The sequence below is a fragment of the Aethalodelphis obliquidens genome, unplaced genomic scaffold (genome assembly GCF_003676395.1).
Source record: "Aethalodelphis obliquidens isolate GAN/ISIS:26980383/991018 unplaced genomic scaffold, ASM367639v1 scaffold9, whole genome shotgun sequence".
Classification (NCBI taxonomy): domain Eukaryota; kingdom Metazoa; phylum Chordata; class Mammalia; order Artiodactyla; family Delphinidae; genus Aethalodelphis; species Aethalodelphis obliquidens.
The window spans coordinates 43,708,681-43,846,377 of record NW_020837953.1 but is presented as its reverse complement, the minus strand read 5'-3'; the positions used below and the strand labels follow the sequence as shown (position 1 = coordinate 43,846,377).

Genomic DNA, 137,697 nt, shown 5'->3' with positions numbered 1-137,697 from the left:
ACCCTAGCAGGGGTGGCTGCAGGCGGGGAACCCAGAATTGCTTTTGTCTGGAGGGCAGCGGTTAGGCTAGCCCTGGGCCATCAACGATGGAAAACACCGATCAGGACAAAGCTGAAAGGCCCCACAGAACTACCACTGACTACCAAGGGAGCTCCATAGCTAGAAAGTCAAGGCCTATCTCTTTGCCCTAGCTACTTGCATTTTGCATCTGCAAAGGCAGGGTGGGTGGAATCCTCATAATTCCAGAGTCAGGGATCCCAGAGCCCCCTGTGTGTTTAACAAACCTCTCTACCAGGAAGTTCTTCCTTGGTCTATCTTAAATTTCTCTTGCTGGGACATAAGCCAATTTCCTCTAATCCAGGGTTCAACAAACTGTTACTGTAAAGGGCCAGATAAATATTTTAGGCTGTGTTCCGAGGAAATGGTTTATGGACACAGAATTTCATGTAATTGTTACTTGTCACAGACCCATTATTCTTCTTTTGATTTTCTAAAATGTGAAAACCTCTCTTAACTTGCAGACTACACAAAAACAGGCCGTGGGTTGGATTTGGCCCCCGGGCCACAGTTAGCAGATCGCTGCTCTAATCTGCTGGTCTCAACCTTGGGTGCACATTAGAACAGTCTGGGAAACTTGCAAATGTACCGATGCCCGAGCCCACCTGCGAAGATGCTGGTTTAATCGGTCTGGGTTGTCTCTGGGCTTCGTGCGTTTGCAAAGCGTCCAGGTGACTCTGATGTACACTGGGCCCGAGACCCTTCCCTCGCCCTGCTGACTGCGCAGGTACAGCTGCCGACAAACGGCCTACTATACCGCTCGCCACCTCGGTGACCTTAGGAAACTTAGTTAAGATCTCTGTGCCTTGATTTCTTTATCTGTAAAATAGGGATAATAAATCTTCCTTCATAGGGGTGCTGTGAGACGTAAACACAAAATCCTGGTCACATGCTTAGAACAGTGTCCGGCACATAATAAGCCCTCAGTGTTAGCTAATTTATTTTTAGGATGATTTTAGTAGGTGTTCTGTTTTTTGAGATAATCCGTCACATACCCAGAGATCACCATTCAGGCTCCTTTCCCAAGGCGTGTCCCCTGGAACACGGGGGCCGTGAGATGCTCCATTAGGAGAGAGGGGATGGGGTTCTGGGTCAAAGAGGTTCGGGAAACTGCTCTGGACTCAGCCCAAGGCAGCATGTACAGATTCTGGCCACTGAGGCAGAGCTGCAGGTGTCAGTGGCTTTGCAATAACAACAAGATCGGAGCTTTCTAAAAATACCCACCCCACCCCACCCCCCCGGGGCCGGGAAGAGCCGAGCGGGAGGCCAAGTGGAAACCAGTAGCTGCAGGGACGGTCACCTGTGACCCCTGCATTCCTCCTGCGGGAGTCTTCCAGCCACTCCCCAGAGATACCCACCGTTCCCATGAGGCTGCCTTTCTGGGATTTGTCTGGCGATGCCAAGAGGGGCTCCTGAGCCTGCTGGGAATGAGTGAAGGGTCAGAGGACGTGAGAGCCATGCCACGTGGGAAAGTGACAGCTTTACCTGCCCCTTGTGGAGTCACGGAGCCACGAGTCACCTCCCAGAGCCACGATCCCTTCCATCACTGAGAAGCTGCAAGTGGATGCTTCCTTCAAGCCATATTCAACACATCCAATAAAATCTGATGTCAGGATGGTGGGCATCAGCTCCCTGGAAGGGGATCTGCTTTGCAGCTGGAGAGACAGCGAACATATATGCAACCTGCAAGGAACATGTTTATAAAACAACAGAACAGCAGGGAAAAAATACATGCTGGAAGAGACGGCGGGAAGGGGCAGGAAGATCAAACCATTTAGGCTACTCATGGGGGGTTTCATGGGCTTGAAAGGTGCACCATGACCTTTGAGATGACCTTCACTCCTATGGGAGACAACAGGGTGTGTGCTGGGGAGGGGTGACAGGATTTGCCAATCTGAAGAGCCAGGGGCTTCCATTGCAGGGAGTGTATTTTCTGAATCCTAAGTCAGGATGGGTGGTCTGATGGAGGATAAGCCGCCTCTTCTGGAAGCAAGAGGCTTTCTGGTCCCTCCATCCTTTTTTGTTATTATTGCTGTTGCTGGGGCAAGGACTAGTGACTTTAATTGAGAAGCCAGCAAACGAGAAGATGGTGCGTGCGTGCCCCAAAGAACCATCTTGCCAGAGTTAGAATTCAGGCTCCTTTTATACGAAAAGGGGAGCGAGTAAAGTCAAACACTTCCTGGTTCCCATCAGCCTCCAGAAGGGATGTGTTAATTTCTTCCTCCCTGCAGTCATTCACAGATGGGCCTGGTCAGAATGTTTCTTGTGAGCTAAACAAAGGTATTTTAGCTTAATCCTCATTATCTGGGAAGCAGGGTTCCCAGAGATGGGCCATTGTGTACAATTTGAGCTTATAGGCAACATCCCTTTAGTGATGAACTTGTAATAGGATACAAAAGGCTCTTCCCTATTACAATTCCCCACGGTCAATGTCCATTCTACATTCTTGTGGGAAAAGGAACGAAGACCTGGGAGCTTGGCAGAAATGTGGGATCCCGGTCCCGCCGGGACCTGCTGAACCACGAGTTCTCCAGGCCGTGCTTGTGCACAATAAAGATTCAGAGACGTTGGCCGAGGATGCAGAGGGGGAGACAGGACTGTCAGACGGTCAGGGACATTTGGATGATTTGGGGGCGTTTGCATTCAGGTGTGAGTTGGCAAATCTGAGATCCAGTTTGCCTAGTTAGTAACCAGCAATGACCACCTCGCAGGCTCTGAGGCCCTGTCTCCCGGGCTGGAACTGGCCTTTACTTTTAGAGGAAATGAATTGAAGCACCTGGGCCTGGGGCCTCAGTCGTTGGGTTTTCTGACTCTTGGGAACTTCCCTGGGGGGGGGGGGGCTGTCGTTCCTCTTTAAGGTGTTGGGGCAGCAGGGGAGGGGGGAGGTGCTACGCCCTTGTAGTCCTGTGATGGCGTGTTGCATGCGCTCTCTTGAGCTGTAAATAAAGAGATGATGATTAATAAGCTGCCGTGTCGTCTCTCTCTGCCCCTCCAGAGATGTGCAGGCAGGGAGCACTGTCAGGGTGTTTGGAGGGGACTCTGAGCCTGGTATTTCTCCGGCTACTTACTCATTCACGCCACACCTTGGATTGAGCATTTGCTCAGGGCTGAGCAGTAAACAGGCAGACAGGGTCTCTGCCCTCACCTGGACTGCATCATGGTCCTTTAACCAGACCTCCTGGGTGGGAGTTTCATATTTTTCTCTCCCATTTTAGAGTTGGGGCAGCTAAGGTCCCACAGAGATTCCAAGGCTGGCCACATACAAGGCTGGCAGGCTCATCCCAGGCAGACTGCAGAGACAAGCAGATGCCAGCTAGGGCAGAACGCGGAAGAACAAAGCACCACCGCCTGAGGCCAGGCCTGGGCAGGCTCAGATGCCGTCTTGGGAAAGGGTGTGAACTGGCGACAGGCAGCCTGGCTTAGCACCAGGGAAGACGTCCCTTATCTCCAGCCAGCAGCTCCAGGCAGCACCACCCGGCTCTGCAGACCAGACCCCCCTAAGCCTATCTGATCAGAGCAAGGCTATGTCGTGGCTCTCAGCAGCTCTGCATCCTAAAGCCAAGGTAGGGTCCAGACTCTCCTGGGGGCCAGGGTAACCACAGGTGTGGGAAGCCCTTAAAGGCCTAGTGTACCTGTGGGGCTCTCCATGCCCAGGCACCACTGAGGGACTGGCTCCTACAGCCTGGACAGGGAAACCCCTCTAATGCAGGGTTTCCTATAACACGGGCCTGGGGTACCAGCATCAGGCTCCTCTGGGGAGCAGACCCAGGTTTCTGAGCCTACCCAGGCCTCTGACTCAGAATCTCCAGAGGTGGGCTTGGGAACCTGCATGTTTGATAACCACCCCTCTCATCCCCCAGGTCTGAGAACTACGGCACCAAACCTTCCTGAGAACTCACTTTCCTCCCTGCTTAGGCCCCAGGCAGCTGGCAAACCTCCCACTGGGGATGGGTCTCAGGAATCAAGCCCAGAAGGTCCCCCTTCATATAGGCATCGCAAGTCGCACCCTCTCTGTCCCAATTGCTCAACCTGGCCGTTGTAGTGCAAAAGCCCCCATAGACAACACGGAAATAGATGAGCACAAATGAATGAGCACGGCTGTATTCCAACAAACTTTATTTACACCAAAGGGCAGCGGCCTGGATCTGCCATTGGTCTGTAGTTTGCCAGCCCCTAGTCTATACTGCTGATCCCGGGGTCAGTGGTTGCAGAAAGCATGCTGGGCTTCTAAAAACCCCTTCTGTCGTGGGATGTCAACTCAAACCCATTTCTGCTAACGAGAGTCAGAGCAGTCTGAAGTGAAAAGTCAAGACCTGTTGAACCCGAGGCGACAGTCACTTTGATGCTTTTCCTGGCAGCATGGGTGCTGCCCCTCAGGGGATCAGGTGGCTGGATTGGGGGTGTCTCAGAGTTCTCCAGAGAAACAGAATAGAATATTTATATTTATGTATCTTGTTTTAAAAATTTATTTAATTTTGGCTGCACTGGGTCTTCGTTGCCGCTCGCAGGCTTTCTCTAGTTGCGGCGAGGGGGAGCTACTCTTCGTTGCAGTGTGCGGGCTTCTCATTGCTGTGGTTTCTCTTGCTGCCGAGCACGGGCTCTAGGCGCACAGGCTTCAGTAGTTGTGGCACGCGGGCTCCGTAGTTGTGGCTCGTGGGCTCTAGAGCACAGGCTCAGTAGTTGTGGCGCACGGACTTAGTTGCTCCGTGGCATGTGGGATCTTCCTGGAACCAGGGCTCGAACCCGTGTCCCCTGCATTGGCAGGTGGATCCTTAACCACTGCGCCACCAGGGAAGTCCCAATATATTTATGTATCTTTACGTGTCTATGTATTTATCTCTTCTTTATATATGTATTTGTATAAAGAGATATATTTTAAGGAATTGGCTCATGCTATTGTAGGGCCAGCAAGTCTGAAATCTGCAGGGCCAGCCAGCAGGCCAGAAGCTCAGGCAGAGGTTGATGTTGCACACTTGAGGTGTGCATTTCTTTTTTTTTTTTTTTTTGGTACGCGGGCCTCTCACTGTTGTGGCCTCTCCCGCTGCGGAGCACAGGCTCCGGACGCGCAGGCTCAGCGGCCATGGCTCACGGGCCCAGCCGCTCCGCGGCATGTGGGATCCTCCCGGACTGGGGCACGAACCCATGTCCCCTGCATCGGCAGGCGGACTCTCAACCACTGCGCCACCAGGGAAGCCCCAAGGTCACGTTTCTTGTTCCCTAAGACCGCAGTTTTTGCTCTGATGGCGTTCACCTGATTGGGTGAGGCCCACCCACATTCTGGCACGTCCACCTCCTTTACTTGAAGTCAACTGCTTGTCGATGTTGACCACATCTGCAAAATGCCTTCACAGCAGCACCTAGATCAGTGTGTGATTAAATCCTTGGGTACGACTGCCTGGCCAAGTTGACAGAGAAAACTCGCCATCACAGGAAGGCTCCTGGAGCTGGGCTCCCCAGCTCCAGATCTGGATCACAACACCTGGGGGTGTGGTAGCATTGTCTGTGGGGTGTCGCGAAGCACTGGGCTTCCACAGTCTGTTTGCTAGCCTTAGCGTCAGGTGGCAGCAGCGGCCACCATCTGTCACGTATGTGGGCATGGGGGCTTTGCTGTGCCCGGAGGAGTGTCTGGACGTGAAGTTCTGGTCGGGATGCATAGGGCGGGGTAGGGTGGTGTGAGTGGACCCATGTAAGCAAGTGGCTAACAGAGGTGCCCCTTCCCTTCATCACACCCCTCACAATGGTTTATCCCGAAACCCACCTGTTTGTGCCACTGGACCAGCCTCAGGACACCCGGGCTCCTTCCACACTGGTGACTGGTCAGAGCAGCAGGTTAGTCAGTTCTGCACATTGTGGTCCCGAACTGTCCCGCTGTGTTCCCAGCCTTGACCTTGTGTCAGCGCCCAGCACAGAGTGAAATCCAGGGTTAGAGAGGAAATGCATTCATCCAAGAAAACCCCGACCTCCGTTTATTGAGCTGAGTCCCCTGCATGGGGCACCCATCCTCTGGTGTAGCGGAAATTGTTAGAGCCCATTCTGCAGAGGAGGAAAACTAAGGCACTAAGAAACAAAGGCCACTTGTCCAAAGTGACACAGTTATTTAGTGGCAGTGCCAGGGACCCTACCCGAGCCTCTCTGAGTCTGAAACCTGATTATGTCCACCAACCCCACGTTCCTCTCAAAGGCCAGCAGTTCACTAAGCACCTACTGGGAGTGGGTCACCAATCCTCACCCCTGCCCCCAACCACACCACTCCGCCCATCACAGGACTGTGCAGCTCACCCAGGACCATCAAGGCTGCTGTCAGGGCCATCTGGCGGGGTGGGCAGGAGCTCTGCCGGCAGGTCCCAGCCCTGGGCTGCCTGAGCCGAAGGTCACGCACTCACCTTCAGGCCACCTCCTGGGGGACTCCTCAGAGAGGAAAGAGTTCGGGATTCCTCCCAGGGGCTTTCCAACTGGTGGAACCATGGAGGCACCCTGCCCAGCCCCACCACGGCGTCCTCATTCTTCTCTTATCTCTCCTGCCTGCCGCAGAGACTGAAGGCCATCGGCGGTGAGCCAGCGGCGGGCAGCGGGTGAAAGCAAACACCAAGATAAACCCCACTGCAGACAGGTATCTTGGGGGCCGCAGGCCTCAGCAGCCATAACTGGCCTTGTCTGGGTTTCTGAGCGATCATTAAGGCGCGGCCGGAGCCCTCAGATGCCTCCTTTGGAATTCCAACCTACCCGTGTGGAGAGATGGGAGGCCCGACAGAGGAGAGGAGGCAGCAGCCTGAACTCCGGACAGAACCGGGACAGAGGGACAGAACCGGCACAGGCAGGGGGAGGCGAGAGGCAGTCAGCACACATTTAGTGACGGCCTGGGAGCTCACTCGTGCGTGTGCGTGCGCGCACACACACACATGCACACACACGGTGACATGAGAGGATTGCTGGATTGGGAGTTTGGGATTCGCAGATGCAAATCCCTATATACAGGATGGATGAACAAGAAGCTCCTACTGCAGAGCACAGGGAACTATACTCAATATGCTATGATAAACCATAATAGAAAAGAACGTGAAAAAGAATGTGTATATATATATAACTGAACATATAATTGAATCACTTTGCTGTACAGCAGAAATTAACACAACATTGTACATCAACTATACTTCAATAAAAATAGAGAGGATTGCTGGAGTACGGATGAAGAAAATGCCACAGGACAGAGAATTAGAGTGCAGGGGGGGGCTGGCTTTGTCCTCGGCAACCTCCACTTCTGTCGCTTTCTTTCTGGCTGGTGTCTAACACTACCACTGTTTCCTGGGACACGGCAGGGCACAGGCAATTTCCTTTCTGCCTTTTCCACGCTCACCAAGGGGTCCACGGGGCATTCCGATGGGTTCTCTGATGCCTGACTTGAGCACACCGGCCTCTGGAGGGACAGGGTAATATCACTAAGTGTTCGGTGAGGCCGTCCCAGGATGGGGCTCACCCAGCAGTGATTTTCATAGGACCCTGATGAGGCGGCAAAGCAACAGGAACATTAGGAATTATTGGCTGCGTTTTAAGGCTCAAGGAGGAGTATTTGAGAAGCCTGACTGTGGCCTATAAAAGTCAGCGGTGGACGCTGCCGTCAGTTCCAATTCTGTGTCAGCGGGACAAGTATTTCAGAATCAGCGCCCCCCCCCCCCGCTTTTGACCAGTCACACACACAAATGCCTCTCTGGAGAGGGGGCTCTCACACCTCCCAGCAATGTCCACGCTCCTCCAGAAAACCCAGGAAGAGGAAAGGAGCAGAATCGCCCACCCGAATGCCCCCCGGGCATGTGCTTCCGCGGGATCACATCCCTTGCCCAGCTCCGAGTGAATGATGTGTGGACACGGCCGATCTCACTGACAAGTCATAATGATCTCCGATACTTTCAGAATTTTGGCATCAACCAGAGAACGGGCCGCAGGATCTGAGAGCCTAAGAGAGATGCCCCGACTCTAACCCTACAGGGTTCCACTCGGTTCCTTCACTTCTGCTCCTCCTTTCCTGCTGCCTTTGCTCAGAAAGAGAAAAGATCACATCCTCAGATACAAGGAACAACCCTGACCAACAACACCCAGGCTTTCCCCCATCCTGCCAGACCTTAGACCAAGAAACACAGAGCCAGTGTGTCTGGGTCAAGCCAAGAAGCACTGGAGGAAAGGTCTCCAGATCGAATCCCGATCCAGCACGAATCCTGGTGGCACCCAGGGTCCACGGCTCTGCCTTCTAGGCCCCTCTCTGATGAGCTTCCTATGGAGAGCCTGCTCTCTCACAGGTGCCTGTGACTTTCAGACGGTGTTTGGGTTATTTTCTCTGCTCTGTTTCTTCCAGTTTGATGTACCCACTCAGGGAAGGAAGTGGCCGGATCACATCAGAATTGTTGGGTGTCTAGTACACTGTGGACCAAAGGACAGTTGGAAATCATTTCAAAGCCTTTTCATATTCAGTGCCTCCTTTGTGCCTCACACTGCCTGGGGACTGACTATCACTGTCCCCATTTTCTAGATGCAGAAAAAAATTCAGAGAGATTAAGCAACTAACCCAAGGTCACATAGATACAGAGTGGCAGTGCTGAGGGGGTCAAGGTTGGGAAGGCGGCAGCATGCTGAAACACTGAGGTCCATCTCCCAGGCTTTGCTCATAGGAAAGGGCTATGGGCGTCTTCTCCCCATCCAAGGGGCCTTTCTCTGCTGCTCCAATTCAGCAGGCGTTTATCAGGGGCCAGGAGATCCCGAGAGACCCTGGAAGATGCTGTGGTTTTTTCATAGTAGCATGGCAGCTATTTGCTCACTGAGCATTTACAAAGTGCCAGGAGCTGTGCCAGGCATGCTGTGTAAACTATCTCACAGGATCCCCACCATCACCCTGAGCTTTAAGATCACTCTGCTAGGAGGAGGCGAGGCAGAGCAGGGATCCAAATAATATCTTTATCTGAAGGACACAAGCAACTATGGGGAAGAAACGGCAGTGGTTGCTTCATCGGCCATTTGCATAACCAACAACATTGACTGAGTGGCTTCCAGGGCAGAACCTGGACTATATTAGTGGCACCCTGAGGACAAGCGGAGAGTTGGGTGGCAGGTCTTCCCTGGTGCCCGTGATGGGAGGAAGTGGTGCACACGTACTGGTTCAGCTGGTGTATTCCCTGAGCTCCTGCTATGCACCAGGCGAGTGTCAAGGTTGCAAGCCCCTCCTAGGGCTTGCAGTCTGGATGGGGGGACAGACAATAAACAAGGTGACAAGTAAACTGATAGGGCAACACCGTCACGTATTGATAAGTGCTACGAAGAAAAAATAGGACGGCACCACGGCCTTGGAAACGGTTTGACGATTTCTTAAAAATTTAAGTATACACGTGCCGTGTGGTCCAGCCATTCCATTCCTAGATATTCACCCAAGTAGGTGTTCAATAACTATTCCCTTAATGACTGAATGAATAAATGAATGAATCTATTCTGCATGTCAGTTTTTTGTTTTGTTTTCAATTATGGTAAAAAAAAGTACATAACATAAAATTTACCATCCCAACCATTTTAAAGTGTACACTTCAGTAATGTCAAGTACATTCACATTGTTGTGTGATGTCATTTTCTTTGTTGAAGGTATGAAGATAAAACTCGGCTGAGACAGACAGGATTGGTGAGGGACATGAAAAATTTAAACTTGACTTCCAGAAGTATACTCCCTAAAAATATGACCCCAAAGCCTTGTGGGATGTGCCTTGTGGGGGTCCCCTTGTCTTTCCACAGTCAGGATAGATCATGGCAGGAACTCTGGCTTTAAGAACAGTTTCACTTTCCTTTTTCCCTGTGGGCTCCCTCCCCACCCCTGCTGGGTCTGCTCGCACTCTGCCCCACCCCCATCCCAGAGTGCCTCTGGCCCCAGCTGGTCGGGGTGAATGCAGTGTCACTGTGTGAGCTGCAGGGACATTCCACAGGCCCAGCCTTGTGCTTCATCTGGCTCCAATCTGTCTTCCCCTCCTTGTCTTGCTTCATCCTTTGCATCTCAGCCTGGGCTGTATTTTCCTGTGACGTGGGCTGTGGAGCTGAGTGGCTGAACGTCACAGCCGTGGAACCAGACCTCCTTGGTCCCCAGCCCAGTTTCATACCAACTAGTGATGTGCCTTTGGGCAAGTGTCTTAACTTCTCTTAGCCTCGGTCATCTTACTGTAAATCAGGAGGAGAATGGCACCTACACCACAGCAGTTGTTGTGAACATTTACTATGAGCACTTTTCACACTGTCTGCCACAAAATAGTACTTAATAAATGTCAGCGCTAATCCCAGGAGTTGTTTTGCATTTTCTCCTTAGGAGGTGATCATGGTTTTATTACACACCTGCAGGTCTGGATTAAACATCTCTAGGATCTGGGGTGGATGGGGAACATCTCTTAGAAGGAAATAATATGATAATAATGTGATAATACCCATCAGTTATTGAGGAATTCCTCTTTTCTAGGTACTATGCCGGTAGCAATAATTAATGATAATTAACTAATAAGGAACAACAAAATAGAAGCAAATCCTGATTGAGTGCATACTGTCTGCCAGGCAATGCTCTAAACATTTTTTGTGTATTAGCAAATCCTAACAACCCGTTGAGGAAGATACTATTATTATCCTCATTTTACAGATCAGAAAACGGAAGCATAGAGAGGCAAAGTGACTTACTCAAGTTGAACCAGTAAGTGGACAAGGATAGGACTCAAACTCTTTCTACTCTGGTCCAGCTCGTCCCCTGGGCTCTGAATCCCGAACAATCCTCCCCAGTGTCTGGCCTCTAAAGCTTACCAGCCCTCGGTTACTCTGGCCGATGTTGTGCTGTTCTGCCCCCCGGCTGGATGACTGTGTCTCCAAAAGGGGCATTAAATTAGGCCAGCGGACCCTGCAGCCCTGCAAAAGTTCCCACACTCACCAGAAAAGTCCTTCTTTGTATCTGGAGAGAGTATGTGTCTTGATATGATCTCAGGACCCACCCAGGCAGTTTTTCAAGTTTCCACGTGGTCTCTCCCCTCCTGGAAATAAGAATAAACACTCAGACAGACTCAGGCGGACCCTCTAAATGAAAGCTGGAGTTATCCAAATGAAAGCGTTCTCTGGTTATGGGTGGAGGATGGGCTGGGGAGGAGGATGGAGGGACTCTTTGGAGGGCAACGATCTTTAAGAGAGATGCCAGGTGGGAGAGCCCTTTCTTCCCTCCATCCCTTCCATTCATAGCGGGGGGGGGGGGGGGGGGCAGACAGTGTCTTGATAGAATCTTCTCGAGTCCTCTTCCTTCTGGAGACAAGTGTGACTATAGGTTTTCTGCTGGTCTTCCAGGTGGATTTTTCTGAAGCTTTAAGTATGTTAACTCAAGAAGGCTCCAACCATAGGCCCCTTGTGTACTGATAATAACAATATTTTACGTATATTGCCCACTTACTAAGTGCCAGGCATTTGTTCTGGGCACGTTATGTTCACAAAGACTCTATCTTTTTTTTTTTTTTAATATTTATTGAGTTAGTTATTATTTTGTTTGCACCGGGTCTTAGTTGTGGCACGTGGGATCTTTTTTTAGTTGCGGCATGAGTACTTCTTAGTTGCGGCATGCCTGCGGGATCTGGTTCCCTGACATGGGATCAAACCCCAGCCCCCTGCACTGGGAGCACGGGGTCTTACCCACTGGACCACCAGGGAAGTCCGGACAAAGACTGTATCTTTAACCAAACTGTAGTTAGGCTCCTCTGAGCCCTCTTCTTGACTAGGCCTCAACCCAGCCTTCTGCATCCTGCACAGCCCAGTTTTAGCAAGAATCCTGCTAAGTCAGTTTAGCAAGAATCCCTCCGACCCTTGATATCTGATCACCCTCCATATCTGATCAAGTTCCCCATTCCCCACTTTGAGGTCTGTCTTTGGCCTACCTTTAGCAAGAATCCTGTTAGGTCAGGTTAGCAAGAATCACCCTATCCTTGATGTTTCTTCGTAGTAATACTTTTGCCATCCACTGACCCTTCACTCTGCTGCTTGCCTATAAACCCCCACTTATCCTTGGCGTTCTCCGAGTTGGGCTTGATCTCTCCCTTCCCTATTGTGGAACCCCTGCCCCAGTAGTCTTGAATAAGTTTTCCTTACCATTTTAGCAAGTGTCAGAATCATTTTTTCTTCAACATGAATTAGTTCATTTATCCTCACAAGGATCCTCTGAGGTCCGCAACTGTCTCCACTTTCACCGGAGAAGGAGGGAGGAGAGAGGGTGCCCTCTGGGATGAGACACAGCTGTTGCCGCATCTGCGGTTTGTACCTGGACGTTCTCCCAAGTTCTCCCATCAGCCCACTTGCAGGAACTTCAACTCGGCGAGATATTGTGCCCTTTGCGACGCAAATCTGGATGTTCTCCATTGGTGCCGGCAACTACCTGGGCAGTTGCGGGACTAAGGCGCTAGCAGCCGGACGCCGTCGCCTAGCAACCGGGCAACAGTCACGTGACCCAACCCACGTGCCCATCCCCCCCGGGGGGTTGGAGCCGGGGCCGCGGGCGGGGCGGAGCCGGGCAAGTTTGTTTCCCGAGTTCGTAGACCAGGAGCCCCCGCGGTTGTCGCGCAGGTTCCCTCCAGCTTGGTCGAGATGGAGCTGCCCGCCGTGAACCTGAAGGTGGCAATAGGCGGGGCGGGGCGGGGGTGGCCCAGCCGCTGGGGTTGGCGGGCTGGCGGGCTGGCGGGCGGGCGCGGGGCGGGTCTCCCCGAGCGTGCTGGGCGTTTGCGCTTTTAAAGTAGGAATTTAGAGGTGAGAGGACCGAGCGTTTGGGGAAAGAGGGGTGGTAGGGAGAAAGAGAACGTACAGAGTCCAGCTGAGAAGGAGGTGGGTGGATAGACCGTAGCAAGGAGAGGGATACAGAAGGCCAGCAGGAAAGACCGAGAGGAAACTGGAGGAGGGAAGGGAGGGAAGAGGCCCCCTCTTCCCGGAGTCAGACCGGCCCAGCTGGGAGCGCCGGGCCCCTGAGGCTCGCTTTGGCCTGCGCGCCCAGAATTCCCCTGGGGAAAGAGGAAGGCGCGGGGGGGGGGCCCACCGAGAGCCCGAGGGGGACTTAGAGGCGGCCCACCTCCCCTTCACCGAGAGAGGGGCTAAACCTTTCACCTGCACCCCCGACACCAACCTGGTAGCCTCCTTTGTTGGCAGACGAAGCTGTGATCCCGGACGAGTGGTTTTTCAAAGTTTATAAATTCAACGTCTTTATTTCGTAAGCAGCACAGACACCAATAGAAGTTACTTAAAAGCAGAGAACGCCAACTTTGCGCATTTAGGGAAACACTGGAGCTTCCTGGGGTGTCTTCATTTCCTGAGCCGTGTTCTCAGCTGTCAGGATGCCAGCGGCTGTTCTTTTTTTTCCTCCCCGCCCCACCAGCCCAGTGCTTCTTGGCTCTGTTTGCCACTGAGAGGCTGAAGCCTTTAACTTTGGTCAGGAACGTATGAACCTTGGACCAAACCTGCCATTTTGGGTCTCAGTGCAGTTTCCTTCGAGGCTGTAGTATCCAGGAATGCCCTTTTACTCACGCATGTCAAAGAATTTAGCACCCGTGGTGTCTGGTACTGAAGGAATCTAAGAGATAGATGACTACAGAACAATACATTATCCATATGTGGATTATTAGACAGCGTCTGTGCTGTGACTTCATATGGGAAGACGTCCCTTGATACTTTCCTTAATACTTGCTTCAGTAAACCTCCCCGAAGCTTTCAGTCAACGGCTAGGCGGAGAGATGGCTGGAACAAGGGAATGGACTTGGATTGAAGGTTTAGCTGGGAAGAAATTTACATGAGGGCAACTAAGGTTTGTTGGTGTCGATACTCTGTTCCAGCCTGTGTGGGGTTAATGTTGACCGCCTTTTCTCTAATTAGAGATTTGCCTAAAATAATTGCTAAGAGGGAATGAAATGAGGGACAGAGCCACAGGAATTGAGAGGGGAGAGAGCCCGCATTTGGGGGGCATCTGTGGGGTGCCAGGTTATTTATTTAATCACATCAACCTTCTGAGATTTTGACAGATGAGCAAACTTCAGCTCAGACCAGGTAAGTAACTTGCCAAGGTCCCACAGAGATTTAGTGGCAGAGTCAGGGTTTGAATCCATCAGGGTCAGACTTCAAAGCTGTGTCCTTTCCTGGCCACCAATTAGTTAGGACTGACTTCTGCCTTGACATTTTCTGTCCACGGGGAGGGCTTAGTCTGTTTGGGGCTTTTTTTGGAGCAACTTCATGGGTGGGACAGGCCACACACGACCCCAGGTGTGAGCTGTGCTGGCTTTGGGTGCCCGGAATGAAATGTCTGGTCCTTCCCTTGACTTGGGAAATAAAACATCATATCTCAGAGGGTCTTAACTGATACCAATCAGAGACAACTAAGTGCTGGGAGGGCCTGAGCAGCTAGGGTTGCTAGGTAACATACAGGACATCCAGTTGAATTTGAATTTCATATCAACAATAAATAATTTTTTAGTATAAGTATATCCCAGGCAATGTTTGGGACATTCTAGCAAATTATTCATTATCTGAAATTGAAAACTAACCGGGTGCTCTGTGTTTTTGCTGTTAAACCTGGCCACCCTGTGGAGAGAGCTGTTGGTGCTTGTTCACCGCCGTCTGAGTGGGGTGTTCTGAGACCAGAGCCCCTTGGGAGCTGGGGCAATGCACCCCTGTGGCCCTGCACTACCCCCTCCCTTATTTCACACATTCCTTGGGCATTGGCTCAATGCCTGCTTGTGCCCAGCCCAGCTGGAGTGGGCAGTGGTGCCAGGTGAGCAGAAGCAAGTGCCCCAGGCCCTCTGGGCAGTCGCTAACCCAGCCCCACCCGTGAGGCAAGTCCTGAGCTGGAGGAATGTCACTGTGACAAGTTTCGAAGGCACTAGGCTTGGGTTCGTGAGGTCTTGGGAGAAAGGCCCTTTGGAGGAGGGTGCAGGGGGCAGTGTAGCATGAGGGTTAAGAACTCTGGAAGCTGACCGTATAGTAGTAACGAGGATGGCCACGTCTGGGGGGCTGACTACCTGGCAGGCATTGCACTGGATGTTTCGCACCTCCCTCCACCTCTCTGTAGCCACACAACACCCCTGTGAAACATTATAGTCCCCCTTTATAGAAGAGCAAGCAGCAGTTCTGAGAGCTCAGGTGACCGGCCCAAGGTCACACAGCTCTAAGTCACAGAGCTGGGGTCCAGTCCACATACTTGGCTGCAATACCCACACCATTAACCACGGCCCACCTCTGCCTCTGCTCTCCAGCAGCCCTGAGTGCTGTCCCCTAGCCTCAGCCCTTGGGGGTCCTCGGGGATCTTGCTGCCTCATGCAACAGGCCACCGAGTGTTTGCACAGGACCAGGAAAATATATTCTGGGTGTTTTTGTTTTTGTTTGTTTATGGTTTTTTTTGGTCGTGCCGTGCGGTTTGTGGGATCTTAGTTCCCTTACCAGGGATTGAACCCGCGCCCTCGGCAGTGAAAGTGCAGAGTCCTAACCACTGGACCGCCAGGGAATTCCCTCCATACAGATTAATATAGAGAATATATTTTTCCTGGGAATTCCCTGGCAGTCCAGTGGTTAGGACCCAGTGCTTTCACTGCCCAGGGCACAGGTTCAATCCTGCAAGCTGAAAAAATACAAAACTGTACGGTGACCTCAGGTCTGTCTACCACCCGTCTGGGAAGTCCCACCCCCACCCCCGTGGGCCCTCTAGTGGCAAACGAAGGGTCTAAGTCCTGGTCCGCAGGACCCTGCGGTTTCCCCCTTAGCCTTCTCTTCTCAAGGTCAAACCTCCTCATTTCCATCCACCCTTCCCTTGCTCTTCCAGCACAGTGGATAGAGCACAGGCTTTGGGGCCAGAGAGATTTCTGTCCAAAGCCAGACTCTGCTGCTTACTAGCTGTGTGACCTGGAGCAGATTTCTAAACCTCTCTGAGTATCAGTTTCCTCACCATAAAAAGAGCATAAAATTAGACCCTACCTTCTAGGGTGATAAGGGGAGGATCTAGTGGTCCTGGAGGTGGTGTAGCATCACTTTTTTTTTTTTTTTTTTGCGTTACGCGGGCCTCTCACTGTTGCGGCCTCTCCCGTTGCGGAGCACAGGCTCCGGACGCGCAGGCTCAGCGGCCATGGCTCACGGGCCCAGCCGCTCCACGGCATGTGGGATCTTCCCGGACCAGGGCACGAACCCGTGTCCCCTGCATCGGCAGGTGGACTCTCAACCACTGCGCCACCAGGGAAGCCCCTTCATCACATTTTTATTAGCAGGAAAACTCAGACCAGATAGACCTGAGATTAGCATCTGGGCTCTCTTGTTTATAAGCATTACCGTTTGGGCCAATTTACTTAATCTCTCACAGCTTCAGTTTCTTCATAAGTAAAACAGGATTAAAACTCTACGCCAGACGGTTATAAGGATGACATGGGCCGAGTGTTCAGGGTAGTGTAGACACGTGACAGGCAGATCTTCCTCAGTAGCAGGGATTGATGTGGTTGACACTGTTTCTGGATGTCTGTTCCATAACAGTACTTACGGTTAGTAAGTAGGTACATCCAGTGACCGTCAGATGCCTGTCTCTGCGGTGGAAAGGTCGGGACAGCCCCCCTGGGCCGAGTCTATAGGAAGAGTCCAGGAGCTCAAGTCTGTTTCCTCTTGCCCAGTCAGAACGGTCAGGCTGCCCAGGCACATTCTCAGGCCCCTCCCTCCCTCATTCTCTATGGCAGTACCTGGGTATCCCCAGTATCCCCTTGGTTACCAGAAACCTCCCCCAGAGTCAGCAGACAGTTCTTTTGTGCTGAGATGAGGGCTGTCAGGAAGGGCAGAGCCAGCTTGGCTGGGTTTCTTTTTCTTTTCTTTATTTTTATTGGCATATAGTTGATTTACAGTGTTGCGTTAGTTTCAGGTGTACAGCAAAGTGGATCAGTTATACATACACATATAGCCACCCTTTTTTAGAATCTTGGCTGGGTTTCTTGTTGGAGTTTTCCTGCACATTAGACCCCTCTGGGCCTGGGTGGGTGCGCCCGCCCATTACAAAGGTGGGAAAACTGAGGCAGAGGAGGCTTCGTCTTTGTGGGTTTCTTTTCCCAGGGCTGAAGAGAAGTGATCCACTAATGCTATGTTTCCTAAATATTTAGAAGACAAAAGTGATGTCGCACCGAGGGGATGTGTGTCTGCTAAAGGTCTGCAGGATTTCCAGATTATACTCTGTTCTGCCCAAAAGAGAGGGCCTAGTTTTGGACCTTAGCAGGTGCTCACTCCATAGTACAAGCTTTTCTGGCTCCAGGAAAAACTTTATCCCACAGGTTAAACAGAATGGTTTCCCCACAGGCTTCCCTGGGTCTCAGCCTTTCCTCTTACCACGGTAAAGCTGGGCTCTGCAGGCCAAGAGCACCCCTTTATTAAAGACCTGCAGTGTGCACAGTCTAGAGGTGGGAACCAGAGCCCTTGGAAATGAAGGCCGTTTCTGAAATAGAAGTCAAGGGAGGGCTGGATTTGGTGTTGATTTTCCGGAGTGGCGACGTGAGCTGCCTCCCCTGTGGCTCCTTCCTTGGTGTCTTGTCTTAGTTAAAAACCCGACACCAGGACCACCGTGGCTGGCCGCGTGTCATGGCCTCTGACAGGTCCCTTCCCCTCTGCGGGCAGGGTTTCCTATTAGACAGAGGGGGACAGTGTTTTGCTCTTAAGATAAAGATCAGGATTTCGCCCCACACCCTCCAGGCCCAGCCCTGCCCCACCCCCAGCTTCCTGTCCCTCCTCTCCACTCTCCTCTTCCACTCCAGCCACACTGGCTTCTTTTCCGTTTCCAGAATGTTCCATGCTCCCTTCTGCCACAGAGCCTTTGCAGGTGCTGTCCCTTCTGCTTGAAATGCTCTTCTTTCCCCTCTGCCCCTGGTTAACCCCTGCTCACCCCCTTCGTCCCTCAGAGAAGCCTCCTAAGCGCCTCTCCCTTGACGCAGGGTGAGGTTCCTTCTCCTTTGCTGTAACTTCCTTCACAGCAGGCTGTCTCATTGGAAATCCACACTCCTAAGGTGATGGCCTAGTTCACAGTTTCCCGCCCACCCTAGGTGTCAGGTCTGGGAGGGCAGCCCAGTGTTGTATCTGCCTCGCTCGCCTTTGAATCCCCAGGGTGGAGGCCAAGCAGGTGCCAGCGATGCCGGCTTAAACTGTACGTGTTTCAGAAACTTAGCGCTGTGTGATCCCTCCCCTTCAGCCCCTGGGAAGAGAAACCCTCAGAAGATTAGGCCTCCTCTGCCTCAGTTTCCCCGTCTTTGTAACGGGAGGGCACATCTGCCCAGGCCCTGGGTCGGACAACACCTGGCTAAGTCAGGTTTGAAACGTGGCTCTGCTGTGTGACCTGGGGCAAGTTACTTACCTCTGAGCCTCAGTTTTCTCAACTGTAAAATGGGGAAAATTGTACCTCAGAGGATTGTAAGGATGAAATGCGTTCCTATGCACAAAAATCTCAGAATGCTGCCTGACGCGTGGGAGGCACTCGGTCATAAAAGAGGGAAGGTGATGGCAAAGATTCCTTCCAGAGCTAGCCTGCTGTCATGTAGACTCAACTTTTTCGGAGTCTCAAGACCTGTGTAAGGCCAGGTGCATTGGTCCTTACAGAATTGATCTAGTCCTCTGTAGCCGGAAGAGGGATTCTTCGGGCGCTGTGGACCGTACTCTGGGCTTTGTTCACTTCACTGAGCACTGGGGGTGAAGGTGGGGTATCCCGGGCGTCTGCCCCGGATGTCACCTGCCCCCCATGTGGAAAACGTCTGCGTCTGTCTCAAGCAAGCCCAAATAGCTCTTCTCCGCTGAAGGCCGTGCCTCCGGCGTGAAGGCGAGGAGCCCTGGTTCTGGAGTCATACTTACAGTTTCATTTGAGTCTTGCCATCAGTGGAATCACGATCAACTTAATTTACCTCTGAGCCTAGTTTCCTTGACTGTAAAATGGGAATGATTCTAGTATCTGCTCCAGAGGCTGTTGTGAGGCCCAGAGAAGGTCACGTGGGGCGCTGGGCCCAGGACCTGGAATGTGCCATAAATAGTAACCCTTCTAGAAACGCAGCCAGAGCCCCTTGCACCAGACCAGAAACCACTGCACCAGACCAGAAACCACTGCAATCTTGGCCGTGCGCCCTTGCTCTCTGGGCCCAGCATGCCGTCCCCGCCCCCGGCTCTTGGCTTCCCCTTCCCAACTTGACTGCTCAGTGCCGGGAGCAAACCCCCTCAAGGGCCCCCACCGACCACCAGGCCCCACTGAAGCTCCCGACTTGGGGCTCTTGGCCTCCCGCAGCCTCAGCGCCCCCCACTCCTCGGGGATCTGGGTCCCGCGTCCCTGCCTGTGCTGCCGGGTGTCCACTTTGGGACGCCCCGCTCTCCCTCTCCTTTGCCTGGCTGGTCCCTGCGTCCCCTTTAGCACCAGCTCCGAGTTCCCTGCTTCTTTGGAAGCTCTAGCTGGTAGCTGCCCTGTCCTCCCTGTAGCATCTGTTCCTTCCTTCTTTACTTGCTTTGCAATCAGGGCCCTTTGGATTACCAGGAATAGAGACCAGCTCCAGTAAAGAGGGCTGTCTTTGAAGGACATATGGGGCAACAAAAAGGGTGGGACAGCGCAGAACTCTAGAAAAAGGCCAGGGGGATTTCTTTTCTTAACAAATCATAGCGTGTTACCTTCCTGCAGAAAAGCCCTCAGTGCACTTGGGCTGAAATCCATGCTCCTTGCGGAGGCCCTCAAGGCCCACCTCTCCCCTCTGGTCTTCTGCCACTGGGCTGCTCTCCCATTCCCTGGACGCACCCGGCATCCCCCCGTCCCCACACGGCACCCCAGCTCCAGTGTCCTAAGAAATCAGCCTCATTTGAGTTCCCCCCCACCCCAGTTTCCCATTGAGGCTCCTCTGATTCCAGAGCAGATTCCCAGGTTCCCCAAAGGAGCCTCCCGCCTTTGGAAGCAGGAAGGCCTGTAGGTGTCAGCTGCCCCGAGGGAGTGGGGAGGGCGACGTGGCAGCGTCGCCTGGCCTGTGCTCTTCCTCCTTCTCTACCTTCTCTTCTGTCACTGTTGGTGGTGTTTCATTTCAACAGACACTGCTGAAGCCCTCTTAGGGGCTAGGCGGGGGCTTCCGGTGTTTTCTGGCTCCATAAGCTTTCTTTCCCACCCCCCTGCCGCCATGGTGGTCACATTCACAGACCTCCTCTCCACCCACTCCCTCTTCTTTGTGTGTCACAGGCGATCCTCCTGGTTCACTGGCTGCTGGCGATCTGGTGAGTGACTCTCTTGAGTGTCCTGTTCTGTGTCCACCTGTCTCCCAGGATCTGGGTCCACGTGTCTCCTTGGGGTCTTGTCCATGTGTGTCCTGGGTCTGCATCCATGTGTCTCACGGGCCTTGTCCACGTCTCCCAGCCCGTTCCAAGACTGAATAGCACCTTGTCAGGAACATCACCAGCAAGCTCCCCATGTTCCAAGGATGTCAGAGGGGCAGGCAGTACCCAGAGGCCTTTGCCATCACTGCCCTAGGAGCTTTGAGCCCTCATCCTCAGGGAGGCAACAGCCCAGGGCAGTACCAACCGCTCAACCTTCCTCCAGACACTGCCCGAGCCCTTTGGGCTTGTCACCCCTCTAGTTCTTCCCCGAGGCCTTCACATCTGGGGGGTCTGAGGTGCTGAAGCCTGGGGGCCGGTCTCTTATACAGTGCTGGGGTGGATGTCAGGTAGAGCTCTGTGTGTCTGTGACCTTGGGTGAGTCACTTAAACCCCCTAAGTCATTTTCTCACCTATAAAGTGAGAGCATTACTGACCCTCCCACTTGTCCTGTAAGGTCATCGGAAGGTGAAAGCGTAACTTCTGAAACTGTAAAACTGCTAACCTCCATTGAGGGTGTCCAGAGGCCAGCTGCCAGGCTGGGCGCCTTCTGGGGGTTAGCTCAGCGGCTCAGCAAGTAGACGCCTGACACAGGGGTGAGGTCACTTGCTCAGGGGTGGACCCTCACTCTCACTTCACACCCCCTGCCCAGAGACGGCAGGCTCAGGATTCAGACTGACCCTGTTCAGGTCCTGGCTCTGCTATATTCCAGCCAGGTCACCTTGACCAAGTGACTCCACTTCTTGGGACCTTGGTTTCCATCTGTAAAATGGGTACAAGGAAGCACGCCACTCAGGAGCTGTGAGAGAGAAGCATGGCAATGCTCTGCTCACCGGACACTGCCCAGGCCTGCCCAAGGGAGGCCTGAGGACTCAGGATTGATTTTCATCATGACCGTCTGCTTTAGCTGCTGAGTTTCTGGGGAGATTTGTCTGCCAAACCGAGACTGGAGACCATTGAGCTCACGTGTGCGTTTTGCAGCTGTGGAAGTGCAGTGCACACGTTAACGGGTGTGAATAATGGGAACAGTGATAATCATGGTTAATGACCTCGAGGAGCAGAGTCAAAATCCAGATTTCTCAGTCACGCTCCCCAAGATTGAGCTGGTGAGGCCTGCTTTCCAGAACCAAAAAATGAGATTACTTATTCTGAGTAAGCCTCGTTGTGCCCTACGCTTAAGTGCTTTGCACATGTTTTCTGTATGGTACACTTCAGGGAACGCCACTTAAATTTGTGAGGCACCCCACTGCGTGCTGGGGCCATCCAAGCTGAGCGAATACGGTGGATAAGAGTGCAGCCTCTTGAGCCAGACTGCCTGGGTTTAAATCCCAGCTCTGCCACTTAGCAGCTGTGTGACCTTCAGCAAGTTACTTGACCTCTCTGTGCCTCTCTCTCCTCATCTGTAAAATGAGGATAGCAATAGTGCCTCCTTACTGGGGTTGTTAAGACAAATGCACATAAATGAGCGAATTTAAAGCACTTATAACTGTGCCAGGTACTAGTAAGGGCTCTGGGTTAACTATTATTTTCTTTGAGTTGACAAACAAACAGTTGAGTTAGTAGCAATACCTTACAAAATAAAAGAGGGTGGGCATTGTGTTAGAAAGCGGTGAGGTGGTACTTGAAATGGGGCAGTCAGAGAAGGAGTCTCGGAGTTAACAGTTGAGGTGAGGCTAAAATGACAAAAAGGGACCGAGTGTTCAGGGTAGAGGTGACAGCAAGGCAATGAATGGGAGATATAGGCTGGGCTGTGTCACCAGATCCCACAGGGCCCCATAGGCCATGGTCAAGAATCTGAATTTTATTCCAAGAGAACTGTTGGAGAACTTTTAGCAGAGTGACGTCCCCTGATTTACCTAACTGGTTGCTGTTTATGAATGGCCAGGAGGGGGCAGGAGTGGAAGTACGGAGACCAGTGGGGAGAGGCTAGTAGGAGAGGATGGTGGTTTGGACCTGGAGGGACGTGGCCAGATTCCGGATCCGTTTGGGAGGCAGAGCGGTGGCATTTGCCTCCGCGGAGGCAGAGCGGAGGCAGAGTGCTGACATTTCTGGAGCACGGGGGCGTGGGGGGAAGGAACAAGGCCATGGACTGTGGCCTCTGCTCGTAGGGGCCCTGAGACCTGAGAGCCTTAGGAGGTGACCTGTGGGAGGGGTGGGCACCTGTGCGGTGGCCACCTCCTGACTTGACTCAGATGCCTCCTTCTCCCGCAGGGGCTGCATCGTGTTCCCGGGCGCCTACGCGTGGTCCAACTTCACCATCCTGGCTTTGGGCGTGTGGGCCGTCGCGCAGCGGGACTCCATCGACGCCATAAGTATGGTGAGCTGGGGGAGAACTGGCTTGAGGGTGATCGTGAGCCCGGCTCCGTCTTCCCCTTCACTCGTCCAATCTCCTCTCCCTTCTTTTTTCCCCATTTTCCACTTTCTGCTAAGTAAGCCCACCCAGGCTACCAGCCCACGTGCACCTTCACTAGTCTGGCCTGCTTCCTGCCTGCCTGGCTCAGCGAGCCCGGAGTCTGCTCATTTTTTCCCCAAGAGGAGCATGGCGTGGGCTCCCACCGGTGTCCCAGACTGGCCCTTCCCCGAGGGCAGTGGAGCACACGCCAGTAACCCACCTCTAGGGCCCTCCTAATAGGGAGGGATGTGGCCGGGAGGCCTGTGAAGAGGGAACTCCACCACTTGTGAGGTCAGAGTGGACACCGTCTGGCTGAACTGTCCCACGGGGGAGCTTCCTGACACCCGTTCAGACCCAGATGGCTGGGAGCACCCGCACCGGCCTCTTGGGATGGCTGAGAAGGGATTTCTCTGGTGGTGAAGATGGGGCAAGTGAATTCTGAGGGACCTTCCATCTCAGAGGCTCTGGACCCAAGTCTTGTACCTCGTCGTGGCCTCAGGATGAGAGGAGGTGGGGGAAGGTGCTCTGGCCCCACACCACTGCTCGCGGCCTCACAGCCCTCATCGGGCATCTCATCCACAGAGTCCTGCCTGCTGGCTTGATCTGTTGTCCAGCAAACCCCAAGGACACAGTAGGGCACAAGTGGAGCTTCCGGCCTGGTGTATATGGTGGGAGAGTGAGGGGGTGGGATGGGGGGCAGCGGGCTCGTAAACCCGGATGACACGTGGTCGCCCCTGGGCCCTGCGCCCGGCCTGTTTTGCAGTTTCTGGGTGGCTTGGTGGTCACCATCTTCCTGGACATCATCCACATCAGCATCTTCTACCCAAGGGCCAGCCTCTCGGACACAGAGCGCTTCAGCGCTGGCATGGCCATCGTCAGCGCGCTCCTCAAGCCGGTCTCCTGCTGCTTCGTCTACCAAATGCACCGGGAGCGCGGGGGTGAGCACCTCCTCCACACTGGTGAGGCCAGCGCCTCCCGCCAGCTCCCCGACTCCCCTCTCGCTGGCCCAGGTGCTGGCACGCTGCCATCTCCCCACCTCTCCCTGGTCTCCACCTTGCCCGCCCCCCAGCCCCGGCCCCAGGGAGCCAACCTTGCCCCCTGAGAGAAGGGCTCGAGGTGCAGGGTGGGGCTTGGCGTGGGCTCTGGGAGCCAGGCTGGACCGTGTGCAAGTTTCTGGTCTCTGCTGCAGGAGCCCAGGGATCCCCCTGGCCGCCCCCACCTGTTATGACCTTTCCCTGGCACCAGGCTACAGTGCCAGGTTCCCCTGTCAGCTCAGACATGGGTGCAGCTTTGGGCGTGATCCAGTGCCCCAGGCAGTTCTGGGCAGTCTGTGGCCCGAGGCTTGTAGGCACCTGCAGGGCCAGCTTCCCCTCTCAGCTCCCTCCAGCCCCATTGCTGGAACCCCCGTCTCCTGCCACATACGGGGTCTGGGTGGCCAAGGGAGGGGTGGTGCTGTGGCCTAGGCCGTGGGGGCCCTGGCCAAAGCCAGCCCTGAACTGCAGGTGCTTTCCCTTAGCCCAGACCCGCTGCCCGCTCCCACGGCCTCTCTGAGCTGTACCCCTTCTCGTGGTGGCCCTTCCCCTGCCCTCTCTGATGCACATTCTCACCTCCTTTCTCTCTCTCTGAGAGAAGTGGAGAGAGGTGTGGTCTTCCACCTTTCACTTCTGAGAAGAGAGGCCCGGAGTGGCCCGTGACCCGCTGGGAGAGCTGCTGGGCTAAGGGCAGGAATGGCCTGGGACCGCCCACCCTGGGCAACCTCAGCACTGCCCAGGCCTGCCCGGGGGCGGGGAGGAGCCAGTGACGTTCCTCCATTAGACAGATGAGGAAACTGAGGCCCAGGGCCCTTGGGGCCCATTCAGGAGCGCAGGACAGTTGTGCAGAGTGCAGATGGGAGTGAGGGGTGTGGCACTGAGAGCCCTACCGCCTGCCTTGCACCCTCTGGGCTCTGCAACTGTGCCAGCTCTGGGGCCTTCTGGAAACAGTCACGCTGTATCCGCTCTGTCTGGGAGAGGAGCCGGAGAGGAGCCCGTGGGCCCAGGGCTGGGCGTCCCTTGGCCAGATTCCTGAGCACGTGCTGCTCAGAGAACCACTGAGGCATAATGGCTACGAGCCCTGTCCTTGGGGTCGTGCTGCTTAGGTCTGAACCCTGGTGTCCTCTGCTTCAAGCTTTATCATCTCAGGCGAGTCAGTTCATCTCTGTGACCCTCAGTTTCCTCATCTGTAAAGTGGGGACAATAAAAAACCTCTGTAGGGTTACAGGAGGATTGAATAAATAATATATGCTAAAGGCTTGATGCCTGGGGCTGCTGCCACTGTCACTCCTGGGTGCTGGGATGCCCAGCTCTGGCCTTTCTGGTCGAGGGGTAGGGGGATGTTGGTTTGGCCTTGTGGAATGTCCTAAGTCCTCACCCTTCATTTTTTCTTTCCCCCCATCTCCCCCGCCCCCTAGCTTTCCTTGGACCCTCACAGGATCACAGTGCCTACCAGACGATTGACTCTCCAGAAGCCCCTGCCGACCTGGAGAGCAGGGCTCACGTCCCCCAAGGATACTGAAGCCAGCCCTGCTGCACCTGGCCCCAGCCTAGGGGCCAGTTTGACAAACTGTGGGGAGGGGTGGGAGGAGGCTGCATCACCTTCTTGGTGCCTTGGATGTCATCCTCGGGGCGCTCCTGTCCCCCCACCTTTCTCAGAACTAATGTGGGATGTGCCTTCCGGTTCCCCATCTCAGGGGTTGCCTGAATCAAGTGCCCTGAGAGGCCAGGAGCCCCTGTGCACACCTGTCCCAAACTCCTCGAGGCCTCTCCTCCCTCCCAGGCATCCCACTGGTGCCAGGCTGGGAACTGTGGTCGCTTTTGTCACCTCCACCCTTAGCTGCTCCGTGCAGGCCCTGGGTCGAGCCGTGCCTGAGCCTGGCGGGGTCAGGCCTCTAAGAGCCAGTGATGCCCCTACCCCACGCCTCTCCCGAAGTTGGCCAAGCCCTCCCGCAGGAGCTCTGAGAGCTTCTGATCACACTAAGCCCCAGGAGTGCAGGGGTGAGGACCCACGGCTTCTCACTGCCTAGTCACTTGGGGCCCAGGACCCCATCACTGGAGGCTGGTGGTGTCTGCAGCCTCAGAGGTCCGCCACAGCCTCCAGCTGCCCTTCTCAGAGCCATGGCATTAAAGTTCAGGGAATCCTCTAGCTGAGTGTGTTTTGAGCCACGTTTAATCTCCCGTCAGGGCTGGAGCCTGGACTTGCCATTCCTGGGAAGATTCCGGCGAATCCCCAGGGCACCAGGCCTTAGGTGCCCATTCTCTTGTGGCAGGAGGAAGCAGGGGCTCACGACCAGCTGGGTCTGCTCTGTGCTCAGCTCCAGCACAGCCGAGGTCCCAGCAGAGGAGGGCACTGTTCATTGCGGCAAATGGGTGTCCGTTTCTCGGAATTCAGATGGCTCAGGTATTGGTTTGAATCCTGCCCTGCCCCTGACTGTGTGCCCCTCAGACCCCTGTGTCTGCTGGAGGAGGGCTAATGCCTGCCCAGAGAGTGATGGTGCAGCTGAAATGCACGGTGCCTGGCCCTCGGGAGGGCTCCCTGCGTGACGGCAAGGTTGTCGGCGGGGCTGTTCCTTGAGCCCATGATGATGTTGGGTGAGTGGGCCAGGGGCGGTCTGCTCCTGGCAGACCCTGTGTCTTGGCCTCAGAGCAGACGGGGACACCTGTCCAGAAGCTTCAAGGATCCTATGGCCAGGGCCCTACCCCACTCCCACTGGGATGGCACTGACCACCGGACCCCAGGTACCTGGGCTCTTTCAGGCCATCCTGGCTCGTCCCCGGCACAAAGAGGTCAAGGCCTGGTGCACAGTCCCCTCCCCCCATTCTTCTATATCCGTCCATCCAAAGAAGCTGAGTGCCTGCCACATGCTGGAGCTACAGGGGTGAACTCAGGTCCTGCTCTCGGGGGGGAACAGGCATTAGGAGTCCTCTGTCAGGTGGCGAGAGCCCTGGAAGAAGGAACATGGGCCTCCGGGGAAGGGGCTTGTGCTCTGGGGCCAAGGGATGCTGGGTGGCTGAAGCTGTGGAAAACCGGGAACAGCCTCATAGTCAGACGGGGGCGGACAGATAAGCCGTGGTCCATTCATTCTAAGGAATGCTGTTAGCAGTTCAAATGAATAAACCAGGCCTATTTCTATCAATGTTGGTTCCCCCCGAACGTTGGTTGCAGAATGGCACACGTGATGTGAGAGCGTTAGTGTGAATTTTAAAACCTCTCAGCAATACCCTGTATTGTTTGTGGTGTACATGTGGTAAGACGTAAAAGCATCAGGTAGAAGGACCCGTGTCAAGTGCATGGTTGTGGCCTTGGGTGGGGGAGAGGAGGTTAACACTCAAGTTCCAGTTCTCTTGCTTGTACTGGTTCCTGGCACGTGGGAGGCTTGCAGCATATATACTCCTGCATCTGGATCCTGAGCGTGTCAGATTTCTCAAGGAAGGAAGAGGTGGGGTGGGGGGGTACAGATAGGAGAGGCTGTGTCAAACAGAGGGGGAGTATATTCAGAGACCCCAGTTCCTTATAGCCCCAGACCCCCAAGTTGAGCGGATCTTTGCAGAGAGGGCAGAGGAAGGCCCCTGTCTGAGGTGGAGCTCCCCAGGAGCAGACCCTGAAAGGAAGCGTGTGATGTGTTGCAAAACGGCAGCTGGGCTTTCTTGGTCATCTGCCAAAGCTACTTCAGGGTTGGGGGACAGTGACTTAAACTTTCAGGCTGCTCTGGCTCCCTGCCCATGCGGGCAAGGTGGCCCCAGGAAGCCAAGGGCCATCCTGCAAGGAGAGGCCATCAGAGGCACATGGGAACAGTGAGGGCCACCAGGGTGGCTACCCCTTTCCCCAAGCAGGTCTCATAAGGGAGAGTGTCTAACATTCATTCAAAAAGCAGTCAAGAGCTGACGGGAGCTGGGCCGTGTTCTAGATGCTGGGGATACCCCAGTGAGGGGAAAAGCCCCTAGGACCTGGGAGATTCCATTTTGCTTGGGAGGTTTCAGGCAGGGCACAGCTCGGAGGAAGGCCTGAGCGGGCGTGTGCCTGCCCAGTCTGGGGGCACGGTCAGGAGGCCAGAGTGGCTGCAGCCGAGGATGGGAAGAAGCAATGAGGTCAGGGAGGCAGCAGGGGCAGATGGGTCAGAAGGTCATTTCAAGGACTTTGGTTGAGTGTGAGATGGGAGCCGCTGGAGGGCTTTGGGCAGAGTCGGACGTGGTCTGACTTAACATTCTAAAAGGACAGTGTTGGATGGAGAGGTGGAGGTGGTGATGCGTGGGCAGGTCAGGCAGAGCACCGGGCACCGGTGATCAATCCAGGGGAGTCCTCCAAGCACTTCTGCCCACGGCAGCGTGGTATTGGAGGCGTCAAGGAAAACATCAGACGCTCACGCACTGATGGACGGCGCTGGACTCACGCTGAGAAGAGACAGCAAGATCGGCTTCAGTAGTGGCGTCGGTCTTCCAAGGACCAGCGGGTCCCTCCCGGCAGCTGACAGGCAGTTTGCTTGTGCTCGGCCCTCTCATGGCGCAGTGGAAGGACCCCATCCCCTCCCCGAAGAGGACAGATAGAGCAGTGGGGCTGGCCGGGTGCCATATGACACACAGGCTTAAGCAGAACAAAAGAGCACACACTGGGCCTGAAACAGGGAAAGATGCTCCCACGCCAGGCGCCGAGCTCGGCAGGGCTGTGGGGCTCTGTGGGCTCATTGTCTCTCGGTGAGGAAGTGTCCCAGGCCAAGCAGGGTGGAAAGGCCATGTGACGGAGATGACCTCTCCCAACGTGGCAGCTCTCGGATCTGTTTTGAAGGCAGAGCAGCAGGCTTCACTCATGGACTGGATGTAGGAGAAAAAGAGGAGATCAAGATTGCAAGGTTTGGGGCTCAAGCAACTGGAGGCTGGAGCTGCCACTCACCAAGAGGAGACAGGGAGGTCAGGTTTGGGGCAGTGATGCGTGTGGCCCCGTTTGCCTGGCAGAGCAATAAAGCTATTCTTTTCTACTTCGCCCAAAACTGTCTCCGAGATATGACTTGGCCCCGGTGCACAGAGGCTGAGTTTTCAGCATGGGCAAGGCCAGGAACTCAAGTCTCCAGTGGGCCACACTTGAGGTAACAGGGCTTTCCAGCCAGACATTCTCATTACCGTGTTCTTTTTATTTATTTATTTATTTTTTTGGCCACACCGTGCGGCTTGCGGGATCTTAGTTCCCCAACCAGGCATCCAACCAGGGCCCACAGCAGTGAAAGCGCCAAGCCGTAACCACGGGACCTCCAGGGAACTCCCCCACGTTCTCTTTAAAAGGCCAGTTTCTAAAGGGATTTGGAAAGAGTCCATATTTTAGTCTATAGGGTTTTCTCACATTCTAGAAACTGTCAACCACAGGAAGCAAATTCCTCTTGTCTCTGGTCTCCTGCTGGCCAGGGCTAAAGTCACTTATCTTGTCTGCAAATCTTGTATCTCTTGTCTTCACAAAACTGAGCCTTCCAGATGAAGGAGCCAGAGGAGTCAGTGTCTTTTCCCCTTGGCCAAAACTGGACCAGAGCGGTGGCCCGCCAGGCACGTCCTCAGAGTCTTCAAATCAGTCTGGAAATTCCAACTCTCCAAACCAGCTCTGGGGCCAGCGAGCCTTGGATTTAATCCTAAATGCAGCCTCTGACTGGCGGTGTGAGTGACCGGATGGCCTCTTAGCTTCACTGAGCCTCAGTTAGGTAAAATAAACGGTACATCTCATTGCCTGTGTTAATTATTCAGAGGGAGGGATGGCCAATGTAGGGAGGAAAAAGTTTTTCTCAACCCTCCTAGGGTCCCCGCTGGGTCTGAAAATTAAACGGACAGTTTTTTATTTTTTGGTTTTTTTTTGGCTACGCTTTCAGGATCTTAGTTCCCTGACCCACGCTCTTGGCAGTGAAAGTGCAGAGTCCTAACCACTGAACCGCCAGGGAAGTCCCTAAACTGACAGAGATTAACAGGAGAAAAGCATACAAAGGTTTTGAATTTTTATGTATACAAGAGAATGGAGACCCAAAGAAGTGACCAGAGCAGGAAGCTTTTAGACAAAGAAAAACAAGAAATTTGTGAAGAGTTGATAAGACAAAGGTGTTTGGGCTTGGGGCTGTAAGTGGTAAAGAAGTAACTAGGAAGATAAGGGTTTAACAAGGTCTGTTTTTACAGAATTTTTTGGCCAGAAATTCCCTGTCTCTGGTGATAAGAATGTCTTCTTTTCTCCTGATACAGGGGGTGTTCCTTGCACATGGGAATTTTATGACCTGTTTCAGGGAAGAAGGGCAGGGCGGTGGGGGAAGGTCAGAGGGGCCTTCCTGCTTCTGCTGCTTTCTCAAAAACTCCTTCAGGGACTTCCCTGGTGGCGCAATGGTTTAGAATCCGCCTGCCAATGCAGGGGACACAGGCTTCGAGCCCTGGTCCGAGAAGATCCCACATGACGCGGAGCAACTAAGCCCGTGTGCCACAAGTACTGAGCCTGCGCTCTAGAGCCCGTGCTCCGCAACAAGAGAAGCCACTGCAGTGAGAAGGCCACACACCGCAATGAAGAGTAGCCCCCGCTCGCCGCAACTAGAGAAAGCACATGTGCAGCAGTGAAGACCCACGTCAGCCAAAAATAAATTAATTAATTAATAGTTTTAAAAAAACTTCAGCTTAAAGTATTCAGTATGCCAAGGTGCCATATTTGGGGGTAGCATGTCTGACCATTTATCTATTTGTTTATTATTAATTCTATAACATTTATTGAATGCATTCTACGAGTTTTCAAAAGATTGAAAAATTTGTCAGGAGACAGAGGTCAACAGATTGTTATAAAACATTGTATCAGAGATCTAAAGTCAGAATAACAGATTTGAACTTGAAGGGAGCTTAGAGCTCCCCAGCCCAGCGACTTGCAAAGTCTGTTTTATTTCAAACACTTTGTTCAAAAGACATCTTAGGAGCTTCCCTGGTGGCGCAGTGGTTGAGAGTCCGCCTGCTGATGCAGGGGACGCGGGTTCGTGCCCCGGTCCGGGAGGATCCCACGTGCCGCGGAGCGGCTGGGCCCGTGAGCCATGGCCGCTGAGCCTGCGCGTCCGGAGCCTGTGCTCCGCAACGGGAGAGGCCACAACAGTGAGAGGCCCGCGTACCGCAAAAAACAAAAACCGAAAAACTTCCAGCCACATTGTGTTTTAAGAGACACACCTAAAATATACAGACACAGGAAGGCTGAAAGGAAATCAATGAAAAAGTTAAGCCAGGCAAATAAGGACTGAAATAGAGTTGGTATAGCTAAATTAATATCAGATCGGCTTGACTCTAAGGCAAAAAGTATTACTAGACATAAAAGAGGACTTAAGAGGAAGTAATAATCATCCCCTCCTTCAAGAACTGCCTTAGAGTTTAAAGGCTCTTTGGCATTTATTTATTAAACGTCTGATTCTCCCATCAAACCCATGAGATAGTACAGTAGGTGTCACCACTCCCCTTTTACGGAGGAGGAGCCTGTGGCTCAGAGAATTTAGGGGCTTGCCTGAGGTCACAGGGCAAGGGAACTGATCTTGATCACAGGTCTTCTGACTCCAGGCCCAGTGCTCTCCCTGTTTAGAAAAGAGAAAACGTAAAGTAAAGAGCACGGCAGGTCTGGGTGGGGAACAGCATGGGCAAAGAGGCTTGGCAGGTAGAAAATGCCCGGAGAAAATTATGATTGCGCCAAGGACGCAGCGCGGAGGGGAGTGGTTAGGGCGGAGTCCAGCCCGTTTCGGAGGGAGCCGAAGGCAGGCAGAGTTCTGTCTTGCACGTGGAGAAGTTTGCACGAGGCCCACCTGCCTTGCCTCCGGGCACACCTCGTGCGGCCAGAACCCGAGGACCGCGAGCCTCACCCACCCCACGGCCACCCGCATCCCCGAGCGCGCACGCGCACAGATTCCCGCCTCCAAGTTCTCAGCTCGCGTGGAGGCACAGGGGCACCCTCCACGCGGCAGCCCCGCACTGGGCAGGCGCGATCTTTAATGTCTCCGCCCCCGCTCCCCTGCCTCCACCTGCCTGGATCGTTAGCCGTCCCTCCTGAGATCCCCTCCAGGTTCAAATTCGACTGGGTGAAGGTGGACCAGAGGAAGGTAGAGGCGCGGGAGGGCAGGTCCAGGAGGGCAGAAAACTGAGTCCTAGTGGGAAGAGAAGAGAGACTCTTATCACCTTAACTGGACGAGGATGAGGGTGGAGTGGCGGGGGGCAGACGGGGTGGGGGTTGAAGAGCAGATAGATGGGCCGATGAGCCCAGGCGTGGGATGAAGGGAATTAGGGGTAGGAAGGGATACTGCGGATTGAGCTGTCTCAAGTCTCCTTTGGAAAGAGGTGGGGTTCGGGGCGGTCCTGGTTAGGAGCATGCGCTGCGGAGTTAGCTCCCGGGGTAGCCCTCTGCCACTGCTAACCGGCTCTAAGGCCTTCGACTGGGCAGGTAGTCTCTTTAAGCTCATCTCTAAAACGAGCAGCCTACTTCTCAGGGCTGCGGTGCAGGTTAAATGACAGGACACGTCCTAAAGGCTGCGTGATGCTTAACGCGACCCAGCCACTCCTTTAGCACAACGTATAAGCCCCTACTGTGTGCCACATACTATTTATTCTATGTGCTGTGAATACAGCAGGGAAAAAGAGACAGTGGCTCACAGTTCACTGCAGAGAGAACAGCAAACACTAATTTCTGCAGCCTATCAGGTGGTGATAAGTCATGGAGAAAAATCATGCAGGGTAAAAAGAGGCAGGAGTGCTGAGGGTGGGCGTGGGCTGAGTGGTCAGGGAAGGGCTCCCTGTGAAGTCTGAGCAGGATTGGAAGGAATGAGGGAGAGAGGGAGAGAGGGTTCTGGGCGGAGGGGACAGCAAGTGCAAAGGCCCTGAGGTGGGAACATGCACAGCATTTTGGAAGAACGGTGAGGAGGCTAGTGTGTTCAGAGCAGAGAGAGCAAAAGGGGAGGGAGTAGAGGGGGACGGTGGGTTAGGTAAGGGTGGGGAGCAGATAGCATGGAGCAGGGGTCAGCCAACTTTCTTAAAGGCCAGAAGGTAAATGTGTGTAGCCATAGACAAGCATAACCGAAGAGATGAGGCTGTGTTCCGACGTCACTTTGTACATAATAATAAGGTCCCTGAGAGAGGGCTTCGAAGCCTTGGTTGAGGATTGAGTGGGTTGGGGAGTCTTTGGGGGTGTTTGAGGTGAGTCAGGACACACCCTGATCTCAGTGTTCGCAGGGCCACTCTGCCCTCTGTTGGGAGGAGGCTGTCGGATGTGGAGACAGGGCAGAAGAGGGGAGACCAGTTAGGAGGCAAGAGGAGGGGGTGGCTTGACCCAGGGAGGTAAGGATGAGGTGGTGAGCCGGGGCAGATTCTGGGTGTCTGGAAAGTGGAACAGATGGGATTAGCTGACGGACTGCACGTGATGGGAGGGAGGGAGGAGTCAGGATGTCCAGAAGAGCGGGATGGGAGTCTGCGTGAGAACCATCTGAAGATGGGGTCACCTGGGGTGCGAGCATCAGGGAAGTGGGGGTCCCAGGGATGAGCGCGGAGAACAGGAACAAGCAGAAGACACTGGAAAGAGCGGGCAGGCAGGAGGGAGGGAGGGGTACTGAGAGGTGGCAGCCTGGAGGCAGGGAGGCAGGGGGTCCGAGGAGGCTGAGCAATCACTGTCCTGCCGCCTTTGCTGCCCCAAGAAAACTGAGGGCTGGGACTTCCCCAGCGGTCCAGTGGTCAGGACCCTGCGCTTTCACTGCCAAGGGCCCGGGTTCAATCCCTGGTCAGGGAACTAAGATCCTGCAACAAGCGGAAGGCTGAGAACTAGCCAGAGGCTTGGCACAGCGGAGATCACCTGGAGGAAAGGCGCTTTGGGGTGAGGGGAGCCCACCTGCACTGAGGTCAGCAGAGATGGAGGTGGGGGAGGAATTGGGATTTGGGGGTGATGAGAAGGGGAGAAATGGCCTGAGTCCTTCCTGGAGGCTCAAGAGAGGAGTGGGGGTTTTTTTGGTGTTTTGCTTTTTTTTTTTTTTTAATTTATTTATTATTTATTTTTGGTTGCGTTGGGTCTTCGTTGCTGTGCTTTTTCTAGTTGCGGCGAGCGGGGGCCACTCTTGGCCGCGGTGCGCGGTCTTATTGCGGTGGCCTCTCTTGTTGCGGAGCACGGGCTCTAGGTGCATGGGCTTCAGTAGCTGTGGCGCGTAGGCTCAGTAGCCGTGGCTCATGGGCACCAGAGCGCAGGCTCAGTAGTTGTGGCTCACGGGCTTAGTTGCTCCGCGGCACGTGGGATCTTCCCGGACCAGGGCTCGAACCTGTGTCCCCTGCATTGGCAGGTGGGTTCCCAACCACTGCACCACCAGGGAAGCCCTTGCTTTTTGTTTTTAAAGATGGAAAAAAATAACCGCTTGTTGAAGTGCTGATGGGAATGAATCAGTCAGGCAAGGAGAAGTGTTGACGATGGGGGAAGTGACTTTGGGAGCAGGGACAGGGCCCGGACACATCATAGCCTGTGTCCCGCCGCCCCCTCCCCCCCGCTCTGTGCCCCGGTGAGCGTGGGGGGCTGAGTCAGCTGTGGCAATCGATGGTTCTTTTCCTGATTCACAGAATGGGACCTCGGAGGCCGGTGGTGGCCCTGGGTGCTGGCCTTGGGCAGGGGAGATGGGAAGGCCCCCAGGGCACAGAGGAGGGTCAGGCTGGGGTGGGACCGCACAGGATGGGGGAGGGGGCGGGAGAGGCTGTGGACACGAAGCTGGTGGGCGGGGACACTTGTGGCTGTTGATTTCTGACGGCCCTCTTTGGTGGGTGAAATAGGAACAAGGTCTGCTGCAGCGGGTGAGAGGAGAAGAGGCGACAGAGGCTTGAGGATAGCAGAGAAAGCGTGAAATAGCTTCTAAGAGGGTGGGGAGGAGGGGACTAGAGTCTGATTCTCCAGCAACCTTGGAGGCCGCTTGAGATTGAAGGTGGTAATTTCGGAGCAAGGCCACCAGTGCAGTTGTAGGGTTTCCTTTAGTCATTTTAACCTATGTTGTGATTTTGCTGCCTGAGTGGCAGAGAGAGGGAGCCAGGGGGTGTGCAAAGGGGATAGTTATAACGCCGGATGGTTAAACTGCAGGAGGCGGGAGAGAGACATCACGGTGGATCCGGTGGGTCGGAGGACGAAGGGTGGTAGGGGCAGAGTGTCGGGTCTCATGGAAGGAAGGATGGGGCACCAGAGGGAGGGAGCTGGATAGATGGGTGTGGGCTCTGAAACTGAAATTATGGGGGAGGTGCAGTTTCTGAGGATGACAAAGTCTGGGGGGACCCTGGGAGCAGGTGACTGAGGTTGGGTGAAGGACAGGATGGTGGGAGGTTAGAAGGTCAAGGACTCGCAGACCAGGAGTTGGAGGGATTGCCCACGTGCAGGGTGAAACCACCCAGAAGTTAGGCGAGTGCTGCAGAAAGTGACAGTGAGCTGGGAGCTGAAATCGTCAAGGAATAAATGACGAGGACTTCCTTCCTGGCCTGCCTGGAACTTCGAACCAGAGCATTTTAGAGAGGAGAGAGGGAGAATGGTCGGGAAGGGGCGACTGGAAGCAAAGAGGGCCCCCCACTCCTACCTAGAGTTCTGAGAGAAAGAGCCCTCACCTGACAGGGCTGCTCAGGAAGCAGGGTCCACAGGGATCTGTCATCAGTGTTAGGAGTGGGTGCCGGAAGACACGAGAAAATTACAAGGGAAAGGGGTGGTACAGGGGTTGGGGAGAGGAGACCCCAAGGGGCCCTGAACAGGACAGCCGGGGCTGGACCTCGGGGCAACCAGGGATGCTGGGGAAGCGTGGGAGTGGGGACCAGGGCTGGGCGTGGCTGGGTAGGAGGCGGGCACCCTATCCTCACCCCTCAGAGTCCCTCTAATCAAACAGGACCGGCTGCGCTGTGGACCAAGGTCACTGCCACCCTGGCTTTGCCCTGGAGCCCATGGAGCTGAGACCTGACACCAGCCACAAGGAGAATGTGCCCCCCAGGCCGGCCACCCCCGTGGGGCCCCTCACAGGTCGGTCTTCTGGCAGCGCTGGTGGGCTGGGAACCTCCCTGCTCAGGTTCCTGGGGCTTCCGGAAGGCCACCGAGCTGGTGCAGCCAGGAGTGGGAGTAGCCCAAGACCAAATTCAGATTCCTGTTTACTTGCCGGTTTCTCTGTGTTCTAGCTGTGTGGCCGTGGGGCAAGGCGCTTAACTTCTCCGACCTTTAGTTCCTATCTACAAACTTTCATGGCCCACACTACCTGCCAGGCCTTCCCAGGCATCTCACCCGCCCCCAAGAGGCCTTGTCTCCCAGCTGCAGAACGGCCTGGGGGCTGGGGAGACCGGCAGGGAGGGAGCGCCACCGCCTAGGGGCCAGAGCAGCCCACGTTTAGCTGTTTGATATGCTGAGTCTTGCTCTCACCCCAGCTGCGGACGCCCCAGCACCTCGTGCTCAAGCTGGACACCAGGGAGCCGTCAGCGACACTTCTCTTCCCTTCACCCTCTTCTAGGCCTTCTCAGCAGACCTGATCTGTCTCCTTCTTTCCACCCTCCTGCCGCCCCCATGCCAGCCCCATCGTCTCTCGCCTGGGACCCCTCAGCAGCCTCCCAACTATCTCCCTGCTTCCCTCTGCCCTCCTCCCTGCCCCTGCCCTGTCCCTGCTCTGAGTCCCTGCACTGTCACCAGGTCGCTGCTCTGGCTCGAGAGCCCCCGGGTGCATCCGTTGGTCCACCTGGGATGACAGAGCTGACGCAGACCTCTGGAGCCTGGGCTCCCTCCCGTGTGGCGCCCTGTCCCTCCCCAGCACTGACCACCAAGTTCTCCCCCAGGACATAACTGTCTGTCCTCTTTTTAGAGCAATGGAGACTCCGGAAGAGCCTGGCCAGTACACATGGCCGGTGGGTGCCCGTGGGCCAGGCCGAGAGCAGGGGGGCTGCCACCACACCATCCCCGGGGGCAGCGCTGTGCCAGGACCCCTGCCGAGTCCAGAGCAACCTGACCAGCCCCAGCCTGGGCCTCGCCCTGAGGGACACGCCCGGCAGCTGACCAACTCAAGCTTCCGACAGCAGAGCAACTTGCAGCCCCTGGCCGGGAGGCCCCAAGGAAGAGCCCAGGCGTTTGCCATCCAGCAGAGTGACCTGAGCGTCAGGGAGACGAGCGTGGCTGAGTGGGGACGTCGCCTCTGGTCAGGGCTCAGGAAAGCTTCTGGCCGCACGGGATGCCCGGGGGAAGCCCTCTACCCCGAGGGCCATTGGCTTCCCCAGCCTCCCACCCGAGGTGGTCCCGGCTGCTGTCCACCAATACCCCCTGCCCAGACATTGGGCCCGCTGCAGGCCTGGGCCCGCTCGAAGGGCACACACGGCCAGACCCCAGATCCTAGTGTGGCCTGGGGGGCTGGACCTCCAGGCTCGTGGGGGAACCCCTCACCCTGGAGGACCTGGCTGCCCCTGCCCAGAGCCGGACTCGGGCTCCGTCCCAAGTTGCCGTTCACCAGCTGCTGGCCTCTGTGCAACGCCTGGAGCGTGAGGCAGTCCGTCTCAGGTGCCAGGCATCCTGGGAACCCCCAGGCCCTGTGCAGCAGGAGTCCTGGACCAGAGCTGGCCAGATACTCCCTGCTCACCCCCAGCCCAGCCAGCCTGTTCTTGCTTCCTGGGATGAGAGGAGGAAACATTCCCAAGGTTTCAGGGAAACTGCAGGTTTCCTGGAAGCACCGGGGGTCCAGGATGGTCTCGCAGACTCTCAGGCAAGCAGCAAGTCTGCATCACTGGAGACTGCTTTGGAGATGCTTCCCGGGGTTGCCCTTGACCCTGAGCAAGGGGTCCTTCCTGCCCACCCTGTAAGACGAGGAGAGAAGTGCTCCCCAGGGACTACATATGGCAGGGGACAGAGGGAGGACCCCTGCTCCCTCAAGGGCGGGCAGCAGGGAGGCCAGACTCTGCTCTTCAGCCTCGTCCAGTTCAGCCCGGGGCATCCTCCCTGGGCGGGAAGGAGGGGACAGGACCCCGTGGGAGCAGGTCGGCAGCGAAGAAGAGAGGCCGGCTTCCGGTCTGCCAGACACGGCCCCCGCGAGGAGTGCCCTGCAGGGAGAGGCCAGAGGGGTCTGGGATGGGAACTGGGGGACTCAGGGTTGGGGGAGGAGGGCTGCCTCACAGGAATTCTCGCTCCAAGCTGGGTGTCACTCCTCTGTCACCCTCCCTCAGAAAGGGAGGCTGTGGGCAGGCAGGCTTAGCAGGGGGTGTCCAGTCCTGCTTGCTTCTTGGCCTGAGTGCTGTGTCGTGTCCCTTTGTTTTCCAAGAACGCAGCCAGAAACACTGTGAGCCTGGAGTCTGAGATAGGCCGGTGAGGTCATGGGCTGGGGGTGGGAGCCGGGGCCATGCTCCTGGGACGCCTCCTCTCCCATTTGCCTGCAGACTCGGGCCTGATGGAGATAAGGCCCGGATGGCAGATCCTTGCAGAATTTCAGGGGCAGGGAAGGCCCCAAGGACAGGAACGCGGGGACTGCCGCTCCCGGGAATCCTAAACCTGTGAGGCTGTCCTGCATTCATTCCCCTGCCCCCAGGAGCTCTCCTGTCTGGGATTTCCAAGGCTAGCCCTCCATAGAGGGAAGTTCTCCCGGGGTGCAGCCAGCTCTCCTGCCGCAGCGTGGAGCATCACCCTCCATGCTGGAAAGGCGACGCGGGTGCTGCTGAGCCCCCAGCTCTCCCTGGGACTGGGGACCGGGCCCATCCCCTGGTCAGCCTGGTCTGTCCCCAGCCGGCAGTGGCTGTCCAGATGTTTCAGAGCGTGGCGGCACTGGGTGCAGAGGCGGTGGGCAGTGGCAGCAGCCATGGCGCTGGGCTGCTGGCAGCTGTTGCGCAGGGGCCTACGGGCGCCGCGGTGGACACTGTGGCTCCGGGAGGCCCAGCTGGCGGCGGCGTGGGGACAACACACGCAGGCCCTGCTGGCGCGGACCTTCCAAAAGGTTAGGGGCCTCCAGGTTGGACCGTGGAGGGGTGATGAAGTGCCAGTGTGTCTGGGGAGGAGGCTCTCCTGGGGCGCAGGTTGTTCCTCCTGAGTGATTGGCAGTAGGGGGGAGGCAGTGTCAGCCCAGACATGACTGAGCTCTGCCTGAATTCAAATCCTGTCTCCGTCACTTTCTTTTTCCCCACATTTTCTCACTGTGTGAGCTTGGGCAAGTTACTTAACCTCTCTGTGCCTTCGTCTCTTTAGCTTTAAAATGGGATCATAGGGACTCCCCTGGTGGCGCAGTGGTTGGGAGTCCGCCTGCCGATGCAGGGGACACGGGTTCAAGCCCTGGTCCGGGAGGATCCCACATGCCGTGGAGCAGCTGGGCCCGTGCGCCACAGCTACTGAACCTGCGCTCTAGAACCTGCGAGCCACAAGTACTGAATGAGCGTGCTACAACCACTAAAGCCCGTGCACCTAGAGCCTGGCTCCACAACAAGAGAAACCAAGGCAATGAGAAACCCGCGCACCGCGATGAAGAGTGGCCCCCACTGGCGGCAACTAGAGAGAAAGCCTGCATGCAGTAACGAAGACCCAACGCAGCCAAAAATAAATAAATAAATAAATTGATTTTTTTAAAAAAATGGGATCATAATAGTACATACCTCTCAGGGTTGTTGTGAGGTTAAATTAATGAATATAAGGAACTCAGAACCCTGCCTAGCACATAGCAAGCACTCTACCGTTTCAGTGGTTGCTACTTTTTGTTTGTTTTGCTTTTTGTTTCTGTTTGGTTTCACTGTGTGTCATGCGGGATCCTAGTTGCCCAACCAGGGATCGAATCCATGCCCCCTGCAGTGGAAGCGCAGAGTCTTAACCACTGGACCGCCAGGGAAGTCCTGGTTGTTATTTTTTACTAGCGGTTTGCCAGCCAGGACTAGGAGAGAACTTCTATATTCTTCCCTCCTTGGGAAAAGTGCTTTAGGAGGACCCAGCTCTAGGTTTTGTCTCCCAAGGAAAACCCTGCCTCTTGGGCTCTATCTTTCCATTCATTCATTCATTCCCAAAGAGGCAGGGGAGTCTAATGGTATGGTTAAAACCACAACGTCTGACTCGTGTCCCCGCCCTTCCTGGTGCCCGCCCCCCCCCACCGCCGCTGCTCAGGTACACTTGAGGCTACAGCCAACGTCCCTCTTCCCCTTCTCTCTTGTCCCAGTGGAGAAACTTGATTCAGCAGCAGAAACAAGGGCGGCTTCACATCCAGGCTGGGCCAGGACCCCCATCCTCTGGGGGAGGCCAGGACCAAGGCCCCTCAGGAAGGAAGCCGGTGGTGGACACCGCCTGGAGAAGCAGCTGGTCTGGGACACCCCAGGTCAGTCAGTGTGACCTGGGAAGTGCTGGTGGCCCTCCCTCCCTCCTTGTCCCCCGTTTCCCCTCCCCCACAAGAGAATGAGGATAAAGCCAGCCCATGTGGACCAAGATTTGTGCAAAAGGATGTCCATCATGGTGTTATTTATACTTCGTGAAAACTTCGAAACAGCCTAATACCCAACAGCGAGAGAGAAAATTGTAGTTTAACCATGTGATAAACATTTGGCAACAGTTCAATATGATGCTTATTGAGATTTTTAAAATTCCTCCCCACTCTTTTTTTCTTTATTTTTTGTTTCGGTAGCTTTACTGGTGTTCTTTCTAATCATAACAGTAATGCATGTTTGATTTGAAAAAACATTCGAGATAGATGGAAGTATTTCAATCAATTTGAAAGTTTCACCTCCCTCCTTACGTATATTATTCCCCTTCCTGGAAGTAGGTTTATGGGCATTTGCATAGAATTTTTAATGAGAAGGAAAAGGGTTATGGCAATGTTCAATGAAAAACAAAAAGAGAATACAAAAATAGTACCTAAAATATTTTTTCCTATGAACGTAAAACAGTGCATAGAAAAAAAAACCAGAAGCAAAAATACTGAAATGTTGCATAACAATGTGAATTACTTAATACCACTGAACTGCTCACTTAAAAATGGTTAAGATGGGGACTTGCCTGGTGGCGCAGTGGCTGGGAGTCTGCCTGCCAATGCAGGGGACACGAGTTCAAGCCCTGGTCCGGGAGGATCCCACATGCTGCGGAGCAACTAAGCCCGTGCGCTACAACTACTGAGCCCGAGTGCCACAACTGCTGAAGCCCAAGTGCCTAGAGCAGGTGCCCCGCAGCAAGAGAAGCCACCGCAACGAGAAGCCCGCGCACCTCAGCAAAGAGTAGCCCCTGCTCGCTGCAGCTAGAGAAAACCCGTGCGTAGCAACCAAGACCCAACGCAGCCAAAAATAAATAAATTAACTAATTTAAAAATGGGTTAGAAGGGGCATCCTCAGAAAATCTACAAACAACAAATGCTGGAGAGGGTGTGGAGAAAAGGGAACACCCTTGCACTGTTGGTGGGAATGTAAATTGATCCAGCCACTATGGAGAACAGTCCAAGGAGTCGGAGGGAGGAGGCGGGAGCCCAGCCGATTCCATTGTGTTCTGGGCCCAGGCCAGATGGAGGAGACAGGGGAGTCCAGATCCTGCAGGCTCTGCAACAGCTGGCTGGTAAGATGTGGGGCGCTGGGAAACGGGGGAGATGGAGCCAGGTCAGGCAGGGGGTCCTCAGTGAGTGAATGAGTGTTTATCGAGTATCTACTCTGGCAGCTTCCCAGACAAGATCTCATTTGATTCTCTCGTGGTGACCTCAGCAAGGCATTGTGCCCATTTTACTGATGGGGAACTGAGGCACAGAGGCATGAAGTGAGCAGCTCAAAGACACAGAGTATGAGAGGCGCACATCCTGCGTTTGTGTGCCATGGACGCTGGTACAGGCCGGACAGAAGCTTGAGTGTTAGAATTGGCAAGTCCTTAGACATGACTCATTCGTGGGGAAACTGAGGCCCAGAGATGGAGAGGGACTGGCCGGAGGCCACACGGCCTGGGGTCCCAGGAGTCAGTGGTCCCTCCTGGCCCTGACTTCCCCTCCCTTCACTCTCTCTTCCCCCTCTCTTCATTCCCTGTAGTCTTCCTCCTGTGGTGCCGTCAGAAGGAACGGGCAGGAGAAGGGGGTCCAGGGAGAGGCCTCTGGGGCTGTGCTGAGGGCTCAGAGGATGGAGAGGCCCCCCCCCAGGCCTGGTGCTCTCCTGCTGCAGATGCAGCCTGGGTGTCCCCACTGGACACCCGGCGCCAGAGGGCCTGGCTCTGCAGGTACGGGGAAGTGGGAATGGGGACCGCCTCCCCTGAGGCAGAGGGTGAGATGCAGCTGGGAGATGCACTTTAAGTCAATTCTTGACTCCTAGTGTTGAAATGATGAAAATAAGAAATGAATACATGTGCCATTTACTGAGATGCTAAGACCTGGCAGACACCACCCAGGGGCTGCGATTTAGTTATAAGCAAAGCTTCATGCCCGTTGTCACTGGCCCTCATGGAACCCATGGCCCAGTGTGGAGACAGGCAGGAAATTAACAATCACAAAGTGCGTGTGTGTGTGAATACCACCAAAGTTAAGTGCTGTGAAGGGAAGAAACACAGATCTACATGAAGTTGTTTTTTTCCTTGTTAACTATTTTATTATGGGACTTTTAATCTTACATAAAAGTAGGGAAAATAGGATAATCACCCTCAGTGTACCCATCATCCAGTTTCACGAAAATCACCTCCTGAGAAAATGTGTTTAATCTGTACCCTGGCTACTTCCCCCAGTACATAATTTTGAGGCAAATCCCATGCATCCTACCATTTCATCTGTAAATATTTCTGTAGCATCTCTAAAACATAAAGTGTCTTTTAAACAACAGAACCACCAGGCCAGGATCACACCTAAAAAATGAATAATTCCTTAACACCAACAAATATCTGGTCAGCATTCAAATTTCCAATTGTTTTATAAGCAAATATGTTGTTATAGTTTTTTGGGTTTTTTGGGGTTTGGTATTTATTTATTTATTTTGTCTGCGCTGGGTCTTAGTTGCGGCACGCAGGATCTTTGTTGTGGCATGCAGACTCTTAGTTGCGGCATGCACGCGGGATCTAGTTCCCCAGCCAGGGATCGAACCCAGGCCCCCTGCATTGGGAGCACGGAGTATTACCCACTGGACCACCAGGGAAGTCCTTGTTGTTATAGTTAGTTTGTATTGGGATCTAAATAAGGCCCACTTGCTGTCATTGGTTGAGGGGTCCTGAAGCTTTTTTTAATCTAGGGACTCCCCTCTGTTGTTTTTGTTTGTTTCTTTGTTTCCTTGCAAGTTATCTGTTGAAGAAACCAGGCTGCTTTATTTATTTATTTATTGTCTGCGTTGGGTCTTCGTTGCTGTGCGCAGGCTTTCCCTAGCTGCAGCAAGCGGGGGCTACTCTTTGTTGCGGTGCATGGGCTTCTCATTGCAGTGGCTTCTCTTTGTTGCGGAGTGCAGGTTCTAGGCGCGTGGGCTTCAGCCGTTGTGGCACAACGGCTCAGTAGTTGCAGCTCGCAGGCTTAGTTGCTCCGCGGCATGTGGGATCTTCCCGGACCAGGGATCGAACCCGGGTTCCCTGCATTGGTAGGCGGATTCTTAACTACTGCACCACCAGGGAAGTCCCCGATAGAGTTTTCTATGAGAACTTTTGACAAAGGGAGCTGACCTCGACCAGGGTTCAGCAGAGATGGGAAGGGTGCATGGCTGACTGGTGGAGGGACAGCAGACAGGAGTGCCAGGCAGAGGGAACGGAACAGCATGTGCAAAGACCTCTGACAGGGAGAGGAACATGGAAAATGCAAAGAACGGCAGTCCAGTCGCAGCCCTGTTAGTATGGGGTTGGGGGCTGGGGTGCTTTGAGATGAAGTTGGAAAGGTGTGTAATGGTGGGTGGGGGACAGACCATGCAGAGAGTGCCTTGTTGTCAGTGGGGAGGAGTCGAAATTTGATCATCAGAGCAAGGGGACTGCTCCTGGCGTATTTTAGCAAGAGAGTAAGATAATTTGATTTGAGATTTGAAAAATATCACTCTGGTTACTGTGTAGGCACTGACTGGAGAGGCGGGGGCAACAGTGGATGCAGGAGGGCAGGTAGGAGGCTGCTGGGGCCATCCGGGCACCCAGAAGTGACGGTGTGGCCTGAGCAGATGGCATGCTGCACCATCCCACAGCAGCCCCATTTTACAGACAAGAAAGCTGAGGCTCAGAGCGGTGAGTGGCTTGCCCAAGGCCTCAGTGGTGTGTCTGGCACATGGCGGGAGGCTGTAGCTGCAGTCATTACAATGAGCACCTGCACTTTCTCTTGGCTCTCCAGGTGCTTTGGGGCCTGGCAGCGGTTCGCGCAAGGAGGGACCCGGTACCGGGACCACGTGGCCAACCGCGGGCAGGGACCCTGAGGATGTGCCTGCAGCAGTGGGTGCAGACGAAGCAGCTCTAGGCCTCAGATGGGGCGAAGGTGACCCAGCTGTCCCTTTGTTGGCGGGAGGCAGGTGAGCGAGTGGTGGGCCGAGGGGCTCCCTCTCTCTCCCACCCCAGCAAATAGCGTCACTTAAGCTCCTTCTGCAGTCGCCCAGTTGATTTATGGATGCTTGTGGTGGGAGGTGATGGGATCGGGAGTTTTCTCGGGGATGCAGCCTGGCAGGCCTGGGAGGGTCCGGAGGGGTCCCTGGAACAGCAGGCTTTGGTGGGCCCCATCCTAACCTCCATCATGAGCTCCTCTAGGCGAGAGACCTGTTCAGTCTTCCACCTGGAAGAGATGGAGCCCCTGCTTCTGGGAAGCTTCTGGTCTTAGGGGGATGCACAACCCCTGCCCCCGACCGACCAAAACGTGACAGAGGAAGATGGGATCTTCCAGGTGTCCCGGTGGGGAGGGTTTGGGGGTGGTGGGAGGGGGCAGTAGCCACAAGGGGAGAGGTCCTAAGGGGCCCGAGGCAGCGTCCACCAATGGCTTTGAGCAGAGGGTGCTCACTGATTCATCTCTTGTCTGCTTCTCAGGGAACATGGCCCTCCTCAGCTCAGCCCCTGGGGGGGCCACAGCCCACGGCCTGGGGGTGGTGACCCAGGCCCAGGCGCTGCCCCGGGAGCAAGGCCAGGGATCCCTGCAGGAAGCTGGCCGGAGGCTGGCCCTCCACCGGGCGCTGCTGCTCTGGAGGACGCAGCTCTCCCAGCGCCAGCGGGCGGAGCAGGTGTCCGTGAGTTTGTGACCTGGGGTTAGGCCTGGAGGACATGGAGTGGGAAGGTGAGCAGTCCTCAGCACTGGATGGAGTGTCCCATAGGGAATGGGCCACATCCTACTCCTCTCTGTGGCCCCAGCATGGGGCCTGGCACCCCGTGATGCCCAGCAGGCATGGGGCCAGGGGAGGTAGCCTAGGGACGCTGAGTCAGTGATTGAGCAGAGAGCTGTGGGGGACAGGGAGTGGTCAGGGGCACAGACACGGAGCCCTGCCAAGGTGGCTGGAACCTGACGGGGAGGTTGGCTTAATGCTCTTCTCCCTCCCCAGAATCTGGACCCACCTCTCACCCATCTCCTGGCTAAGGGGGAGCCCCCTGGTGGCGGAAACCCTGTATGTCTCCTCACCACTGTCTCCTAGCATCTTGCAGATGCCCAGGCTGCCGAAGGCCCAGAACAAATACGTAAATGAATCAGTGAAGGAGCCACTTTTTCCCCCGCTCCCATTTGCCTTATTACACAGCTGGAGAAGCTGAGGCTCAGAGGGGTCAAGCAGCTTGCTCTAAATCACGCTGAATCAGGAGCAAGAAGTGAGACCTATAGTGAGATCTTGCGATGCTTTTATACAAGATGGGATGCTGGGACTCAGAGCCCAGGCTGATGGTTATGGGTGAGAGAGCCAGTGGAGGTCAGGAGGGGCCAGCTTCACTGATGGAATGTCAGCAGGAATGTAAGCCAGCAGCTGCAGGGTTAAGAATTCTGTCCTTAAAAGCTATGCACCTAGCAGAGGAGCTCCCACGCTGCGATCTATTGAAAGTCAGCCCTCGACACAAGGGGTTGTGAAGAAACAAACAAACAAACAAAAAACCCAAAATAACAAACAAAAAAGAACAAAACAAGAAAAAAATAAACCAAAAAAAGCTATACACCTGGCATCCATCAGCCCCACACCCACTTGGACCCTCAGTCTCTTTTTTTTTTTTTTTTAGTGCCAGGTGTTTATTTCCCGCACACGTGGGACTGCTCACAGACACAACACACACAGGCATCGGCACCGTGGGAGGGGGCAGCAGCCCGGCCTCAGCAGAGGACAGGACTTTCTCTCAGCCCCTGACCTCATGGTGTGAGATGGGACAGGATGGGTTCTTGCTCCTGCCTTCACTGGGGACTGAGGGGACCCATAAGCAAACACCCCTCCCACCTCTCAGCCAAGCTAAAGCCACCTTGGTGACAGGTTGAGTTCCAACTGATACTGTAAGTGGAAGCGGGAGTGGCCTGGTCCCAACCATTACAGGGTAGGGTGTAAACGGCAAAGGAAGAGGTACATTTTGGATTAGGCCACAAGAGGCAGCAGGTGACACCATCAGAAGCATGTGTGAAGGTTGGGGGGGGGGGTGGGCAGTACAGTTACTGGGCTTCTGAGCTACCTAGTCCCTGTCTCAGCAGGAAGGATAGCAGAGACGGGCAGGGCTTATTATTTGGCATTGATGATATCCACGAATTCAGGCTTGAGGGAAGCGCCCCCCACAAGGAAGCCATCCACGTCAGGCTGGCTTGCCAGCTCCTTGCAGGTTGCCCCAGTCACAGAACCCCCATAAATTATGCGGGTGCTCTGAGCCACTGCATCAGAGATGTTGGACTTAAGCCATCCCCGGAGCTTTTCGTGTACTTCCTGGGCCTGTTGAGGTGTCGCAGTCTTGCCAGTACCAATGGCCCACACAGGCTCATAGGCCAGGACAACCTTGCCCCAGTCCTTCACATTATCTGCGATGACCTTGGTTTGCTCGAAAACGACCTTCTCAGTGATGCCAGCTTCCCTCTCATCTAGCTTCTCCCCAATGCAGGCGATTACTCCAAGTCCCTCTGCCAGGGCGTGAGCCACCTTCTGCCCAATCAGCTCATCTGACTCCCCAAAGACGTGCCTTCTCTCTGAGTGCCCCAGGACCACCCACGTGGCTCCACAGTCTTTGATCATGCCAGGGCTGATCTCCCCCGTAAAGGCCCCGTTAGCCACTTTGTAGCAGTTCTGCGCAGCCACTGCAATCTTGTGATCTAGCTTCTGCCGGGCGAAGTCAATGTAGGCGGTGGGGGGTGCGCAAACCACCTCGGTGTCGGCCGGCACCTTGGCCGCGTTCAGAGTGTTGATGAGCTCCCCCAGATTGTTCTTCCGCCCGTTCATCTTCCAGTTCCCCCCCACGAAGAACTTCCTGGAGGGCGCCATTGCGCTGAATCCGGCACACTGAAGGTCACGAGCAGCCCCTCAGTCTCTTTTAATGCGTCCCTGGACCTCTAAGGAAACTCAGTTCACCATGATCCTTCAGAATGTAGCCCTCCCTCCCCCAGTCTATCCTCTGGCCTTTGGGTACCGGGTCACCGTCCATAGCTCCCTGCAACATATCTGAGGCTGCCCTGTAGCCTGAGATGAGTGCTTGGATCCCAGGTCTGCTGCTGTTTGGAGTTTGGGGAAATGACCTTCCCCCAGGCCTCAGTTTCCCTACCTTTATAACCGAGTGGAGGCAGAAATACTGGTGTGGGCTCTTGAGTCCTGGGTCGCTGGGCCTGGGCTCGGCTCCACTCCCCATCAACTGCGTGGCCCCCACGCACCCAGGGAGTGTGGCGAGGATCAACCAGGTGATCAGGGCAGGTAGAGCTATGGTCTCGACCTCAGCTGCTCACGGGGGGTCACTGTGGGGGCTTTGGAAAAGTTGGGGAGCCCAAGCCGCACCCAGACCATTACATCAGAATCTCCGGGGCTGGGGCCCCAGTGAGCATCGGTATTTCTTAGAGCCCCCGGTGGTCCTAGTGGGCAGCCCATGTGGGAGGTGGGGTTGCCCAGCTCTGGCCCAGCGTTTGGCTCACGGTGGCACCCTTCCAGCACCCCCAGCCAGGGGTGACGGGGGGCCCCGGCACTCACCTGCCCCCTCCAGTAGCTCCTTCTTCGAGGGCGTGCAGCAGCGGGCGCTGCGTCACAGCCTGAGGGGTTGGTGCCTGAGGGCGCGGGATCCGGGCAGTGCCAGGACCACCTTGGCCCCAGCGGTTCTGGGCGGTGTCCTGGGAGGAAAGGCCCTGCCGGGCCACAGGACACCCTGCAGCTCCCTGGAGCAGGTGAAGGGGAGAGGGTGGGGAGGGCTGGGAAGGGGAGGGGAGGGGGGAGAGGGGTGGCAGCACCCAGGGCACCCAGGACTCCACAGCTCCTTCCCCAGGCTTCCCGGGCCCCCGCCCTCCTGGAGGTGTTCCGGGTGAGCTTTCTGTGGGCAGCTGGGCAGCAGCAGCAGGGGCGGCACCTTCTGCTCTGGCAGGCACAGGCCCAGCAGTCCCGGGGCGTGGCAAGGTGGCATTAGCGCACCCTTCAGAGGCGGTAGGGACCCCTCCCCAGGACGGGTGAGCCATGCTTCCCACCACCCTTGGATTTACTGTTTCCCATCAATCCTTGCTCTTCCCACCGCACCCCCTTAGGGTCTGCATCCCAGAGGGCTCTCCTCACACCCCAGACTCAGATCCTCTCAGAGCCTCCTGCCCTCCTACCCTGCCCTGCTGAGAGGTGTGAGGTATTCATTTCTCCCAGAAATTTCACGGCTGTGGTAATCCCAGCTTTGTCCCTCACTGGCTGTGTGATCTTGGGCAAGTTGCTTAACCTCCCTCTGCCTCTATCTCTCCGTTTGTATGGGGGTAATAATAGGACTCACTCCAGTGGGAATCAGCGAGGGAGGGGCACGCACATCCCCTAGCACAGTACCTGGCGTTAGTAAACACTCAGCCCGTGGCAATGTTCCTCACTAGGAGCTGAGCATAGCACTTGGCATCGGGGGTCTGGGGTCCCACTGTATCCCGACCACCTGTCATTGTGACCCTTGGAGCAGCATTTAAGCCCTCCATCCCCCAGCAACCCACCCTCCCCCATGATGGATGGAGGGAGAAGAGTCACCCCAAGCCCTCCCTGCTTCTGAGGGGAGGGGAGGGGAGGGGAGGGGAGGGGAGGGGAGGGCCGGGCTGGCCCAGGGTGGCAGTGACCACCTGAGGGTGGACACTCCCCTTCCCAGCATCCTCCTTGGCTGGAGCCACTGGGCAACAGCCCAGGGGGCCAGGAGAGAGCTGGCTGCCCGCCGGGCCTGGAATCAGAGCTGCAGGGCCGTGCTGGGCCTGTGGCGGCAGCAGCTGGTGCAGCAGCAGGAGACGGAACAGTGGGCCCGGGAGTGGGATGGGGACAGCAGCGACGTGCACTGGGCCACTGGCACTGCTGCTGGCAGAGTGAGTCGGGCACTGGGACGGGGCACCGGGGCTGAGGGGGGGCCCAGGTCCGTCGGGGACACCCAAGATTCTGGTCCTCTAGCACAGAGTCCAGTGATGGGACACTCCCACAACCCCCCACCCCCCCACCCCAGGTCTGGGTGGCAGAGCAGGACCGGGGGGCGTGGACGCTGTAGGCTCGGGTTAACGTTCCCCGCTCTTCCATTCCCTGGCTGTGTGGACTTTAAGTGTGCTACTTAACCTCAGCTTACTCATCCGTAAAATGGGGATAACAGTGGTACCCCCCCCCGCCCCCGCTAGAGTGATTGTGCGAATTCTCTGAGACAATCCACACTAAGTGCTTGGCTCAGAGCCCCGCTCCTCGTGGGCGCTACCATCATCATCACCATCTTCATCTTCATCCTTGTCCTCCTCACCTGGCCTTCAGGAGCCCAGCACAGAAGGCGGGGATCACTGGGGGCAATTTTAGAGGCTTCTCACTCCGCTGCTATCATATCAGTGGGCTGGCAGGTGGGGATTTGGTTGTTCTGGAAAGTTCGTGTCCTGTCCACTGGGGACAGCTGCTTCCCCAGCCTAATCGTTGCCCAGGAACATTGACCCAGTGTTGCCAGACCTCTGTTTTTACAGAAAAGCTGGAAATCTGTATTTTTATGTGAATTCTCCTGACTCCTAAACATCGTCAAGAAATTAAAAAAAACAAAACAAAACAAAACTCTGAGTTGGTAGTCCTGGTCACCAGTAGGACGCCTGTAATGGGAGCATCTTAACCCAGACAGTTAGGTGGCCTCCTTGGTTCCCACTTGGGTAGATGGCAGAAGCTGGCAGAGCAGGGGCCCACGGTTCCTTGGGGCCCAGGCTGAGGCTGGAATGAGCGCCTAGGGGCACCTCAGCATCTCTCTGGCCACAGGACAGCAGCTCCCGCGTGAAAAGTACCAGCGGTGTGTGCGGGCCCGCCTCCAGGGCCTGCGCAGGAGGCAGCAGCTTGTCAGAGACCCACAGCGGCTGGTCCAGAGCAGCTCCTACTGCAGAGGTGGCCGGGCCTGGGGGTGGGAGAGCGAGGGTCACCCCCACCCCGGGAAAAGCAGGGAGAGAGCCCAGGGATGGGAAGCTGGGTGGCCTCTGCAGCTCTAGGGGCAGGTCAGGCTGGAGGCCTGGGACCCGGGCATCATGGGCATGAAGGGAGACCGCAGCCTGGAGTCAAAACCACCAAGCTTCCATTATATGAATTGTTTGGGAGGTGCGGGATGGCAAGCCCCTAACCCCACCCAATGCCCTGACAAGCCCCAGGTCTCCACCTCCTGGCCAGGTCAGCCCTTTGGTTTCAGAGCTCACAGTTAAGATGAGGAAATCAGGGACTTCCCTGGCGGTCCAGTGGTTAAGACTCTGCGCTTCCACTGCAGGGGGGATGGGTTCAATCCCTGGTCAGGGAACTAAGATCCCATGTGCCTTGAGGCCAAAAAAAAAAAAAAAAGAAAAAGATGGGGAAATCAACTCCTCAAACAGCCACCACAAAGAGAGAGAAGTCTGAAATAGAGATGTTCTAGTGACACACATATACCGTTCATGGGTGCATGTTTAAAAGCAGAGGGGACAGATGACAACTTCTCCCACGGTTGGTTCTGTACAAACTCACACGCATTCACAGCGTCCCCACGGGGCCATTGAACCATTCACCGCAGAGTGGCTGATGTTTTCTTGGTCCATCTGGGAGCGGGGGACCACATTCTCCTCACTGACCTCCTGGCCCACAGTGGCCTTGTGAGGGCAAGCAGGGCGTGGATGCTCTCTTGGTGGAGGGGGACCTGAACCCACAACTGCCAGGTTCCTACACCGTCCCGGGCAACACCTGCCCCCGGAGCGGGGGTGAGTGCGTGCCAAGGCCCCTAAGCGAAAGCCAGAGCTCTCACCTGTTATACATCGATCCATACGTTCTTAAGGCACGGGGCTGTGTAGCCAAAACTGTGAAGAACCCGTGATGGTTTGTGGGGAATTTTCAGGTGTAATTTTGAATTGATGTGACTTTTGACTGGGAAGTCGGCTGGGCCCCTTCTCTGCACCTGTTCTGCAGCCACTTCCAGGCCTGGTGTGGAGTAGTGAGAGGCACAGGGATGCCCCGGGCCAAGGGTCCAGCCTTCCAGGATGGCCTGAGGAGATGGGCACCAGGGGCCACATTTGCCAGTGAAGCCCCAGAAGCTGCAGCCCGGCCTCAGGAGCAGCGCGTGGCCCAGGCCTCCTTCTCCTGCTGGAGAAGCCAAGAACAGGGACACCAGGTGGACAGCAAGCTGAGGAGGGCCGGGCCCAGCCGGCCTCCGTTGCAAGGCAAGTGGCCCCGGGCCAGTGCTGTGAGGCCCGCCAGCAGGCAGGAGAGAGAACCCAGGCCCAGGCCCTGTGCTGGCTGCTGCCCCGAAGCTGAGCGCCAGGTGGGTGCCCATGGCCTGAGGGCGGCCCCGCACTGTGCTTCCAGCTTAGGCCTTGAGCTCGTATGGGGCCAGGGTAGAGGGTATTTGACGGCTGGTGGCAGGTCTCAGGGGGCTAGGGGTGATGGGGAGAGGAGGTCCTGGTCCCTGGGGTCAAATTCCAGCCCTGCACTTTCCAGCTATGCCACCCCTCTTTGGGCAAGTCTAACTTCGAAGGTCCAAGGAAGATTACAGGCCTGCCTTGCAGGGTGGCCCCGGGGATTAGGATAAGAAATAACGTGTGCAATTTCTCCGCTCAGCTCGGGCTAGACACACACCAGGTCCTGGATGATATAAATCAGTGCTCGTGGGGAGGATGGGAGGGAAGGAGGAGTTGGCAGGACTGCTTTCTCTGTGTCCCCTAAACAGGATGCCTGTCCCCGTCGTGTGACAGATAATTCTGCTGCTCTCTGTGCCCATTTGAACGTGATTTCCCCAGAAGAGGGATGGGGGACGAGGAACACAGGCACGGGGCTTTGCCTGGAGGTCCCCCTCCTGCGGTGCACTGGCGGGGGCAGAGGAGGGCTTCCTACAGCCTGAGGGCCTCGGTGTGGGCTCCTCCCTCGCCGCCAGGGTCCTAGAGGCCTGCGCCCAGTCAGCGACCGGGGGCCGTGTCCAGCGAACTGCCATCGCCCAGTTCCAGCGGGCTGGGCCCAGGCGCCTCCTGCGAACCCACTGGGCCCAGTGGCGGACAGCGCTGCTCAGATTGTGGCTGGAACCACAGGCCGAGGCCCAGGAGGCCAGCACAGCCCACCCCAGGCCCAGAGCCAGCCTCAGGCACTGGCCTAGGCTGGCCGCCAGAGGGCACCTCTGCTGAGGAGCGCTCCAGCCCTGCGGAGGCAGGTGAGGCCCGGCCCAGGTCAGGTGGGAGGTCCAAAATGACCTCGGGGCTACTGGCCTCAGAGTCAGCTTGATTCAGCCCCGATGGTGAGGGTGGTTGCATGCTTTTCCAGGACCCCAGCGGCCTTGTGGACACCACCCCTATGGGTTCTCAACAGTCTCCTGGCTGGGCAGCCAGCCAATTACAGGTCCATCAGCACTTACTGAGCACCCACTGAGCGCCAGCCCAGTGCTGGTCTGCTACAAAGAAGCACCCTGGGTCGCATCTGTTAGGGAGACAGACACCTCAACTCATTATAAGTCCTGGTACAGTCTAGGATCAAAAGAGGTAATTGGGGTCAGTAGCAATTTTTTGTCGTTCTTTTTTTTTTTTTTAATTAGAAAATGAAACATGCTCATTATAGAAAACCCAGAAAATATAAATGAAAAAATATTCTTTCATGACTCTCTCTACCCAAAGATGACTGCCAGTCCGTCTCCAGACCAGAAGCATTAGTTCTGATACCTGCAAAGGGTGACAAAGAGCTGGGTGGCCTAGCACGAGGGAAGAGGCCACAAGGAAACCCGGGCACAAAGAGTGACGCCGCATGGCAGTCCATTGCGGGACACGTCATTGCGGGACACATAGCCCCAGAGTTACCGGCAGGCCACAGAGTGGTCCTCAAGATGAACTGGTATCATCAAGAATCCTGTTTCAGGATTCAAACAAAATATGTCATAGACTCTAGAAAAGTTTCTAGGAAAAAAGATTAAAGTGGTTTGTTTTCAATGGAATCGAAACGGACTGGCTTTGGTTATTTGCAGAATCCACATATTTACCTATGTGGGGCTATGGCGACAGCAGATTCTGGGGTCTCAGGGTATTTTATTTCTAGATCTGTGTTTCAAGAGAATTTTATTTTCAGAGTATGCTTATAAACACTTCCATTCCATTTCTGTCAGCAAAGGCAGGCAGGGAGCCCGTTTACTGATGGAGAAACTGAGACTTGTAGAAACAAAGTGAATGTCAGGAATGGTCAATGGTAACTAGGGGGCTGAATTCCAGGCCCCCCTCTTTCTACCACACGCACACGCGCGCCCAGGCAGCCCTCACCTGACGACGGGGGCGGGTTTTATGCCACCTCACGGTGGCACAGACTCCCTTAGAGAGCCCCTGGTGTCCGTCGAGTGCAGTCGCTGGGGGCTTGGGCCCTGGAGTCAGACCACTCCGGAGAGGTGAGGCCTCAGACAAGTAATTTGACTTTATGAGGCTGAGTGGGGAGAGTAATGTCCACCTCACAGGGTGTACCTGGCACAGGTAAGCTCTGATTGGTAGCCATTTTTGGTCCACTCACCTTCCTGAGTCTCGAGCCATGTGGGAGCGTGGGGAAAGAGGCAGTGGCGTGTACTGATGGCCACACTACTCTCGGGCCTTTCCTGTCTCCTCTGGGAGCCTCAGGGCTCGCGGGAGAATCCGTCCCACTCGTGTGCACGTAAATACGAGGCCCTGTTACTGGTCGGGAAAGGAGTCCTGCTAGGTCACTTGGGCCCCTAGATGTCCAAGCCCATTGGTTCAGGGTTTCCTCTTTGTTCCCTCAGGCCTGCAGCTGCAGGCCACAGGCCACAGGGCCTGGCCTGCCCAGCCCAACCAAGCACCACAGCCCCAGTGGACAGAGGAAGCAGAGAGAAACGTCCCGGACTCTCTCAGGGAGTAAACAATGTCTGAAGTGCAGGGACGAGACCGTCACCAGCCCTCACGGGCCTGGAAATCAGCTTTGAACTCTTGGCGAATCTGTCTTATGTATTTACTGTTTTTCCCCACCCATCTCCTCTTCTGGAATATTTCACAATTTTGAGAAAACAATTACAATTTCTCCTGGCCCACCCTTTGGGGCCACAGCCCAAGCCTTTGCAGGAGGCTTGGGCACAGGTGGTGGCAGCAGGGACACAGGCTCCACACCATTTCTCGTTAACTCTCTTCCTAGGGCTCAGCTTCCAGAAGTACCAGGGGGAGAGCTTACTCCCCTGAATGATGTGTTAACCTCTTCTGACGCCCCTTTGCCAGGTGACAGAGAGCCTCCCCTCGGCCCTGCCTCCCAGCTCCAGCTGCTGGGGCGAGGGTCAGCGCCCTACGGGGCCAGAAGGGGACCCGGCTCTGAGACCAAAGACCTCGAGGGCAAAGGCGAGGCCGAGCAAAGGTGTCTGGGGTGGGAGCAGAGTGTGTGCGTGGAGAGGGAGGGCTGAGGGCAGGGGTGGAGAGGGAGGGCTGAGGGCAGGGGTGGAGAGGGAGGGCTGAGGGCAGGGGTGGAGAGGGAGGGCTGAGGGTGTGGGCTGGGCTGAGGGCCTTGCCTGACCTGGGCCCTCTCTGGCCGGTGCTCGTCCCGCAGCATTCTGCGGACCAGGCCTAGGCCCGTGGCTCTGCCCTCTTTCCTGGCCATGAAGGGGTCGTGATGACCTTTGCTGTCAGGACACACACCAGGGCCTCTCCCCTCAGGAGGAAGTACCTGCAGTGCTGGCGCCTTGACGCACTGCTTCGCCGGCTCCGGGGTTCCCTGCAGGCCAGGCCCGGGCAGCTGCATGGCAGCACTGGGTAGATGCTCAGGGGACGGAGCAGCTGGCGCCCACACTGGCGAGTGGGGCGGCCCCTCCCCACCCTCACGCTGACCTCCCATCACGTCCCATTCCCAGCCCTAACCCATGGAAACGCAGTCTCTGAAAGTAAGTTCAGGACTCTGGACCTACCAAGCCTGAAACCTCGGGAACAGGTGCAGGAATCTGCATTGTTAACACACCTCAGGTGACACCTCCTCGTCACATCCCCTTCCTCCTGGTGCCGCAGTTGCAGGCAGGGAGAGGCAGCAGAGGGGCTGGGGGCTGCCAGGCCGGGGACAGTGGTGGGCCCAGCTCGGGGTCTCCTCATGACTGTCCCCATAGCTCAGGCAGTGGCACCTGAGGCGGGCCTGGTGACGGTGGGCCTTGTGGCTGCAGGTGTCTCAGCGATTACAGCAACAACAAGACGCTGGGTCCATTCCCAGGTACTGGGGGAGAGGGGGCAGCCCCGCCCCCCAGCAGGCCCTTCCTAGCCGTGCCACGCCTGCACATTCCTGAACTGCGGCCCTCCCTGCTTGGTGCCCCCAGAACCCCTTCTTTTCCAGGGGAGGGATCAGTTCAGTTAGAGAAAGCAGCCTGGATTCCAGAGCCCTTAATCCAGCTGGTGACCACGTGCTGAGCACAGTTGTGGCCGTCACTGGTCCGGGGGACGGGCTTGGCCTGTGGCACAGCTGCCGCTCACACCGCCTGCGTTGGGTGTGGGTCGCTGAGCGCCGCCCCCTGATGTGCGCTCAGAACCCAGCTTCCCTGATCGCAGGCCTGTGCATCTGGCCCAGGGCAGAGGGAAGGGCCTCCTCTTCCCTCGGGGGCAGAAGGAGCTGGGCCCCCGGAGTTCCTCCAGCACTGACAGCACACACCCAGGAGGGAGCCAAAGAGCTTCCTGCTCTCTGATTCCAGGCCTTTGAAACACGGCACCAGCGTCTGGCAGCCAGGGGCCTGAGGGGCAGAGCCAGCAGCAGTGGGAGGCCTCGGAGCAGGCAGGAAGCCACCAGAGCCCCTGTGCTTGGTGGACTTGGGGTGAAGCAGGAGGCCCAGCAGCAGCTGTGACCCGTTCCCCTGGAAAGGAAAGCAGATCGGAGCCCCACCCACCTGAGGAGTACAGGCTCAGGCACAAGGCGCTCAGGCCAAGAGCTCTGAAGGACAATAAAACACCCTCCTTGGCCCCGGCTGCTTCTCTCTGTCTCTCCTAAAGGCTGCCCCCTGCCCCACCCAACCAGCCCCTCTGACCTGCTTCCTCTGCCGTCAGGCCGCCCTGTGGACAACCGGCCCCCTCTCCCCCCCACCCCCACCCCGGAGCCGGTGACGCCCCGCAAGCAGGGGCTGGGACAGGGAACAGCCTGCGTGCTCGTGTCAGTCACAGCCCCTGGGCGGTGGGGCCTGAGGGCTGATGCCTGGGGAGCAGTGCCAGACAGACAGCTTCCGGGACAGGGTGCATGGAGGGGAGGGAGCGGCAGGCAGAAGGAGGTCCTGCCCGAAAAACAAGCCAGGAAGAAGTCAGTCCTGCTCGGGCCAACCTCACTTTCGCCCTCGATGGTAACAGGCAGGGCATCCCTTCACCCCTCAGAGCCAGGGGAGAAAAGGGAAGGCCAAGGGCTCCACCACGCACAAAGGTTCAGACACCTTTAACCCTTAAAAGGCACTTTCTCTCTCGAGCATGTGAGGAGACAACTGAGGGTGAGCTGTGACAAAGTGAGAGAGTGGCATGGACATATATACACTACCAAATGTAAAACAGATAGCTAGTGGGAAGCAGCCGCAGAGCACAGGGAGATCAGCTCGGGGCTTTGTGACCACCTAGAGGGGTGGGATAGGGAGGGTGGGAGGGAGGGAGACGCAAGAGGGAAGAGATATGGGAACATATGTATATGTACAACTGATTCACTTTGTTATAAAGCAGCAACTAACACACCATTGTAAAGCAATTATACTCCAATAAAGATGTAAAAAAAAAAACAAAAACAAAAACCAGCGCTGTATAAAAGGGAGAAACTCAGCTGAGCTCTCGGCTAGGAGGCGACAACTATTAGGTTTCAGGCCAAGGCCCATCCAGGGGCCAGGGCCTGGCAGGGCAGTGGGCCACCCCTTCATTCCCGAGTGGGTCGTGCCTGGCTGCCAACGCCTTGGAGGTGGAAGGCTGCAGCGCCTTGACCTCGCCATGTCTCCTCTGCAATCCCACAGAGCCCACTGCCATGTTCGCTTTGCTTGTCCTCCATAGGCCCCAAGAGCAAGGTCACTGGCAGTCCCAGGCTGGCTCCTAGGGGCTCCATCAATGACAACCCTTCTCAGGGACGATGCGTTCTGCCCACGTGCTCCTCTGGGGGATGGGGCTGCTTCCCACTGGAGCACAGACTCTCAGCTAAGCAGGGAACACCTGGCTCCCGTGTGGGGCGGACTCCGGTCCAGCCAGAGCCTGGAATCCTCACACCAGTCTAGCTGCCATCATCGTGTCAGGGGGTGGGGGGAAGCAAAGAAGAACGGGGGTCTCCCAGAGAACCAGGACGGAGAGGAGGAAGGCGGGACACAGTGGCCTCAAGCTAAGGCTGTCAGGGCTCAGGGTCACGGCGCCTCCGTCTCCCTCTTGCTCTGGGGGGGCCCGTTGAGAAGCTCAAACGTGTCTTCCACCACCTGCCACAGACAGCTGTCCAGCGGGAACTCGTTGTCCACCAGGTTGACCAGGAAGTAGTTGTCGTGGATGTGCTGGATGACCATGCGGGACGGGGACCCCTCCTCATACAGCTTGCCCCACTGCTCGACCCACAGGGCGAAGGCCTCGTCCTGCACGCACGCACAGGCACGCGCGCGCACACACACACACACACGGAGACACCAGCACACACACAGACAGAAAGACACAGGTACGTGTGCGGTCCCACATACAGACACGCCGGCCAGGTTAACAGGGCTGCCCTAGGGCCAGGGCTCCACACTCAGCACCCCAAGGGCCTCTGCTGCTGCCCGACAAGACGTTTCCAAGAATAGAACTTGGCCCACTGCCAGTGCCACCCCTGCTCCCCAGCCCAGAAGTAAACACCATGAGTCAGAGTCAGGGCGCTGCCAGCCCTGGGGGTGTGGCCCCGAGCCACCCCACCCGCCCGCCCAAGGCTCTGGAGGTGGGCAGGGCAGGCCTGCTCCCGGCCCCCCCTTACCTTCCAGAACATGAAGCTGACTGGGTCCACCACTGTGGGCTGGATGACCTCTCGCCCAGGGAAGATGCCCCAAGTGACGGCGTTGGGCTGCAGCTCGGGGGCGTTGGTGATGTTGCCACCCTGCGGGGCGGGGGGGTGGCACAGTGAGTAGGGGCAGACTTGGGGTGCAGACAGCTCCAGCCCTCTCTCCCCGGGGGTGTGCTCCGCCCCCCCTCCCGCCGTCACCGCCCCACCCCTGCCCCGCCTCTGCAGCTCTGTGACAGCCACGAGCCTGAAACCCAGACGTCACCCTGGGCTTTTCCTTCCTCCTCCTACGCTCCAATCAGCTCCACACCCACTGGTACTGCTCACTTCCTCTCGTGTCCAGCCTGGCCAGGCCTCTCTTTGCTACTCAGACCACCAGGGCTGCTGACTCTAGTGTCCCCTGGCCCTGTTAGCCACACAGCTGTCCCCTGGGACCTGCCCAAAATAAAACATGGAGCCAAGGCTCCCTCTTGCCTATACGGTAAAACCCAAGTTCCAGGCAAGACAACTGAGACCCCTGAGGACCCGGCCCGGCTCAACGCGTCAGCCTCACTCTGACCCCATTTGGCAGCAAAGCCTCTGCACGCCCTCGGCCCTGTCCCTGGGATGCCCTTTCACTCCCCATCCTTAAAGATTCAGGCCACACAGGAACCCTCCAAACACCTCCCCCGATCTCTCGAGCTAGACATCCCTCCCTCGGATCCCCAGCTTCTTCCTACGCTGAACTTCACTGTTATACAGTGCAACTGCTTTTCACCCATGCATAATTATTCACTGACGGCTGCCCTCGCCAGGCCGGGAGCTCTCGGAGGGCAGGGGCCTGGCTCTGTCTGCATATCCATCTGGCACGATGCGTGGCCCCACTGGGCACTCCGTGACTGCTGAATGGTGGAGTAAACGTGGTGCCCTCACCCCGGCCCTGCTGAGCGCCCTTTGACCCGGGGCCGGCCCACCTTCACATCCACGATGTGGTAATTCACCCGGAGCTCGTACTTCTTCAGCACCTGCAAAAGCGCCTCCACTGTCTCTCGGGAAGTGAAGAACTCTAGGTAGGCCTGCGGGAGGGAAACAGGTGCCATCGTGTAACCCCCAGTCCTTGCTGGATGTCTTCGCTGGGCGCTGCTGAGTGGGCCATGTGCTCTGAAACACCAGATGCCTGCCCTCCTGACCGTCCCAGGGAGGCATCCACGAGGACACTTAAGGCGTCGGGACTAGCGGTGGCCACTAGTTGGGAGTTGAACCCATAAGCAAAGGGAGGGGAGCAGGTACGTGAGGTTTCTCGGTCTGCACAGGTCTGAGGGACGTCTGCCAACCCTTCGTCCAGTTGGGAAAGGTTCCATGGAAAAGTCGCTCCAGAAGCTGTACAGGGGGCCCAGTTTGGCAAGTAAGGCAAGGGAGGCCTGACACACCCCATCCCCCTGTCTGCTGCGGGGAGGGCTTCTCCAGCACCACCTGGCCACCAGGGATTAAGCTGGGCTTATTTAAATTCACTTCCCAGAGCCCTCAGGCTTTAGTTTAGAATGTAATTTTAACTCCAGCAGCCCCAGGAGAAAGGGGTCCACAAGGAAGAGTAATAACAGCTCCCAGTTAGGGGATGCTTCCCACGTGCTAAGCGCTTTATGTGCTTTGTCACGTTTCATCCCCAGAGCACGACGTGACATATCCCCATTTTACAGAAGGGAAAGCTGAGGCCCAGAGTGGTCAAGTGACCAGCTACCCAGGTCTGTCTGACTCCAAGCCTGAGATCGCATCCATTCTGATCCCCGGCCGCTCAGAACAAAAAGCCCCTGAGATGAAGACCTCTGTCCCCAGCTCTGGGGAACCCCTGCAGGCAGGTCAAGGGAGGGTAGCCCTGTGCGTCCCTGCCACACCTTCTGGAAGACATAGCCCCCACCGGGGCCCCAGCCCACGACGGGGTCGGAGGACGGCTTCCCGTTGATGTTGGGCTGGGAGTTGATGGTGAGGATGCCCCGCCGGTTCACTCGCAGCAGCTCCTCCTTCATCAGGCTGGTCTCGGCCGCTAGGGGCTCATCATTCCAGGGCAGGCAAGTCACCTGGGGAGGGTAAGCCGGGCTGGGTCCCTCCCTGTCACGGTCCCCATCAGAGGCCCAGCCTGTCTCTGCTTCCGTAAGCCCCTTCCAGGCACCCCACGTGGGGACCCCCCCAACTCACCTTCTCCCTTTGCTGAGGTGCCACCTCCAGGCACAGCGATGAGGCTCAGGGTGGGGCAGTCACGCCCGCATCTGGCCCATGGGGCGAGGGCAGGTACCCAGGGATCCCATCCCAGCAGCACTCACTTTATAGCCGTTCTGGTTCGGCTCTCCCGAGAGGTAGTGGGCAAAGACTTCAAAGACACTTTCTTCACTGGTCAGCTCCTCCCCCCACATCTTCAGCAGCTCTTCCTTTGGGGACTTGCTCTTCAGATAGAAGAGGTAGTAGTCCTTCAGCTCCCCGAAGGCCGGAGAGGAGGAATTGCCCCTGGCGGAGGAGGTGCCGGGAGGTCAAGGCACACCCCTGACCTTGGGCTCCAGACAGTAGCATCCACCTGCCCCGGGGTGGGGGGTGGGGGGGGCATTCCTGTGAATCCTGTCCCGAGGGCTCCACCATGATTGGTCTCCCTCCTTCCAAGAAAGTTCATTTGCAATGGCTCACCAGCGGCCGTTGGGGAACTCATCCCACTCCTGGGTGCGATAAATGTAACTCTTTGGTCTGGAGGCCCAGAAGATGGGACGGACATCTTCCTCCCGGCGCTTGGGGTGGGCACTGATGGCCCAGGGCAGGGGACGTCTGGGTGAGAATGGAGACAGAAAGGGTCAGGGCTTGGCCAGAGGGAGGGGGCACCACTGAACCTGGGTTCTCCCACCTTGACTCGTAAACGTCAAGCCGGATGGCATTCCCGCTGAGACCGGAGCCCTAAGGGTGCCACTAGCCGCGGCACAGACATCCCCTCTGTGCCCCCTTGGCAGCCAGCACTGCCAGCTAGGGCGCACTCATTCTGTGACTTCTCTCTGACCTCCCTGCCCACCCGACTCTCCTCTGTGGCTCCAGGGCCTGAATTCGGGGCCGCTGGCCTCACCTGGGGTCCTCGATCCACAGGCCCAAGCGCTTCAGCACCTCTGTGGTGGCCACCTCGCGGTTGAGGGTGTAGAAGTGCAGGCCCGGCACCGAGCCGCTCGCCAGAAGCTCCCGGCACAGGCTCAGCGCCTGCTCGATGCCATAGTTACGGATGGCGTCGTCGTTGTCTTTGATTGGCTCGATCACGTCCTTGATCTGCTGCGGCACCTCCAGCTTGGACAGCTTTACAAGCTGCCGGAGGGAGTGGTAGCCCTGCCCAAGACACAGGGGGCTGTGGGTCCCATCGCCCTGCCCGTCTCTCACCCCAAATACTCATCCCCCCACCAGGCCTCCTGGCTCTGCAGTGCGACACAGACTGACCCAGGAAAGTCAGACCATCTTGTAACAGCACTTTTTGCACTCTGCAGGCTGCAGCCGCCGCCCACAGCATCGCTGCCATTGGTCTGAGCCAGTCCTCTGGCCCCCAGATGTACCTATTGATAAATGGTGGTCACCTAAGCCAGTGGTTCCCAGGCCTGACCAGTGACCAGAATCGCCTGCCAAACTTCAGAAACGTACAGATTCCCAGGTCCCACCTCAGATCTATTACGTCAGAACTCCTAGGCATGGGATCTGGAAATCCACGTTTTAAAAGAGCTTATTAAATGATTCTGGTGACAGCCAAGTTTGGGAAACACTGATTTAACCCAAATTTATAATGAGAGTAATGATCTCTTTTACTGACACTTATCAATAAGCCCCTCTGACAGTTACCGTTGCTATTTTGGGGAGACATAAGAGGTAATCAAAAGAGGGGGGCAAGACAACATTTTGCAAGGACCGAGCACCTGTCTGATGAAAATCTAATGAGCGTCAAAGAAGAACTTTGGCCTGAACGCGGCACTTCAGGTTCACTTTGGCCTGAACCAAGGCCCTGGCCCGTGCTAGGACGGGGGCGGTGGGAGTCCATGAGCCCTCTTGGGACCCTCACCTGAATAGGGAAGATTCCGGGGAGGATGGGGCAAGTAATGCCTATCTCGGAGCAAGCCTTAACAAAGCGGAAGAAAGTGTCGGCCTCAAAGAAGAGCTGGGTGATGATGAAGTCGGCTCCCGCGGCCACCTTCTCCTTCAGGTGCTTCAGGCCAGCCTCAAAGCTCTCTGCGTCGGGGTGGCCTTTGGGGTAACCTGCCAACAGGGATGACAGTAGAGAGAGACTGGCTCCACCTGCTCGAGGGGAGTGATGAAGCAACCAGAGAGCTGGGGACGGAGAGCTCCGGATCCATACCTTCCAACCCCACGGCACGGACAGGCTGAAGCAGTGATGGCTGGGCTCGTCTGATGTGCCCCTCACCCTGGAGGTGACCCTCGGTGAACGCTGCCTTAGAGCCACCCTCCCAAGAGTGGGGATGGATTGCCCCCAAACACCCACGCTGTCCTGCCATCAGCTAGGCCAATCTGGCCTGCACTTTGTGGCCACGGAAGAGAGGAAATGCTACGTTCACACCAGCCAGCCAGCCTTGGGGTAATGGGCTTGACTCTAGGTACTGGATTACAACAGTGCTCGTAATTTCACATTAAAATTACTCAGGGGTCCCAGACAGTGCAAAATCAGAAACCACGTTACACAAGGAATAAATGAAGAGAGTAGAGATGTTCTGCTTGAAGAAAAGAACGCAGAGAATATGGTAACTATTTCTAGACGCCCACAAGTCTGTCACTGGGAAAAAGGAGTCACCTTAGTCGAGTTCCTTATTCGTCATATTCTGTGCTGCTTCTGATGGCAGAAGTAGGATCAGCTTCAGAGAGCTGCCTGACAGCACGAGCAACCCCACAAACGAATGGACTCCCAGTGTGTGAAAACAACGCGGCAGGGCGATGACCCTGTGCCGGGGATGCCTGGGAGGCGGGGCCAGATGTCCCCTAGGTTCCCGACTAGCTCCAGGAACGGTGCGCTCCCTTCCCTACACGACTGAACTTACTAGTGGCTCTGCCTGCACAGGAGAGACCACAGGCCTTCATGAACTGCAAGCAGAGTGCCAGCTTCCTCAGCCTGAGGCCAGGGCAGGACCCCAAGCCAGGAAGGGGCAAGCCTGAACCCACACTGTTGGGTAGCCGGGCTGCTTTGCTGTGATAATGCAGTTTCGTTCTTAAGAAACCCTGAATCATCAAAACTGGATATAAAAACGACTGTTTTGGGGATGGGCGTGGGAGGATTAAACACTAGAGCTTTATACTTTTATACTATACTATACTATGCTTTTATACTTTATACTACTTTTCCAGCAGACGTTTCAGAAACAGAGGTTTTAACAGCTGCAGCTCTATAAAACCTCAGTGGCACCCAACAACTCCAGCAATTGCCTACATCTGGATTTTGCTGTTTTACTATATTCTTGTTCTGTCACGGCCAGCTGGGTGCCTTCTAATCCACCGGCCCTCTTTTCCATCACTTTACCATAAGCAAAGCACCAAACCGTTCAGCAACTGTGTGCTCACAGCTCTGCTGGTTTCCCTTGGTGACCGTCCAATGCCCACCACACGTGGGCACATTCCCCAATCAACCGACTGTCTCGTGGCCGCACGACCAACGACACTTCAATTCCTACCTCCTCATCGGGGCCTCCTAGACTCATTCACCTCAACGCCCTCTTCTCAACACTAAGAACAGCGGACGTGTACATGGGGGCCTGGGGACGCAGCCCAAAGTCCCCACAACAAGTAATTTCCTTGAAGCCACGTGGCTTGTATTTTTAAATTCAGATCACTTTGATCTGCTACTCCATAACGTAGCCATGTTAATAAGAATGATATGATTTTGCCCAAAATATTTGAGAAAAATTGTCATGCCAAGGTGATGTGTCAGATTAATCCCCGGACTTCCTGTGTCCCTGGCACACACTGCCTCACCACACCCAAGCCCCCGTTTGAGAAGCTGAAGGCCCAGACCCCATGAGTCGGGGCAAGAGGGAAGGCCACGCCATCTGTTTCCAGCAGGTGAACCTTGCCTCCTGGCTGTAGCTAAAGAAACTAGAGTTGAGCCGACGCAGTTCTCTCTCCTGAGGATTTGGAACTGATGCTGAGACCTGTCAATCAGTCTGGGAGAGCCAGGAGCAGGCGGCGGGTCACATGTGTACCGTACATATCAGGTCTACTGGATGAGGCATGAAGCAGCGGGGGGTGGGGGGGGTGGGGGGGGTGGGCAGAGAGAACGAGGGAGGGCCTTGGATTCTGCCTGCCTCCTGGTTCCGGCGCTTAATGAGGTCTGATGCCATTTCCTGACCTTGTTCTGAGATTCCCTGCCCCCGGAATCTTAATAAATATACCTCTTTTGTTTAAAGAAGAATAGGGCTGGGAAGCAGGCTAAGAGCAAGAAAAGGCAGAGGAAGGGACTTCCCTGGTGGTCCAGTGGTAAAGAATCCGATGCCTCGCAACGTCTAAGATCCCACATGCCGCGGGGCAACTAAGCCCGCGAGCCACAACTACTGAGCTCGCACGCCTCAACCAGAGCCCGCGTGCCGCCAACTACGGAGCCCACGCGCCGCAACTACAGAGCCCACGCGCCCTGGAGCCTGTGCGCCACAACTAGAGAGCGAAAACCCACAAGCCGCAGCTAGAGAGAAGCCTGCACACCACAATGAAGAGCCCGCGTGCCGCGACAAAGACCGGACGCAGCCTAAAATAAGAAAGAAAAGAAAAATAAATAAATAATAAAAAGAAAAGGCAGAGGAACAAAAACTTAAGGGTGGTGGCACGCCTGGGTGGGCAGCAGATGACAGAATGATGAGAGGGCAGACGCTACTCGATTCACCCCTGCACCTCTGTCACCTGGCGCAGGCCGGCCGGCGGTGCGCTGAGCTAGCGGGTCCTGACCTGAATGCTGAAGGGGCTCCCTGTGCCTCTCCTTCCTTCCCCTCCCCGGTCCCACCCACTGGGATACCCCAGCCTCTCACCTGCCACACAGACATCGAAGTAGTCACCAAACTCGCTTCGGATGTGCTTCACCAAGTCTACGGCGTAGTTGAAGCCTCCGTCCTCCTCTTCCCACTGGTCACCTATGGGGTCTGCAGGGTTGGAGGTCACAGTGCTGGGTCTCACCAAACCTCCAGGTAGCCTCTCTGTTCCTTCTCCCCCCACGCCCAGGACCGTGAGCACGTCGAAGGCAGAGCCTTCCTATTACTCAAGTTGGTGTCTCCACTTTCTAGCGTAGCACTTGGTAAACAGTGGGAGGGAAGACAGCAGCCAACCCATCAGTCACTGAGCACCGACTCCGAGGGCCCCGTGCTGGCAGCAGCAGACAGGGAGCAGCTGCAGCTCTGCGTTCAGCCTGGAGCATCGGCGATCCCTTCCCTACTCACACCTGGGTGTGTCCACACACCCTCACCCAAGCCCACGGCTCGTTCTCCCACTCCCTCGGAACCCTCACCTCCCGGGAGAATCTTCCACTCATCTCAGGTGAGAAGTGGTCTTTCAGGTGGTGAGCGTGAGGCCACAAGTGCCCACCCATCAGGCTCCCGCTTCCCACACTTGTGTGGCCCAGTGACAGTGCGTGCCAGAGGCATAGCCAGCTACTCTCACTCCTAGGACACATGCCAGAGCTGAACTCTGACTGGGCCAATGGCCAGGTGCAACCAGGGATTGATTAATTGCTTGATTAATCAACTGATCGTGTACATCGGGACAGAGGGTTGTCAGGCCCCGGCCGCAGGCCCAGCTGAACTCCTACTGCGAGGTCAGGAAGCGACTCCACACATCTGTGTGTCGCCCGTGGCCTCCTGACCCACACTGCCCTTCGACGCTACTGGCAGGGGCGGGACCCTGAGTGTACTCAGTGTGGGACCTGGAGAAAAGGAAAGGACCGTTCTGGGGACAGAAGTCTTCGGGAAAGCAAGACCCCAGAGAGCAGAGTGCTGACTCCACACCTCCCCTCAGCGCCAGGATGTTCTTCAGGCCCAGACGCTTGGCCTTGTGCAGGTGGCCCGTGATCTCTTCCCGGCTCTGATGGCAGCAGGTCATGTGCAGGATGGTCTCCAGGCCACAGTAGTTCACGGCGGTGCTGGCGATCACCATGGACGAAGTCTCCTTGTCTGAGCCAGGGTCCCCTGCTGGATGCCAGGTCACATCTATGAAGAGGGGACCACCTGCCCCCATCCGGTCAAACCTGTGGGGAATTTCTTTCTGAAGAGGGGCTCCTGGGGGTACACCACCCTTCACCACCTTCCCATGGGGTCTGGGAGTTAGAGAAGCATCACATGCAGGCTGGAATCAGACCGACCTGCATTCATATCCTGGCTTTGCTACTCACTGGCTGTGTGATCTTGGGAGAATTACTTGATCTCTCTGAGCCTCAGTTTCCTGATTTCTATAATGTGGCAGAGGGCAGTGCCTACTTCATAATAATACTCTGAGGATATCATGACAGATGGCTCCACAGCTCTTAAAACAGTGCTGGGTACACGGCAAACATGCAATCAATGTGCTATCATTACGATTACTCTTATTGTGGAGATAACATATAATGACAATGAAACCAGTTTGTGTGAGAGCAGCACTTTGGCCTTGCAAAGTGCTTGCACGTTTATTATCTCTGGTGAGTTAAGACATTTCAATGGTCAAGGGGTCGGGGACCCCTCAGAGTGGCAAAAGCAGGGCCTCGTTCTAGGGACAAAGAGGGTCAGCAGACACAAGTCTCTTTCCTGCCGCCCCCTAGTTCCGGCGCAGCAGCCAGGAGTCCTGCAGAGCACGGCCACATTTCCATAACTAGAATCGAGAGCTATACGTGCGCGCATGCGCTGTGTTACAAGCTATAACGTGGTGCATTGAAACATCTTTGTGCCTTCAAACTTCACAGCCTTGGGAGTGACACATAAGAAGTGCAAGCGATAAAAAGCATAAACTTTAAAAAAGGAACTGTGATTCATCAAGTGCTAACATAATCCGGTTGGCATTTCTAGATTTCAAGATGCATAATCCAAATTCCTAACTTGCTGAAAATGTTCTCCAAGCCGCCGTTTTGTAACTTCCTAAACTCTCCTCACGGATCCAGCCCCAAGTTCCGCCAAAGAATTTAGTCTGAGAGAATCAACATTTTTAGCACATGGAAGAGAGAGTGTCTAAACATTCCAGGTGCTCGGAGGGGCTTTTACAGACAACAGAAGCCGCGTATCAAAGGATCTACCCTGGCTTTGCTTTTTTCCACCCCCTGTGGCTGCCTTTTCCTGCTGGGTCAAAGTGCAGCCCAGCCTCGGGGCTGACAGTTCATCTTTTCCCCCTGCCCCCATCCCCCAGTCTGGCCCTACTCCTTATCTTGCGATAACTCACCTTGAGATGAGATTGACAGCTCCCTCAGCAGTTCGAGGAGGGAAGAATTCTAGGGAGAACCACTTGTCACCAGATTCCATCCTCCGCTTCATCTTCTCCCTGAGCCTCTCGTGTCGTTCAGGGTCCAGCACCGGTGTGGAACACCTTGAACTATCCTTGGAGCTCTCACTGCCACTGCTGCTGCCCTCCCAGCGGGGGCTGGGGCCGCCATGCCCTCTGGGTTCGTTCACCATGGCTGAGCTCCTGCTGCACGGGGTGAGGCGGGGGCGTGAGACGGCAGGCAGGCAGCCAGCCAAGCCCCAGCAAGGCAGGATCAAGCGAGAGATGCTGCATTTCCACGCACGAGGAAGGCCGGTGAGGGTACGGGTGACAACGCGCCCACCCAGTGGCTCCACACGCCAGTTACGACTCTCTGCGCTGCCTCGCTCCAAGCTTTGCCCTCCGCTGCTGCCTGATTCCGCATGATAGCCCCCACCCAGCACAGAAACATGCTCCTTCAGCCCGTGGATCCTCCGTGACCGCTACCTGATGGAGGGTGGCACTGAGAACCTCGCGCTGCCGGCCTCCCAGGCTCGCATTCCCAGGGAGGGGCAGCAGTGCCCCGCCGGGAGGACCTTGGGTTTTGGATGGTCCATTTCTGCCAGTGTAAACTCAGACCCCAGACCACTGGGGAAGAAATGGAGGAAACTTCCCCAGCGGGTGTGTCCAACTGGGCGGAGCTGTGACAAAGGAAGAGCTGAGAGCAGCAGCTGGGGCCGGCGCGAAGGGGCGGGGGCAAGGCTTCCCCGAGAGAGGGAGGGCTGAGGCTCTAGAGGCCGAAGGCGGATGGAAGGAGGGGGACGTGGGGCTGCAGACTGCAGGGTTTGGGTGTGATGAGGCCAACAGATGTTCAGGGTGACTGGATCACATGCCAAGGAAGGAACGGCTCAGCCATGGAAACATCTCCTGTTACTTGGAACAGTTTGTACGCATGCAAGCTGTAAGGGGTGAGGGCTTGACAAAGCAGCCTGATTTCTCCCGAGTTTGTGCTTCTCTGAAAAGACCATGTCATGGGTTAGAACTTGACATTGGCTGGGTTCCAAAAACAGCCAAACCCAAATTCAATAAGAGCATGAATTTATGTCCAACTCAGAACAAAGGCTTAAGTCTGTGCCTGCCTTCCAGGCTGTTCTCCTTACACACACCAGTGAAGTCAGTTCAAGCGATTACAGCGACTGCAAAGCCACCACGGTGGAAGCCCTGAACCATGGCAACCACAGGCTGGCCGACGAGAGGGCACAGCGCCGTTGGGCAGTTTGGTGGGGAAAATAAGACAAAAACTAAAACAAAACACTACTCTTGCACAGCAAGATGCAAACACACAGTAGTGAAAATCCAGGGTGTGCTGACCTGGAGCATTGGAGGAGCAACCAGGCCGAGTTCACGTCTTTCAGGGAATGTCCACTGCTAAGCCCGTGTTCTTAACCATTTTGGGGGTCCTAGACTCTTGAGAAACTGATGAGATCCAATGCTCCTCTCCCCTCAAACACACACAAGTGCACGTAACATACCCTGGTACACCCAACGTCAAAGAGTTGAGACCAGACCACCGCCAGGGATGCCCATTTTGATTCTGACCTAAAATTCCAGTTTCTCTGTGGGGATGAACGACTAAGAAAGGGGAAAGTGTCAAGATCAGCCTAGTCTGGCCTTTCTTCCGAATTCCAGAGAGTGCCTCATTAATTGTCTGCTGGAACAAAACCAAGAGGGGAGAGGAGGCTGAACCACCCACAAACTAAATGCTCTTTCATCTGTTCATTAAGACTTACTGCATTCCTAGTATGTGCCAGGCATTAGCCTTCTTCCAACATTTTTCACGTGCTACCACTTAACCCATTTTAAGCTAGGATCCCATAGCACCCTGGGTTGCAACTGTGGCTTCACATATTTGTCTCCGCTCCCTCTTCCCAGTTCCCTGAGACCAGGGCCGGGTACTCTGCCTATGGTATCTCCGCGCTGGCACCCGGTAACAGCCAGCACTCACTGAGCGCCGACGGGCCAGGCGCTGTCACGCCGTCCTCAAAGCAACCCTCTGCCATTTGATGAGCACTTAATCGGTGCCAGGCACCGAGCAGTGGGGGAATACGGAGCCCACCACTCCCAGAGGGGTCCCGGTGTGCACCTGTGAGCCGCCCGACGCAGTGGGCGTCGGGGACAGCAGTGCCAGCGGCCCACGGCTCTTCTCCAGGTGCTCGGCAGGGAGCCGGAGAGATGCCTCTGGCGCCGGGGGCTCGAGGGCCACGAATCTAGTCACCGGGTCACTAGGTCACGGGCGGGGGCGTAAGCGAAGGCCCAAGTCCACCCCCAGCTCGGGGCCGCCTCAGCCCTGCGGTCCTTCAGTCCAGGCCGGGGGCCGAAAGTAAGTCTCCGCTTCACGGTTGAGGATCGCGGGCGGGGCGTGCACGCAGAGGGGGCGGGCCGACCGGCCACCACCGCTCCCCGCCCTCCGTCCAGAGCCCGCCCCCGGGTAGGTGGCCCCCAAGGCTCCCAAGGCCCTGGGCTCCCTCCCCGGCGACCACAAGCCTCGGTGTCACTCACCCTCTGGTCGCGGATGACTCAGGGCGCGCGCCCGTCGCAGCTGCATGGCCGATAAGGAGGTGCCAGCAGACGCGGCGTGGCTCGGGTGGGGGCGCGGCGCCGGTGTCAGGTTGCTTAGGAAGGCGGGGCCAGAGGGTGGAAACCACCCTTGCGGGCGCCCGGAAACCCCGCCCCCAACATGGCGGCGCCCAGAAGTCTCGTTGGAAGCCGTCCCTCCACCGTCATGTGACGCGAGCCCTCGCCTCACCCGTCTGCAGCCACTCCCAGTCTCCGTCCCAAGCTCGAGAGGGCCACGTGACACTCCCGAGGCCAGTCACGTGAGGCGCGGATCCTGGGTGGGAGGGGTTGGCGGAGGGGTCCAGAGTGGCAGTAAAGGAGGAAGATGGCGGGGTGCAGGGGGTCCCTGTGCTGCTGCTGCAGGTGGTGCTGCTGCTGCGGTGAGCGTGAGACCCGCACCCCAGAGGAGCTGGTAAGAAGCGGGTGGAGCCGGGCTGGGGAGGGGGCGGTTGCTAAGGGACGGCGAGAGGCGTTGCCGGGGGTGGGGCCGGGCCGAGCTGGGCCCGCAGGTAGCAGCGGGTGGGGCCTGGGGACCGCAGCCTGGGCTCTCGAAGCATCTGCCCGGCTTCACGTGTCCAAGTCTTGGGTCATTTCTCAGAACCCCTCCCTGGAATCTGAGGGAGAACCCAGACCAGCTTCAGTTAATCCCATCCTTATTTTTTTTTATTTCCATCTGAATGGAGTTTTGAATGAAACGAGCATTTTCGGAGTGAGCCCCCTCGCTGGACTTTGTGCATATCATGCAGCTGGCTTAGTTTTTCCAGCCCTTTCTCACTCTATCCCTCACCCTTTCTGGGTCACTGATAATCCAGCGTCCCTCTGCAAAGCACCCTGGGAAAACTTGAGTTGTGTCCCCAGAGTTGACAAGTCCCTCCTGATTTCAGACTCGGCATGTTATCAGACGGAACCTGAACTCTTTCCCCCTTAAACTGGCAAGTGACATCTTTGAAGTGTCCTGACGATGAGAGGTTATTTGGAGAATGTATAAGTAGGAATGAAGCGGTCACCTGACGACTGTGGATCCCCACCACATTACCCCCATCCCAAAAGGTTTTTTTTTTTTTTAGGTCTTGTTCCCATTTGATGATAATGGCTCCAGATGACTTAGAAACTAGTAGCTGGTTTCAGTAAATACTTCTGCCTCTTTCCACTTTTAAAACCATTAAAAAGGTCTTCCTTCTCTGGATCTGTTTTTCTAGACCATCCTTGGAGAAACACAGGAGGAGGAGGATGAGATCCTTCCAAGGAAAGACTATGAGGTAAGATTCTTAGATGCTGTCTTGGGTAACATAAGTAGTGAGTGACCTCACTTCAGAGCGAAGCATTAGGATTCCAACCAGAGATGCTCTTTGACCTTCTCTCCCGGGGAGTGAGTGGGTAAGATGTAACTTCTTTGTGGGAAGGGGCCTGTTTAAGAAGCGCTTTTCTCACCTCAGCCCCAAAGCAGGGTCTGGGTGTGTCTCCAGGCTCCCATAGATCTGTGGCACCTTAACCTGGTTAGAGCATGTGTTTGCCATTAGACTGTTTGCTTTTTTACAACTTGTAGAGACCCGGAGTCAAAGCCACTGACAGTGTTTGCTAGTAACAGGTGTGGGCCAGTTCTCTTCTAAGAGAACTGGGTTTTCAGATGATTGTTTCCTGCCCAAGCAGCTTCTCTCAGAATTGTCAGTGCTTGGTTATAGTTGCAGATTTCAAGCATGGGACTCTGAAAGTGTGTGTGTGTGTGTGTGTGTGTGTGTGTGTGTGTGTGTGTGTGAAGGCCAGTGCTGCGGGAGTGCCTTTATCATTTAATCAGTTTATGATGACATTTCTATGATTTTTGAAATGGCAAAAACAAGCCATGGTTGTGATAGAGGATTCGTAAATGATTTATAAAAAGAAGCTAGGGAAAAACCCATAACACTGCTCGTTAAAAGATGATTATTCACTTTACTAAACGTCCTTTTCCATGTTTTTTTCTTAAGTAACAAAGTGAGAGTCTACTAAATACACTATTTTAACATGTTTTCCCCTCCCAGTTGATAAGAATTTTTGTAGCAATAGATACTTTTCTGTAATATCTTTCTAAATAGGGGAATAGCATTTCATTGTGCCACAGTTTCTTGAATCTGCCTTCTCTATATTATGAACTGCATCGTTGTGACCATCCTTTCTTGTTCATCCTTAATTGCTTTCTTAGGATCAATTCCAAGAAGTGGGCTTAGTCATGTCTATGTTTAATGCTTTAAAGAAAATGTCAGGTAGACTTAAAAAAATCAACATCCTAGAGCAATAACATACCCAGACTAATTTTCTTTCTAATATTTTATCTTACTCTGGCTGTAGAATTTAGTGTAACTATTATGATTTATAGCTTCGCATGGAATTTTTTAAAAAACTTTTATTATAAAGAATTTCAAACATAGACAAAAATAGGCAGAATAGTACATTGAAACCCCCTGTACTCATCACACAGCTTCAGCAGTCATTCAGCTCATGCCTAACCTTGTTTCATGTAGGTTCCCATCCACTTCCCCCTTCCCATATTATTCTGAAGGAAATGCTATACATCACATCATTGCACCCGTAAGTAATTCAGTGCGTATCTCTAGTATATGAAGACTTTTTTTTAGCATAACCCAATACCATCTTCATACCTAAGAAATTCACGATAATTCCTTGATATCAAATAACCAGTGTTCAGATTTTCCAGTTGTCTTATAAACGTCATATGTACTTTTTAATAGTTTGTTTGAATCAGGTTCCAAATGAAGTCCTCACATTGCATTTGTGTGATATATCTTTTAAGTCAAGTAGGTTTAAGATGAAGTAGATTCCACCTTCATCTTTTTTTTTCCCCTTGCAACTGACTTAAAATAACTTTAGGAGTCTAGAACTTGCCAACTGTACCACAGTGGTATAGTGTAATGTGCTGCTCTGATGTGAGTGCATTTAATCAATCAAAAAGCACTGTATCCACTGATGTACTGTCTCATATTTCTTAAATATTTGTTTGCTTGTACATAGTTGAGAGACTTGCAGGAATAAGTATAAGACAGTCCATATTGTGCTGTCATCTTGCATTCCCTCATTGAGCCTGAGCCTGGTGATATCATCCTGACTGTTGCTATGACTGACACTGTCTCAGCTTTCATTCTACTCCTGTGAGCTCACTACGGCATCTGTGCTCCATAGACCTACTGTATCCCCGGCTCCTTCACTCCTTTCACTATATTGCACTCATATTTGTAATGCATTTACTTTCAACTGATATGCATATTTATGTGAATTTTATGGGCTAATGTTCTTTTGTGTGAGTCATTAATATTTCTCAGTTAACCATCTCTGCATGTGAGCTTCTTGAGAGCACTTGCTATGTGTAAGAGCAAACTTAGCTAGGCACGTGATCAGAAAAGCCTGCCCAGATTTTATTTATGAGGGATCAACTAGAAAACCCTTCTTTTGACGCTCTTTCTAAAATGTGTTCTTTCTTGCCTTAGAAAGAGTTCATTGCACATACTTGACTCTTTGATAAGTTGGGGGTCTTACAAGATGTTAGTCCCTGTTGCTTTTTTTTTTTTTAAATTGAGGTTTGTAGTTTTTTTTTATTTTATAAATTTTTTTTTTTTTTTGCGGTACACGGGCCTCTCACTGTTGTGGCCTCTCCTGTTGTGGAGCACAGGCATGTGGGATCCTCCCAGACCGGGGCGCAAACCCGTGTCCCCTGCATCAGCAGGCGGACTCTCAACCATTGCGCCACCAGGGAAGCCCAGACAATATCAGGTTTTAATAACAGATCAAATAGTTCATTGGTACCTGTTTACCAAGTGTCAAACTTTCAGCTAATTTATTTTAAAAAAAGAAAAAAAGATTGGTGTTCTGGTGTTGCAGTTGTTTCTAAATGTCCCTTTAACAGCTTTATTGAGCCATAATTCACATGCTATACAATTTACCCATTTAAAATGTACAGTGCAATGTTTTTTTAGTATATTCACAGAGTTGTGCAATCATCGAAGCAATTTCAGAACATTTTCATCACCCGGAAAGAAACCATGCACCTGTTAGCAGTCACTGCCCATTCTTCTTGCCCCTGACCGTAGGCAACCACTAATCTACTTCCTATCTTTATACCTTTGCCTATTCTGGACATCTGCAAGCGTTTTCAATGTTTATGGAGTCACAGTGTTATTAGAGCCATCAAGCAAATAGTTAATTGCCAGTGATTTTTATACATATTTGCTATGAAGAATAGTCATATTTTCAACATGTCAGTTTTTTTCTGTTGGTTCCTAGAATGTGATGTCACTTAATTGATTAAAAAATATATACGTGTGTGTATATATGCACACACACATATACACAAACACATGTGTGTGTATACATACAGCTGACCCTGAACAACACAGGTTTAAACTGCTCAGGTCCACTTACATGCAGGTTTTTTCCAATAAATACAGTGCCTGTATTTTCATTTTACAGATACTTAAATTAACTAAGTGTGGGGAAAACTTTGTGTTCCATTAGAGATCACAATATGTGGAATCAAAAGAGCTAGTATCCAAACTGTTTCAGCTTCTTGCCCTTGGGTGAGTCATTTATCAGTTTCTTCATTTTTGAGGCAGAAATAGCAAAATTCGGATTTTCGACTGTGTGGGAAGTCGCTTCCCCTAACCCCTACGTTGTTCAAGTGTTTACTATATGTACGTATATGTGTAGAATCTGTATGTGTATATATGTATAATCAAAATACATATATATATTTAGTCATTCATGGATGGGTCTAGTTTCCCAGCAGAAGTATAGTTTACAGATTGAGTTTTTTTTGTTTTGTAATCAGGAAAACAATTTTGTTTCTAATATAAAAAGCACATCATGTTTGCTGGGAGAATTTTAAATCATATCCAGATGTGAATGCCTCCTAAAACACCAGAGATAACCACTGTTAACAGTTTTCCCAAATGTTTTGCATTGTATGCTGACATACAAATCTTAATTTTATTTAATCAAAATAGGATTATGTTATACATTTTATTCTGCTCTGCCTTTATTTATTTTGCATCTTGCCTTTTTCACTTAATTTTTGCACATTTTCCCCATCTGTCTTTGTAGACCTGTCAGAATTATTTTATGGCTATATAGTCTTCTGTATCTGGGTGGATGACAACTGATTTAATCAGTCGGCTCTTGTTACTCCAGGACCCTTTAACAAAGGAATTTGGACTTTGGGTAGTCATATAAATGGAAAAAACTGTCACGTGTCACACCTGTGTTTGTTTGGCTGACTCAACTCCTGTCTGGGAGTGTGGCCACCGGGCCAGTGTCCAGTTTGTTCACTAGCTGACATGTAGGTAGCAACAGGTTATGGGGAGAGAGCACACAGAAGACTGTTTTCCTTTGGTGCCAAACTGCTGCTTCTCATGCAAGATGTAGAAATAAAATTATTTACTTTGAATTGCTTCTTGAAATGACTCTGGCCCACCTGCAAAGCGTTTGCAGAACAGCTGTGTTCTGCGAAGTTTAAGGAAAACAGTCTCCACGTTTGTCTCGTGACTAACCTCTTTTTCACAGACACGAACTGCAGAAGGTACTTAAAATTAGACTTTCTAAATTAATTTGGTTTTGGTTAATTGAAGTATTTGTTCATCTAATAGAGTAAGTTGGGTAACACTAGTGACAGCTGAAGGTCTTTTAATGTTTGGCAGAAACAGGACACTTAAAAATATGTAGTTTAAAACTTCTTGGGACTTCCTGGTGGCGCAGTGGTTAAGAATCTGCTTGCCAATGCAGGAGACACGGGTTTGAGCCCTGGTCCGGAAAGATTCCACATGCCACGGAGCAGCTAAGCCCGTGTGCCACGACTACTGAGCCTGAGCTCTAGAGCCCGTGAGCCACAACCACTGACGCCCATGCGCCTAGAGCCCGCAACAAGGGAAGCCACCGCAATGAGAAGCCTGCGCATCGCAACGAAGAGTAGCCCCCACTCGACGTAACTAAAGAAAGCCCGTGCGCAGCAACAAAGACTCAACACAGCCAAAAATTAATTAATTGATTAATTTAATTTAATTAAAAATTAAGCAAAAAACTTCCTAAAGCGTGAAGTATACACCTAAAGCAGTGCTGTTGAAATGCCCGTATAAAGCACAGATTGCGATACTGCAGGTCTGAAGGGGCTGAGGGTGTGTGTTTCTAACAAGCTTCTCCGGGGTGCTGCTGTGCCCACCTGTGCTTTGAGTGGCAGGAACTGGGAGTTTTATCCCTTTCCAGGTTTTGGTAATTCTTCCTATTGGCTTGGGACTTTTTTTTTTTTTAACTCACACGTCCCTCTTTCAGAGTTTGGATTATGATCGCTGTATCAATGACCCTTACCTGGAGGTTTTGGAGACCATGGATAATAAGGTGAGTCCTTTATTGATCTCTTGGGACCAAGTAGGTCTTAGGACAGCTTCTTTTTCTGTTCTAAATAGTCAAGTAAATTTCTTTACCCCTTGGCCTCTTAACCCTTTTCATGAGATATCTGCATTTATTACTTAGTCGTTCAACCTGCCAACCAGAGTGCCCGCTGTCAGTGCTCCTGGCCCGGCCCTTAGCATTCTTCATTCTTGCATTGTAAAGCACCTGCCACCCCAGACATCATCACCGTGCTTGCTGTCCATATGGAATTTAGTCTAAAACTGGTTGGCTGAGATGTATTCCCTCCCTGCTGTCATCATAAGCCTGCAATAAACGAAATCATTTCTTTCCTTTGTGAACAGAAAGGTCGCAGGTATGAGGCAGTGAAGTGGATGATGGTGTTTGCCATTGGAGTCTGCACAGGGCTGGTGAGCAGGCGGGGCGTGGGGAGACGATGGGCCAAGGGGCGGAGGGCGTCAGAGGGCAAGCTCCAGCCGGCGAATAAGTTGTTCGTTTTTATAACAGAGACTGCCTTACGCCCCCCACTCCTTTTTTTAAAATCATAATCCTGACACTTTTTCATACTTCTCTTGCCACGCAACTCTGATGCCCTTTAAAGCACGCAAAGGCTTTTTGAAACTGCGTTTGGAAAGAGCGGAGCAGGCCCTCACACGTGTCTGTACTGTTCCTCCAAGCACCAGTGGTCTTCCTTGGTCTCCGATCTTTTTTACCATCCTTTTCGCTCTGTGCTTTAACTCTCCTTCTGACAACTTAGCTGCACCCATTTCTTTTGTGCTTGGAGGGGCCGTGGCGCCAGGCTCAGGTGGGACCCTCCTGTAGCCACAGTGACTAAGGAAAGCCTGTTCACGCGTGGCCTGTTGGTAACATTGGTGCAGGTGACCAGCGAGAACAGGCAGTGGGGGGAAGGGGCGGTGCCTCAAGGGGAGTGCCTGTGACAGCGGGGAGACCTGGGTGACCGCCCACGTGCTCTTCACAGGTGGGTCTCTTCGTGGACTTCTTTGTACGGCTCTTCACCCAGCTCAAGTTCGGAGTGGTGCAGGCGTGTATCCTTTTCACGGGTCTTGGTGTTTCCGGACGTCAGCAGTTGCTGACTCTGCTTTCCTGTCTAGAAGTGAGTTTAACAGCAGACGTGATCTTTGAAGAGCTACGTATTAGCCACTTGGGTTTGAGGTTTTTCATTATCATCGAAGGACACGAGAGGAAGACTTTAATAGAAAGGTGCTCATGTTCATGGTTAGTAAGACCTGAAGCACAGACGCCTATTTTCCCTGATCGATCTATGAATTCATTGTAGTTCCAATGGAAATTCCAGTAGATTGTTGCTGGAACTCGAAAAGTCTCTTCCTAAATTTGTGTGGAATAGTAAAGAGCCCAAAGTAGCTGAGACGGTTTTGAACAACAGACAGGGGAATAGCCATACTAAATGTCAAGATATATAATTTAAGATACAGTCATTGAAACAGTATCATATTGGTGCGGGAATACCCAATTAGACCAGTGGGAAATAATAGAGAAGCAGAAACTGGCCCACACACATATAGAGATGTGGTGACTGACAGAGTTAGTGTTATAAATTAGGAAGGATGGATTAGTTAATAAAAGATGCTGGGACATCAGTTATCTACCTGGAAAAATACAAAATTAGATTCTTTGTACTATAAATTAATTCCAGATGGACTGAAGATGTCAATAGGCGAAACAAAACTTGAAGAGACGATGTAATGTTGAGAGTACAGAATAATTTCTAAGGACTCCAGGAGGCACAGAGTGAAGGGGAAAAGATCAATAAACTTGACCACATCAAAGTAAATATTCTATTTATACACACACAAAAAAACCCCAAACAACAATAAAACACCATAACTAAAAAACAAGTTTACAGCCTAGGAGAGGTTGTTCCCGTGCATTTAAGAGACAAATAATTAGTATCCAGAATAGAGGGAGAACTGCAGCTCAGTAAGAAAAAAGCCTGAACAGCCCAATAGAAAAGCAAGCAAAGGATGTGAACAGGCAATTCTCAGAAGAGGAAAATTAGCCGATAAGTAAACCTGTGGAAAAGTGCTCACCTCACCACCAGCAGGGAAATGAAAATCAAATACATAGGAAGGTGCACCTTCCTAACTCCTGAGTTTCTGTTCTAAATGTGGCCCTCAGACATGCACAGAGATGTTCATTGCAGCTCTGTGATGGCGAAGGATTGAAATCCCACCAAATGGGAGAGTGGGAAAATTGATGTTCACATGATATAGTTTTATGTAGAAGTCAAAGTAAATGAACCAGAGCTTTTCCATCAACATGACTAATTCTCAGAAAGCGTTGAGGGAGAGGAAAAAGGCAGCTGTAGAATGTGCATCAAGTGCAATGCCATTGTTTTAATTTTAGAAGCACCTAGAACAATGTGGACGCACATGGAAACTTGCAGGGGAGGATGCGCAAGAGTTTCAGCTTAGTGGTTTCTTCCAGGAGAGAGGGAGGGAAACAGAAAGGGTTTTGTTGTTGTCGTCGTTGTTTTTAATGGTATCTAATGTTTTCATTTAAAAAAAATACCTGGAGCAAATGTGGCGTAACACTGAGATTTGTCAAGGCATGGGCTGTGGGAGTACAGGTGTCTGTACCTTACCTCTCATAATGTTTGAAGTATTTCATAGTTTAAAAATGGTTCCTAACGTAGGAGACATCTCAGGCAGTTGTGTTTTTTTTAAGTTTATATACGGAGAACAGGAGGGTGTGCAGTAAGCAGCCACCGTGCTTCAGAAGAGGAGAAGCTGCCTCACTTCAAGTGACGGTAGGACCGCCCCAGCTAGCGGGCACGGTTTCCTTAACCCCATGTCTGTAGCGGTGGAGGAGTGCAGCCAGAAAGGCTGCCTCGCCCTGTCCCTCCTTGAACTCTTGGGTTTCAACTTGACTTTTGTCTTCTTCGCGAGCCTTCTTGTCCTAATTGAGGTGAGGTGGTGGGGTGTCGCCTTTTTGCTCATGAGGTTTTGCTCTCATTTTCTCCATCTCCATTTTCGAAATGTCAAGAAACTGATTTAGACTTCGAATATAGATTCCCGTAGGAAAAGTGGTCTCTCGTTCACTTAGAGATGTTTTCTGAAAGTGGTTTCAGCCTCTGGTGAGATTAAAGAGGAACAATCTAGACGAGAAGGTTGGTTTTCGACCTTGGTAGCACGTTAGAAATAACCTGGGGAACGGTAAAAATGACTTTAAATAACTTTAAAATACTTCAAACTTAAATGCTTTAAACTTAAAAAGACTTTAAAATAACTTCAAAAGTGACTGATACCCAGCTTAGACGAATGAGGTAAGACTCTCCGGTAGTGAAGGAGGGCATCGATTGTCGAAAGGCCCCCCCAGGTGATGCTGAATCACCAGGAACTTGCTAGAAATGCCTCAGACCTACTGAGTCAGAAGCCCGGGGGGCAGGGGCAGCCTCTGGTTTCACAGGCCCATGGGGGCAGGGGGGTGGGTGCTGCTCTGGTGAAGAGGGTCAGTTCGCCCTCTTTGGTGAGGCTGTCCAGGGTGAACCGTAGACCCAGTGGAGTCTGAGTTTCTGGGTGTACCTGCTCTCCCCATCAGCCAGTGGCAGCGGGTTCTGGGATACCCGAGATCAAATGCTATCTGAATGGTGTGAAGGTGCCCGGAATCGTGCGTCTCCGGACCCTGCTCTGCAAAGTCTTTGGAGTGCTGTTCAGTGTGGCTGGAGGTAAGGAGGGTCTTTTCTGACCTTTATCCTTGAAGCGTTCAGGGGGCGAAGATGACAAGAAGCATCATGTGTGTACACTGAGTAGGTTCGGATTTGAAGGCCCCGGCCCCAAACAGGTTTCTGCACTGTTTGTTGATGGGTTATTTTTTAAATGCAGATGCTCTGAATTAGTTACCATTCAGAGATATCTGACCAGCACACCACTGAGTCTTGAAGTAGAACGAATGTCTAATTGGTTTGTGGAGTTGGCTTTTAGCAAAGTCAGCAAGTTTTTGTGCCAGATAATAAATATTTTATACTTCGTGGGCCAAGAGGCAAGAAAAGAAGCTATTAGGTAGGTGCTTAAACTTACATGACTGCTTAAAATGTATCCATGTGAGAATGTAAAGACCATTCTGAGCTCTCTCAGGCTGTATAAAAACAGGCAGCAAGGCCGTCTTGGCCCACAGGCTATGGTTTGCTGACCCCCGATGTAGAATTTCAAGATTATTTTCTCCTGTTCGATGGGAATTTGACTCACCCTTTCTCTTACAAAGTCATAGGATCATCTTTGTTTTATAGTTGTCAAGAGAAAGGTCTATGTAACAAAGGTCTCCTGACCCAGACCGTTCTGTGCTCACTGATGGCCTCCCCCTTTTCCACCTGTTCCAGGGCTCTTCGTGGGGAAGGAAGGCCCCATGATCCACAGTGGAGCAGTGGTAGGGGCTGGCCTCCCGCAGGTAAGGGTTGATGGTCTGCGGGGGCGGGTTACCCCTGGGAGTGGGCCTCCTGCACAGGGGCGTGTCTGTGGTTGAATTTGGAAAAAATCCATCGGGAGCATCCCAACATGGCTTCGGAATCTGCTGTCACTTTGGGTTGACGAGAAAACGATATGGTCTGTCTCCCAGGAGAGCAGGTAGCTGGTACCTCGAGGCTTTGACGAGGCCCTGCTGAGTCCTAGGAGCAGGAATGGGACAAAGAGAGAGTCTGTTCAAATGAGAGTCACCCGGTGCTCCCACAGCCTTTGCCGAGCACGTCCACGCAGGGTGGCTTTGTGGAGCGTCTCGGGAGAGGCTGGAAGCCTTGGCTGAGATGGTCTCAGGCGCAGGTCTATGCTGATTCCTTTGGAAGCAATGCGGGAGTAGCAGCTGCTGTTCATTAGCGTTAGGTGCTGTCCGGGCCGGACTCTCATATACTGGCTCCTTTAAAGCCACCTCAAGGGTTGAGTTGCCCTTACCATCTTCTTTCTCAGATGAGGAGCTGAGGCTTAGGGAGGCCAAGGAGCTCGCTCAGGACCCCAGGCTCCCGTGCTCACGGGCTGGTCCACGTGGAGAAGTCTCAGTTCCCTATGAACTGTCGCTTACGGACGTTTACATCTCATGTTCTAAGGGGAGGGAGTTGCTGTGCAGCGGCCTGAGATTTTGTCGAGCAGGTTAAGAGTTGGCCCCTTGGCCCTTCCTCGGTGACTCTGCCCCGTGACGTCTACAGCAGCTTTCAGTTCCGCCTAACCCTTCGCTCAGCAATTTCCCCTTTTCCTTTTGGACTCGCTATGTACAAAATGCAGTTTCTGAGGGGCCTAGAAATTGGGCAGGAAAAGCAGTTCCTCCCCGAAGCCGCCTGTCTTCCCATCTGCTGCCCCGGACTCCTTCTCGCAGTCCCTGCCCAGGCGCGCTCAGGCTATAGGGACTCCCCGGCCCTGTGGATGCCTGCAGCTTCGGGCCCCTCTCTGACTTTGTTTTCTCTTGCTCTAGTTTCAGAGCCTCTCTTTACGGAAGATCCAGTTTAACTTCCCCTATTTCCGAAGTGACAGGTATGGAAAGGTTGGAAATTGGGTTGTTTTTTGGAAAAAACAAGCCGTTCATTTACTGCCACTGAGACCCTACACTTGCTCTAGTCCGGCTCACACTCTCCCCTGCTGGGCGGGCTGCGTGCAGAACCCGACCATCCAGAAGGAGGCGGGCTTTGAATTATTCTTCTGAAGATTAGGAGCACAAGGGCCAAGCAGGCATCATGGCTTCCATTTTGTCGTAACGTAGGGCCTCTAGAAGCATCTCAGACAACGAAGAATGTGGTCCAAGATCGAACATACGACCAGGGAAGTCCACAGGCATATTATCAAGGATGGAGTTTATTTGCTTGGTCAGCCGCGTCTCGGGTTTAGAAGGCTGCTTCTGGGCACTCTTCAGCCCGTGGGATTTGCGTGTGTTACTGACCTGCACACCTGGCAAGGCCCTTGCAGTCAGGGGCCCAGGGGCCGGGTTGCGGTCCGCCTCCTCGCCTCGGCGTTCCTGCCGGTCACTGTCACCTGCCCCTCTGCTCACAGCCACACTTGTACGTTTTCTCTGGTGCTGAGCTTTCTGGAAGGAAGGTCTGATGAGCCAGTGGCTCAGTGGTGACACCAGAACCCTCCAGTCTGCCTCCTGAGAATCCATGTTGAGAGTCAACGGACGTCAGGGAGTCCCCCCACCTGGCGGAGCTCCTCTGGGGAGAGCGTTTGGCTCATAGGTGAACTGCTTTGTCTGCCGAGTTGCCTCCCCAGAGACCTGCCCTTCATGAGCCCTGACTGTTCGTGGGTCTCGAGATGTTAAAACGTCAGTGCATAAGGAAGTGAAAACTTGCCTTTCGCAGCCTGAGGGCTGTTTCTCAGATAAACCGTCTCTCTTTTCTGTCCTCAGAGACAAGCGGGATTTTGTATCAGCAGGGGCGGCCGCTGGAGTCGCCGCAGCTTTTGGGGCCCCCATTGGGGGTACCTTGTTCAGTCTGGAGGAGGGCTCATCCTTCTGGAACCAAGGGCTCACGTGGAAAGTGGTGAGGAAGACCTTCCCCTGAGCTTAACCACACCCCCCAGATTTAAACTGGACACCTCTTACCCGTTATATTTACCAGTAGTTTTTTTTTTCCTCTTTTACTGTTTACCAGAGTCATACTTTAAATACAGTTACAAATGTCTGGAGCAGAAAAGGTATACCATGCAAACACTAACCAAAATAAGGCTGGTGTAGTAGTTTCTTAACGTTAAAGGAGACTTTGAGACAAGGGGAATTACCAAAGTGAATGAGGGACGTTTCACGGTGATAAAAGGCTCGATTTAATCGATAGTTTTAGTTAACCTGTGCTTCTGATGAGACCAAGAGAGTTGACGTTACTGGAAACTCCTTTGCTCTAGACACCCATAACCTCCAACTGTGGACTTTTCTGTACTTCCCATATTAGCACCCTTCCCATCCTTAGTCAAGCTGCTACTCTTCTCTCCTGACGAACCGCCCGACCCGATAGGTGAGACCGGCTGTGGTCCTGATGTGAACCCCCGTCTCCTGCCTCAGGGGAGCACGTTCTTCCTCTGGTGTTTACCGTTCCTTTTTTGGCACAGGGTCTGGTGCATAATAGGCTGTAAATGAATAGTCCTTCACAAAAGGCTGAATGAAAACTCCTAATAGCCTGATTTCCAACTTCTCACACTTGTGGTGTATCTACTGCCATGGTCACCAGGGCCCTGTGTCCAGACCTGGAGTTGGCCGTTCTCTGTGTGGAGCAGGAGGTTGGTGGGGACACGTCTGGGAGGTGGCAGGACCTGTCGCTATCGAGTGTTCTTGTTTTTTCACCTGTCCCCTAGCTCTTTTGCTCCATGTCTGCCACCTTCACCCTCAACTTCTTCCGTTCTGGGATTCAGTTTGGAAGTTGGGGTTCCTTCCAGCTCCCTGGATTGCTGAACTTTGGCGAGTTTAAGGTACGTTTTGTCCTTGCCCCCAAATTTCTTTCTTGACCCGTGAAAATTGCTTTTAAGTACCAGAGAGAAGCTGTCAGAAGGGTAGGTGCGTCCCTGCCCCTGTCGTCTCCCGCATGCCCTGTGCTCAGTGTGGGTGGGATTCCAGCACTGCTTTGGCTCTTGTAGGGAGAAGGCAGGGTCGCTTCTCGTCTCTGTCTTTTTCTGCTCCTGTCCCTTCCTGTTCTCATGGGCACTCTGGTTTTTCTCTCTCCCTCCCTTGCCCCTTCTCTCAGTGCTCTGACTCTGATAAAAAATGTCATCTCTGGACAGCTATGGACTTGGGTTTCTTCGTCGTGATGGGGGTCGTTGGGGGCCTCCTGGGAGCCACATTCAACTGTCTGAACAAGAGGCTTGCAAAGTACCGTATGCGGAACGTGCACCCGAAACCTAAGCTCGTCAGGTACCCACGCAGTCACCTCCCCTCCTGCCGTGGCCCCCCAGGCCCTGTGTGGACCAGGCCATCTCTCCCGGGGAATGGACCCCACTTCCCACACCAGCTTTCATGTTATGTCTAAGACTGAAAATGGAAACCTGTTTGTCAGATGGGCCAAAAGACTGAGGCTGAGCTTAATTTATATCAGAGCCACTGGCTCACTCCCCGCCTCTCTGGACTTGGCCACCAGGACGCATGACAAAGTCAGTATTGGCCCCGCGAGGGGTGCACTCTCACTAGACTCTCGCCCCAGGATTTAAAATGGAAGGCCTTTCATTCCTCGGAGAGAGATGATGTGGCCGCAGCAGCCCACGTTACTGGCTACCCACTTTTTACATGGAAATTGCTGGAATGCAGCAAGTCACTGATAAATTCTGCACACGTGCTAACAGCAGGGGCTGCTGTGCGTGCTCTTGGGGGAAAGGAGGGCTGGAGGTAGGCAGTTTTTGAGTTCCCAGGACCAGGTGACTTTTTATCCACAGTAACGGCTGCGCTTTGCCTCCTAGAGTCTTGGAGAGCCTCTTGGTGTCTCTGGTGACCACCGTGGTGGTGTTTGTGGCCTCCATGGTGTTAGGAGAATGCCGACAGATGTCTTCCGCAAGTCAAGTTGGTAATGACTCCTTCGCACTCCAGGTAACCCTGGTGCACCTGCTACCTTTGTCCTACACACGCGAAACAGAAGAATCCGGAAATGTATGGCTTGCCTCAGTTTAGAGCTGATAGATGTGTTGGGTTCATTGTTCCACACCTGATTCAGATTGCCCGGGGTGGGGCGGGCGTTGTAATAGTCTTTTTACCTAAGAGAGGATGTGCACCAAACTTTCTCTTTCTCACTTTTGTGAACAGTCCTGGCTCTCATAGAGGGAACTCCTCTCCCTCTCTTTCCCTGCCTGTCCCCCTCCCTCCTTCCTTCCCTCCCTCTCTCTCCCCGCCCGTCCCCCTCCCTCCTTCCTTCCCTCCCTCTCCCCCCCACCCCGTCCCCCTCCCTCCTTCCTTCCCTCCCTCTCTCTCTTTGTTGAACAAAACTAATTGGAAACAGACGTTCAGGATGCTGACTGTCTGCTTCTTCTCCGAGCCTCAGTTTACTCTTTGACCCCCCCCACCCCTGAAAGGTGCACACCAGCCTCACCCTCGGGATGTAAGAGGCACCCCTCAGACGGGAGAAAGGAGTGCCTGCCTCAGGGCACACGGTGGTCCTGGCTCGTCCTGCATCTTCTAGTTTTTCTGGGTTTAGGCCATTTACTGGCATGCCTCCTCTTTGCATTTCTCCTTTTCCTTTCCTAGGAGTATGTGATGTTTTCTAGCACCTTTCCCCGAAAGAGCCGGTTGAGTGAGGTAGGCATGGGAGCTTACTGTACCCTGTGTTTTTCAGTCCAGTCCGGTGGGTCTGAGAGCCGGCCTCTAGGGTGGAGGCTGGAGGTTCTCTAAGTACATGTCTTGTTGCCTCCGGGGAGCCACTCGAGTCCCTCTGAACCCCTTTGGGCTTTTGTCTTGAGTGGCTGCCTCTTATTGTCCCCAGGAACAGTCAGTGAACGGCTAGAATGTACTAGGTCAGAGGTCAGAGGTCAGCAAACTGCGGTCCATGGTTTTTACATTTTTAAAGCGTTGGGGGAAAGAAAAAAAGAAGGACATGTGACAGAGACTGTATGTGACCTGCACAGCCTAAAATATTAACTGTCTGGCTCTTCACAGGAAATGTTTGTTGATCCCTGTTACTGGCTATTCCCCAAGGCCACCTCTTACCAGACCAATATTTTCCAGAGTGTGTTCTAAGGAACATTGATACACGTGATTCAAGAGCAAACAAATGGAAAAGGATTCTGTGGTCAGATGGGTTAACCAGAGCTGAGTAGGTTTCTTTAATACAGGATTTCTCAGGGCCTTTAAAGTTCCAGTAAGTGTTAGGAATGTTTGGAATGTTCATTGTGTGCCAGGTGTTCTACTAAGCACTGTACATACATGACCTCATTTAGTCCTTACCATTGCCACGTTGGCTAGTATTGTCCCCATTTTACAGATGAGAAAACTGAGGCAAACTGAGGCCTTGCCTGAGATCACCCAGCTAGTAATATATAGCATGAGGTGGGTATTATTCCCATTTCATAGATGAGGAAATGGAAGCTTCACAAAATTAAAGACCTTTCCCAAGGTCACTAGAGGGTGGCAGTGTGAGAGTCAAATCCACCTGATCATGGAGCCTGTTCTCTGCTTTTCACAGATACACCGATTTCCAGCAAGTGCTGTGATACTTCTGTATGCGTTTGACCACAGGACTCTTTCCAGAGCACCTTCAGGACTAGGTTCCTCCAGGCATAGTTTGGGAAACACTGCATGTGCTGGTGATTAAGCTGTCGCCTCAGCTTGTCCCCCCTTCACCGTTCCGCACACGCGTCTCCTTTGCCAGCTCCTCCCTGCCAGGTTCTGCCGATAGGGGGCGCTCTCCTGTCTCCTACAGCAGCCTTCCTCCGGCCGTGTTGCCCAGCCAGGTCCACCTGGTAGGGTTATACAAACCCATCACCTGGTATTGTTACAGGGTCCACATAAGGGCATCTTTACAGTGTCGTTAATATCGATAGAATGGAATCCAGGAAAAGTCTGCTTAGTCAACTTTGCAAGAAACACTCTCTAATTGTTTGCCCAGTGAGAGGTGTGAGGTCTGCCCCCGGTGCTGCTTGTACATCGCCAACCAGAAACCAGATACCCTCGCCCTGTAATGAGTCCAGCAGTGCCCGGATCTCATCTGCTCACACAAAACGAAGAGAGTGAGAGGGCTGGGATGTGGAGAAATAATCTCTCCTCCCAGCTTGGGTTTTGTGCAGCCAGGAGTGGGGTGTCTGTATCGGGCCTCGTGTACGTGGGTTTTCTTCTGCAGCAAACTCGGGTGGAGGCTTTTTCCATTTGGGACAAAGTTGGGGCGTTAGGTCAGGCCATGCCCTGGACTCTCCTCCGCAGACGCCTGTCCACTCCCGGCCAGTTGTCGGTCCCCTGCCTCGTCCTCCACCATCCATGGTGCTCTGGGGCCAGGCTTCCCGCAGTACCACTGACAAAATTAGCCCTGGGAGAGGAGGCAGAGCCAGACCATGGTGAACCCTAAGTGTAGTTACGTTTTTGTTATGAATGTGCATGAACAGGGCCCTCCTCCTGATTCTTTCTTTCTCAAAACGCAAGGAATACACCGTATCACGGTTGGCTGCTCTTGGGGATCGATCTTTTTTCTGCTGCCTGTTTAATTTACGGGTAAAGCTTGCAATCCAGACTCTTTCGACCTCGCTGGAGACATCCCACCTGAAGTCTCAGATGCCCTCCTCCGGGGCCCTTATTTGACTGTTTGATTCCTTTTTCTTAGGTCACATCAGAAGAAGTGAATTCCAGCATCAAGACCTTTTTTTGTCCCAATGAGACCTACAATGACATGGCCACACTCTTTTTCAACTCCCAGGAGTCTGGCATCCTTCAGCTTTTCCACCAGGATAGTGAGTATCCGGGAGGGTGGGGTTTGGGGCAGGAAACAAATGGTTGCTCCTCTGTGAGACAGAGCCAGGCTTGCCCTTCATTCTAAGCGAGAACAGGGCTTTTCGTTGGTAATGCCAACCCAGACAAGATTGGGGTGTCTGCCTCCGGTGCTGGAGGTGAAGCGGTCAGGGCGCAGAAGGACCTGGTGGGAGCCAACGCAGTCTGGTGGGCCCTGGCAGGCATCTTAGCGGGACTCAGGTCGGTCTGTTCTGGCTTTGCAGGTACTTTTAGCCCCATCACTTTGGCGTTGTTCTTCGTCCTCTATTTCGTGCTTGCATGTTGGACTTACGGCATTTCTGTTCCAAGCGGCCTTTTTGTGCCTTCCCTGCTATGTGGAGCTGCTTTTGGACGTTTAGTTGCCAACGTTCTCAAAAGGTACCGCGTGCGTGTGTGTGTGTGTGTGTGTGCATGCGCCTGAGCGTGCACTTGAGTACGTATGCACAAGTGTGCAAATCATAACTCCCTCCCGCACCCCCAGTATGATTCTAAGGCATGTTCTTGGTTTCTTTCTTCCCCAGCTACATTGGATTGGGCCATATCTATTCGGGAACCTTTGCCCTGATTGGTGCTGCGGCTTTCTTGGGCGGGGTCGTCCGTATGAGCATCAGTCTCACGGTCATCCTGATTGAGTCCACCAGCGAGATCACGTACGGCCTCCCCATCATGGTCACCCTGATGGTGAGCACGCCCCCCATCCAGGCCTCCTTCAGGTTCGGGGCCACGTTCCCCCACAGCAGCCTCTTTTCAAGTCTTTGCTTTGTGTTTCAGGTGGCCAAATGGACAGGGGACTTTTTCAATAAGGGCATTTATGACATCCACGTGGGCCTGCGAGGCGTGCCGCTTCTAGAATGGGAGACGGAGGTGGAAATGGACAAGTAAGGCCAGGATTTCTCTTCATGTCCTAGTTCCAGAATTTACAGACTTTAGGGCCCAGGAATGTTTGTATTAGGTAGGAAACGGTAATTCAGATTCTTGGGTTGGAAGAAGGTAAGTAACAACAGCAAGGTCCTTCCAACAGCAAGCACGTCTGTACCCAAGTGTGTTCGGGATGGTGGAGCGGCCCCGTGCAGCTGGGGACTGGGGCGGGCAGGGCCGCTTCGTGGATGGTTCGGCCGCTGTGGCATTCTGGTTAAATAGGAAGTGTTATGATTGAGTGTTTAAATTTAGGCTCCAAGCCCTGTGAGTGAGAACTAGCTGCCTCGTGTGTGCCCAGCGAGGTGTCGTCCTATCAGCAGTGATTCCTCTGGGCATAATCACCAGCTTATCCGTCAGCCGACAGATAGTTCAGGCCTCCCATGTCTGGGATCGTGCAAGGTGCTTAAAGTCTAACGTAGGGGTCAGCGAACTTCTGGAAAGGGCCAGATAGTAAATATTTGCAGGCCATGTGCTCTCTGTCCTGCCGCTTTAGTGTAGAAGCAGCCACAGACAACATGTAAACGAGCGAGCGTGACCAGATTGGACCTGTGGGTGACAGTTGCCATCCCTGGTCTAAAGGGACGCCCAAACATTTTAATTCCAGTATAATTAGCAGTTCAGGGGTGATACTGGCATGTGCCATGGGGTGCTGAGGAGCGATGGCCAAACCCCTGAGCAACTGGATGAGGTTTGTGGAGGGGGGACATTCATATTGAGCTGAGGGTCTTGGCCCACACGTCTGACAGAGCAAGGAAGGGCATTCCAGGCACCGGGAACAGCATGTGTGAAGGGGACGGAAGTACCAAGGAATGAGTGTGTTCAAGGAACTGCTAGAGATGGTTCAGAAAAGGGGCCCAGGTGGTCCAGGCAGTGCAGGAGAGGCAGCGTAGCTCCGTCATGGCTTGCTCCCGGTGCCGTGGACTCTGTCACGAGTGCGGACCGCTTCCCTCCTTCCCCCAGACTGCGAGCCAGCGACATCATGGAGCCCAACCTGACCTACGTCTACCCGCACACCCGCATCCAGTCTCTGGTCAGCATCCTGCGTACCACTGTCCACCACGCCTTCCCAGTGGTCACGGAGAACCGGGGCAATGAGAAGGAGTTCATGAAGGGCAACCAGCTCATCAGTAACAACATCAAGTACAAGGTAAAGGAAACGGCCCCGGAGGAGAGGTGGGCGATGGACAAGTGGTTCCCTGCTGCCCACAGTGATGCCGTGCTTGTCACACCCCGTAGATGGGGTGGCCCTGGTTGGCTCTTGTGAAAGTCAGCACTCTTTTCATTGCACGCGACAGTGAGTGTGGACTGGACAGTGAGTATAGACTACGCAATGAGTAAGGACTGTGTTAGGCCGTCAGGACGTGTGTTCATTCCCACTGCAGCAAGCACGTGGATAGATTGTTGTTTTAAACATCAGTCTTGAGTATTTGGTGCAGGTTGTATCGGGGAGGGTTCTGAGTTGCCAACAATGGACTTTGACCTACTTAAGAAAGAAAAAAGTCCATGGAAACTGCAGGATGGACAGGAAAGCTGAAGCACCAGGAGCAGTGCACTCTGGGCGAGCAGGTGGCCAGTGGCCCCTCTGCAGGTACCAGAAGGCACCTGCGCTGAGGGAGAGTCCCACTGCCTCACTTGGGTCATGTGCCCACCCTTGGCTTCGGAGGCTGGGGGGCACGTCAGTTGATAGGACCGCCAAGACGTGACGTAGGAGCATTGAGATGCTGTCCCCAGATCAAAGGAGTAGGGGTGCTGGGCTGGCAAAAACCTTGGGCTCCAAGAGGCTCCTTTGAATCACAAGCCCCTGAGCCGCTGTGAAGGTTTCTTGCAGTTCGGCATAGGCCTGTGCTTTTGACCCGCACTGTCACCCACATCCTCACCTGAGTGGGTGCTGGCACGCCCGCGCTAGCTGGCCGTCGTCGCCGCCCCTCCCACCCACAGAAGTGCAGCATCCTCACCCGCGCCGGTGAGCAGCGCAGGCGGAGCCAGTCCATGAAGTCCTACCCATCCAGCGAGCTGCGGAACGTGTGCGACGAGCACGTGACCTCCGAGGACCCGGGCGAGAAGGAGGACCTCCTGCAGCAGATGCTCGAGCGGAGGTGAGGGAGCGTGGCCGCCTGCGGGGCCGTCAGCCCCTCGCCCGCCCGCCGGGGCTGTCCGGGGGGCTTGGGGGAGGGGGTCGGGGACGTGGACGGGAAGTGATCCTGCTGAGGGTGTCCTAGGCAGCGTCTGGTTTCTGTATAACAGATACACTCCCTACCCCAACCTATACCCTGACCAGTCCCCAAGCGAAGACTGGACCATGGAGGAGCGCTTCCGCCCACTGACCTTCCACGGCCTGATCCTGCGCTCGCAGCTCGTCACCCTGCTCGTCCGAGGAGTTTGTTATTCTGAAAGCCAGTCGGTGAGTCTCCTTTCTTGTCCCCACCAGGATTCTGGAAGGCACGAGGGTGGTGGGAGCACAGTCCGTGCACCTGCCGTCCAGCGGTGTGTGTGGCCGCGTGGCCCCCGCTGCAGGCAGGGTCCCTGCGCTGAGCCCGAGCAGAGCTGTGAGTTGCCCTCCGGCGCCTCTTCCCGTAGTTCCTCACCCGGGGCTGAGTGTCCTTCTGGCCGGTGGGCTCTTAATGTAGTTTCTGCCTTTAATGTCTGCCGTGAATGAACTTTGTTACATGTGTCATCCAGAGAAATACCCTTCTTCTCATCGATTCCCCTGTAGTTTTCTTTTTTCTCTTTGGTTTTTGTCGAGATAGCAGGCATAGGTGGGCTGTGTTCAAAGTGGTCCCTATAGCGACCTGGGACACACTTGACCCCTTCAGATGGAGCCTGAAAAAGTCACCCAGAGGACTAGTTTCCAGACTGACTCTCCTGCTTTGGGTCTTGCCTGTGGGCAGCCAGCTGAGGTCACTCATGGTCTCACTGGCCTGCAGAAGAGAAGCTCGCATGGGCAGGACAGAAAAGGCCATGGGTGGAGAGGCTCAGGCTTGGGGTGTGGCCTGTGGGGAGGCCCAGCTCTGCTGGAATGGGGGAAAGGTCACGTGCGGAGCACAGGGGACAGGGAATTTGGAGGCATGAAGTGGGCCAGACTACACAGGGCCTGCACACAGGAGCCGCCAGAGCTGGCCCGAGTCAGTGGTGGACGGGGAGGGCTGTGTGCAGAGGGGAGTTAAGGGGAGCAGAGCGGGGCAGGGCAGTGACTAGCACCTGTGCTTCCTGTGCCCCGCTCGAGAGCTGGTAGTGGCGGCCCAGCTGCCCGATGACGGTCAGCAGCAGTGAGAGCTGAGGGAAAGTCCAGAAGACTCAGAATGCAGGAGGAGTCGCGAAGCTCCCGTGTGAGTCTCCTGTGGCTGCCATTTCCAGTCGCCGCAAACTGGGTGACTTCAAACAACAGCAGGGTATCCTTTCAGAGTTCTCAGGCCACAGGACAAGACGCAGGTGTCGGCAGGGCCGTGCTTCCTCTGGAGGCGCCTTCCTCGTTTGTGGTGGGCACCAGCGGTCCTCGGCCTGTCTCGACTGGAGGCTCCCCACTCACGTCTGCCTCCCCGTCACCCACTCTCTCCCCGTGTGTCCTCTCCTCTCTCATAAGGACAGCAGTCATTGGGTTTAGAGCCCACCCTGCTCCAATATGACCTCATCTTAACTTGATTCCATCCACAAAGGCCTTGTTTCCAATGAGGCCACGTTCACAGGTACCAGGCGTTAGGACTCGGACGTATCTTTTGGGGTGACACAAGTCACCCCACACAGCTACTATTAGTTAGCACTTTTCTCGTTGAAACTCTAAAATAGCTCAGGTCTGCTTTACAGATGAAAGGGAAGTTCAGAGAGATTAGGGGACTGGCCCAGGGAGACACAGCTGGGAATTGGCGGAGAGCTGGCTGTGCAGCACCTGCTCTGGCCCCGCCCCGCCCCTGCCCCGCCCCGCTCTCAGACGCAGAGGGAGGGGGTCTCTAAAGGTGACCCTGCCAGTTGCCGCGTTCGGTGCGAGGACTGTCTCGGTTGGGGTTGCAGAGCGCCAGCCAGCCGCGCCTCTCCTACGCTGAGATGGCCGAGGATTACCCGCGGTACCCTGACATCCACGACCTGGACCTGACCCTGCTGAACCCGCGCATGATCGTGGTGAGACGGGCTTCCCTTGGGGACGGGGCCAGGCACGGAGGCCGAGGGCCTGTCCTGCGTGGACCGCTGCTCGTCTGCACGGTTGGCATCTGATCCTGGCCGGGCAGGACAGGCCACAGGTCCCCTGTGTTGTCTCCTCTGCAGGACGTCACCCCGTACATGAACCCCGCGCCCTTCACTGTTTCCCCCAACACCCACGTCTCCCAAGTTTTCAACCTGTTCAGAACGATGGGCCTGCGGCACTTGCCGGTGGTGAATGCGGTGGGAGAGGTGAGCGTAAGGGCGCGTGTGCCTGCGGCCGCATCTTCTGGAAGGGACCCTCTAAGGGCAGTGCTGCCGGGGAGGCTGGGCCTCTCACCCAGGAAGGAGCAGCAGAATCCCACAGGGAGGCTTCTCAGACCCGACCTGCTCTGTGGCTCCCCACTGGGGGTGAGGGGCGCAGGGGTGGAGGGGGAGACTGCGGTAGCTTCGGGAACCTTCCCCTTTGCCTCCGGGGTGTTTCTTCTACGCCGTCTCCTGTGTGGCCGGCAGATGTCGCCAGCGTCTCACCGGTCTTCCCTCTGAGGCCCAGAAGCGCTTAGGGCCTTGTCTGTCCTGAAACCTTCCTCTTCACCCTTGACCTGATGGTGCCTCCTTGAGGAGGGGGTCAGTTCCCCCCCGTTATGGGAATTTGTAGCAGTAAATGAGGGAGTTTCAGACAAAATACTTGGAGAGTTTTGAAAAGTAAAATACCTAGTAATTATTGCTACAGATTTTCCCATTGTTTTCTTTTTCTTAGAACTCCATTGTTTTTCTTATTCCACAGACATTGGTGTTTGTAGGAAAATGTGAAAATATAGATAGGCAGGAAAAAGAAATGCCAAACCCTGATCTCTGTAGAGGCAGCCATGTTAACTTTTCAAAGTATATCTTGTTTTTTTCCTCTGTGTCTAGACATAGAGGTTTTATATGTCAAGGTTTAGTGAAGATATTAACACTATTTATCCTGTTTAATACCTTAATTTTTCAGTTAATCTCTAGGAAATGACTTTCCACAGCAGAGAGTGTTCACTTGGGATACTTTGACAGCTCGGGAGCATTCCGTCGCGTGGCAGTCCGGTCACTTATTCAGTTGTCCTCTGTTGTGCAATATCTAGTCAGATTTCACCATTTACGGTCACCTGTTTGAGGCTTTCGGTGGGTGTCACCTCGTTGCCCTCCAGGAAGTGACGCCTCTCCAAAGTGAGGGTCACAGCAGGCCCTCCGACGGCACGGCGTGTCCTTACGCGGATTTAGTGGCAGGGAGTCAAATCGTGTTCCTTGAAACACAGCCGCGCTGACAGTTCTAACGCAGTTTATGGTGTGGGACACCCACCTCAGTGACAGCTGTGAGTCACTGCGATGGCTGTGGAAAATACCCGTTTAGGGAAGACTCTGGTTCTCTGGACTCTCATGCTCTGCTGTGCGTCTGTCACTGGCTTGGCGGAGGAGGCCGGGTGTTCCCCACACAAAGCAGTTCTCTGGTTCTCTGGGTACCAGCTGGGCGTCCCAAACTCAACTCGGCCCTGGCGCTGTCTGCTGGGGGCGGCGTCGGGTCCCTCGGATTGAGGGCTCAGCCCCACAAGACCGTTCATCACATCCGCCTTCCCCCCACTTCAGTTATCAACGGAAAGTCCAGGTTGTCACCTGTGCTCCTGACTGACTGGCTGTAAATAGGAGGTTCCCATGACCCCCTGCTCACAGAACTCCGGAAAACAGTTACTTATATCCTTTTATAGTAAACAATAATTTAGTAACCCCGGAACGGCCGGATGGAGGAGATACACCGGGCAAGGGATGTGGGATGGGGAAGGGGTGCCCAGCTCTGCATCCTCTCTGGTACCACCTAGCACCTTACGTGTTCACCAGCCTGGACGTTCTCCAGACCCTGTAGCTCAGGGATTTTAATAGAGGCTTCATGACATAAGCATGATTGATCACATCATTGGCCATTGGTGCTCGATTCAACCTCCAGCCCTCCCCTCCCACAGCTAGGGGGTGGTGGGAATGAAAGTTCCAATCTTCTAGTCACACACTTGGTTCCCTGGGAAACCAGCCTCCATCCTTAAAGGGCTTTCTAAAAGTTACTTCATTAACATAAACGCTGGGGTGGTTGAAAGGGGCTTGTTAGGAATAATAAGGCACCCTTATTACTCATCACTTAGGAAGTGCCAAGAGTTTTGAGAGCTTTGTGCCAGGAACTAGGACAAAGTCCAAATATGTGTTATTATAAATCCCAATATCACAGTGACTCAGGTAGCTCTGAAAGATGGTATTTCTGAGCTGGAGCAGGGGTCACCGCCGCTCAGAAGCCTTCCCTGGGCTCTGCGTCTTGCACAGGCACACCAAGCAGGCTGCGTGTGGTGGCTGAGAAGCTAGAGAGCGTGGGCCCTGTTTAAAAAGACATTCACATTCAGATTCTAGCCGGCCCAACTGAAACCATTGGGAGCTGAATTCATCCCACTGGCCTCCAGCTTGCGATCGCGAGTTGTGTCTTTATCTTGTTCCCATCTAGAAATTAGGTGGCCTTTTTTTTAAAAATAAATTTATTTATTTTTGGGTGTGTTGGGTCTTCGTTTCTGTGAGAGGGCTTTCTGTAGTGGCGGCGAGCCGGGGCCACTCTTCATCGTGGTGCGCGGGGCCTCTCACTGTCGCGGCCTCTCTTGTTGGCGGAGCACAAGCTCCAGACGCGCAGGCTCAGCGGCCATGGCTCACGGGCTTAGCTGCTCCGCGGCACGTGGGATCTTCCCAGACCAGGGCTCGAACCCGTGTCCCCTGCATTGGCAGGCAGACTCTCAACCACTGGGCCACCAGAGAAGCCCTAGGTGGCCTTTGAAATGAGTGTCTTGATAACGTTGTCAGGCCTGTCCCCGTCCTTCCAGGACCTGATTCTGGCCCTGCCGTTTATTGAGACGGGCCGGGCAAGCTCTGTCCACTCCTGTCCCTCATGTTCTCGTCCCAGTGGGGTTCACTCTGCAGGTGACTTGGGTCTGTTTTTGCTTCGTCCTAGATCGTTGGGGTCATCACACGGCACAACCTGACACGTGAGTTTCTGCAGGCACGGCTGCGGCAGCACTACCAGACCCTATGACGGCCCGGCTCGGCCTCGCCGCCACGTGCCAGCCCGTCCTCTCCGGGAGCTACAGCTCGGGCTCCGCCGCCACGGCTGGCCAGGAAGATTCCCAGTCGCCCGCTGGCTTGGAAAGCCTGCAATCATCGAACACTTTGCCGTCAGAGCTCCTGGGGGTGGTGTCAAGCCATCAGGGTCTGGACTTGTGTGACCTCAGCCAGTGTCTTCCCGTTTCCTGCCCCCTGCGCGCCCCCATCCAGTGCTGGCACAGGCCCCAGCCCCTCCTCCCCGCTAGCACCAGGACCAGAAGGGAAGTCAGGCCTCACCCACTGGTGGGGGCGCTCGGAGCAGGTTCCCCACCACCTCTTTGCTCCTTTCCTAGGGAACCCAGCTGTTGCCTTAAACCGTCATGGGAGGGACCTTGACCGAGGCAAACACTGGGTGGAATGCCAGTTGCAGAATTCAGTCAATTACTAAATTGAGGAATTGGGCCCTGAGGAAACTACGCCTGTTTCAGGGAGGCCCGCCTTCACTGGGACTCTGAAGTTGACATCTTGAGCAGTTCATTTTGAGGGAGGTTCTGCTTCTGGGTGTGAGCTGGTGCTCTGGTCTCGCCGCTGTGCTGTGAATCTAGAGCCCTAGAAGCACAAAGCATTCAAACCCCGCTAATAGTTCCTGAACAGTAACTCTGACAGTAGGGTTAGATTCACATCTGCCCTAGGTTTCAGCATTTCCGCTTCCTCTCCATTTTCCAAATTACCCGTGGTCTCCGAGTGCCACGTTTTTACCCTGGTCCTTTTCTTCTCCATGGAATTACTAAACTTTCCTTACGTTTTACCTGCATCTTCCTGGTGAAGCAACCCCAGCCCAGAGGATCTTGGCATCACCCCTAAAAGCAGGGCACCCCTAGATAAAGCTGCTTCACTTGACTCTGGGCAATGGTGCCGTTGTTCAGAAGATGGAAAGGAGTGAATCCTGAGCCAGGTCCACTCACAGGTACACGACGTGGCTTAAAAAGCCAGAGTGTGACAGTACAGCAGATGTTTATTCGAGGAAGAGGGTGTCTGCCCTTCGCGAGCACTTCTCACTGGCCTCCTGCTGGCCATCCGCAGCCTACCGAGCGGCTCAGCAGTGGAAACTTCAGGAGGGGTTAACAGCGGGGAGAGGGAGGTGGCTCCTGCCAGCACGTGCCCCGGGGTTTTAACATCAAGCAAAGGAAACCTCCCTCTCTTTCAGTGACTTAGTTTCCCTTTGGGCTGGTTGGTCCTCTCTGGACAGGCACCCAAAGGCATTTGCGCTTACTTTCCTCTTGTGCTCTCTCTACACGTTTAGCAACATCTTAGGCCCATCGTGCAACCGTGTGGCAGGTGTGCTCTGAGGGTCAAGGTGGCATTCATTTGCATTACGTTAGTTGTTTGTTTGTTTGTTTTTTAATCATGGAATTTGCCTGAGGACGTCAGTGCCAGGCCTCAGCAACACAGTTCTCTCCCCTCAGCCTCCCGACTTCTGTTGCCGCCTTTAAGCCTGGGGAGTGGGTGTCCGCCCAGCTTTGCTGGCTCAGGTCTTGCGCTCCACACACTCTAGGGAACAACTCCACCTACGCGGGGGGGCTGCATCAGCATCATTGCCAATGACTCTGGCCCCTCCATTCCTCCATTTTCTTAATCTCTGACCAAGATTACTTCGACCTATAAAATTTTCAACTTCTTGGGTGCACTTGACTTATGAAACACAGATGAAACTCCCAGTAAGTAGTTCGGGAAATTACAAGGACCAAAGGGCAAGCCCTTCTAAATGTGATTGCGTTCAACCAGCTGCCAGTATTTTAAGGCAGCATTTGGAACTTGACCGCATTATTTCTTTTATTGAGAAGCAAACCAATGCCCAAGTCAGGCGAATGGCATGACCGCCCATACCAGGAACCTGCTTTCCTCTTCCCTCTCCTTTCCTCTCCTGAAATTGGTAGCACTGAGGTCCTGCTTGAGGATCTCCCACCTCCAGAGGGCGGGGTCGCAGGCTGCTGGCCTCCTGGACACCCTGGGTGAGTGGTGTCGGGATTTATGCCTCCTGCACATCACGTCGTGTTTAAGTCACCAGATATTTTGTTCCCTTCAGTGTAGCCCAGAGATAGACGGCAGAGAGCAAACGCCTCCCTCCCCCAGAACGGACTGGACGGCCACCAAGGAGGACCCAAACCCAGCCCCTCTGGGAAGGCACGTTATTTCGTGTCCTCTCCTGGCATCTTGCCCTTTCCAGACAAGCCCAGAGACAAGCGGGGCTCCACTTGTAACAAAATAACTGTAAGCCTCCCTCCTTTGATTTCTGTTAGTTAGAAATCTGCATTTCAATATCCCACCTGTTGCCAGCCTGATCACCTCCCAGTGAACCTGGCACCTGGATAAACAGAAACCCTCAGGGGGCTGGGGCTGGGGTTGGCTAGAGATGGTTTCCTGTTTCCCTGGCCGAGGTGATGGGGGAGGGGGCCAAGAGTCCCCACCCGACTGGGGGACCTTTGTGCTCTGGGGGACGATTTGCTTGTGACCTTGTTTAACTAACAGTCCGGACAGGAATGGACACTTGTATACTTGACCCAGCTGACCATATGACATTTCTGATGCAAAATCACGCACTGACACGGCCCTGGGGGGGCAAGAAAGCCTCCGGAAGGGCCAGCAGCGCCCTCCCAGGCCTGCAGTGTTGATGTGCAGTATTGCCCCACGGCTCGTGGAGCTTGGTCACTTCAACAGTAGCAGCTTCCTTTCTGTTTGCACTGTTTGTTTATGTGGTAATGTTAGCTAATTCTACTGTGTATATAAATTGTATTTTTTTTTTAATTTGTAAAATTCTATTCTTATTTGAACTCTTGGAACGTGGAAGTTCTCACTATAACTGTAACATGTCAGAATAAAATGTCTTCATCTCCATCATCCTCCTGTCTCCACCGTGCACTTTCTTTAGAGTGGTACATACTTGGTTTTCATTTCACTCCCTCTCTCTCTCTAATATGTAAAAGTTGCACAGCTGGGGAAGGGGTTTATAGTCTCGGGTCTTTTTCTGTAGCTCTCCCAGCAGGACTCTTCATCCGCAGGGGGCCACTCACCACCTTAGTATAAGAACCAGTTTAGTCCTGAAGATCTTAGCAAAAACCACCGGTGTTCCCCGTCTCCTGTTCCCCCTTCACATCGATGCTGTTGGGCCTAGTTTACAGGTCGTTTCCTCCTATAAAGCCACCTGTCCTTCCAGCCTTTCCTTCCCGCAGCAGTCGGTGGAGAAGCCATTCGGTTCCTGTTGGTGTTGCGTTTAGGAGGCTGCCCCACAGGCAGCTTTCCCTGAGGTCCAACCAGAACAAATGGACCTGGTGCTGGGCCTGAGGACGTTTAGCCCTTGCAGCCAGCTTCCGTCGCTGCCACCTGCCATGGCTCTCTGCTCACATTTTATTTTGCCGGAAAGGTGATGTTCTTGGTCTCCAGTTGTCCTGCCTCGCGTTGCCACTCCACAGTGGCAAACGGTCTCAGTCGGCTCAGGTCCCTCCGCCCATCCCCCCTTCCGCCCACCCCCACCCCACCCCCCGTCCACCCATCCCCGAGGGTCCTCTAAGTTCCAGGGGCATCTCTTGTGCCTTACGGTATTTGGCACGTTCAGTGAATTCCATTGGCGAGCACCCGCTATGTCACTGCGACACCCTGGCAGTGAGCCCAGGTCCCCACTCCTCTCCTCTCAGCAGCTCCCACTCCCCCAGTGCCGGACCTCAGGAGCCGGCTTTGGACAGACCCTTCTTCCTTGCTCTCCACCCTCCTGGTCCTTGTTAGTCCTCTGTTCTTGGCTTTCCACCCTCTGCGTTCAGAGTCCACGTAAGGAACATCTTTATGAGAACTGGTTACCTTACTGTTCTTTCCCCACCTCCCTCTCTAACCATCAATTCACTCCTGGCCTCCCCTTCCCTCTACAAGGAGCACGTTGCTAATTTATTTCCTCTTTTCTCAATTTCTGTAACAGACCAAGAGAATTTGACCGACATTTATAGAGCACCCAAAGTGCCACGTGCTGCAGGGGCTGCTGAAGGGGCATTGACCCTCCAGGAGCTTGCAGTTCAGGCACACAGACGCAGTTGCATACCAAGACAAATTGTGGTCTATGATAATAGCTATACGATAGTTATAAAATGCTGCCAGTGAAGAGCTTCATTTGTCCTGGGCATGTGGTGTCAGGGAAGGCTTCAGCGAAGAAGTGGCATTCTCAATGAGCCTTGAGAAATGAGCAAAACGGTCTCAAGGGCTCTGGATAGAGGACATTCTAGGTGGAAGGAACAGTGTGAATAAGGGCGTGGGAAAGCGAAGGTGGAGGGTTGTTGGAGGAGTGTCGTAGAATCTGATTCGGAGAGTGTGGTGTCGGGGGGTAACAGCTGGGAAAATTGGTCAGAGCCCTGCTTCATGTTGCAGGTGAGCTCAGGGCCTGGTACTTTCTGCTTTGGGCAGCACCCTTTTCAGAAGCAGATACAGAAAACTTCTCCAGTGGCTCCCACCTTAGTAAAACCTACAAGTCCAAACACCTTGGACCTGAATTTGGGAAAGCCAATGGCTAATTTTTAAATTTAGTGCCCAAAAGTCACATAAACGTGAAGTTTGTCAGCACAGCAAACATTTCTTTCTTCACTTTGCTCAGCTTTTAAACCCAAATATCCTGCCTACTCTTCTTCAGATTAAAAGTGCAATTCACTCAGCTGGCGCACTACCTCTCAAAAGGTGTCAGAGAAGAGTTAGTGCCCTTATTTTACATATGTGCCTCTAAAAAACAATAATAATAACAGTAACGAAAAAACACTAAGTGTACAAAAAGTGTCATATTGAGTACAAGCTACGTTCGATGTAACCAGAAGAAAAGCCCAGATGTTTGTAAGTTTTCTTTTCAATAAATAAGTGCCCTGAATGTGAGCAAATCTGAATATACAGATAAATGCCCTTTTGGTCTCCAGGGGCTTTTTCAGGATCCATGGTGAGGCTGCAGTATGAGTGAGAGCAAGTTGAGAGCTGTAGTTTGAGACCCGACCCCTACACACACACACACATACACACCATGCTCACGGAGGGAGAAATGAAAGGAAGCCGAAGTTGTCCAAACCCATAGAAGGTACACCACCAAGAGTGAACTCGATGTGAACTATGGACGTTAAGTGATCATGATGTGTCATTGCAGGTTCGTCCATGGTAACAAATGTCCCACTCTGGCAGGGATGTTGATAATGAAGGAGGATGTGCATGTGGGACGGACAGGGATATGTGGGGAATCTCTACTTCCTGTTCAATTTTGCTGTGAACCTCTAACTGCTCCCCAAAATAAGTTTGTTATTTTTTTAAAAAAGGAGGAAGAAAAGAACTGAGCATTATTCTCTTTGACAAAAGGTAAAATGACAAGGACTATCAGGCTGAACTCCCTTCCCCAGGAAATGAAAGAAATCACACCAAGCCTCCAGCTTCTGTCCGTGGTGCTGAAGTTTATTCACTTTCAAACCGATGTCAGTAACAGGTGATTAAAATTTAACGCATGGGTGGGAGAAGTGGAGAAGCCACAACTAAACCACTTTATCTACATTTAGCATAAAATGTGAGAAATGTTGACAGGAGGCTGATGCTTGAATAGGACACTCGTCACAACTCAACCTGATGGCAACGAGATGGGACGAAGTTGAATGAGAGATCCCAGGGGGTGAGGGTCTCTTGAAGTCTGCCGGGGGCCTGGCCCGCCTTTTCCTCCCTGGCCGTTATCTTCGGTACTACAAAGAGAGCAGAGACATGTTTGACTTGGTGACCTCCCTCCACTGGAGAAAGTCAGTTTCATAGGACCGTGCTCCCTTCCCACCAGCCCCCGCTCCAGCTTGACGACCCTCTGAGTTCCACGAACTGGTAAACAAATTGCCCATTAGAAGCTAGTAAAAGTCAATCCTGGTAAATTCCAATCCTTCGGGATCTGACAGTTCCTCGAGGGCCATGAACTGCCAATCAGCGGTACGCAGGTGACTTGGCCCCGTGAACATATTAAGTTCCAAGTGCTCCTAGCAGTGACTTCTTTTCTTCTTAGCATTTTCTCAGCAGACTGTAGCTGAGGATGGTATCATGGTTCTGAGACTCATGGGGCACCTACCCAGTTGGGACAGAAATTTCAAAGGGAGTAAGCTTCTGTGCTGTTCCCTTTCCTGCTGAAGGCGTCCCCTGGTGGTATTCTTTCACAAGGTTTGAACCTCAACAAAACCACAATTTCCTTCCCGCCCACCCCATTTCCATCCGCAGTTCCTCTTACCCGGAAGCTGTTGCAGCCCAGTCCGCTCTGGGCTCCAATCCTGTCCATCCTGCCCCCGAAGCAGCTGGACCTCCGCCGGCTCCGAGGGACAGCGAGCAGCGCCCTCAGCTTGCTGTTCAGGAGGGCAGATCTATCGGAGGGTTCCCAGGGGCCACGCCCAAGGGCACCCCCATCTCTCTGGGCTGGGTGGACCTCCCCGGTCCAGGGAGGCACCTCAGAAAGGGGGCTGAGAGGGACCCCAGCTTCCTCATTCTGCTCGCTTAGTACTTGTTGGGGCATAGCCTCATCTTCTAAAGGCATCTTGTCCTCCAAATGGTCCAGCAAGTTCTTTACAAAAGGAAAACAGGGAAAGGGAGACGTCTCACTGCCTGGCACAGCGTCACAAAGCCCCCTCATCCCAGACCGTGCCCCTTTCCTGGCCCTACCTTGAAATCCATCAGGTCTGCGTTGGACACAGAGCCATACACGGGGTTCGCTCCGGTTTGCCTTGGGAGCTGAAACGCCAGAAAGAGGAGGAAGCTCGCGGCGATGGTGGCGGAGCCCATGCTGGCGTCGGTCAAGGGGAGGTCTGGTGCTTGCTGACTCTTCTCTCTCCTCTCTGCTTTCCCACCCGTGGCCTTCCTCCGTCTCCGTCTCCCAGCTGCCCTGCGCCTCCTCTTTTTATAGCCCCTTGGCTCTCTGAGAGCACAAGAGGGACGGAACCCTCCCCATTCTGTCACTTGCAGCGATAAAGCAGCTGAGCGAGGAGCCAGCAGAAGATGCCCTTTTAAAGTTATCAGTCCAGCCAGCTCTTCACAGCCCCTCCGCCTTGAGCAGCTCCAACGAGCCCGGGACCCCCAGCTGCAGGAGCCACATTCTTGTTGATTTGCCTCAAGAGGTTCCCACTTCAAAGGTGTGAGAAGAGCAAAAAAGAGTCCTTGGTTATCTCACAGCGATGCCTCAGGCTTCTTTCTCATCAGCAGCCGGACCCATGCGGGGAAGCAGAGGGTGACGGTTGGCCGGCGCCCAGCTCCCCCGTTGGTTTGCGGCTCAGCTGTCAGGGACTCCAAATAAGGGCGGGAGGGGAGGAAATGGCAGGCAGCCGGCAGCTCAGCTCAGGACAAATTAGTCCAGATGCTCGAGCTGGCCTCGTACCTGACTCATCGGCAGCGAGGGCAGACCTCTCCCTCCACAGGGCTGTCCTGACACCTGGCTGTCACTCTCAGTGGTCAGGTGAAGAGGGAGTTATTTTTTAGCATACTAAGTCAGAACCAAATGTGACAAATTGTCCCAAGAACTCCACTCCCAAATAGAAACACAAGAAAAGTTTTGGGAATGCAATCATTCCTCTGCAGAGCTCCCCCCCTTCACCGCACGGCTCCCCACAAGGCGTTGGGGGAGATCGGCGCTAAGAGGATACCAGCATTTTCATTTATAGAAGTTTGCTGCTTCTCAGACTCTGGGTTTGAAGCTTGTAATGCCTCACATCTCGCCGGGAAAGCTCCCGTGGAGAAGTTGGCTGCTGGAGCGAGGTGGGATGCAGCTGTGGCCCATGGAATTTCCCTTAATGCCTCCCATGTCCTTCTCCAAGGCCAGGCAAGGGATGAGCCACTGAAGCTGCCATTTTCCTGGTGCCCAAAAGAGAAGTACCAGGCAGCGAGCCTGTCCACATGTAATGAGTGGCCTCCACTTACTAAGCACTGGACTTAACGCTCTACACTCTTCAATGTAACGTATCCGGGGGAAACACTACACTTGAAGGGATGAGAGCCCCGCATTGCAGCCCCAAACAAGCCAAACTGCATACATCTTTGGGGCCTTATTCTCCTCATCGGTGAGGCTCATAAGAGCTATTAATATGTGAACGTAGTTTGAAGTGGGAATTGCTATATAATTGCACGGTGCTCACAATGGTTGTCCTTACTGGTTGGTTGGAATGTGCCGGGCACCGTGCTGAGAGCTTTATACGGATTCTTTCCTTTTCATCACCAGCCCCAGAAGGTGGGTAGTATTGTCCCCATTCATAGAGGGACAGAACTGAGACTGAGAGCATCTGTCACTTGCCCCATGTCACTCGGCAGAACCAGGACTCGGACCCCAGGTCTGACGCCAACGCCTGTACTCTCCACCCACTTCCCAGATCCCGCTGCTTCTTTGCACGAAGGTTCCTTAACAAGCCCTTTAGTCTCAGTTCCTGATTAAACACCACCCTAATCCCAGCCTCTCAGGTTGCGTCTGAGCACCTCCTCGCCTTCCCCCTGCCCTGGGACTGAGCTTTGCGTGCTTGGCAAGTCTGCAAGTATGCGGACTATCTCAGGAAAGCACCACATCCAAACCCCATGACCTATTTACACACCTAACGTGTTTCAATCTACCCCGTAGAAGCTCAGGAAATGTGGGTGGAATGACAGCTCTGTCCTGGCCGGACCCTCCCCCAACTGTGCTCACTCCTGGGCTGATCAGAGAGAGAGGCTGTTACGCAGTGAAAAGGCAGGAAATCCGGGCATTACGGGGCCAGGGGTCATGAGGGGTGTTTGGGGGGGTTTTATTCTAAAGGAGAAAAGATTTGGGTTGGCCAAACTCAACTTGAAATCTGAAATGAGCGCAATTCTGAGTAGGAGCGCTGGGGGCAAAGAACCGCTCTATCCTGAAGAGTCTCTGGAATGTGCTCACAGTTTAATAGCTGGGGTGGCAGTGTTATTATTAGCAAAGAGAATTCAGTGAGCAGTCACCCTGGGGGAACTGATGCTCCGCGCTGTGTGCGTCACACAGCCTGTCTCCTGGAGATACCCTTTGAGACAGACCTTTGATGCAGGCAAGACTTCCGGAAGGGCATCATGGCGGGTGGCCTCTGCCACGGCTTGGCCTCTGGGGGCTGATGCGGTTCCTGCATCCTGAGCCACTTCTGAAGTCTGCTGGTGGCCCAAGGAAAAGTGGAAATCCCGTCCAAGATTCCAGAAGGAGAATTTCAGAATTTTCCCAGCTCCTTTTATTAAAGTTACATTTCGTCTTCCAGAGTGAAACTGGAGTGGGGCACGAGTGTCATTTGTTGAGTTTCTTCTATTGTTTTGGGGTTTCTGTGGAAGGTGGGTGGCAAAAAAAAGAATACTTAGGTTTATTGCCCTGACTTTGTATAGGACCAGCACCACCCCCTGCACTAACAGGGCCCAGGGCAAACAGATAATCCCCAAATGCACTTACTGCCCAACCCTCTTAAAGCCTTTGACTTGTCCCTGAAATGGAAAATGCCTTGACGTACAGTTTCTCTTCATTTTCGTGCCCCTGTTCCACTTCGGGGGGTATGTGTGGAGGAGTTAATATTTAATGGGATGTTTAGAAGCCAGCCTGTGGGAGTGAGAGAGAAGAAAAGCAAAAGGTACAGAAGACCAGGCCCACCCTCCACCTCCGCCTCTCCCAGTAGCTGAAAAATCAAAAGGCTTTCTTTCCTTATCACTGGAAAGAAGTCATCTTAGTCATATGATGGAACAAAGGTTGCAGATGGGTGGGAGGATCCAGAATGGGGTAACTCCAGTTTCTAGCCGAGTTTGGTTTCATGACTCTCCGTGGGGATGCTGTGGGCTGCCTCGGGGAGCCATGAGGGCCCAGCAACGTCACATGTGGGCAGAACTGGTGTGAAAAACCCATCACATTCATGGGACAAGTCTGTTAGACCTAAATAGCCTAAAGCAGAAGCCCCAGTTGGGAGAAGTTGGTAGGACATTGGTACGTATTTAGGAATGATTGCTTTGGACTTTGAAAACGATGTTCTGTTTCTCTGGTGCAACATGGAGGTCACTGAGACTGGAATTTGGGGGCAGCTTCCCCAGGAAAAAAGGCCCAAGACGAGTTGATTTGCTAAAGCTTTATGGGGGTTCTAGTTCAAGGGAAGTAAGAGTGAGGAGCAAAGGGAAGTGAGATAGTGTATTAGTCAACAACTGCTGCATGACAAATTACCCCAAACCTTAGCAACTATACATCTATTATCTAATAGTTCCTGTGGACCAGGAGTCTGGCTCTGCTTTAGCTGGGTGCCCCTTGTTCAGAGCTCACACAGGCTACAGTTAAGATGTTGGCCGGGGCTGCGGTCATCTCAAGGCTTAGCTGGGGATCTGCTTTCAAGCTCACTCGTGTGACTGTTGGCAGGTCTTCGGGTCCACACTGACTGTTGGCTGGAGATGTCAGTTCCTTACTGCGTGGGCTTCTACACAGAGATGCCGCTGACTTCCTTTAGGTAGAGAGGGAAACATTATGTAAGCCATCATCTCTCCGTAACCTAATCTTAGATGTGGTACCCCATCATTTCTGTTGTACTGTGTTCATTAGAAGTGAGCCATAATGTCCAGCCCATACTCAGAGGGAGGGGATTACCAAGGGGTGAATACCAGGAGATGAGCATCAATGGGGGCCATCTCAGAGGCTGCCCACCACAGGTAAGGAAAGAGAAAGAGCAAATATAAAGTGATATGTTACCAAGCTGGTCACAGCTTTGCAAAAACAGCTTAGTGGTTGGTTGGTCGGCTGGTTGGACATGCTGCACATCTCCAGAGAGCTTTGTGGAACCCAGCACCTTTGAACAGTCTACGAAGAGAGAAAAGGATGAGGGCACTGCATTAGATCCCTAGGGCTGCTGTAACCAAGTACCATAAACTGGGTATCTTAAAACAACAGAAGTGTATTGTCTCACAGTTCTGAAAGCTAGAGTCTGAAATCAAGGGGTCAACAGGGCCAGGCTCCCTCCACAACCTGTAAGGAAGGATCCTTCCTTGTCTCTTGCAGCTTCTGGTAGCTGCCGGCAATCTTTGGCATTCCTTGACTTGTAGATTCATCCCTCCAATCTCTGTCTCTGTCATCATATGACCGTCTTCCCTCTCTGTGTTTCTCTCTTTTCTTCTTATAAAGACACTAATCATATTGGAATAGGAGCCCACCCTACTCGAGTATGACCTCATCTCAACTAATTACATCCACAATGACCGTGATTCACAAACACCCCCTCCAGCATACCACCCAAGGACATACATGAGGGCCCACCCCTGCACCTTGCCCTCCCTAGGGGCCTCACAGGGAGGGGGAGTCACCCGCTGGCTAAGGCATGAAGGTTCTGCTCTCTCCCCTGATGCAGGAAGAACCAGATCGAGGAGTCCAGGGCAGGGAGGCCAGTTAGGAAGCTGGTGTGCCAATATGAGTGGTGAGGGAAGGAAGGAGGAGTGGACATGGTACTTGCCTGGGTGGTCCAGCCAAAGAACGGAGTCAAGGAAGATTCCAAGGGCTGAAGTCATCGAGGGTGGAGCCCTGGGAGAAGGTTTACTCATTCGGGAGTGTCATAGTTTGGGTTCTCCTGAATCTGAGACAAGTATTCAAGCAAAGTAGTTTATTTTGGAGATAATCCCAGGAAATACTGGCAGGAGAGTGGGGAAGTGACCAGGGAGAGAAGGAGTTTAGCTGCACGGATCACCGTGGGCAGTTGCAGCTTAATCCCAACCCCCACCCCCCCACCCCCGCAGAGAAATCCAGTAACCAGTGAAAGATACACACCACCTGTGAACAGAGGGCTCTCCTAGGTGTTGACTGAGTGTTGTTCCTGATCCATGTCAATTCCCCAGCACTTCCTGCCTGCCCGCAGGAAGTGGACTCTGGCTGCCAGAGAAAGTCCTCGGGCAGGAAAGTGCGGTGCTGCTGGATGAAATTAGGGCTGGTGTGCACTGAAGCGACAAGGGCAGGGGCTATACTTGGCAGTGCCAAAGACAAGATACTGGGGGCACAAGGGTGGGAGCCAAGGTCCCATGGCTGAAATGTTCCAGGATGCCCAGGCAGCTGTATGGAGACTGGCTCCTGACCCCACGGGAGAAACGGGCCACTTAGTAGAAAAGCACTGATTGCATGAAAAATCCTACAGAGACAGGGATAGACGGTTGAGAACTACAACAGGAACACAGACAAATGGCCAAGTTCATGACTTTGTTTACACCTGGTTCTGCATGAGGAAAGAATGCACTTTTCTTTCTTGCCACAAATCATTCTCAGAAGGGTCAAAGCTGGGAACTCCTTGGCCGTCCAGTGGTTAGGACTCCGTGCTCTCACTGCCAAGGGCCTGGGTTCGATCCTTGGTTGGGGAACTAAGGTCCCAGGTCCCACAAGGCGCACGGCGTGGCCAAAAAAAAAAAAAGTCAAAGCTGCCACGAGAGGGATGGAGAGGGGAACGCAGCATCAGTGACATGAGATGTAGCGTTCAGGCCCAACACTGTCCTGACTTCAGTAACCTCAAAACTGGAGACCCAGCAAAGCCAGTCTACCCTCTACCGAAGCTCCTTCCAGCTGTGAAGCCGTGGGCTAGGCATCCTTGGGCCTGTGTCCACCAACATGTCTTTCTGTGTAGATTCCAGTGACAAGCGTCCATGGAGATACATAATCTGGCAGCTTCTTTGGAGGACGAGGTTGATAATAGGAAAGTCAGGGAGGTCAAGGCCATGGCTATAGCTACATGGGGATGTGTTTGAAGGGGCCAGGGTCACAGGTGAGGGAGGGCTGGTTCTAAAGGGCACCCATAGATGATGCATGTGCCACAGCACTGCCCCAAACACCAAACACAGGGGGAGCTCAATGAGGTGTCACTTCATTGGGTACGTCAGGCCACCCACTCCCCATCCTCCAGAAGACATATTTGCTTCCTTCACAGTTTGTTTTGGGGTCCTCTCTCCTGGACTTTTGCTTGGGGAAAAGGTTCAAGTAACAGGATATATCTGTATCATACATACAGACTCCACTGCCTGGGCCCTACTTATGGAAGAGCTGGACTTACCTGGAAGAATTCTGAAGTGCTGGCTGGGTTTGTAGAGTGGGCATTCTGGGAGGAGGTCTGCCTTCATCACCTGAGCAGGGGGAGAAAGTTGCCAATACGCAGCAGCCCCAAATGGGGAACTGAGTGATGCCATTAAGAGGGGGACCTTCCAACCCACCAGCAAGCCTAATTCACTGGCTTGGGAAAGGTTGGGTTCTGCAGTGGTTAGGGGCCTGGCTGCTGGACCAGTATGCGTGGGCTTGAATCCTGGCTCTGCCACTTACTAACTGTGGGACCCTGAGAAAGTCACATTACCTCTCTGTGCCTCGATTTCCCCATCTGTAAAATGAAGGATAATGAGTCCTTCCTGCGTAGTTGTTGCAAGGACTAATATGAGTTCACGGAACTGGGCCTGGTACATAGTGAGGCCTTTATAAATGTTAACTGTGCTAATTACTCATTACTGTCCTGGGTCAAAAACATTAGGCAGGGCTTCCTTGGTGGCGCAGTGGTTGAGAGTCCGCCTGCCAATGCAGGGGACACGGGTTCGTGCCCCAGTCCAGGAAGATCCCACGTGCCGTGGAGCGGCTGTGCCCGTGAGTCATGGCCACTGAGCCTGCGCATCCAGAGACTGTGCTCCGCAGCGGGAGAACTCACAGCAGTGAGAGGCCCGCGTAGCACAAACAAAACAAAACAAAACAAAAAAAACATTAGGCAAAGATGGCTCACAGTTTTATTGGAAAATAAGTTGGTCCTAAAACCTTACCTTCAAAATCTGAATCTCATTAGATATGTCTAATGCACACTGGGTTAAAATGAGAAATAACGCGAAGACCCACCACTTCTCTTTCCCTCTCACTCAAAGAAACATCAGATGAGAACAGCAGAAAAGCCATAGGAGAGTCACGTGGATCTCTGCTCAAACCTCAGTGTTGGCACTTAGCAGCTGAATGCTTTCAGGTAAGATGCTTCCCTTTTCTGGGTCTCAGTTTTCTCACCCATAAAGAGGGGATAATAATAGTCCTGTCCTCCTGCAGAGCTGGGATCGTAAAAGGCATTCTAGGCAAAGGAAACTGCATGAGCTGAAGCCTGGGAGCCTGAAAGCAGGAGAGAGCTCTGCAGCATGACCTGGGATGCCTGGAACCCAAGATGCAGGGGAAGGAGGACCCTGAGAGGAGAGGGCAGTGACCTCTACCAGGACTCCCTGCTGATTAAGGCAACACAGTAGCATTCTAGTGCTTGTCTCCTTTTCTGCCTTGGAATAAAGGTCTTCTCCCTCTAAGGCAGAGAGGAAGTGAAGACGTGGGGCCCCGAAGGAAGGCACCCTGAAATGCTGGGCCTCTTTCAGGCACTTCTAAACTTATGGGCTCAGGAAATGAAAATGCTATTAAACTCAGGGCTTAGAAGCCTCCTTTCCAGGATGACATCAGGAATTGAAGACTTGAACCTGAGGTTTGGGGCAGATGGAGGGCTCACCCCCATCAGGAATGCAAATAAGCTGGCATATCTCTTTCTCTCACTCTCTTTCTCTCTCTCTCTCACACACACACATGCACACACACACCACACACACACACACACAAAGCGCCCCCAATCTCTGAGAGCTTCTGGAAATGACAAATACAGGGAGAGGGCCCCTAATGGCAGAATTCCAGGCAAAGGGAAGGCTACTGTCAAGGGGCAGATACCTTGACACACACCCTCATGTCACAGGAATACATCAGGGCCCATTCAACTCCCAGGGAGAAACTGCCGGCCTCTGAAAAGTAGTTTCTGGGAAGTGTCTCAAGTGCTTGAGATATTTAGAGACCTTTCAGAGCATGAAAAGCCCTTAAAGCAAAGCAGCCACCACCTCCCACCCCCCCAACTCTTTGACCAGCCCTTGAAGCTGTGTCCCCGCCCCACCATTAGGACATCTTTGGGATCTTCAAGAAAACACAGGGTTTGACTGTTCTTCAATGACGGATTATTTTTTAGAACACTGAGACAAATCAATTTCAAAGGAAAAAGCTATAATATTGACTTTATTTCATCATGGAAAATTTGTGCTCAAAGATAAGAACCATCTCATATAAAACAACCAAATAAATAAATAAATAAGTAAAAATAAATAGGAGTTGCTTCAAAGGGGAGCAGGGGGTTGAGGGAGAATCGGATGCAGCCAGGACCTTCTCTTAATACCTCCTCAGCACTGTGTGGGGAAGAGAGAGAGTGATGATTATATTTGGGTGGGAGGCAGGCAGGACCTGAGCTTCCCCTCACCGTGTGCCACCTTCAGTCCATCTGGATGTCTGAGGCTTTGGAATACTCTACCTCCCTGGACCTTGCTTTCCTCGTTGTAAACTGGGGATTGCCGTTCCCCTGGTGATCCTGCCCTCTGCCCTTGCAGCTCTAGACAGTTCAGGGGAAACCAGGAGGAAAATGTTTAATACTCTTTCTGTGCCAAGAAGGGGCTGCCAAGGCAATTGACCGAATTACACGGATGTAATTCATGGGATGACCGAGTTACATCCTAAGGTGATTCTGCCCTTTTTGGTAAGAGAGGCAGGAGGGGGTTAGAAGGTGGGCGGGAACTCACAGGCATGGTAATGAATGTTGTCAAAATTTAATATTTCCAGAAAGGCGCTCCTTGACCCTGAGGACTGACGGCAAGGAAGAGTGATATCCAGGTGTCCTTTGCTCAAAATTTGGTCCCGAGACTTCAGACCCAGAAAGGCGGCACGCGGTGGGAATGGGGGTGGGTGCTCACCATTGCAGCCCAGGCCGCTGAGGGAGCCGATCCGGTCCAGCCTCCGCCCAAAGCAGCCGGAGTCGCGCATCATTCTGGGGCTGCGTATTCCCCGAAGGGCCTGGAGGACGCTGTTGCCGGGCCCGAGGAGCCCCGCGGGGGCGGCCGCCCGGGTCTCCCAGGCTTCTGCGAGGCCGTGGCCCTGATGAAGGGGGTCCAGGTCCATCTGCTCGGCCTGCAGCTCCAAGACCCTGCCTCGTAGACGGCCCAGCAGTTCCTGCGATGGGTGGGGGAGGCGGAGCCTCAGGAACCCGCACCTGGGCCCAGCCGCTCTCGGCGCCAAGGCAAACCGACCGCCTTGGGGACGGGGGTCCCTGCACCCAGCCTCGCCGCTTTCTCACTCTCTTATCACTAATTCCCAGGGGAGGGTGGGGACCTCTTGAGACTGTGGGTGGGGGTAGGTGGGGACCCGTTAATTGCTGCTGTCGGTGCCCTCCCGGCGAGCCGGGTTTACGCAGTTCGGCAGCGCTCACCTGTATCCCGCGCAGTTCCGAGGCCGGGCCGGGGCCACCTAGCGGGTAGGAACGACAGCGTGGCAGCGACAGGTGCAAAAACAGAATGAGCATGAGCGCCCGGGGCAGCGTCGTCTGGGGGTCCATGTCGTTGGAGGGGCGGAGAGAGGTTGCCGCTGCTGCCGCTGCGCTGGGTCCCGGTTCACGTCTCACCCGCTGGGTCCTCGGGCAACGGCGGCCTTTTATCCCCCGTCCTGAGAGCCGGGCCGGCCCTGCCCCTCTGGGTTATCTCTGATTTATCGGCGCGTTCCGGCCCGGCCCGCTGAGCTCAGGGCGGGGGAATGCACCTCTCCGCGAGGAGGGGTGGAGGCCGGGGAGAGCAGGCCTTGTATAGAAATGGGCCTGGCCGACAACGGGAGCGCGCAGCGGGGGGGAGTTGGCGGGGTTGGGTAGACACCGCTATAGGTCCTTTGTTTCTCGCTTCCCCCTTTCCTGCAAAAACCCCGGGGCCTTAGAGTGGCTCTTTTCTTTTTCCTCCCCCCCCCCCGCATTCCTGGAGAGGGCAGAGGGAACCCCAGCGATCAGAGGCCCGACGCAACTGCCGGGCGCACGGGGTGACTCAGAGAAATCACAGGCCCAGCCGCCACCCCCGCGCCGCAGCCCATCTTCCCTCCCCGCCTGTAACTCTCCGCACCTTGCTCGGCGGCGGGTCTTCCGGGCGCTCTGACCGCTGTCCGTGGTTCTGATCGCTCTGAGCCAACAACGCAAGAGGACTCGCTCTCCTCAACGTGGGTCTTGCCAGAAAGACAAGCGTGGGGCAGGGGCAAGAGACGTCTGAGACCCCTCTCCGCCCTCTCACAACCTCCTGCACTAGGATGCTAATTCTCCAGTGTCACCTGATTAAATGTCTGGGTATGACAAGGAACTTCTGGAATGCTGACCCTTCTTCCATCCCTTAAAGTGTAGAGCTGATTTGACAGGAATTTTGAGAGGCAAGGCCCAGAGATGAAGTCATTCAGGAATGCTTCTATCACAGCTCCCGCAGGTGCCAACACCTCCTCTCTCCCACCAAGCCAACATAACGGAAAAAGCAAGGATGACTGGAAGACGGTTATCTATTTGGTGAGACACTAAGGGTGTGAAGGAGTGCCTTCCACAAGGCCTCCTTCACCTGGCCGGCCATGATCTCATTCCCAATTCGCAGGTGGTCTGCGCCTCCTGTCTGCGATTACAAAAGGGCCTCCATAGAAAAATGGCCCTGGGAAGAGACACTGCAGATTAAATCCCCCCTAAAGTGTGCATGACTGATGTCACCACCCCTACCAGATAACTTGTGCTGAGAAGCAGCAGGATGAGGGGGCAGCATGGTTTAGGAAAGGAAATGTGTCATGACGGAAGTGGAGAAAGAGGCAGCAAAGGGCAGAAGCTGAGACTTCTAAGCAAACCTGGCCTGAAAAACAGCATCTTCCAGGTACTGAGTGAGAAAATTGTTATTGTAGTTCTTCACTTTTCAGATAAGAAAACTGAGCTCAGAGAAATTAATCTGCTTTCTTTTCTTTTTTACACCTAAATTGATTTTTAACTTTTTCTTTTTTTTTTTTTTTTCTGTACGCGGGCCTCTCACTGTCGTGGCCTCTCCCGTTGCGGAGCACAGGCTCCGGACGCGCAGGCTCAGTGGCCATGGCTCACGGGCCTAGCTGCTCCGCGGCATGCAGGATCCTCCCAGACCGGGTCACGAACCCGTGTCCCCTGCATCGGCAGGCGGACTCTCAACCACTGCGCCACCAGGGAAGCCCCAGCACCTTGATTTTAACCCAATGAAATACATATTAGACTTTAGACCTCCAGAACTGTATGAAAATAAATTTGTGTTATTTGAAGCCCCTAGGTTCAGGGTAATTTGTTTCAGTAGCAATAGGAAACTACTACAACATATGTAAAATCCTGAGCACAGCGCTTGGCACTTAATGACCCTCCCCCGTAAAGGTGGCTGTGGCGGCAGTGTTGGTTCTCTCCAGCATCAGACCCTAGGTGGGGGGTTCTGGGTGCTGGCCGTGCTGGCTACAAAGGAAGAAGGAAGACCCTTACTTCGCTCAGCAAGTCTTCATTGAAGGTCTGGGCTCACAGCGGTCTGGAGTCCAGTCCCTGGGATCAAATTGCCTGGATTCAATCCCACCTCAGTCTTTTGCTACTCAGGCAAGTTGCTTCATCTCTCATGGTTTTTCATGTCCACCTCATAGGGTTGCTGTGAGATGAAATGGGACTGTGCAGGTAAAACTAAGCTTTCTGGGCTTCCCTGGTGGCGCAGTGGTTGAGAATCTGCCTACTAATGCAGGGGACATGGGTTTGAGCCCTGGTCTGGGAGGATCCCACACGCCGCGGAGCAGCTAGGCCCGTGAGCCACAACTACTGAGCCTGCGCGTCTGAAGCCTGTGCTCCGCAACAAGAGAGGCCGCGATAGTGAGAGGCTCGCGCACCGCGATGTAGAGTGGCCCCCGCTTGCCACAACTAGGGAAAGCCCTCGCACAGAAACGAAGATGCAACACAGCAAAAATTAATTAATTAATTAATTAACTCCTACCCCCAACATCTTCTGTAAAAAAAAAAAAAAAAGTGCACACTCCTTATGCAAAAAAACAAACAAAAAAAAAACCACTAAGCTTTCTGCTGGGAGGTGGGGATGCAGAGTGGACAAGACAAATCCCACCTTTGAGGAGCATACAGTGTAGGGAGAGAAACAGACACAGTCACAGGCCCCTAGGGTGACGTGGTGACTGATCCAGCACGGAGACCTGGGTGCTCTGGGAACATGGCAGGAACACTCCGTTGAGGACAGAGCTTCCTGGAGAAGGTGGTTCTGGGCTAATGCTTTGAGGGATAAGAATGAATCAGCCATGACAGGGAAGATGTGGAGTGTTCTGGGCAAAGCTGGGGGACTGGTTAACTGCTCAACTACAGCCCCCAGTGTCTTAGTCCATTCAGGTTTCTGTAATAGAATAACTACCATAGATTGGATGGATGAAACAACAAAAATTTATTTCTTTTAGTTCTGGAAACTGGGAAATATAAGATCAAGGTGCTGGCAGATTCAGTGTCTGGTGAGAGCCCCCTTCCTCGTTCATAAGCTTTCTTGTCACTGTAGCCTCACATGGTAGAAGGGGTGAGAGAGCTCCCTGGGGTCTCATTTATAAGGGCACTAATCCCATGCATGAGGGCTCCACCATTACACTGGGGGTTAGGTTTCAACATGTGAATTTTGTGGGGGACACAGACATTCAGTCTATAACACCTAGGCTCTTGGCAGAAGAAAGAAGCAGGGAAGGAAATGTTTGGGGCAATTGGGCCTGTCAGGTAGAATGGCCCAGCTGCAATTGTACTGAACTACTTCTATGCAGCTCCCCCTCTCACCCCATCTCTAGCCCAGCCCTGGGCAGCTATGGGGTAGCAAAGAGGAAGCAAGGAGCACTGCCCCAGGAGTCAACTGGTGGCCAACCTCTGCCCACTGCTGTCTCACTGAGTGGCTTTATGCAAGTCCTTTCTCTGCCCTGGCACTCTGTTTCCCCTGTGTAGAAAGAAGGAATTAGACAAGGAATTCTCCCAGCCACAAAAGTGTTCTTATAGTCAACTGCCCCTAGTTCATGGTCAGGTCTGCTTGCCAGCTTCCAGCCCCCAGTAATACCTCCATCTTCTGTGACCCTTAGACCTTCTCCAAAAGCCAGAAACCACCTGCAGAGGGACATCAGATCCTTCACAGCTGTGATAGGCGTGTGTGTGTGTGTGTGTGTGCTTGGGGTCCTTTAGAAACCAGTCTGAGTGTGTGGATCTTCTCTGCTCTTGAAGTGAATCTCTAGACTGATGGTTAACAGAGGAAGGTCTGAGTTTGGCAGCCTGAAAGAAAAGAGCTATTAACTCTTCCCATCTCATGTGCAGCCTCGCCAGCAGCATTCAAAGCATCTGACTAGAGTGGAGGGGTTGCTTATGTGTTGCAGGGTAATAGTGTCTCTCTCTCTCTCTCTCTCTCTCTCTCTTTCTTTTCTTTCCTCTCTCCTTCACCTTGCTACAACCTCATAAGGAAAAAAGAATTCTGAAAGGGTCACCTTATCCCTTCCACCACTTCCAAAACGTATAGTACTCATTATTTGTCCCCATAGCTGACATCCTAGTGACATCATTGGGGCCCCCGGACTCAGCAATGCTTGAAGTCAGTCTACTTTGGCTCTTTGGTTATGTGAACTTATAAATATTCCCCCCTTTTTTGCCTAGACCAATTTAAGTTAGATTTCTATCACTTCTGTCTCAAAGATTCCTAACCGACACAGTCCCCGAAAGAAACGGCATGCCTTTCTTTTAGAAATGTATCTTGAGAACAAAATATCTCAGCCCTTGGTAACAGCCCCAGGTCTAGAGCCTTTGCAGACAAAACTGCTGAGCACTGTCTAATTTAAATCTCTCCTCTTGTAATGTGAGTTTATCCCCATAGTCAGACAGAAAACATAAAACATGTTCAATAACTTTCCAAAAGGCTAGAAAGTCGGAGCTGGATCAGCTGGTGGGAGAGATGCAGGAGGAAGGATGAGAGGTACACTTCAGAATACACATCCTACAGGAGCTCTGTCCTGGCACAGTGGGGATAGATGGAGGAATTAGAAGGTCCAAAGCCTGGCTTCAAGTTGCTTACAGTCTAAATGGGCAGACAGACCTCCCCCTTCAGCAGGCTAAAGAGGGCTCCTTAAGAAGCAGGGCTAAGGACACATGTTGACCTCCCACCCACCAGCAGACATCTGTGCAGCCTGTGATGCTGAGCCAGAGACACCATAGGAAAGTGGTCCCTCTGCCTCCTGAGGCGGTTCCCTCCCAAGGTCCTCCTGATCCAGGAATCTTGCCTCCTTCCTGCAGGAGAAGAGACAAAGGGCTGCCTCAGCTCAGAGCCAGGAGCCTGGAAATGGGTGTGAGATTGCTCTCTGACCCTGCTAATCCAGTAGAGACACAGGGTCTGCATTCAGTGTCCTCCAGGGATGCTGCTCTTAACCTCAAAGGGCGGGGATGGGGGCATTGGCTTCACTCAGCCTGTCTGGTTTGAGTGGCTCAGGGTCACCAGCTAAAGGACTGGTTTGGGCTCCAGGGGGAACAGCCATGTCGGGGAGCCCCTGGAGGGATGCTCCATGGCCCACCCTGGCTGACTGGGGGAAAGCAGCTGACCTCAGAGGGAGGAGCTGACCATGGACAGGCTTGTGCCCTGTCCCCAGCTGGGAGAGTCTGTCCCCACGCCTGAGACTCCCTAATTAAACGTCTCCTATCTAGACTGGCCGGGAGAGAGAGCATTAATGAGTATCTACCTGAGGCCAGATGCCAACTCCGGGACTCTCCCACAAGCGGAATCCCTGCTGGCGCAGCTCAGCCCAGTAGACTGGGGCTCACATACACTAAAAGGTTAGTCCCTAGTTGTCTGAAATTCAGGTTTAACTGGGCGTACTATAGTCTTAGGTGCTCAGCCTGGCAGCACTAGACGGGGAGTGGAGGGTGGGGCTTGCGCGCTTCTCCCTTGCACGCGGTTCTTCTGTCCGCAGGTACTGGAGGTGGGAATCAGAGTGAGCGGGGCATTCCCCAAATTTCATTAGCGCCCGCACCCCGTTCCACCTGGCGGTCCTTGGGTACCCGGTGCCTGCCTTCACTGCGAGGGTCCCCCGCAGCTCGCCCTCAAAGGCGCTGACATCCCACGTTTGGCCACCTCGCGGCCCCCCGGGGCGGGGACAGCGCGGCCCTTGGCTCAGAGGGTCAAGAGGGTCGTGCCCAGTGGCGCCGAACCCCAGTCCCAGCGGCTAATTACGGGGCCGCGGCAGCTGCAACGCACCTCCCCTACTCGTGGTCATCATCGTTCCGCAGGCTCCCCCCACCCCATCCCTCCCCCTGTATCAGAGGAAAGAACACAGGCTCACGACCCCAACCCCTGATGCGAGTCCTGTCTGGTCACTGAGCTTCCGGCTCTGTGGAAGCCGCATCCCACGGGGGCCTCATTCTCCACACCCAGCCTGCGGAGGTGGGGCTGAGGGATGGGTGAGGTTTTAGCACCAACCTACCCTCGGCTCTAAGAGATACCGCTGTGCCACCTCGAGCAAGTCACGAACCTCTCTGTGCCGCTGTTTCCCCTTCTGTAAAATGGGAACAATATGTGCCACGAGGGAAGTCCTGCTGGTTGTTTTCTAATCTCTGCGCCCTGTGCTTCCCGCAGCTCAATCTTAGATAAGGGCGCTTGGAGCCTCCATCCTGTCCTTGCCAGAAAGACTGTGGAATCTCTCCCTAGAGATCTTTCACATTAGAACTTGACATCTTCACCACCAAACATTTATTAAACTAACTGCATGTGGCATATGTTTGGCCCTTGGTCCTGAGGGGCTCCTTTTGCAAGCGAGCATTCTCTAAAACTTCTGTAGTCAAACAGCTTAATGTCTTCTCAGAACCTTCTGCTCAGCATCAGATCAGGGTGGAGTTTGCTTTTCCCGCACACTTAGTTCACCATCACCTTCTTGCCTGGGACAGGGTTCCACTCCCACTGGGCAAAGGAAATGTTTGGGTAGGAGCGGAATAAAGAATAGGATGCAGTTTAAGTTCATCCCTCCCTTAAACCCACCCCAGGGGGACTTCCCTGGTGGTGCAGTGGTTAAGAATCTGCCTGCCAATGCAGGGGACACGGGTTCCAGCCCTGGTCCGGGAAGATCCCACATGCCGCGGAGCAACAAAGCCCGTGCACCACAACTACTGAGTCTGCGCTCTAGAGTCCTCGAGCCACAACTACTGAGCCCGTGCACCACAACTACTGAAACCCATGCACCTAGAGCCTATGACATGACAAGAGAAGCCACGGCAATGAGATGCCCGCGCACTGCAACAAAGAGTAGCCCCCACTCGCCCCAACTAGAGAAAGCCGGCGTGCAGCAGTGAAGACCCAACACAGCCAAAAATAAATAAATAAACTTATTAAAAAAAAAAACACCCTGGGTCAAGTCAGCCCCCGAAAAACAGGAGCTGCTGCTGCTGAAAGGAATCTCTGGCCATCACTGCCCCCCAGCTCTCTTCTTCCTCCTCTCCCCAGTGCATCTCCACCCTTGCCCTGGAAAATGTAGCCTCTGGCCCCTCTCCTCATTTTACAGATGGGAAAACAGAGGCCCGGAAAGATAAAGGTCCCTACCCAGGGTCACACGGGAAGGCAGTGATTCAACTGTGAGATGGGCAAAAGACCTGTATCTGCCATTCAGGGGGGCTATAGGAATGCATGGACCTGTCTATACCACAAATACATCACACCACATGACATCTACACTCCCAGTGTACTGAAGGCTTTCTAAGGCCAGCTGCTTTTTATTTTGAGCTAATTTCCAACTTATAAGAAAGATTGGGATTGACATATATACACTAATATGTAAAAAATGGATAACTAATAAGAACCTGCTGTATAAAAAATATATTAAAAAAAAGTTCCAAGAATAATTCAGAGAAGTCCCACATACCCCTTACTCAGATAAAACCAGTATTTAATATTTTGCCACATTTATTTTCTCTCTCCCAGTTTAGGTAAAATATAACACCTAACACACAGGCAACTGAAGAAAAAGTAGATAAGTTAGACTTCATCAAAATTTTAAAATTTCATGCATCAAAGGACACTATCAAGAAAATGTGAAAATATTTGTGAATCGTATATTTAAATGTCCAGAATATATAAAGAACTCTTACAATTCAACAATAAAAACACAGGGCTTCCCTGGTGGTGCACTGGTTAAGAATCCATCTGCCGATGCAGGGGACACGGGTTCAATCCCTGGTCTGGGAAGATTCCACATGCCGCGGAGTAACTAAGCCTGTGTGCCACAACTACTGAGCCCGCATGCTACAACTACTGAAGCCAGGGCGCCTAGAGCCCGTGCTCGGCAACAAGAGAAGTCACTGCAATGAGAAGCCCGTGCACTGCAACGAAGAGTAGCTCCTGCTCACCGCAACTAGAGAAAGCCATGTGCAGCAACAAAGACCCAATGCAGCCAAAAATAAATAAATAAAATAAATAAATTTTTTTAAAAAGAAAAAATTAAAAAAACACAAATAACCCAATTTTCTTTTAATGGGCAAAGGATTTTGAATAGATATTTCCCCAAAGACAATATACATATTATGCAAATCAAAACCACAGTGAGATACCACTTTATGCACTAAGATGGCTATAATTTTTTTAATTAAATTATTTATTTATTTATTTTGGGCTGCATTGGGTCTTTGTTGCTGTGTGCGGGCTTTTCTCTAGTTGCGCCAAGCAGAGGCTACTCTTTGTTGTGGTGCACAGGCTTCTCATTGCGGTGGCTTCTCTTGTTGCGGAGCACGGGCTCTAGGCACACAGGCTTCAGTAGTTGTGGCATGCGGGCTCAGTAGTTGTGGCTCGTGGACTCTAGAGCGCAGGCTCAATAGTTGTGGCACACGGGCTTAGCTGCTCCGCAGCATGTGAGATCTTCCCAGACCAGGGCTCAAACCCGTATCCCCTGCATTGGCAGGCGGATTCTTAACCACTGCGCCACCAGGGAAGCCCTATAATTTTTTAAAAAGAAAAATAACAAGGGTTGACAAGGATGTGCAGAAATTAGAGCCCTCTTACGTGGCTAATGGGAATGGAAAATGATGCAGCTCCTTTGGAAAACACTATGGTGGCTCCCCAAAAAGTTTAACATAGAGTTACCACATGACCCAGTAATTCTACTCCTAATCATATACCCTGGAAAAATGAAAATATGTCCATACAAAAACTTGTATACAAATGTTTATAGCAGCTTTTTTTTTTTTAGGTAACATCTACAAAAGAAAAAAAAATTTTAACATCTTTATTGGAGTATAATTGCTTTACAATGGTGTGTTAATTTCTGCTTTATAACAAAGTGAATCAGCTATACATATACATATATCCCCATATCTCCTCCCTCTTGCATCTCCCTCCCACCCGCCCTATCCCACCCTTCTAGGCGGTCACAAAGCACCGAGTTGATCTCCCTGTGCTAGGCGGCTGGCAGTTTTATCATAGCTAAAACGTGGAAACAATTCATATGTCCGTCAACAGATGAATGGATAAACAAAACATAGCATAGCCATACAGGAATATTATCTACTCATAAAAGAATAAAGTACTGATACTTGCTACAACATAAATGAACCTTGAAAATATCATGCTAAATGAAAGAGGCAGACACAAGAGACCGCATATTATGTAATTCTATTTATATGAAATGTTCAGAATAGGCAAATCCATGGAGAGAGAAGGAGATTAGTGGTTGCCAGAGACTGGAAGAAGAAGGTGAACAGGGAATAGTTGTTAATGGGAGCAGAGTTTCTTTCCAGGGTGATGCGAATGTTCTGGAACTAGTCACGATGGTTGCACATCCTTATGAATATTCTAAATGTATGGTTAAATTTTTGGATATGAATTATATCAGTAAAAACAATGGAAAATTTCCTTTAATTTTCTGTGTTCTGAAACAATGAATGGAGCCTTGGGACTATCTTGACTCTAAAGTTGTGGTAGGATTTCTCCCATGAAACAATATGGGACTGGTTTTTTGTTTGTTTTCTGTTTTGTTTTTTTCGTGTTTTGGGTTTTTTGCAGGGGTAGTTTGTAGAAAAGTTTTTCTGCCTCTTCTATAGAAATAGGTCTATTTAAAATTTCAATTTATCTCAGTCGCAGTTAATCTTGGAAAACCACATTTCCCTAATAATTGATCTATTCATCTAGGTTTTCATATTAATGTGCATTGAAATGTACAAATAGTGTCTTTTGATATATTAAACTTCCTCTCTATTGATTGGTACTATTCTTCCACCCATACCCCAAACTTTGTTCTAGTTTTTGCTCTGCATATAAATATATTAAATGCTCACCATCAGCTTTTCAACCTAGGTTTTCCCAATTACCTCTTGGTTGGATCAAGTTAACTGTCTAGCAGATTTCTCCAAAAGGGCACCTGTTAACTATATTCGTTGATTTCAAAAGTGTTCTTCAATACCCTTTATACTTGAAGGACAACTTGACTAGACAGAAGGTTCTTGACTCACACTTTATTTCCTTGAGTCTCTTGAAAATGTCGCTCTGTCTGCTGTTGCCTTGCTTTGTACGTTGCTCTTGGGATGTCTGATCATAGCCTAATTTATTACCCTCATAAATAATTCAGTGTATTATTTTAGCCTGAGTGACCTGATGATTTTTTCTAATAATTTTATCAGTAACTGTCTTGGAGTTGATGGTTTCGGGTCAATTCTCAGTTTTTTGGAAATCTAAGTTTTCTTTTATTTCAGGAAGATTTTCTCGCATTATGGTTTTAAATATTAATCATGGTGCATTGTTTTGTTTTTACTTTCAGGAGCTACAATTATCTCTATGTTAGACTTTCTTTGCCCATCTCAATTTCAACCACTTTTTCCCCTTTTACTTTTTCGTTTCATTCTCTCTCTCTCTCCTTTCTTCAATGTGTTTTTTAAATATTCATCTGAATCTATCTGCTTCTGGGCATCTTGTTATTTATTCTTCATTTCTAATATGATTTTGTCTTTATATTCAATGTCTTTCCTGAATTCAAGCAACTTTCACTGCATTTCTTCCTGTTTTGTGTCCATTTTTCTTCTTAGTTTTTATATTTTATTGCAGGGTTTTAAAGTCTGTATAAAGCAAGATTAACTTTTCATATTCCTGGGTATTATGTGGACAGATTCTTAGTTCAAAAACACACTTTATATCAGTATTGTGCAGTTTTTAAATGGATGTTGGTAGCGGGATGGGGGAAGGAACAGGGGTTGGCACATCCTGTTTCTCTTTAGTTTCTATAAGACCCTTAATCTCCCCTCTGTATTAGTTTGCTCAGGCTGCCATAAGAGTACAGGAAGACCTGGGAGATATTGTGGGTTCAGTTCCAGACCACAGCAATGAAGCGAATATTGCAATAAAACAAGTCACACAGATTTTTTGGTGTTCCAGTGCGTATAAAAGTTACGTTTACACTATACCATCATCTATTAAGTGTTCAATAGCATTATGTCTTTTAAAATGTACATACTTTAATTAAAAAATACTTTATTGCTAAAAAAATGCTAACCATCATCTGAGTCTTCAGCAAGTCATAATCTACTTGGAGTAGTAACATCAAAGATCACTGATCAGATATCACCGTAACAAATAACAGAGTAATGAAAAAAGTTTGAAATATTGTGAGAATTACCAAAAAGTGACACAGAAACACAAAGTGAGCAAACGCTGTTGAAAAAATGGCTCCAATAGACTTGCTCAACACAGGTTTGCCACAAACCTTCAATTTATAAAAAACACAGTATCTGTGAAGCACAGTAAAATGAGGTATGTTTGTACCACAGACTCAGTGGCTCAAACAACAGAAACTTATTTTCTCCCAGTTCTGGAGGCTGGAAGCCTGAGATCACGGTGTCTGCAGGGTGAGTTTCTTTCTTTTTTTTTTTTTTTTTAACATTTTTATTGGAGTATAATTACTTTACATAGTTGTGTTAGTTGCTGCTGTATAACAAAGTGAATCAGCTATACGTATATATATATATCCCCATATCCCCTCCCTCTTGCGTCTCCCTCCCACCCTCCCTATCCCACCCCTCTAGGTGGTCACAAAGCACCGAGCTGATCTCCCTGTGCAATGCGGCTGCTTCCCACTAGCTATCTATTTTACATTTGGTAGTGTATATATGTCAGTCCCACTCTCCCACTTCGTCTCAGCTTACCCTTCCCCCTCCCTGTGTCCTCAAGTCCATTCTCTACGTCTGTGTCTTTATTCCTGTCCTGCCCCTAGGTTCTTCAGACTCATTTGGGGTTTTTTTTAGATTCCATATACATGTGTTAGCATACCATATTTGTTTTTCTCTTTCTGACTTACTTCACTCTGTATGACAGACTCTAAGTCCATCCACCTCACTACAAATAACTCAATTTCATTTCTTTTTATGGCTAATATTCCACTGTATATATGTGCCACATCTTCTTTATCTATTCATTTGTCGATGGACACTTAGGTTGCTTCCATGTCCTGGCTATTGTAAATAGTGCTGCAATGAACATTGTGGTACATGACTCTTTTTGAATTCTGGTTTTATCAGGGTATACGCCCAGTAGTGGGATTGCTGGGTCATATGGTAGTTCTAATTTTAGTATTTTAAGGAACCCCCCTACTGTTCTCCATAGTGGCTGAATCAAGTTACATTCAGGGTGGGTTACTTTTGAGGTCCTCTCTCTTCGGCTTGTAGGTGGCCGTCTTCTCCCTGCATCTTCACATGGTCTTTGCCTGTGCATGTCTGTGTCCTAATTTCATCTTCTTATAAGGATACCAGTCCTATTCGATTAGTCCCACCTGAATGACCTCATTTTAGATTAATCACCTCTTTAAAGACCCTATCTCCAAATGCAGTCACATTCTGAGGTACTTGGGGTTAGGACTTCAAAATACAAATTTTGAGGGGACACAGTTCAACCCTAACACCCCCTTACTTCCCTCTAGTCACTGCCGCGTCTCCAAGGGCCATTTCTTTATTGTTTTGTTACCTTTTGCTGCATAACAACGCCCCCCCACACACACAGAATATAGGGGCTTAAAATAACCATCATTTTATTGTGTCTCCTGGTCACAATAAAATGATGAGGCTCAGCTTCCCTGCTCTCACTTGAGGTGCCTCAAAGGGTTATCCTCAGATGATGGCTGAGGCGACAGGAATTCCCTGGCGGTGCAGTGGTTAAGACTCCGTGCTTCCACAGCAGGGGGCGCGGGTTCGATCCCCAGTCCCTAGTCAGGGAACTAAAATTCTGCCTGCCATGCAGCGGGAACAACAACAACGAAAAAAGATGATGACTGAGATGAGTGGTCTGAAGACTTCATTCACTGCTGTTAGCTGAGCTGGAGCGGCTGGAATAAGGAGGCCAGCCGAGTCCATCTCCCTCCCCGTGTGGCCACCTTGAGCTTTCCCAGCAGTAGTGGTTTTCCCCACAGCAAGTGGTCCCAAGGTGGAAGCTGCCAGTCTTCTGATAAGGTAGGCCTGGATGGTGTGTCCTCCATCATTTTCTATTGGTTAAAACAGTCACAGACCCCCTCAGATGTAAGGAGAAATGGATTCCACTTCCCAGTGGGGGTTATGAATTGAACTGTGTCGCCTCAAAATTTAATCTCCAGTACTTCAGAATATGATCCTATTTGGGAATAGGGTCTTTACAGAGAAAATCAAGTTAAAATGAAGTCATTCACGGGGGCCCTAATCCAATATGACAGGTGTCCTTATAAAAAGGGGAAATTTGGACACAGAGACGTGTAGAGGGAAGAGGATGTGAAGAGTCGCAGCAAGAAGAGTTGCAGCCACCTATATACAAGCCAAGAAGAGTCCTGGAGCAGACCCTTTCCTCACAGGCCTCAGAGGGAACCCACCCTCCCAACACTTTGATTCTGGACTTCCAGCCTCCAGAACTGTGAAACAATGAACTTCTGTTGCTTAAGCCCCCTGATCTGTGATACTTTGTTACAGCAGCCCCAGCAAACTAATACAACGGGAGAGAGGCATGCATCTATAGGAAGGGCAGGAATTGATGGCGAGCATCTTGGAGATAAGCCCCATGTCTGTTAATGGGATTCTCTCCCAAAAGCACTGCTTTATCGAAGCTGCCACCTTTTTTTTTTTTTTTTTTTGCTGTACGCGGGCCTCTCACTGTTGTGGCCTCTCCCGTCGTGGAGCACAGGCTCCGGACGCGCAGGCTCAGTGGCCACGGCTAACGGGCCCAGCGGCTCCACGGCATGAGGGATCTTCCCAGACCAGGGCACGAACCCGTGTCCCCTGCATCGGCAGGCGGACTCTCAACCACTGCGCCACCAGGGAAGCCCAAAGCTGCCACCTTTGACCTACTCACTTTCAAGCCCCTTCCCTGTAGTTGATGCCGTGAACCACAAGGTCCCAGACCCAGGATCAGTATTTGGACACACAGCAGGACTTACTCCTTCTAGGAACAACTCTGTCTACACTTTGTCTATGAGCTCTGCTGTCCTCCCCCTTCCTGTCCTCCTCTTTTTTTTTTTTTTTGCGGTAAGCGGGCCTCTCACTGTTGTGGCCTCTCCCGTTGCGGAGCACAGGCTCCGGACGCACAGGCTCAGCGGCCATGGCTCACGGGCCCAGCTGCTCCGCGGCATGTGGGATCTTCCCGGACCGGGGCACGAACCCATGTCCCCTGCATTGGCAGGCAGACTCCCAACCACTGCGCCACCAGGGAAGCCCCCTGTCCTCCTCTTTTTACTGAATCTTTTAAGCCTCCCTCCTCCGCTGTCCCCAACCACAGATTTACAAGGGCAAAGTAGCTCTGCTGGAATTTGGTGTTTGGGGCTTACAGGTAAGTTTCAGTTCATTGAGTTCTCTGTCTCCTAATAATGTTGAAGAAGTGGGTCACGTGTGGTTGTATGTGCGTTCTTTGTAGACCTTATGTACGTAGGAGAGGATGTGTGTAGGGGTGTGAATGCGGGCGCTCACTGTTAAGCTTGCCAGTATACTTTAGAGGTATTAACTGAGTTCATCTATTTGATGGCTACGTTTTCCTGATAAACAATAGCTGCTTTTTGTGCTGGAAATCTTCACTGCGCCCCTGTGGAGCTTCCTGGCATCCTTCACTCTGCTCAGTGCCCCAGGAGGCCGACTTTTATGGACTGGCCTACATGCCCTCTGGCTTCGTGTTGGATCCACCCGGTGGTGGAGGCAGCAAAGTATCCCAGGGAGTAAGATTAGAGAGGGAGGCCATGGCATGTTGTCTGCCAGCTCCAGCTGCCCCGTCTCTTAGGGTTGGCACCCCCTCCCCCTCCCCCCTCTCGGTCTCAGGCTGCTTCCAGCTTAGGTGGGGTGGTCCAGACACTGCTGCTTCCCCTGGACGCTATTCTCCGTGGTTTCTCTGTGTGCAGGTCTTTTTTTTTTTTTTTTAATTTACTATTTTTAAATAATTTTTTATTGAAATAGAGTTGATTTACAATGTTGTGTTAGTTTCAGGTGTATAGCAAAGTGATTCAGTTTTATATAGATAGATTCTTTTCCATTATAGTTTATTACAAGGTATTGAGTAGAGTTCCCTGTGCTATACAGTAGGTCCTTGTTGGTTATCCATTTTATATATAGTAGTGTGTGTATGTTCATCCCCAACTCCTAATTTATCCCTCTCCCCCTCCCCTTTGGTAACCATAAATTTCTTTTCCATGTCTGTGAGTCTATTTCTGTTTTGTAAATAAATTCATTTGTTTCATATTTTAGATTCCACATATAAAGGATATCATATGGTATTTGTCTTTCTGTTTCTGACTTACTTCACTTAGTATGATCATCTCTGGGTCCATCCATGTTGCTGCACATGGCATTATTTCATTCTTTTGTATGGCTAATATTCCATTGTATATATGTACCACATCTTCTTTATCCATTCCTCTGTGGATGGACACTTAGTTTGCTTCCATGTCTTGGCTATTGTAAATAGTGCTTGTGTGCAGGCCTTTATACTCTGTGTCCACACCTTCATACACTGCCCCCTCCTTTTTTTTTTTTTTGGCCACGGCACGTGGCATGTGAGATCTTAGTTTCCCGACCAGGGATGGAACCCACGCCCCCTGCATTGGAAGTGTGGAGTCTTAACCACTGGACTGCCAGGGAAGTCCCAGGAGCCCCCTTTATTAAACCTCCTGGAATTATTCTAAGTCGGCTGCTTTCTGCTACCACCCTCACGGATACCCTTTATCTTCATCTCACAGCCCGTCCAGGTCAGGGCTGGTTCAGCTGAGTCCTCTGTGTGACGGGGAGGAAGACACCCCAGGCCCGAAAATGGGGCAGAAGAAGCCAGGACAGTCACAAGGCCCTGCGAGGAACTTATTTTAAGGCAGCCCTTTGGCCTGTCACCTGCTCTCAGCCACCATCTCCCACAGGGTTTCTAGGACCTGAAGGCTCGGAGGGTGATGGGTGACACACATACTTTGTACCAAGCTCTCCTCCCTGGGCTGGCAGGCTCTGGCCAACACCTCCCAGGAAACCACACTCTCTTCCTGCTGGACGGGGCTGGTGGGGGCTTGGAGGCACTAGATGGCCGCAGGTCAGGAGTGACTGGCCAGTCTCAAGTTCTGTCCAGGACAGAGCAAGCCCAGCAGACGGCTTCCTGACAAGGGCGGGAAGGGCAGGCCGGGCAGCCGGGCCATTCAGAGGTGAGGAGCCACTCGCTCTCTTTTTATAGCAGCTGCGTTTAAACTGGTCACAGTTCTCACTCACTCATTCATTCAACAAACATTCATGGAATGCCTGCTTTCTTCTGGGTGCGGAGGATACAGCCATGGACAAAACAGACAAAAACCTTGTCTTTGGGAAGATGATGGGGTTTAGGGGAGTTTTTGTTTGTTTGTTTTGTTTTCTTTTGGCCGCTCCAAGCAGCATGTAGGATCTTAATTCCCAGACCAGGGATTGAACCCACGCCCCCTGCGCTGGAAGCGCGGAGTCTTAACAACTGGACCACCAGAGAAGTCCTGGAAGCTTATGTTCTAATAGAAGGAGATAGACCAAAACAACCAAATAACTATGGGCCTCCCTGGTGGCACAGTGGTTAAAAATCCTCCTGCCAATGCAGGGGACACAGGTTTGAGCCCTGGTCTGGGAAGATCCCACATGCTGCAGAGCAACTAAGCCCGGGCGCCACAACTACTGAGCCTGCACTCTAGGGCCCGCGAGCCACAACTACTGAGCCCATGCGCCTAGAGCCCGTGCTCCACAACAAGAGAAGCCACTGCAATGAGAAGCCCATGCACCACAATGAAGAGTAGCCCCCACTGGCCACAACTAGAGAAAACCTGCGTGCAGCCAAAAATAAAAATAAATAAAAAAAAAACTAAATAACTGAAATATTTAGTATATTAGAAGGTGATAATTCTAAGGAGGAAAATAAAGCAGAGAAGAGGGACGGCTGTGTTAGGGGTTGTTGAGTTGTTAGCAGGAAGCTCAGGAAGAACTCATCAGGGAGGTGATATTGGAGCAAAGACTTGAAGGAGGTGAAGAGGGTGCCCCAATGATATTTACAGGAAGAGTGGGTCGGGCAACCTTACAGTGTGTTGGAATGTCCACGAATGACAAAGAGGCCAGCATTAGGGAGTGGAGTGGGTGAGAAAAGAGAGACAGGAAATGAGCTCAGAGAGGTGGTGAGGGCTGGACAGAGCAGAGCCTTCTGGTTAGGATTAGGCTAAATTTATTCCGAGTAAGATGGGGCCAATTGGGTGTTTAAGGCCAAAGAGGGATGCTCTCTGACTCATGATTTCACACTCAGTGTGGCCCTGCCTGTTCCAAAGAGCCGGCCCCAAGGACCCCTTCTGCTTCTTTTCCATCCTCCTCAGAGGTCTGGGTCCCAGACCCATGGGGCCCCTCCTCCAAACTTCTAGTTTTAATCATTTCAACCCTTCGTTACTCCGGTCCGGGGCCACAGCTCCTTCTTGCACTGTCTCCCTCCTTGACACCCAGTGTTCTCTTAATTTTTCAGGTTTTCATGCCTAATTAACATTTTTATATGTTAAATTCTCTCTGTTAAAATAACTGGAGTGGCAACAGTTTCAGCTGGCCCCTGGCTGTACCCTCGATGGTGGACCTTCCACTGTGAACAAGACCCAATCTCTAGCTCTGAGGATGACTTGAAGATGATGAGAGAGAAAACGCCTTCCCTCATGTTCACTGCAGCATGAGTTCCCCAGAGCTGCCAAAATAAATTACCAATTCCTCAGCTTGAAACAACAGAAATCGATTCTCTCACCATTCTTAGAAACCAGAAGTCCAAACTCAAGGTGTTGGCTGGGTCTCGCTCCCTCTGAAGTTTCTAGGGGAGGATCCTTCCTGGCCTCTTCCAGCTTCTGGCGGCTCCAGGCGTTCATTCCTTGGCTTATGGCAGCATCCCTCCAGTCTCTGCCTCTGGCTTCACATCACCTTCTCCCCTCTGGGTCTCTGAGTTTCAAATCACCTTCTCTTTTTCTTTTATAAGGACACCTGTCATTGGCTTGAGAGCCTACCCCATATCCAGAATGATCTCATCTCAAGACCCTTTTCCCAAGTAAGGTCAGATTTGCAGGTTCCAGGGGCTGGGACACAGACATACGTTTCTGGAGGCCACCATTCAACCCTTTACAACCCTCCATGCCCTACTGCCCACTATTGGTCTTATTGCCCCCAGCTCTCTGCTCATCTTTACCCAGACTTCCTACCCAGTCTCCTGAGTCCCTCCATAGTTTGGCCCATCTCACTTTCCACTTTTCTTCTCTGCAGCACAAGCTGCTCCCTTGAACTGACGGACAGACAGGCCCTGAGTCCCGGGGCCCTTCACAATGACTTGGACAGCTCTGCTCAGCTTGGTGTCATGTTCTCCATGACCCTGGCTTTGACCCTGCCATTCACACCCCACCCCTCACCTTTCTTTAGCTTTGCTTCCTCCCTCCCTGTTCCTCCCGGAGACCGGTATGGACCTCTATGGACAGGCTCCTCACACTGGAGCATAATTCCTTACCCATGGCTTGTCTGATTCCCCCGCTGGGGTGGGAGCTGCACAAGATATGAGTCAGGTGCACAAGGAATGGCTGGTGCAGGGCTGGACACATGGAAGGGGCCTCGCCAGACACATGACGACTGAATGATGCATATATCTGTTTACTTTTCTTTTTGCATTTACATCTTTTAATCCACGTGTGTTTGTATTTTTTAAACAACTTTATTTGAATGTAATTCACATGCCATACAATTAATTCATCCATTTAAAGTGTATCATTCAATAGCTTTAAGTATATTCGCAGACATATGCAACCACCATCACAGACAATTTTAGAACTTTTTCGTCACCTCAGAGAAACCCCAGGCCCTTTAGCCATTATCCCCTACACCCCATCATCACCTCTAGCCCTAAGTAACCACTAATCTTTCTGTCTCCGTAGATTTGCCTATTCTGAATATTTCATACGCATGGAATCATAAGCTATGTGACCCCTTGTGGTAGGTTTCTTTCACTTAGCGTAATGTTTTCAAAGTTCATCCATGTTGTAGCATTATATATCAGTACTTCACTCCTTTTTGTAGCCAAATAATATTCTATCGTGTGGACATATCACGTTTTGTTTATTTTGTTCATTCATTCGTCCACAGGTGAACATTTGAGTTGCCTCCCCCTTAGGCTATTATGAATAATACTGCCATGAACCTCCATGTACAAGTTTCTTTGTGGACATACGTTTCCGCCTCTCTCAGTTATATACCTAGGAGTGGAATTGGTGAGTCACACAGTAATGCTCATTCAATTGTTTGAGGAATTCATATATATAATTACATATCATATTCATGTATAATTTTAATTTACTTCTCTGTGTTTCCAAAGAGCTGTCATATTTATCTTTTTAAATGGCTGTTTTATCATTCTCTGAGTTTAATATTCTGAATATAATGAACTATTTTCTAATTTGATAGCGTGTAGATTTTTGTTGTTAGTTTTAATAATGCTGCTATAAGAGTCTTTAACTATGTAGGCTTTTTGTCCTTTTAGATTAGGGTTCCTCAACCTCAGGTCTATAGACATTTGGGGCCAGATAATCCTTTGTTGGGGTTGGGGGACTGTCCATGTGTTGCAGAGTACTTAGCAGCAACCCCCGTCTCTACCCACTTACCCAAATTGTGACAGCCAAAAATGTCTCCAGCTGTTGCCAGATGTCCTCTGGGGGCAAAATTGCACCTTACTGAGAACCACGGTCTTAGATATTTTACTCAAGGTAAACGCCCAAGAATGAGATTCACTGAGTTAGAGGCTAAGAGCCTGTTCATGGATCTCGATGCCAGCCAGCGGCCGACGCTCCAGCAGTTCACGGCCTCTTCACGAGGGTCAGGAGAATGGGATCAGGGATCCTCACGGACACCTGTGAAAGAGCAGACCTTGCACACGGGGCCAAGAGTGGCTTCCCACTGCTGCTCGCACACCTGCAGGGGGCGCCTTTCACACTGAAGCCCCTGGGAAGGGCTGCGCAGGGCACGTATACAGGCAGACACTGGTCATTCAGCATAAGATGTAAACACAGTGCCTCTAACTCGGTGGCCTCATTGTCAAGAATAAGCACACGGTGGCTTAGATCCTGCAGACGCTCTGGAAACAGATCAGGGGAGGGAGGGAAGGAGCAGAGAATGGAGAGAGCACACAGGAGAGGAGGAGGGAGCCAGCCCAGCCTGGAGGGTCACACTCATGAATGGTGTGGAGGGGGCCCACACGTGAGGACGAGCTCATGAATGGCCGTCCCGGAACGTCCACATGAGGGATATTAATAGAGCCGTTCCGGGAGAGGACACCCTGTGCTGGGCAGGGTCAGACGCAGGAGCAGGGCTGGGTGTGCGGGAAGCAGGCCCTGTGACAGCCCCACTGTGGGAAGTAGGGGAGGCGCTGGCAGGGCACTGATGTCGCCCTGGCTGGCTCTTCTCCTGATGCTACTCCCCAGGGAAGGTGGCCATCCCCATGCGGGCTAGCTGCATCCTCCTGGACATGGCCGGGATCTGGAGCCATGCTCCCGCATTTAAAAGGCTGCGTAGAGCAACGAGAGAGACCGGGAAGACAGCCAGGGTATGACAGGAAAATCAGAAAGGGGCATTGCGCTGGGCTGAACAGTGTCCCCTAAAATTCATGTCCACCCAGAGCCTCAGAATGTGACCTTATTTGGAAATAGGATCTTTGCAGATGTAATTAGTTAAGATGAGATCGTAATGGACTAGAATGGGCCCTAAATCCAACGTGACTCGTGTCCGCATAAGAAGAGGAGAGACACAGATACAGACAGACATGCAGGGAGAAAGCCATGTAAAATCAGAGGCAGAGATTGGAGCCATGTGTCTACAAACCAAGGAACACCAACGATTTCCTGCAAACACCAGAAGCTGGAAGAGCCTCGAGCCTTTGGAGAGAACGTGGCCCTGCCGACACCTTGATCTCTGCCTTCCAGTTTCTAGAACTGTGATAGCATGAATTTCTGTTGTTTGAAGCCACCCAGTTTGTGGTACTTTGTTGCAGCAGCCCCAAGAAAGGACACGGGCATCTTGTATTTGCAAAGCGTCTTTGGTCTGGGCTCCCGCGTCCTTAGGTTTATGCCTTAGGTCTCTGGCGGACTTAGCCTTTAATGGGACAACACAGTACAGCAAGGCAGAGTTTAGGGTCCAGGAGCCAGCCTGCCAGCATTCAGATTTCAGTGCCCCCTCTTACTAGATTGAATCTCAAAAGAGGGCCACATGATCCTCCACCCTCCATGCTCTTCCTACAATGGGACTTTGACTCTCCTCCCATTGAAAAGTGGGTCCATGTTCCCTCCTCTTGAACCTGGACGGGCTTGTGACTATGGCAGAAGTAAAGCTCTGTCACTTCTCAGGCTGGGTCATAAAATGTTGAAGGAGTTTCTGCTTTGCTTGCCCAGCAGAACACTTGCACTGGAGTCCTGAGCGGCTGTGTAAGGAGTCTGACAGCCCCGAGACTGCCTGCCATGCTGTGAGGAAGCTCAAACTAGCCTGATACCAATCAGAGTTCTTGGCCTTCCCCAATCAATAGAAATTGATAAGAGGCCAGACAAGAATTTCAGGCAAGGCTTTATTGAGGCCCCTGCTGCAGCAGGGAGGAGAAAAAACGAGTAACAATTTCCCTTGCTCACTCCCTGAGGTGGGGGCCAGCTGCTTCCTTATATGGCATGAGGGTAGGGGTGTGTCCAGGGGTCGGGCTGGAGAGGTGGTTTAGGTGTTTTGCCCGCCCCTTTGGTGGTGGTGTGTGCAGGGAGCATGCGCAGTACCCTGCTTTTGCTCCTGACACCCGATTTTTGCTCCCAGCTCTTCAGAAGTGGCAGTTGGGTTATTTTTTTTTTTTTTGGTCTTTTTGTATCTTGTTGTCCATAATTTGCCACAACTATGCATGCACGCAGTTATTTTTAGTCCCTTATAGTTTCTTTGTATTTTGTTGCTCAAGGAGATGTTTGCCCAGGTGCAAGCCCTGCAACAGAACGGTCCCAGGTCCCAGGTCCCAGCCTGTCTCAAGCCCACCTGGAAAAGCCCTGAGGCCACATGAGGAGAGAGAAATGCCCTGGCTTAGCCCAGTAAACAACCCCCTTATAAAGGATTTAAACTTCCCAAAGGCGCAAACTCTCTCTCTGAGTTTGCCCGTGCGTCTTTCCGCATGTACTTTGCTTTCCCAATAAACTTTTTACCTTTCTCTTTACCTTCTGCCTCCTTGCCTGAATTCTTCCTTGACAAGGCAGGCAAGAACTGGGGATTTAGGCCCTAGCTGCTGGCCTCTGTGGTCTAGTGGTTAGGACTCCTGGTCAGGGAACTATGGTCTCGCTTCCAGCCACTGCTCGCTGCCCCTTACTGCAAGCTGCTGCTACTGCTGCACGCGTCCGAAATCGCCAAGAACTAGTTAACATTTACTGAGCACGTCCCACAGGCTCTGACCAGTTCTACACGCCAAAGGGAAGCATCTCACTTACGGGAGGAGGAAGTGGGCAGAGCCCAGCTTTGCAGGACAGATCAGGGAAGCGGCGGGGTGGGGGAAGAGGTTCGGATTTTGTCCTGGCGCATCTTCCCCACCCTTCTCTCACTCACCTCCTCCCGCCTCTCTCTAATGTGCCCCAACACGTCCCACCCCTTTTAAAATAATTTAACTTGTTTTAGTAAGCAGGCATCCGCTTTGAAACTGTACACACAAGTTGAAGTCTTTGAAGACAAGAAAAGCAGGAAACAAAGCAAGTCCTCCGCTCATCTCTCTTTATCCTTGCCATCCTCTCCTCTCCTGTCCTGTTCCTGCAATGTGCACCTTCTGCCCTGTAGTGGGAACCCGAGGCTGAGCTGGGCCGGGCTCCTGGCTGTCAGCACCTGCGGCCAGCAGGATTGTTGCAAACTCTGTCACTCTAACGGCTGATAAAGCCCCACGACCCGCTCGCCTGCAGCCTGGGCTTATAGTCCTGATAAGTTGGGCCTGTCAGCACTGTGTCCACACCTACTCCTGGCCCGGCCTCTGCGAGCCCACCCCTGCTCTGGGCTTCCTGCTGCCTGTTTACAGCCAAGCCCTGGCCACCGTGCCTAGGCCAGGCCCCAGTCACCTTGAGATGACCCCAGGGAGCCAGGCTTGCAGCCGCAGGATCAGGAAGGACAGTTTGCTCAGGACATGGAGTGGGTCCTCCGTGCTGGAGGTATTCTGTCCCCAGCGCTGTTCAGATCCCTACTTGCAGACTGGTCTGTGTGGGATTCTGATTGTACAGGGAGGTGCAGAAGCATCCTGGCCCTTCCTAAGGCAGCCAGCTAGACCAGGGCTGTGGTCTTGACCCCAGAAAAACTTGGCAATGTCCAAGACGTTACTGGTTGTCATAACTAGGGAGGGGGTGCTACCTGCTTCTAGTGGGTAAAGGCCAGGGACGCTGCTAAGCACCCTACAGTGTATAGGACAGCCCCCCAAGAAAGAATTATCTGGCCACAAATACCAACAGTGTCGAGACTGAGAAACCCTGAGCTGGACAACACAGGGGCAAGCCTGGAAGTTGGACCTCCAAATGCCTCACCCAGAGATGCAAAAGCCAAGTCCACACGCTGCCTGGGAGCCTCCACCAGAGCAGGGCAGGGATCCTACCCTCAGGTACCAAATGGCTCGGGGAAAGGCCAACAAACTACCGCAACATCTCCCCAGGGCTGGCTCCCCACGGCCCGCCAGGCCCCGCCCTTCCCTCAGGCATCAGATTCAGGTACAGCCTGGCTAGCAGCCCCTTGGGGGATCTCATCCTAGGAAGGACACAAGAAATAACAGCGGCTGTTTTCCTGAGCATCGACTATGATCTGGGCGCTGTGTTTCTAAACAGCAACTCTGCGATGGAGGGATTATGACCAACCCCATATTGCACATAAGGAAACTGAGGTTCAGAGCTGATATCTGATTCACCCAAGGTCACTGTCATGGTCATGTTGAAGTCCCAAACCGCAGTACCTCAGAATCACCTTATCTGGAAGTCTTTACAGAGGTAAACAAATGTAAATGAGATCTTTAGGGTGGGTCCTAATCCAATAGGATTGCCATCCTCAAAAAAAGGAAAAATTTGTGCAGAGACATGCACACATTCAAACCTAAAGGCAGAGATCAGGGTGTTGCATCTACAAGCGAGGAATGCCAGAGATTGCCAGGAAACCACCAAAAGCCAGGGGAGACACGACAGACCCTCCCTCGCAGCCCTCAGAAGGCATTAACCCTGCTGACACCGTCATCTTGGACTTCTAGCCTCCAGAACTGTGCGACAAGAAACTTCTGTTGTTTCAGCCACCCAGTCTGTGGTGCTTTGTGCAACAGCCCTTAGCAGACTAATACAGTCACACAGCTCCTAGGGGTGGGTCCACCGTGGAGCTCAGACCTGTCCAACTGCAGGCAGCCTCTGACCATGTTTCCATTATTTCTTCTGGGGCAGGTGCCCTAGCATTCAGCAGGTCCCTTGAAGAAAGGCTTGAGTTTCCAGAAGTTTCATTGGGTTGCTGCTCGTTAACCTTTTTTTTTAAATAAGTGCTTGTGTTTTTTTTAATTAATTTATTTTTATTTTTTTGCTTTATTGGGTCTTTGTTGCTGTACGCGGGCTTTCTCTAGTTGCGGCGAATGGGGGCTACTCTTCGTTGAGGTGCACGGGCTTTTCATCGCGGTGGCTTCTCTTGCTGCGGAGCATGGGCTCTAGGCACACGGGCTTCAGTAGTTGTGGCTCGCGGGCTCTAGAGTGCAGGCTCAGTAGTTGTGGTGCACTGGCCTAGTTGCTCCGTGGCATATGGGATCTTCCCGGACCAGGGCTCGAACCCGTGTCCCCTGCACTGGCAGGTGAATTCTTAACCACTGTGCCACCAGGGAACTCCCTCATTAACATTTTTTTCATTAACATTTTTAACATAACTCTGCTAAATAACATACAATCACTGTAAGTAAGCACCACCCAGGCTGCTTGCAGCAGGACGGTTTTTACTGTAATGAATAATTCGTCAGGACCATGTGATTCATAGGAACACTAGTAGGTGAGTCATTGGGAGTAGAACTTGGACTCTGGAGGTCTGAATGACACACGCAGGTCCAAATCCCAGTTCTACCACCCACCAACAGTGTGCTCTTAGGCAAATCTCTCAGGATCTTCCAGCCTCGGTTTTCCCAGTCCGTAAAATGGGTGTAAAAAGAGTGTCTGCCCTATGGAGTTTTCATGATGATTGAGTGACATCGTGCTTGTGAACTGCTCAGCACAATTCTTGACACATTGTA

The 137,697-nt window shown here is 52.9% G+C and overlaps 7 protein-coding genes and 1 long non-coding RNA gene across 26 annotated transcripts; 3 read left to right on the top strand and 5 right to left on the bottom strand.

The window, feature by feature from the left end:
- Nucleotides 1-10,988: 10,988 nt before the first annotated feature.
- LOC113622197 (uncharacterized) lies at nt 10,989-13,651 on the bottom strand. The gene is made up of 3 exons (XR_003433451.1): nt 13,205-13,651; nt 12,184-12,696; nt 10,989-11,087 (listed from the first exon to the last, which is right to left on the bottom strand). It is a non-coding gene; the product is annotated as an uncharacterized LOC113622197 (long non-coding RNA).
- On the top strand, nt 12,568-26,966 carry AGTRAP (angiotensin II receptor associated protein). 2 transcript variants are annotated; one of them, XM_027110174.1, is made up of 5 exons: nt 12,568-12,702; nt 20,273-20,307; nt 22,615-22,720; nt 23,559-23,733; nt 25,245-26,966. In XM_027110174.1, the coding sequence occupies exons 1-5, from the start codon at nt 12,676-12,678 to the stop codon at nt 25,346-25,348; spliced, it is 447 nt and encodes a 148-aa protein (XP_026965975.1). In that variant the 5' UTR covers nt 12,568-12,675; the 3' UTR covers nt 25,349-26,966. The 2 variants fall into 2 exon arrangements, with proteins under 2 accessions (XP_026965975.1, XP_026965976.1); XM_027110175.1 differs by lacking the exon at nt 12,568-12,702 and adding an exon at nt 13,651-13,879.
- Nucleotides 26,967-35,681: 8,715 nt separating this feature from the next.
- On the top strand, nt 35,682-56,050 carry CUNH1orf167 (chromosome unknown C1orf167 homolog). Its single transcript, XM_027108308.1, is given in 23 exon segments — nt 35,682-35,809; nt 36,633-36,815; nt 36,818-36,936; nt 36,975-37,675; nt 37,677-37,849; nt 38,419-38,738; nt 39,939-40,078; nt 41,259-41,314; nt 41,773-41,956; nt 44,016-44,077; nt 44,080-44,190; nt 44,696-44,882; nt 47,801-47,967; nt 47,970-48,228; nt 48,911-49,062; nt 49,065-49,118; nt 50,079-50,148; nt 51,187-51,797; nt 54,459-54,591; nt 54,836-54,954; nt 54,957-54,983; nt 55,328-55,362; nt 55,901-56,050. Coding segments are annotated over 23 exon segments (4,089 nt in total). The 5' UTR covers nt 35,682-35,733.
- On the bottom strand, nt 45,858-47,129 carry LOC113622195 (triosephosphate isomerase). Its single transcript, XM_027110173.1, has one exon. The coding sequence runs from the start codon at nt 47,089-47,091 to the stop codon at nt 46,345-46,347; it is 747 nt and encodes a 248-aa protein (XP_026965974.1). The 5' UTR covers nt 47,092-47,129; the 3' UTR covers nt 45,858-46,344.
- Nucleotides 56,051-56,909: 859 nt separating the features above from the next.
- On the bottom strand, nt 56,910-70,236 carry MTHFR (methylenetetrahydrofolate reductase). Of its 6 annotated transcripts, none has more exons than XM_027110171.1 (12): nt 70,123-70,236; nt 67,546-67,791; nt 66,147-66,385; nt 65,178-65,288; nt 62,219-62,412; nt 61,250-61,500; nt 60,826-60,960; nt 60,471-60,651; nt 60,045-60,227; nt 59,127-59,228; nt 58,150-58,269; nt 56,910-57,778 (listed from the first exon to the last, which is right to left on the bottom strand). In XM_027110171.1, the coding sequence occupies exons 2-12, from the start codon at nt 67,776-67,778 to the stop codon at nt 57,560-57,562; spliced, it is 1,968 nt and encodes a 655-aa protein (XP_026965972.1). In that variant the 5' UTR covers nt 67,779-67,791; nt 70,123-70,236; the 3' UTR covers nt 56,910-57,559. The 6 variants fall into 6 exon arrangements, with proteins under 6 accessions (XP_026965972.1, XP_026965969.1, XP_026965970.1 ...); XM_027110168.1 differs by lacking the exon at nt 70,123-70,236 and adding an exon at nt 69,707-70,082; XM_027110169.1 differs by lacking the exon at nt 70,123-70,236 and adding an exon at nt 69,707-70,082 and having other exon boundaries at nt 67,546-67,788.
- A 74-nt stretch (nt 70,237-70,310) lies between these two features.
- CLCN6 (Cl-/H+ antiporter 6) lies at nt 70,311-99,006 on the top strand. 13 transcript variants are annotated; one of them, XM_027110156.1, is made up of 24 exons: nt 70,313-70,591; nt 71,379-71,438; nt 76,489-76,554; nt 76,911-76,976; nt 77,546-77,612; nt 79,406-79,512; nt 80,146-80,272; nt 80,924-80,991; nt 82,003-82,061; nt 82,927-83,059; nt 83,865-83,978; nt 84,251-84,417; nt 84,957-85,083; nt 85,735-85,785; nt 87,797-87,923; nt 88,185-88,338; nt 88,482-88,641; nt 88,732-88,838; nt 89,839-90,025; nt 90,817-90,974; nt 91,123-91,279; nt 92,884-92,991; nt 93,136-93,261; nt 96,020-99,006. In XM_027110156.1, the coding sequence occupies exons 1-24, from the start codon at nt 70,505-70,507 to the stop codon at nt 96,098-96,100; spliced, it is 2,664 nt and encodes an 887-aa protein (XP_026965957.1). In that variant the 5' UTR covers nt 70,313-70,504; the 3' UTR covers nt 96,101-99,006. The 13 variants fall into 13 exon arrangements, 8 of the variants coding, with proteins under 8 accessions (XP_026965962.1, XP_026965957.1, XP_026965959.1 ...); XM_027110158.1 differs by lacking the exon at nt 96,020-99,006 and adding an exon at nt 94,001-95,619; XM_027110160.1 differs by lacking the exon at nt 70,313-70,591 and adding an exon at nt 70,838-71,229.
- Nucleotides 99,007-101,548: 2,542 nt separating this feature from the next.
- Nucleotides 101,549-103,128, bottom strand: NPPA (natriuretic peptide A). Its single transcript, XM_027110727.1, has 3 exons — nt 102,799-103,128; nt 102,374-102,700; nt 101,549-101,849 (listed from the first exon to the last, which is right to left on the bottom strand). Exons 1-3 carry the CDS (start codon nt 102,916-102,918, stop codon nt 101,838-101,840), a joined length of 459 nt encoding a protein of 152 aa, XP_026966528.1. The 5' UTR covers nt 102,919-103,128; the 3' UTR covers nt 101,549-101,837.
- An 8,020-nt stretch (nt 103,129-111,148) lies between these two features.
- NPPB (natriuretic peptide B) lies at nt 111,149-113,180 on the bottom strand. Its single transcript, XM_027110726.1, has 3 exons — nt 112,392-113,180; nt 111,880-112,135; nt 111,149-111,321 (listed from the first exon to the last, which is right to left on the bottom strand). Exons 1-3 carry the CDS (start codon nt 112,515-112,517, stop codon nt 111,305-111,307), a joined length of 399 nt encoding a protein of 132 aa, XP_026966527.1. The 5' UTR covers nt 112,518-113,180; the 3' UTR covers nt 111,149-111,304.
- Between the last annotated feature and the right edge of the window lie 24,517 nt (nt 113,181-137,697).

What these genes read in the sequence shown, in the direction of transcription:
- CLCN6 (XM_027110156.1), top strand. Translation starts at nt 70,505, where the DNA reads ATGGCGGGGTGCAGGGGGTCCCTGTGCTGCTGCTGCAGGTGGTGCTGC. An exon ending in GAAAGAGCCGGTTGAGTGAG is followed by an intron (nt 85,786 to 87,796) that starts GTAGGCATGGGA and finishes CCTTTTTCTTAG; the next exon opens with GTCACATCAGAAGAAGTGAA. An exon ending in TGAACCCGCGCATGATCGTG is followed by an intron (nt 92,992 to 93,135) that starts GTGAGACGGGCT and finishes TCTCCTCTGCAG; the next exon opens with GACGTCACCCCGTACATGAA.
- NPPA (XM_027110727.1), bottom strand. Translation starts at nt 102,918, where the DNA reads ATGGGCTCCGCCACCATCGCCGCGAGCTTCCTCCTCTTTCTGGCGTTT. An exon ending in CAGACCTGATGGATTTCAAG is followed by an intron (nt 102,701 to 102,798) that starts GTAGGGCCAGGA and finishes CCTTTTGTAAAG; the next exon opens with AACTTGCTGGACCATTTGGA.
- LOC113622195 (XM_027110173.1), bottom strand. Translation starts at nt 47,091, where the DNA reads ATGGCGCCCTCCAGGAAGTTCTTCGTGGGGGGGAACTGGAAGATGAAC.
- NPPB (XM_027110726.1), bottom strand. Translation starts at nt 112,517, where the DNA reads ATGGACCCCCAGACGACGCTGCCCCGGGCGCTCATGCTCATTCTGTTT. An exon ending in CGGAACTGCGCGGGATACAG is followed by an intron (nt 112,136 to 112,391) that starts GTGAGCGCTGCC and finishes CACCCATCGCAG; the next exon opens with GAACTGCTGGGCCGTCTACG.
- AGTRAP (XM_027110174.1), top strand. Translation starts at nt 12,676, where the DNA reads ATGGAGCTGCCCGCCGTGAACCTGAAG. An exon ending in CACTGGCTGCTGGCGATCTG is followed by an intron (nt 20,308 to 22,614) that starts GTGAGTGACTCT and finishes CTTCTCCCGCAG; the next exon opens with GGGCTGCATCGTGTTCCCGG. An exon ending in CCATCGACGCCATAAGTATG is followed by an intron (nt 22,721 to 23,558) that starts GTGAGCTGGGGG and finishes CCTGTTTTGCAG; the next exon opens with TTTCTGGGTGGCTTGGTGGT.
- MTHFR (XM_027110165.1), bottom strand. Translation starts at nt 68,180, where the DNA reads ATGGACCATCCAAAACCCAAGGTCCTCCCGGCGGGGCACTGCTGCCCC. An exon ending in GCTGTCAATCTCATCTCAAG is followed by an intron (nt 66,386 to 67,545) that starts GTGAGTTATCGC and finishes AATTCCCCACAG; the next exon opens with GTTTGACCGGATGGGGGCAG. An exon ending in CTTCGATGTCTGTGTGGCAG is followed by an intron (nt 62,413 to 65,177) that starts GTGAGAGGCTGG and finishes CCCTGTTGGCAG; the next exon opens with GTTACCCCAAAGGCCACCCC.